Genomic DNA, 144,179 nt, shown 5'->3' with positions numbered 1-144,179 from the left:
GTGTCTGCCGGTGTCTGAGCAGACCTGCTTTTTATCTCCCCTGCCAGGGTACCAGCCATCCATCATGTCCATCACCTGGCGCCTCCTTGCTGTGTCAGCAGGGATCCACACAAACAGGCCAAATGTCCTTGGCGCTAAAGTCAACAATTAGCGATGGAGCCATAATACTAAATCATCCATGGAGCCATAACTTTAAATCTTTGTCTCTCTCTGATGCACCATCAATAACTCACTCTGAGACGTAAAAGCGAGATATCGGCTTTTATTGACTGGAAGAAGGAACAAGCAGTGAGTGACCACCATACTACATCCTGGAGACTGAGAGGCCGGGCTCAGACCTCCATCACCTTTATACAGGGGTCTGTGGGAGGAGCCAAATTAGCAGTTATCAGGGGGCATGTCCAGACAGGTATATGTAGTTCACCACACTCTCTCTCTCACATCTGCAGCAGGATGCCTGCCCCCTTTTATCTCTCTCTCTCGTTAGCAGCATAGTTCACAGGGGGGTTAACTCTGGACCCCATCTCCATCTGGTTTCCTCATCACACATAACAATACACAGTGTTGGGAAATGTAGGATAATGCATTTTGCTAAAAGGAACAATAGTGCGGACAATTATCTAATTGGGGAGAAGGTTCAAACATCAGAGGTGCAGAGGCACTTAGGAGTCCTTGTGCAAGACTCCCAGATGGTTGGTTAATTTACAGGTTGAGTCTATGGTAAAGCAAGCAAATGCAATGTTGACATTTATTTCAAGGGGAATAGAATATAAAAGCAAGGAGATAATGCTGAGCATTTATAAGACACTGGTCAGGCTGCTCTTGGAGTATTAACAACAGTTTTGGGCCCCATATCTCAGAAAGGATGTGTTGTCATTGGGAAGAGTCCAGAGGAGGTTCACGAGGATGATTCTGGGAATGAAGGGGTTAACATATGAGGAGCGTTTGGCAGCTTTGGGCCTGTACTCACTGGAATTTAGAAGAATGCACCTACTCAACATTGAAAGGATTAGATAGGGTGGATGTGGAGAGGAGGTTTCCTCCAGTGGGGGTTTCCAGAACCAGAGGGCACAGTCTCACAATTGAGGAACAACCTTTCAGATCAGAGGTAAGGAGGAACTGTTTTTAGCCAGAGAGCAGGGAATCTGTGGAATGCTCTGCCACAGACTGCGGTGGAGGCCAAGTCCATGGGTATATTGAAGGTGGAAGTTGATAGTTTCCTGACCGGTCAGAGCATCAAACGATATGGTGAGAGGGCAGGTGTACGGGGTTGAGTGGGATCTGGGATCAGCCATGATGGAATGGTGGAGCAGACTCGATGGGTTGAATGGCTGAATAGTATTCCTGTGTCTTATGGTTCCTCCAGCATTTTGTAGGTGTTACTCTGGAATTGCTTCTGGGACTTCCCACCTCATTTTACTGTCATTTCTAGTTTAGCTTGTTCCTGCAGTAGGGCAATCATAGTGATAAACTTCCCTGACAAGAGTAGCAGAACAAAGTCATACCAATGTTCTTACAAGCCCACAGGTAGTAAATGTGCTCTCACCCATGCCTGCATGTTTAGTTTTAATTGTACACACATGAGATTCTGCAGATGCTGGAAATCTGGAGCAACACACATGAAATGCTGGACGAACTCATCAGGTCAGGGAGCATCTATGGAGAAGAATACACACTCGGCGTTTTGAGTCCTGACGAAGGTGCAGGGCAATGTAATGAGTGGAAGCAAACGTATTATTCACAACCATCGCCATTGAGTCTCTGCCATTTTATTTACAAAAACCTACAAAGGGTCTCGGCCCAAAACATCGGCTGTTTATTCTCTTCAGAGATGCTCCCGGACCTGCTGAGATCCTGCCGTATTTTGAGTTTGTAGCTTGCCTAGGTTGCGGATTGGCAAAGATCGTCTCTTAACTTTCTCCATTTCACTGTGTTTCAATGTTTATGTAACAAATAAAGCTCTTCCGTGCAATCCAGTCAGAGCATGTCACTAATTTCAATTCTGCCACAGCAACATGAGAGCATCACTGATGTATGAATATCAAGCTGTTATGATGTGATCCACCTAAAGCAGGAATTGGCAATCAATGTTGCCTCCTCCACCTCCCAGTCTAAAATCATCAATTAGTCAAGCCCACTGTGATTCCTCTTCTCCTGTGAACTTTCTAAGGATCCGGGCACTGGTGGGCTGTACATATCCCTTACACGTGCGGTATAATTGACCTGATGTTTGAACGAGGAAACCTGAACATTTATTTTGCTGCAGCTATTGTTATCCGTCCCGTTCCAGACCTTGAACACTGCAATCTAACCACTCGTTAAAACCAGACCTACCTCAATCTGCAGCGGACAGAATTGCAAATAAGAGTTTAAATGGCTGGGTTCCAATACAAGTCAATTTTGGAAGGAGGTATCTTGAAGGGGAAGTCATAGGGACAAGTTAAACTGAGTGAAGCAAAAGCTTGCAGTTAAAATAAAAAGGCAAACAGAAGGTTGGGTTTAAAAAAAAATTTTTTAAATTCAATTTTCAAATTTAATTACATAGAATAATATCTACCCTCCCCCCTCCCCTGAACCCTTCCCCCCATAACATACTCCTACCTAAAAAAAACAGGAAAAAAAAGAAAGAAGAAAGAAAGATTGCCTGGATATCGGAAGGTCTCCACATGCTCCATGGAATTCAAAATAAATTTAATATATGTATTTGTTTCTTTCCCCAGAGGACCAACATCTTTCTCATCGGAGCACCTATATATACAATCCTATCTTTTGCAAATAAGGGCACCAAATACTCAAAATGTATCATATTTATTCCTTAAATTATAAGTAATTTTTTCAAGTGGAATACAGCTAAATATTTCATTATTCCAACAATCCATACTTAAATACGAATCCGATTTCCAAGTAATTACAATAGCCTTTTTGGCTACTGCCAATGCAATTTTTATAAATTCTTTCTGATGCTTATTCAATTTAAGTTTCAGTTTTATCCCTTCAATGTCACGTAATAAAAATAATATTGGGTTATGTGGAAATTGTGATCCAATAATTTGTTCCAATAAAACTCTTAAATTTATCCAAAAAGGTTGAATTTTGAAAGAAGACCAAATAGAATGTAAGAAAGTACCAATTTCTTGATTACATCGAAAACATTGATCAGATAAGTTTGGGTTTCATCTATTTATCTTTTGCGGTGTAATACATAATTGTTGTAAAAAATTATATCATACTAATCTGAGTCAAACATTTATTGTATTTGTCATACTGTCAAGACATAGTCTTGACCAACTTGTTTCATCAATATTAATATTCAAATCAGTTTCCCATTTTTGTCTTGACTTATGGATTACTTGTTTAAGTATCTGATTTTGAATCAGATTATACATAAAAGAAGTAATTTTTTTAATTTTTCCTTTTTGAATTAAAATTTCAATTTCATTAAGTTTTGGCAATAACATTGTTTGACCCAGTTTATCTCTTAAGTAAGCCCTTAATTGAAAATAACAAAAAAAGTGTTATTTGATATTTTATATTTTTTCTTTAATTGTTCAAATGACATCAATACACCTCCTTCATAACAATCTCCTATACATCTAATCCCTTTTTGATACCAATTATATAAAAGTTGATTATCCATTGTAAAAGGAATAAGTCTATTTTGAATCAGAGGTCTCCTTGCTAATAAAGATTTCTTTATTTCATCATCAACATTTATCTTATTCCTTAAATCAATCAAATGTTTTAATATAGATTCTTCCTTTTCCCGTATCCATTTAGATTCCCATTTATATATAAAATCTTCCGATGTATTTTCTCCTATCTTATCTAATTCTATTCTAATCCATGCCAGTTTTCTTCATCAAAAAAGATGCAATAAATCTAAGTTTATTTGCTTTATAATAATTCTTAAAATTTGGAAGTTGTAACCCTCCTAAGTCAAATTTCCATGTCAATTTTTCCAACAATATTCTTGACATCTTACCTTTTCAAAGAAATTTCCTCACACATTTATTCAACTCTTGAAAAAACTTCTGCGGCAATTGTATTGGTAGTGTTTGAAATAGATACTGTAATATAGGAATTATATTCATTTTTACAGCATTAATTCTACCCATTAATGTTATTGGTAACATCATCCATTTATCAAGATCTTCTTGAATTTTTTTCAATAGTGATAAATAATTTAATTTATATAAATTCTTTATATCATTATCAACTCTTATACCTAAATTCTTTATACCATTTATCGGCCATCTAAATTGAGTTGCTAATCGACATTGACTATAGTCTCCTTTAGAAAGGGGTAAAATTTCACTTTTATCCCAGTTCATTTTATACCCTGATACTTTCCCATATTCTTCCAGTCTAGAAGATAATTTACGCAACAAATGCAATGGGTTTGTTAAATAGATCAAAACATCATCAGCAAATAAATTAATCTTATATTCCTCCCGATTAACTCTAAAACCCTTAATATCTGAATCAGTTCTAATTAATTCAGCTATTGGTTCTATCGCCAATACAAATAAAGCAGGTGATAATGGACAATCTTGTCTAGTTGACCTTTTTAACTGGAATGGTGTTGAAATTTGGCCATTTGTCACTACTTTAGCATTGGGATTAGTATTTAAGGTTTTAATCCAGTTTATAGAAAGTACTCCTAACCCATATTTTTCCAATACTTTAAATAAAAAATCCTATTCCAATCTATCAAATGCTTTTTCTGCATCCAAAGCTACTGCCACACTCATTTCCTCTCTCTTTCGTGCCAAATGAATTATACTAAGTAACTGAGTTACATTATCTGCTGATTGTCTATTTTTAATAAATCCTGTTTGATCCATATGTATTAATTTTGGTAAATATTTAGATAATCTACTAGATAAAATTTTTGCTATTATTTTATAATCTGTATTCAACAAAGAAATAGGCCTATATGATGCTGGTTTTAAAGGATCTCTATCTTTTTTTGGCAATACTATTAAAATCGCTGTCGAAAAAGATTCTGGAAGTTTATGTGTTCTTTCCACTTGACATATTAACTCCATAAAAGGAGAAATTAATAAATCTTTAAACTTTTTGTGAAATTCAGGTGGAAAACCATCCTCTCCTGGAGATTTATTACTCTGAAGTAATCCTAAAGCATCTTCAACCTCTTTTAATGTAAAAGGCATATCTAATCCCTTCTGTTCTTCCAAATTCAATTTTGGGAGAGTTATTTGTGATAAAAATCTTTCTATCTCATTAACATCATTTTGTGATTCCAATTGATATAATTCAGAGTAAAAACTTTTAAAAGTTTTGTTAATTTCTAAAGGTTTATAAGTAATTTTATTTGCACTTGTTCTAATTGCATTTATCATTTTGGAAGCCTGTTCTGCTTTCAACTGCCAGGCAAGAATCTTGTGTGATCTCTCACCTAACTCATAATACCTCTGCTTAGTTCTCATAATTGCTTTTTCTGTTCAATATGTCTGAAGCGTATTATATTGTAGCTTCTTATTGACAAATTGTCTTCGTTTTTCTTCTGTCATGTGCCTTTGAGATTCTTTTTTCTAATTTTGTAATCTCTTTTTCCAGTTGGTTTAGTTCTACCATATATTCCTTCTTAATTTTAGAAGTATAACTTATTATCTGACCCCTCAAATATGCTTTCATCACTTCCCATAATACAAATTTATCATCAACTGAATAAGAGTTTGTATCCAAAAAAATTGAATCTGTTTTTACATAAAATCACAAAAATCTTGACATTTTAATAATATTGAATTAAATCTCCATCTACAAGTCAATTCTTCCTTATCTGTCATTATCATTGTCATTATTAAAGGAGAATGATCTGACTATATTCTTGCTTTATATTCCATATTCTTCACTCTATCCTGAATATTCATTGATAGTAAAAAAAAATCTATCCTTGAGTAAGTTTCATGTCTGTTTGAATAGAACGAATAATCTCTTTCTCTTGGATTGATTCTTCTCCATATATCAATCAAATTTAAATCTTTCATCAATGATAAAGTTAATTTTACTACTTTCGATTTTGTAACAGCCTTGGTTGATCTATCTAAAACTGGGTCTAGACAAAAGTTAAAGTCTCCACCTATTAATATTTTATCAGGTGCATCAGCCAAATTCAAAAAGGCTTCTTGTATAAATTTTGCATCATTTTCATTTGGTGCATAAACATTCACGAGAGTCCATAATTCCGAAAAAAGTTGGCAATGTATAATCACATATCTCCCCACAGAATCAGTTATTATATTTTGTATTTTAATTGGTAACGTTTTATTGACCAAAATTGCAATTCCCCTTGCTTTTGAATTAAATGAAGCTGCAATAACACTTCCCACCCAATCTCTCTTTAATTTCTGATGTTCTATCTCTGTTAAGTGTGTTTCCTACAAGAAGGTTGATGTTGGATTATAAGCCGCTACTTTTTTCCCACATTTTGTACAGCTTTGAACACTACGGTGCGGCTAATGCATGATTTTATTTCATGCTGCCAAAAACATTTTGCCTCGTAACAGTAGACCAATAAAATTGATGAGTAGTTCACAGAGGTCCAATGAAATTGTACGATAAATCAAGCGCACTTTCACAATTAAATTATTGTAAATCAGTCATTTGTACTCACCCTCATCAACATGGAAAACACTCGAAGAAAAGCATTGTGCTGCCTTTATGGCAGTTATTTAGTTTATAATATTTTCGCTTAGTAATTCATTTGTTAGTAATTTCTGAGTTAGAAGTGTTTTAACTATATTTGTTTTCTGTACTACATCCCGGGATGCTATGACGTCACACCCGGTTTCGCCGCGTCTTGTGGGAAATACCGGTTTGCGATAAACGGGAAGGTGGGGGCGAGCGGCATTGGATCTGAGCGAACGCTGCTTTTAGGTTAAAGGCGATCAACAACTTTTCCTGGTAGGCTGCAGTATATATATTTTTTACCAGTCATTAGGAGATATTGGAATGTTGTTCAGTAATAAAGTATACGCAACGTATATTTAAAAGTAGCCGCGTTACAGGCACGGTTCGAAAAAAAGCATTTGCAATATGTATTTGTTTATGTTACCATATGGATTTAATTAAAAGTTAAAAAATCCTCACGTGTAATATCTTTCTGTGTAAATATCTCATATTACAACGTGGGACACCTGCGGCCGAAAATCCGGCGCGGCTTGTACAAGTACAAAATTGATTTTCTTTCTAAAATTAGAGCCAGCGGCTTTTAATCAGGTGTGCTCTGTAGTGCGAAATCTACGGTATGTTAAAATTCTTTTTCTTTTCACCGGTCCATTAAGCCCATTAACATTAAAACTCAAAAAATTCAGTAAGTTAGTCATTATTTTTAACAAGATCACTCCAATCTATAATATTACTTAACATGTCAACTCTCACAGTTCCTTGGGGAATCTCTTTAAAATTCTCCATGTTGCTATGAGTCTCCCCGTCCAAACATCCAGGCAAAGAGAAATAAATAAAAGAAAGATAGATTATAAAAAAAGAATAACAAAATACCCCCCTACTAATGTTGTGGGTAAAAAAACCACAACATTACCCCCTTCCATTTTGCGGGCCATGGCTGCCGCCATGATTACACACATGAATCCCGTAGCAATCGATCAGAAGTTCTTCCAGTTCCCCCGTAACAAAAAAAAACATATATATAAAAAAAATTTAATATCACTACTCCCAACTAATATTCCTCAAACTTTTACATTTCTTCCCCTCTATCAAATAATTAAGAATATAATTGTATATTCTTTCACCCTTAAAGATCCACCAAGTTTATTCCCTATCCCAGTCTTCATCTTTAATCCATCTCGCTCCCCTGGATTTCTTCCTGTGTCTAGTGAATATTCAAAGATTCTTGTACAAACTCCTCCACCTTCCAATAATCAGTAAAAAAAAATTCTTTTTCCGTCAGCTAAAAAAATCTTCAACGTTGCAGGATGGCATGGTATAAATTGGTAACCATTTTCCCATAGGACTTTTTTCACTGGGTTGAATTCCTTCCTTCTCTTCAAAAGTTCATAACTTATGTCAGGATAGAAAAGATGTCAATGGCCCGTTTCTCTTTTTGGCACCTTGGGCAGCTGCCTGCAAAATCCTTTCTTTGTCTTGATATCTTAAACATTTTATTAAAATTGATCGCGGATTTTGGTCGTGTTATGATTTTGGTCTTAAAGCTCTATGTGCCCTCTCAATTTCAATTGACCGATTTCCCTCTTTCATTTGCAAAATTTCTGGGATCCATCTTTGAAAAAATTTTATTGGATCCTCCCCCTCTATACCTTCTTTAAGACCAACAATCTTAATATTATTTCGCCTACTAAAATTTTCCAGCACATCCACTTTTTCCAACAGCAGTTTTCTTTCTGTTGTCCAGGCAAGGATATTATCTTCTATCTTGTCCACTCTGTTTTTGGTGTCCTCCATTATTTCTCCCAACTTTTTAACTTTCTTATCCGTTTTCTCCTATTTTTTCATAACATTATCAAGCATAGTCTTCATATTTTTAACATCTGTTTTTATTACTTTTACTTCAGCCATTATTTGCACTAAGGCCTCTCTTATGTCTCCACAATGTTTTTTACCTTTAATCTCTTCTTGTTCTTCTTCCTCCTTTTCATCATTTGTATTCTCCAGGGAATCTGATTCTAACTCCAAATCACTCTCACTTTCAGTGGCTGTCGGAACTCGTAGTTCGGCTTGTACAAATTTGTGCAATTCCCGCTTCTTCTTCCTAAAGATTGCTGCCGTTGCCGCTGCCTCCTGTTCTTCAACGCTGGAGACAAAGTGTGCCTTCTCGAAAGGAGATCCAACCTGAGCATGAGGTTCCATCGTAGTAGTAGGCCCTTTTTTCTTCCCATCTCACGGTGTCGTCAAAGCGGTAGTCTTCTTCTGTTTCTGTTTATAAGGCATATCTTAAAATAATCCTGAGTAGTTTATAAGTAGTTTTCAAAAAATATTTATTAACTTTTCTTCATTTAAATGATACTTTACTGATTTTTTACGGGAGAGCTGGATTTCCACGTCTCGATCCTACGTCATCACGTGATGTCCCCAGAAGGTTGGGTTCAGTTGTTCTCCAATCTTGGTAATTTGGTTGCAAATGTTTTGTCACCAGATGAGGAGATATCATCGGTGCGCTGTTGATTATGGTGTGTCCTCTGAATGCTTGGCCCTCATATACTTTTCCAATCAGCTGACTGGTCATCATTTCCGAAACTCGGTTATGAGATGGGGAGGAAATCTCATCGCTGATTGGCTGTATGGCAAACTTCACGCATTGTAGTCTGGAATTTTGCCTGCATCAGCTGATAAGTAGATTTGGGGTCTACACATTTGTTCATGGAAAACCATCTCTTGCATGCTCTGTGTTCGCTTGCGTCATGACTTCCAGTGATGCCTGGTCAAATTTGTGCCCCTCTCAATCTTCATGAGTAGAGACAAGAGAGTTGGTCTACACACAGCAACACTGAGGAGAGGACCTTACAGACCAAAAGAGCAGGCTAAGCTATTAGACAAGACCAGCGTGGTCTACAAAATCCAATGCAGGGACTGCAGCAACTACTATGATGGCCAAACTGGGAGAAAACTATCGACAAGGATCCATGAACATCAACTGGCTGTAAAGTGGCATGACCAACGCTCCCAGGTATATGAAGGCCAACCACTCGAAGGGCACAACACAATCAACAGCAACTGATGATGTCATGGGGAGAATGGGGAGATACAGCAGAAACAGGACATTTGGCCCATTGAAAGCATGCCTACCATTAACCACCCATTTTACGCTAATCCTATATTAATTGCTATTTTTTTCTCTCCACATTCTCAACAATTTCTCCACCAGGTTACACATGAGGGGCAAATCACAGTGACCAAAGACCAATTAAGAATGAGTAGGGGAGCTCTATCAAATGTTCAAAGGCCACAATAAACCATTAAGATATAGATGCGGATTTAGACCATTGGCCCATAAAGTCTGCTCCACCAATTCATCATGGCTGATCTATTTTCCCTCTCATCCCCAAACTTCTGCCTTCCCCCCCCCCCCATATCCCTTAATGCTCTAACTAATCAAGAATCTTTCAACCAACTGCCTTGAATATACCCAATGACTTGGCCTCCACAGCCAACTGTGACAACAAATTCCACATATTCACCACTCTCTGGCTAAAGAAACTCCTCATCTCCATTCTAAATGGATGTCCCTCTTTTATGAGCCTGTGTTCTCTGGTTCAAGACTCCCCACTATAGGAAACATCGTCCCCACATTCGCTCTATCTCAGCCTTTCATTTAATTTGTTTCAATGAGATCCAGTCTCATTTTTCTGAACTCCAGTGAGTACAGGCTCAGAGCCATCACTCACTCCACATATAATAAACCTTTCAATCATTGAATCATTTTCAGGAATCTTTTCTGAACTCTCTCCAGTTTCAGCACATCCTTCCTTAAATAAGGGGCCCAAAACTGCTCTCAAAACTCCCAAGTGAAGCCTCACCAATGTTTTATAAAGCCTCAACATTACATCCTTGCTTTTATATTCTAGGTAGAGCGGATGTGTGGAGGATGGTGGTAGACAAGAGGACACGGACTCAGAATAGAGGGACATCCATTTAGAATGGAGATGAGGTCTGGCCATTCTCTTCTGACCTCTCTCATTAACAAGGCATTTTTTTCCCACAGAACTACCATTCACTGGATGTTTTTTTCACACCATTCTCTGCAAATTTCAGAGACTGTTATGCGCAAAAATCCCTGGAGATCAACAGTTGCTGAGTTACTCAAGCCAACCTTGTTAGGCACCAACTATCATTCCACAATCAAAGTCACTTAAATCCTATTTCTTCCCCATTCTGATGTTTGGTCTGAACAACAACTGAACCTCTTGGGCATGTCTGCATGCTTTTATGCATTGTGCTGCTGCCACATGATTGGCAGACGAGATATTTGCATTAATGAGCAGCTCTACAGGTGTACCTAATAAAGTGGCCACTGAGTGTATTTAGGAAGGTGAACCAGTGGCTAAGTGTTCCACAGTAAGAAATTTGACCATTTATTGTAGAAGCACATTAGCAATTTAAATAATCTATGTATGGACTTGCCCTACCAAGCTTTTATCTTAAGTTCTGATGACAAGGTCTGTAAAATATTACAAATGTTGAATACAATGCAGTTCACACTTTTATCAGCAATCTTACAATAAAACAAAGCAGAGTAATTGTATTTGATCAGATGCTTTGGGAAATTTATGTTCCATGAACTGGTCAACTTGATAAGTCACCTCTAATAAAATCACATTTGAATTCTTAGTATCACTGTGATTGTCAGAATATACTCTCTTCATACCATTCTTAGGGTGTGCAGTAATTTTCCTCCCTCCACCTCCTCACTTTTTCAATTCTCCATTCTGGTTCCCCTCTTACCCAAAGGTTAACTTGTAGGTTGAGTCGGTGGTGAGGAAGACAAATGCAATGTTAGCATTCATTTCAAGAGGTCTAGAATACAAGAGCAGGGATGTGAAGCTGAGGCTTTAAAAGGCACTGGTGAGGCCTCACCTTGAGTATTGTGAACAGATTTGGACTCCTCATCTAAAAAAAGATGTGCTGGCATTGGAGAGGGTTCAGAGGAGGTTCACAAGGATGATTCTGGGAACAAAGGGGTGATCACATGAGGAGCGTTTGATGGCTCTGGGTCTGTACTCACTGGAATTTAGAAGAATGGGGGGCAATCTCATTGAAACCTTTCAAATGTTGAAAAGCCCAGACAGAGTAGTCATGGAAAGGATGCTTCCCATGGTGGGGAGTTTAGGATAGAGGGCACAGCCTCAGGATCAAGGGGTGCCAATTTGAAAAAGAAATGCAGAGAAATTTCTTTAGCCAGAGGGTGGCGAATTTGTTGAATTTATTACCACAGGCAGTTGTGGAGGCCAGGTTGTTCAGTGTATTTAGTGCAGAGTGTTATGTACCCCTAGGGTTCCTATTTTCTGTGGACAATCACTTTAAAATGTCGGGAGAATGAGACTGACTTTTGGACACTGTTTGAGCTGTTACAAAGAGAGAGAGGGAGGTGTCCAATGCAATGAGAGAGAGAGAGCGACAGACTCCTATGTGTTTTCCATTTCTGCTGGTTCTTTAACCCGTCATGGGGTATGTGGCAAAATTGGGGGCCCGTCCGGGATTTGAAAAAATTGTGTGGGAGCTTGTTTGAATTGATTGGGGAAAACCCCTTATTTGATTTGGTTGAGTGGGAGGATCATGGGAACCTGGAATTTGAAACTGGGACTGGTGTTGAATGCTTAGAAGAGGCAGCTGTCCTGTTTGCCTGTGTTCAGGTTGTTGAGGCACGTGTGGATTCACAGGGCACTAAACCTTGTGTTGAGACTCAGTTAAGGACTTCCGGTAAGATGGCAATTGTTTAGTCGCTTTACACTTTTGCTCCGTTACATTTCTTACCTTCGCACTATGTGTCTCCCTTTTTAAACCTTAGTTCGTTATTCTATCTGTTTTTTCTTATCTGCCTGCGAATACGTCTATCTTACAATGGCTACAAAAAATTCTAAATCCTGGAAAAAAGAAACTCCCACGTCTTTGTCTGCTGAGATTCTCTCTATCCTGGAACAGAATCGACAAGACATTTTAACTGATATCAAGGCTGAATTTAGAGCCTCTATCAGTCAGCTGGAGTCAAAATTGGATCAGATTAACGCCAAAGTGGATGATCAAGCCAAACATTTATCTCGCATTGACCTAACCTCTGAAGATTTAAAACGCCGCGTTCAGCATTTGGAAACTCTCTGTTCCAACTTAACGGAGCAAAACAGCAAACTTATTTCCAAAATGGCTGATCTCAAAAATCGGAGCAGGCGCTGCAATCTGCGAATTCACGGTTTGCCAGAGGCCACTGAAATGAGTTCCCCCGTTGAATTTTTCTCTTCTTTTCTCTGTGAGATTTTCGGGAAAGAATTTCTCCCGACTCCACCTGAGCTAGAAAGAGCTCACAGAATTTATGTCCCTCGAGCTGTTTTGGGTTCTAGAGCACGACCAGTTATCCTGTGTTTCCATCGTTATCAGGTGAAAAACCGTTTGATTATGGAGGCATGCCGAAGAGGCACGCTGACTTTCCGAAATGATACCTTTCATATCGTGGAAGACTTTGCTCCCCAGGTTCTGAAGATGCGTGCCGAGTTCAAAGGCGTTATGAAAGAGCGTGGATTCAAACCTTCCCTTTGCAATCCTGCCGATCTTCGAATTACGCTTACTACTGGAGAATATAAGTGGTTTAAGTCAGTTAGAGAGGCTGAGATGTTTGTTGGAAATCTTCCAGCCATCTTGACTTCTTTGGACCCGGTTTGACTTTCTAAAATGGCTGATGAGTATTTCTTGAATTAAAGTCTTTTTTGCGAACTCAGACTCTATTTGAATAATTTAGTCCTTAACTACTGAGAACCTAAGGGTTTTAGTTGGTCTCTCCTTGGACTTGGTGTGATTTTCTTAAATAGATGATTTAAATTACTGTTTTCCTGTGGACTTAGATTTCATTTGTGTAATTTAGTTTACTTTTGAATAACTTTAACTATAGAGAACTACAACTGGTCTTAATTTATTTGGGAGGCTTAGAGTTTTTTATTGAAGGTCTCCCTGTCAATTTACTGTATAAGACCTGCCTTTTTTTTAAACGGCTGATATGTACTCTCTTTAAATATAGAATTTCCCCCTTTTGTTCCCCCTTTTACCCTTTTGTTCCCAATTTTTCATAGTTTCTCGCGGGTAGATTAGTTCTTGATTATTATTTTGTATTAAGTTTTATATTCTTTCTGATGAAGTTGTTCCTATTTGTAATTTTGATTTGTAGTGCATAAATTAGTTAATATCTGCTATATTATTTACATGGAGCTTATGTTAATGTTACGGAACTGGAAGTTGGTTTTTGGGGTGTCCTATTTTCTGTAGAGCTAGCTGCTTTTTTGGGTAGCCATCTAGTTTTGGGTTGTGAGGGTGGGGTGGATTCTCCAGTACCAACACTATCTATTGTTTTTTCTGTTTTTCCTTGTTATCCAGGACATGTCTATGTCCTGATTTTATTGATTTATGTTTATATTTTTGCTTCCAAACTGTTATTGCAATGTTTGATCTTATATATGCCTACTGCCTTTTACGTCTTAACAATTGATAATGTTAGTCCATTGAAATTTGTGAGCTGGAATGTAAAGGGATTGAATCATCCTGTTAAAAGAAGAAAGGTCTTCTCCCATATTAAGCAACTTAAAGCTGACATTGCTTTCCTCCAAGAAACTCATATTCGTAGTTTCAATAATTCTCGGCTTATGTCAAAGTGGGTGGGTCAATATTTTTATTCATCCTTCCCGGCCAAAGCTAGGGGGGGGTTTCCATTCTTATCAACTCAAATGTTCCTTTTGAACTCCATAGTAAGATATCTGACACAAATGGCCATTTTATTATTGTTTCTGGCAAATTATATAATACTAAGGTAGTACTAGCTAACCTGTATGCTCCCAATTCTGATGATGTTAATTTTTTTGAACGCTTTTTTTCCTCATTACCAGATCTGAACCTATATTCTCTTATATTGGGTGGCGACTTTAACTGCTGGTTAGACCCAACTTTGGATCGATCGTCCCCTGTTACTAGATTACCTACTAAATCTGCTTTAGCTATTCTCTCTTTTCTTTCTAACTATGGTATCTCTGATATATGGCATTTCCTTTATTCTACTGAGAGAGATTATTCCTTTTTTTCACATGTTCATCATACCTTTACTAGAATTGACTGTTTCTTAATTGATAATCAACTTATTTCATTTGTTCATTCTTGTGACTATCAGAGTATACTGATCTCTGATCATGCCCCAGTCACTTTGTCTCTAAATTTTCCTGGTCTCCCTCAAAGGAATAAACATTGGCGCTTTAACCCGACTTTATTATTGGATGATGATTTTGTAAAATTTATTAAGGACCAGATAACTTTTTTCCTAAACACTAATATGTCATCTGAAATTTCATCCCAGATTGTCTGGGATGCTATGAAAGCATATTTGAGGGGTCAAATAATTTCATATACAGCGAATCTTAATAGAAAGTCCCGTTCAGAGCGATTAGACCTGATTAATCAGATTAAAGAATTAGATCAATTATATGCTCAGACTAAAAACCCCGAATTATATAAGAAGCGTGTAGAACTCCAAACTAAATTTGACCTTCTCTCTACTCAACCAGTTGAACGTCAACTTCTTGAAAGTAAGAGTTGCTTTTATATTCATGGTGACAAATCTGGCAAGTTTGTAGTTAATCAGTTGAGACGTTCTAAAGCTAAACAACATATTACAAAGATCCGGAAGGAGAACGGGGATATTACATCAAGTCACTCAGCAATTAATGACTTATTTAAGAATTTTTATTCTCGGCTTTATTCCTCCGAATCCCTGAATGAGAATATTTCTGTTGACCTTTTTTTAAATAGCTTGAATATCCCTTCGATTTCATCTGATTCTAAAGCAAAACTTAATGAGCCTATATCATTAGAAGAAGTATCTTTTGCAATCTCTGCACTGTTGTCAGGCAAATCTCCTGATCCTGATGAGTTCCCCATAGAATGTTATAAATCATTCTCTTCACTTTGTTCACCTCAGTTACTCTCCGTACGATCTGATTTGTTTAATTATGGTAAATTGCCACCCTCATTTAATGACGCATGTATTATTCTTTTTTTTAAAAAGGGCAAAGATCCAACAGAGTGCTCCTCTTACAGGCCGATTTCTTTGCTTAATGTTGATGTTAAAATTTTGGCCAAAGTTTTGGCTCATAGAATAGAAACTGTTATACCCTCTATTATTTCTGATGATCAAACTGGTTTTATTAAAAATCATCTTCCCTTTTTTAACATATGGAGTTTGTTTAATATTTTATTCTCACCTTCAACTGGGACTCCTGAATGCATTATCTCTCTCGATGCGGAGAAAGCGTTTGATCGTATAGAGTGGAACTAACTCTTTGCGGTTTTAGAAAAATTTGACCTCGGTCAAAGTTTTATCTCTTGGATCAAATTACTCCTGATTTGTTTTGCCTCTGTTTTGACTAATTCTCAGCAATCCCAGTTGTTTAACCTTAAACGTGGCACCCGTCAAGGATGCCCCTGAAGTCCCTTTCTTTTAGATTTGGCTGTAGAGCCTCTGGCGATTACATTTCGAAGTTGTCCTGAATTGACGGGGATCTGGAGGGGGGCTGTTGAGCATGAAGTTTCTCTTTATGCTGATGATCTATTACTTTTTCTTTCAAATCCGTCCACATCCTTACCTCCAATGTTTTCACTTCTTGATCAATTTAGCCAGTTCTCTGGCTATAAACTTAATTTACATAAGAGTGAACTTTTTCCAATTAATAAAGAAGCGCAAGTATTAGTATTTCGCAACCTCCCCTTTAAAGTAGTTGATAATCAATTATTACAGTTACAAGTAATTTTAAGGGTCTTTTTCGTGAAAATTTTGCCAATCTTTTATACTCTACAAAACAGAGTTTGTCACAATGGTCACCTTTATCTATGTCCTTGGTAGGTCGTGTTAATGTTATTAAAATGTATGTTCTCCCTAAATTTTTATACTTATTTCAATCTATTCCAATTTTTATTTCTAAAACCTTTTTTGATTCCTTAGACTCTATTATTTTGTCCTATCTGTGGAAGGGTAAGCGTTCCAGAATTAACAAAACTTACCTTCAAAAATCTAAAAAAGAGGGCGGCATGGCCTTACCTAATTTCCGTCTATACTACTGGGCAGCTAACATTCGTTGTCTTATCTTCTGGTCTTTTTTCCATCGCCAGTCTGACCGCCCTAAATGGGTAGCAATGGAGCTCAAGTCCACTAAGGATCTATCTATCTCTGTACTTCCTAGTAGTTTGCCTAGACTAATTGTTAATCCTCTTGTTAGACATACTCTGCGAATATGGGCCCAGTTTAGGAAATTTTATAGTTTCTATGGTTTTTCCCTTTCTAGTCCTATTTTACATAATCATCTTTTTCTACCTTCTATGCATGATTCAACATTTTATGATTAGTATAGAAAGGGCATTAGGTATTTTGAAGATCTTTTCATTGATAATCGCTTCGCATCTTTTCAACAGTTCTCTGCTAAGTTTAATCTACCTAATGCCCATTTCTTTAGATATCTCCTTATTGGATACTTCATTAATCCTTTATTACCCAACTTCCCTGAGATACCCGAGAAAAATGCTATGGACTTGTTTCTTTCTATTAATCCATTGTGTAAAGGTTTAATATCTTTTATTCATGATAAATTAGTATCCTGAAAAAGCCCCTTTGGATAAAATCAGAATGGCTTGGGAACATGACTTAAATATCCCTTTTTTCTGATGAGGTTTGGGACCCGATTCTCAAGTCGGTTAACTCAACTTCTCTTTGTGCTCACCACTGTCTTTTACAGTTTAAGATTGTTCATAGGACTCATATGTCCAAATCTAAATTATCTCGATTTTATCCTAATATTAGTCCTGTGATAAATGCAAAAGTGGCGAGGCTTCTCTCATTCATTTGTACTGGACCTGTCCTAGTCTAGAGAAATTTTGGAGGGATGTTTTCTTAACTTTATCCTGTATTCTGAATCATCACTTAGAACCTAACCCTTTAATTGCTCTTTTTGGTTTCTTGGCTGAGACAGATATACGTTTGAGTTTGACTAAACGTCGAATATTATCTTTTGCTTCTCTCCTGGCTAGACGTCTAATTCTTCTTAGATGGAGAGATGTTGCACCACCCACGCACGCTCAATGGCTTAATGATATTATGTCCTGTTTAGATCTTGAAAAAATTCATTACTCAATTCTTAATTCAGACATAAAGTTTCATAAGGTCTGGGGACCTTTTATTGAGTATTTTCATAACTTTCCTTTTGACTAAGTTTCTTTTTCAGTCCCTTGCTTTCAGCTTTTTTTTTGGTAGTAGGCATTATTATCTTCTGTTTTTAATTGTATTTACAGTTTTGGGGGTTTGAATGTTCTGATTTATATTTCCTACATTTTGCTCTGGTTGGTCTGGAGTTTTTTTTTCTTGCGGGGGGTGGGGGTGGGGGTGGATACTAACTTTACACGACTTCAATTTGGGTGCTTTTTCAATTGTTATATTCTGTATTATATTGCCATTGTATGTTTATCTTGCACTGTATTAATTTCCTATTTCATTCTTGGGGTTTTTTTTTGCAGTGTTGTAGAAAATGCATTAAAAAATCAATTAAAAAAAGATACTCAGTTAAGGTCTGAGGTGTCTGACTTGCGTAAAAAGGAATGCAGTCCTTTTGTGTCAGATGGACTTGGTTCAGTGAGTAAGGGGTTAACCCTGGCACCAGTGGAAATTGAGGATTCTCAATCACTTGTATTAGTTGGTGATGAAATGAAAACTGGTGAGGTGAATTTTATTGAAGATATTGGGAAAAGTGTTGTTACTGGTTTTTTGAATAAAGGATTTGTGAAGTCTGGATTGGTTTCAAGCAGAAACAGCTCTCCCAGATGCTGAGACGGTACATGCTGATTTGTTAAACTATATTTTGGAATTTAAAGAGAACCAACTTGATAATGTTGTTCAAGTTTGTGATATAGAGAGACCATCGGCTGGTGTTATTATGGAAACATTTGGAATTAAAGTTCTTGAAGATAAAATTAATGACTTGCTTGAAATTAATGAGCTGTTTGGAAGTTCAGCAAATGGGCTTAGTTTAGAAAACATTGGTGATAAGCTAGCACTTGGGCAGGGTAAAGTTCAGGTTGTCCTTGAAAGCCATGTTGGAGCTGATCACGTGATGGTTAAGTGTTCTGTTTTGAAGCGGACAAGGGACAATGGTTAACCAAACACCACTTTGAATAACAGGATCTGTTTTTTCAGGAACTTGACTTTTTTTTGTAACAAAGCATGTGAAAAATAAAGACAATTTCATGGTAGCAACGCACACAAAATGCTGGTGGAACACAGCAGGCCAGGCAGCATCTATAGGAGAAGCACTATCGACGTTTCGGGCTGAGACCCTTCGTCAGGACTAACTGAAAAGAAAGATAGTAAGAGATTTGAAAGTAGTGGGGGGGGGGGGGGAATGCGAAAAGATAGGAGAAGATCGGAGGGGGTGGGATGAAGCTAAGAGCTGGAAAGGTGATTGGCGAAAGGGATACTGAGCTGGAGAAGGGAAAGGATCATGGGACGGGAGGCCTCGGGAGAAAGAAAGGGGAGGGGAGCACCCAAGGGAGATGGAGAACAGGCAGAGTGATGGGCAGAGAGAAAAAAAACTAAATGTGTCAGGGATGGGGTAAGAAGGGGAGGAGGGGCATCAATGGAAGTTAGAGAAGTCAATGTTCATGCCATCAGGTAGAGGCTACCCAGCCGGTATATAAGGTGTTGTTCCTCCAACCTGAGTGTAGAGGAACCTTGACAGTAGAGGAGGCCATGGATAGACATATCAGAATGGGAATGGGACATGGAATTAAAATGTGTGGCCACTGGGAGATCCTGTTTTCTCTGGCGGACAGAGCGTAGGTGTTCAGCAAAATGGTCTCTCAGTCTGCGTCGGGTCTCACCAATATATAAAAGGTCACACCGGGAGCACCGGACGCAGTATACCACACCAGCCGACTCACAGGTGAAGTGTCGCCTCACCTGGAAGGACTATCTGGGGCCCTGAATGTTGGTGAGGGAGGAAGTGTAAGGGCAGGTGTAGCACTTGTTCCGCTTACAAGGATAAATGCCAGGAGGGAGATCGGTGGGAAGGGATGGGGGGACGAGTGGACAAGGGAGTCGCATAGGGAGCGATCCCTGCGGAAAGCAGAAAAGGGGGGGAGGGGAGAGAAAGATGTGTTTGGTAGTGGGATCCCATAGGAGGTGGCGGAAATTACGGAGATTGCAAGGATATTGGTCCCCCTGTAGTTCAGTTGTAATCCATCTCTCTTGTATAGGTCCCATCTGCCCCAGAAGAGGTCCCAATGATCCTGAAATCTGAAACCCTGCCCCCTACACCAGTTCCTCAGCCACGGGTTCACCCTCCAGAGCATCCTATTCTTACCCTCACTGACACATGGCACAGGTAGCAATCCTGAGATTACCACCCTCGAGGTCCTGCTTTTTAACTTCCTACTAGCTTAACAAGCTACGAGCCCGTGGTAGTACAGGAAAGTCTGTAGCATGGATAAAGCAGTGGCTGGCTGGCAGGAGGCAGAGAGTGGGAGTAAAGGGAGCCTGTTCTAGTTGGCTGCCGGTGACTAGTGGTGTTCCACAGGGGTCTGTTGGGACAGATTCCTTTTATATAACGTGTCAATGATTTGGAATTGATGGCTTTGTTGCAAAGTTCACAGGTGATGTGAAGATAGGTGGAAGGGCAGGTAGTTTTGAGGAAGAAGCGAGGCTACAAAAAGACTCAGACAGATTAGGAGAATGGGCAAAGAAGTGGCAGATAGAATACAGTGTTGGGAAGAGTATGTTCATGCGGTTTGGTAGAAATAATGAGAAGGTTGATTATTTTTGAATGGAGAGAAAATACAACATTCAGTGGGTTTCAATGAGATGCCCCCCCCCCCACCGCATTCTTCCAAATTCCAGTGAGTACAGGTCTAAAGCTGCCAAATGATCCTCAGATGTTAAATCCTCCATTTCTAGAATCATCCTCATGAACCTCCTCTGGACTCTCTCCAATGACGACACATCCTTTCTGAGAAAAGGGCCCAAAACTGTTGACTATATTCCAAGTGCGGCCTAACTAGTGTCTTATAAAGTCTCAGTGTTATCTCCTTGCTTTTATATTCTATTCCCATTGAAATAAATGCCAACATTGCATTTGCCTTCTTTACCACAGACTCAACCTGTAAATTAACCATCTGGGAGTCTTGCAAGAGGACTCCTAAGTCCCTTTGCACCTCTGAAGTTTGAACCTTCTCCACATTTAGATAATAGTCTGCACCATTGTTCCTTTTAACAAAATGCATTATCATACATTTCCCAACACTGTATATTCCATCTGCCACTTTTTTTTACCCATTCTTCCAATTTGTCTAAGTCCTGCTGCAATTGCATTGCTCCCTCAGCACTACCTACCCCTCCACCTATCTTCATATCACCTGCAAACTTTGCCCAAAATCCTTCAATTCCATTATCCAAATCATTGACAAACAATGTGAAAAGTAGTGGTCCCAATACTGAACCCTTAAGAACACCTCTAGTCACTGACAGCCAACCAGAAAAGGCCGTTTTTATTCCCAGTTGCAGCCTCCAGCCTGTCAGCCATTCCTCTATCCATGCCAGTATCTTTCCTGTAATGCCATAGGATTTTATCTTGTTGATAGATAGATAGATAGATAGATAGATAGATACTTTATTCATCCCCATGGGGAAATTCAACATTTTTTCCAATGTTCCATACCCTTATTGTAGCAAAACTAATTACATACAATACTTAACTCAGTAAAAATATGATATGCATCTAAAATCACCCTCTCAAAAAGCATTAATAATAGCTTTTAAAAAGTTCTTAAGTAGTTTACTTAAATACATTGAGTCCTAACCCCAGCACTTTAACATATCTTACTCCTGGCGGTTGAATTGTAAAGCCTAATGGAATTGGGGAGTATTGATCTCTTCATCCTGTCTGAGGAGCATTGCATCGATAGCAACCTGTCGCTGAAACTGCTTCTCTGTCTCTGGATGGTGCTATGTAGAGGATGTTCAGGGTTTTCCATAATTGACCGTAGCCTACTCAGCGCCCTTCGCTCTGCTACCGATGTTATACTCTCCAGTACTTTGCCCACGACAGAGCCCGCCTTCCATACCAGCTTATTAAGACGTGAGGCGTCCCTCTTCTTAATGCTGCCTCCCCAACACGCCACCACAAAGTAGAGGGCACTCTCCACAACTGACCTATAGAACATCTTCAGCATCTCACTACAAACATTGAATGACGCCAACCTTCTAAGGAAGTACAGTCGACTCTGTGCCTTCCTGCACAAGGCATCTGTGTTGGCAGTCCAGTCTAGCTTCTCGTCTAACTGCACTCCCAGATACTTGTAGGTCTTAACCTGCTCCACACATTCTCCATTAATGATCACTGGCTCCATATGAGGCCTAGATCTCCTAAAGTCCACCACCATCTCCTTGGTCTTGGAGCAGCCTCATGTGTGGCACCTTATCAAATGGCTTCTGAAAACCCAAGTAAATGACATCCACAGCCTCTCCTCTGCCCACCCTACTTGTTACTTCTTGTCAGGCAAGATTTCCCTTTGCAGAAACCATGCTGACTTTCACTTATTTTATCTCCTTAGTCTTCAAGTATCTCAAAACCTCATCCTTAATAATAGATTCCAAAACTTTCCCAACCACTGAGGTTAGGCTAACTGGCCTATAATTTCCTTTCTTTTGCCTTCCTCCCTTGTTATAGAGTAGAGTGGCATTTGCAATCTTTCAGTCCTCTGGGACCATGCCGGAATTAAGTGATTCTTAAAAGATCATGACTGATAAATCCGTTATTTCTTCAGCAACCTCTCTCAGGACTCTGGGATGTAGTCCACCTGGTCCAGGTGACTTATCCACCTTAAGACCTTAAGACCTTTGAGTTTGCCTAGCACCTTTGTAATAGCAATGGCACTCACTTCTGCTCCCTGACACTCATGGACATCTAGCACACTGCTAGTGTCTTGCACAGTGAAAGTAAATGCAAAGTAGCCATTAGGTTCACCTGCCATTTCTTTGTCCCCCATTACTACCTCACTAGCATCATTTTCCAGTAATTCAATATCAACTCCCACCTCCCTTTCACTCTTTAGAAAACTGAAAAAACTTATGGTATCCTGCTTTATATTATTGGCTAGTCTTTCTACATATTTCATCTTTTCCCTTCTTGTAGCTTTTTTAGTTGACTTTTGTTGGATTTTAAAAGCTTGCCAATCATCCAATTTCCCACTCACATTTGCTACTTTATATGTACTTTATTTGGCATTCACGCAGTCCTTAACCTTCCTTGTCAGCCACTGTTGTCTATTCCTAACATTTGAGAACAACTTCTTCTGTGAGACGTATCTATCTTGAACCTTGCAAACTATTCCCAGAAACTGCAGCCATTTCTGGTCTGCCATCATATCTGCCAGTATCCTCCTCCTGGGCAAGCTCCTCTCTCAAGCCTCTGTTATTCCCTTTATTCTATTGTGATACTGATACATGTGTCCTATGCTTCTCCCTCTCAAATTGCAGTATGAATTCAATCATATTACAATCACTACCTCCTAAGGATTTCTTTACATTAAGCTGATTAATAAAACCTGGATTATTACAGAACACCCAATCTAAGATGGCATTTCCCCAAGTAGGCTCAAACAGAAGCTGCTCTCGAAAGCCATCTCGTAGGCATTCACCAAATTCCCTCTCTTGTGATCCAACACCAACTTGATTTTCCCAATCCCCTTGCATATTAAAGTCCCCCATTACAATTATGTCATTATCTTTATTACATGCCTTTTCCAGCTCCCTTTGCAATCACAACTCCACATCCTGGCTACTATTTGGAAGCCTATATATGTTTCCCATAATTTTTTTTTATCCTTGCAGTTTCTTAACTGCAGCCATAAAGATTCAACATACTCTGACGCCATGTCAACTCTTTCTAAAGATGTAATTCCATCTCTTACCAACAGAGCCACACCACCATCTATGTCTTCCTGCCTGTCCTTTCAATGTTAACCTCCCAACTATGGCCTCTTTCAGCCATGATTCAGTGATGTCCACAATGTCATACAACCAATCACCAATTGCTCCACCTTAAGGTGGAGTTCGTCCACCTTATTCCAAATGCTGTGTGTATTTAAATACAACGCCTTCAGTCCTGCATTCTTTGTCCTTTTGAATTTTGCCTCTGTTGTACAATTTAACTCTTTGCTCTGTCTGCATTTGCACCCAATCACTGGCTTGCACTTTCTTACATTCATGTTACACCCGTCATCTACTTAGAAAGGATGTGCTGAAACTGGAGAGGGTTCAAAGAAAGTTCAGGGAAATAAACCCAGGGTTAAATGGCTTGTCATATGAAGAGCGCTTTATGGCTCTGGGCCTAAATTCACTAGAAATCAGAAGAATGAGGGGTGACCTCATTGAAACCTGTTGAATGGTGAAAGGCCTTGATAGAGTTGAAGTGGAGAGGATGCTTCTGTTGGTGAGTGAATCAAAGACCAGAGGACAGAGCCTCAGAATAGAGCAGCATCCTTTTAGAATGGAGATACGAAGGCATTTCTTTAACCAGAGAATGGTGAATCTGTGGAATTCTTTGCCATAGTAGCTGTGGAGGCCAGGTCGTTATGTATATTTAAGGAAGAGGTTGATAGACTGTTGATTGATCAGGCCATGAAGGGATAGGGGGAGGAGGCAGGAGATTGGGGCTCAGAGGAAAGTTGGATCAGCCATGATGAAATGACGGAACATATGCAATGGGCCAGATGGCCTAATTCTGCTCTTATATCTTATGGTTGTACATTTTCCAGTTTGTAACACTTATTATTACAATTGTAAGCAACAATTTTTTTGCCTCATTCTTGACCTCTGGAGATATTTTGGATCGCAAGAGCACCAAGTTGCAACACCTATGTCCATTCTATGTAAATATGTATTGTTATTTTCAATATGCATCTCTTGGTGCCATAAACCTATCTCTGTACTAAATGGATGTCTTTCAATTCTGAAATGGGCTTATCTAGTTCTTGACTCCCCCACCATAGGAAACAACTCCCTCCACATCCATTCTATCTCGGCCTTTTAATATCCAATAGGTTTCAATGAGATCCCCTCCTCCCCATTGTTTTAAACTCCAGCGAGTACAGACCCAGAGGCATGAAATGGGATCAGTTTTGTGAACCTCCTCTGTACCCTCGTCTCGTACTATCTCAATACAAAGTTACCTTGTATCACCTCAATGTACTGTGTAATGAATTAATCTGTAAGAAGTCATCTGCACGACAAGCACCTCAGTCCAGTTGACAATTGTAATAAAAAAATACCAAATACGGCAAAATTGTCAGAGAGTATCTTTTCAGTTCCACCAGTTGTTAACCTGTGAAGTGGAAGACTGGCACACCTGACAGTATAGAATTCATTTCTTATGCGTTTTATGTGCTTCAGTAACACTTTGACAGTGAATTCAACAACTTCTATTCTTTTTATTAAGAAGTGCTTTGCAGGGTCTATAAATCTGCCCCCTGGCTGTTATCATCACAAACACTTAGATAGATGTCCACTACTCAATCCTGTCAGAGTCACCTTATGTACAGTACGGTCACTCCTGTGGCTAATGTCATTTTATGGGCATATTATTAATCTATGTATATAAACTATCTTCTGTTTTTTTCTGCTTTTTTCATTATTACATATGTCCTTTGTCTTACTGTGCTTTTTATGTGCTGGATCGGATCCAGACTAACAATGGTCTGGATTGTTAGATTAATCTAACAATTGTTCTAATTGTTAGTCTAACAATTGAGAAATTGTTCAATTGTTAGGAACCTGTTAACAATTGGTAGGAAACCAGTTGAGTGAAAGAGCATTGTAATTAAATAATCATGGTCATTTACACAATTCTTTTCTTGGGTCCAGTTGCAGGATTTTGTGAATAAAACATGCGAGAGTCATTCAGTATGCTTAACAAAAGTCACAGCCCTTTACTTCCATTATGAACAAATTGCCTCACCGGGGTTCTGGAGGCCCAAACAACATTGGGAGCAGAGCACTGCGAATTGAATAAAAGTACAGAAGGGACAAGCGGGACATCCATTGTTGGGAGTAGGCCAGCAGTGAGGGTAGGAGTGTGATGCACCATCAATAACTCACTCTGAGACGTAAGAAGCGAGATATTGGCTTTTATTGACTGGAAGAATGAACAACACTACATCCTGCAGAATGGGGCCGGGCTCAGGCCTCAATCGCCTTTATACAGGGGTCTGTGGGAGGAGCCACAGGAACAGTCAGCAGGGGTCTGTGGGAGGAGCCACAAGAGCAGTCCAGACAGGTATATGTAGTTCACCACAGAGTGTCAGGCTTTGGTTCAAGAGGTTTCAAGGAGAGGAGGCTGAGGACAAAGACACAGGTTAGAAAGGTAGGTTTTTCCATTTGTTATTGCTGATTTGGTCTTGGTTGCCCAGTGCAGGCAGGATGGCAGATATGGCAGTAGAATGCTCCTCCTGTGGGATGCAGGAATTCATGGAACCTGATAGTCTCCCTGGTAAGGGAAGCGTAGCCAACTCCAGCTCAAGAAAGACGGCATTAAAGAGTTGGAGCTGGAGTTGGATGAAGTTAGGCCCACCTGGGAGGCAGAGCAATTGATAGAAATGACTTTTGAGCAGGTGATTACAGAGTGCAGAATTCGGGGGGTAGATGGGTGAATACCGAGAGAGGTAACGGGAGGAGGAAGTCAGTGCAGGGTCCCCCTGTGGCAATTCCCTCAGCAATAGGGCGGAACCTCAGAAGTCAGCTGGAGCAATAGTCACAGGGGACTTGAGAGTGATGGGGGCAGACAGGAGATTCCGCGGCAGCAAAAGAGACACCAGGATAGTGTGTTGCCTCCCTAGTGCTAGGGTCCAGGATGTTGCAGAATATTCTTGAAGGGGAGGGTGAGCAGCTGGACTTTAGATGTTTCAAAAAGGACAGGGATGGAGGCAAAAGAGGTGGGGGCATGGCACTGCAAATCAGGGACAGTATCATGGCTGCAGAAAAGGAGAGGTCATGGAGAGATTGTCCGCTGAGTCATTGTGGGTAGAAGTCAGAAACAGGAAGGGGGCAATAACCCTACTGCAAACACGAGGAAATCTGCAGATGCTGGAAATTCAAACAACACACACAAAATGCTGGTGGAACACAGCAGGCCAGGCAGCATCTATAGGGAGAAGCGCTGTCGACGTTTCGGGCCGAGACCCTTCGTCAGGACTAACTGAAAGGAAAGATAGTAAGAGATTTGAAAGTAGTGGGGGGAGGGGGAAATAACCATATATAACAATCACAGCACGGAAACAGGCCATCTCGGCCCTCCTAGTCCATGCCGAACTCTTAATCTCACCTAGTCCCACCTACCCGCACTCAGCCCATAACCCTCCACTCCTTTCCTGTCCATATACCTATCCAATTTTACCTTAAATGACACAACTGAACTGGCCTCTACTACTTCTACAGGAAGCTCATTCCACACAGCTATCACTCTCTGAGTAAAGAAATACCCCCTCGTTTCCCTTAAACTTTTGCCCCCTAACTCTCAAATCATGTCCTCTCATTTGAATCTCCCCTACTCTCAATGGAAACAGCCTATTCACGTCAACTCTATCTATCCCTCTCAACATTTTAAATACCTCGATTAAATCCCCCCTCAACCTTCTACGCTCCAATGAATAGAGACCTAACTTGTTCAACCTTTCTCTGTAACTTAAGTGCTGAAACCCAGGTAACATCCTAGTAAATCGTCTCTGCACTCTCTCTAATTTATTGATATCTTTCCTATAATTCGGTGACCAGAACTGTACACAATATTCCAAATTTGGCCTTACCAATGCCTTGTACAATTTTATCATTACATCCCAACTTCTGTACTCAATGCTCTGATTTATAAAGGCCAGCATTCTAAAAGCCTTCTTCACCACCCTATCTACATGAGACTCCACCTTCAGGGAACTATGCACTGTTATTCCTAGATCTCTCTGTTCCACTGCATTCCTCAATGCCCTACCATTTACCCTGTATGTTCTATTTGGATTATTCCTGCCGAAATGTAGAACCTCACACTTCTCAGCATTAAACTCCATCTGCCAACGCTCAGCCCATTCTTCTAACCGGTATAAATCTCCCTGCAAGCTTTGAAAACCCACCTCATTATCCACCACACCTCCTACCTTAGTATCATCGGCATACTTACTAATCCAATTTACCACCCCATCATCCAGATCATTTATGTATATTACAAACAACATTGGGCCCAAAACAGATCCCTGAGGCACCCCGCTAGTCACTTGCCTCCATCCCGATAAACAATTATCCACCACTACTCTCTGGCATCTCTCATCTAGCCACTGTTGAATCCATTTTATTACTCCAGCATTAATACCTAACGACTGAACCTTCTTAACTAACCTTCCATGTGGAACTTTGTCAAAGGCCTTGTTGAAGTCCATATAGACTACATCCACTGCCTTACCCTCGTCAACATTCCTCGTAACTTCTTCAAAAAATTCAATAAGGTTTGTCAAACATGACCTTCCACGCACAAATCCATGCTGGCTACTCCTAATCAGATCCTGTCTTTCCAGATAATTATAAATACTATCTCTAAGAATACTTTCCATTAATTTACCCACCACTGATGTCAAACTGACAGATCTATAATTGCTAGGCTTACTTCTAGAACCCTTTTTAAACAATGGAACCACATGAGCAATATGCCAATCCTCCAGCACAATCCCCGTTTCTAATGACATCTGAAAGATCTCCGTCAGAGCTCCTGCTATCTCTACACAAACTTCCCTCAAGGTCCTGGGGAATATCCTGTCAGGACCCGGAGATTTATCCACTTTTAAATTTCTTAAAAGCGCCAGTACTTCCACCTCTTTAATTGTCATAGGTTCCATAACTTCCTTACTTGTTTCCCACACCTTACCCAATTCAATATCCTTCTCCTTAGTGATTACCGGAAGAGAAGAAATTGTTCAAAATCTCTCCCATCTCCCTCGGCTCCACACATAGCTGACCACCCTGATTCTCTAAGGGACCAATTTTATCCCTCACTATCCTCTTGCTTTTAATATAACTGTAGAAACCTTTCGGATTTACTTCCACCTTATTTGCCAAACCAAACTCGTATCTTCTTTTAGCTTTTCTAATCTCTTTCTTAAGATTCCTTTTACATTCTTTATAATCCTCGAGCAATTCCTTTACTCCATGCTGCCTATATCTATTGTAGACATCCCTCTTTTTCCGAACCAAGTTTCTAATATCCCTTGAAAACCATGGCGCTTTCAAACCTTTAACCTTTCCTTTCAACCTAAGAGGAACATAAAGATTCTGTACCCTCATAATTTCACCCTTAAATGACCTCCATTTCTCTATTACATCCTTCCCATAAAACAACTTGACCCAATCCACTCTCTCTAAATCCCTGCGCATCTCCTCAAAGGTAGCCTTTCTCCAATCAAAAATCTCAACTCTAGGTCCAGTCCTGTCCTTGTCCATAATTATATTGAAGCTAATGCTATTGTGATCACTGGACCCGAAGTGCTCCCCAACACATACATCTGTCAGCTGACCTATCGCATTCCCTAACAGGAGATCCAACACTGCCCCATCTCTAGTCGGTACTTCTATGTATTGTTGCAAAAAACTATCCTGCACACATTTCACAAACTCTAAACCATCCAGCCCTTTTACAGAATGAGCTTCCCAATCTATGTGTGGAAAATTAAAATCTCCCACAATCACCACCTTGTGTTTACTACAAATATCTGCTATCTCCTTACACATTTGCTCTTCCAACACGCTCCCCATTAGGTGGCCTATAATACACTCCTATCAGTGTTACTACACCTTTCCCATTCCTCAATTCCACCCAACTAGCCTCCCTAGAGGAGTTCTCTAATCTATCCTTTCAAAGCACCGCCATAAGATTTTCTCGGACAAGCAATGCAACACCTCCTCCTCTGGCCCCTCCTACTCTATCACACCTGAAGCAACTAAATCCAGGAATATTTAGTTGCCAATCACACCCTTCCTGCAACCATGTTTCACTAATAGCTACAACATCATAATTCCAGGTATCAATCCACACTTTAAGCTCATCCACCTTTCTTACAATGCTCCTAGCATTAAAATAGATACATTTAAGATACTCTCCACCTCCTCCTCTCTTTTCATCCCTAACAATGCATTCAAATTTATTATCCTTTTCTTTCTTCTCCCCTACATCTTCGGGCTGAGCGCATCCCTTCTCCATCACCTGCCTTTCCTCCCTCACACACTGTCTACTTACTTGCTCTACTGGTGAACTAACCTCCTCTCCCATAGTTTCCTCAAATTGATTTCCGCCCCCCCCATCTTACTAGTTTAAAGTCTGCCTTGTAGCCCTAGCAAACCTCCCTGCTAGGATATTGGTCCCCTCAGGATTCAAGTGTAACCCGTCCTTCTTGAACAGGTCACGCCTGCCCCAGAAGAGGTCCCAATGATCCAGAAACTTGAATCCTTGCTCCCTGCTCCAATCCCTCAGTCACACATTCATCCTCCACCTAATTCCATTCCTACTCTCACTGTCGCGTGGCACAGGCAGTAATCCCAAGATTACTACCTTTGCGGTCCTTCTTCTTAACTGCCTTCCTAACTCCCTATACTCTCATTTCAGGACCTCTTCCCCTTTCCTACCTATGTCATTGGTACCTACATGTACCACGACCTCTGGCTCCTCACCCTCCCACTTCAGGATATCTTGGACGCGATCAGAAACGTCCCAGACCCTGGCACCAGGGAGGCAAACTACCATCCGGGACTCCCGATCACCTCCACAGAACTGCCTGTCTGAACCCCTGACTATCGAGTCCCCTATTACTATGGTCCTCTTTCTTTATCCCTACCCTTCTGTGCTACAGGGCCGTCCTCTGTGCCGGAGGCCCGGCCACTGTCACTTCCTCCAGGTAGGCTGTCCCCCCCCCCAACAGTACTCAAACATGAGTACTTATTGTCAAGGGGTACAGCCACTGGGGTACTCTCTAGTACCTGCCCCTTCCCCTTCCTGACCGTGACCCACCTATCTGCCTCTCGTGGCCCCGGAGTGACCACCTGCCTGTAACTCCTCTCTATCACCTCCTCACTCTCCCTGACCAGGCGAAGGTCATCGAGCTGCAGCTCCAGTTCCCTAACTCGGTCCCTCAGGAGCTGCAGTTCGACACACCTGGCGCATTGATGCACCATCAATAACTCACGCCGAGACTTAGGAAGTGAGATATCGGCTTTTATTGACTGAAGGACAACACTACATCCTGGGGAAAATGAGGGAGAGCAGCAGGCCACAGTCGCCTTTATACAGGGGTCTGTGGGAGGAGCCACAGGGGTAGTCAGCAGGGTCTTGGGAGGAGCCACAGGAGCAGTCAGACAGGTATATCTAGTTCACCACATTCACCCCCCCTTTGTTTAAAAAAATTCCCAAGCATATTTACAGGTTAAGTCGATCAGGTGGTCGAATCGTTCGCTGCGATCTACGTAGCTCCGGCTGCAATTGCACAGGAGCCGGAGGTGATGACGGCACAGGTGCCGGAGGTGGTGTGTGCTCCGAAGGCGGAGAGTGGGTTAATTCTGTCCCAACAGGAGGTGTCAGGGACCCCTCGCGTGTGAGCGAGGGCCCTGGAACAGACGCATACGGAGTCTGTGTGGGGCACGGTGCGTGCGGAGTCACCTCGGGTACAGGGTGCATAGTTACCGTGGAGTGCTCGGGGTAGTGGTCTGCTGCTCCGGCGGGCGCCAGGTCGCGGACAGAGACCGTGTCCTCCTGCCCATCAGGCAAGACCACGTAGGCATACTGGGGATTAGCATGCAGGAGGTGAACCTTCTCGACCAGTGGTGAGTACTTATTACTCCTCGCATGTTTACGCAGCAGCACTGGCCCCGGGGACGTCAGCCAAACTGGCAGGGTGGTCCCAGTGACAGACTTCCTGGGAAAAGAGAATAAGCGTTCGTGAGGGGTGGCATTAGTGGACGTACACAACAGGGAGCGGATAGAGTGGAGTGCCTCAGGGAGGACCTCCTGCCATCGGGAGACCGGCAACCCTTGTGACTTAAGGGCTAAAAGTATGGCCTTCCACACTGTGGCATTCTCCCTCTCCACCTGGCCATTCCCCCGGGGATTATAACTCGTGGTGCGACTAGTAGCTATGCCCCTAGCAAGCAGGAACCGGCGCAACTCGTCACTCATAAAGGAGGACCCTCTATCACTGTAGACATAGCAGGGATATCCGAACAGTGTGAAGAGCTGGCGCAGGACTTTGATGACCGACGTGGTAGTAGTGTCGGGGCAGGGAACGGCAAAGGGGAATCGCGAGTACTCGTCAATAATACTGAGAAAGTAGACATTGCGGTCGGTGGAGGGAAGGGGGCCCTTAAAGTCAATACTCAGTCGCTCAAAAGGGCGGGTGGCCTTGACAAGCTGCGCAGTGTCAGGACGGTAGAAGTGCGGTTTGCACTCAGCGCAGATCTGGCAGTCCCTGGTCATCGTCCGGATGTCCTCCAGGGAGTATGGCAGGTTCCGGGCTTTAATGAAGTGATAAAACCGGGTGACCCCCGGGTGGCAAAGTTGGGCATGAAGGGCATACAGCTGGTCGAGCTGGGCACTAGCACACGGTCCCCGGGATAGGGCATCAGACGGTTCATTGAGCCTGCCAGGCCGGTACAGGATATCGTAAGTATAGGTGGAGAGTTCTATTCTCCATCGCAAAATTTTATCATTTTTGATTTTGCCCCGCTGTTGGCTGCTGAACATGAACGCAACCGAGCGCTGGTCGGCCAGCAAGGTGAACCTTCTGCCGGCGAGATAGTGCCTCCAGTGCCGAATAGCTTCCACTATGGCTTGGGCTTCTTTCTCCACCGTGGAGTGCCGAAGTTCAGAGCCTTGAAGGGTACGAGAAAAAAACGCCACTGGCCTGCCTTCTTGATTGAGGGTAGCAGCCAGCGCGACGTCAGAGGCGTCACTCTCTACTTGGAAGGGAATGGTCTCGTCTACCGCATGCATCGTTGCTTTGGCAATGTCCCCTTTAATGCAGCTGAAGGCCGCGCGGGCCTCGGCAGAGAGGGGAAAGGTGGTAGACTTGACCAGGGGGCGGGCCTTGTCTGCGTAATGGGGAACCCATTGGGCGTAATAGGAAAAAAACCCCAGGCACCGCCGGAGGGCCTTGAGAGTAGTGGGAAGAGGGAGTTCTAACAGGGGGCGCATACGGTCGGGGTCAGGGCCAATGACCCCGTTCTCCACGACATACCCAAGGATAGCGAGCCGTGTGGTTCTGAACACACACTTGTCCTTGTTATAAGTGAGGTTCAAAGCATCGGCCACCTGAAAAAAACGTTGGAGGTTGGCGTCATGGTCCGACCAGTCGCGACCACAGATGGTGATGTTATCTAGATAGGGAAATGTGGCCGTCAGTTTGTACTGGTCCACCATCCGGTCCATCTCCCTCTGGAAGACTGAGACCCCATTTGTGACACCAAATGGGACGCGCAGAAAGTGATAGAGCCTGCCACCCGCCTCGAAGGCGGTGTAGGGGCGGTCCTCTGGGCGGATGGGGAGCTGGTGATAAGCGGATTTCAGATCAATTGTCGAGTACACCTTGTACTGAGCTATCTGGTTGACCATATCCGCGATGCGGGGTAGGGGGTACGCGTCAAGCTGCGTGAATCTATTGATGGTCTGGCTGTAGTCCACAACCATCCTATTTTTCTGCCCAGTCCGAACAACGACCACCTGGGACCGCCATGGGCTTGTGCTTGGCTCAATGATCCCCTCCCTGAGCAGCCGCTGCACCTCTGAATGAATAAAGGCCCTGTCCCCCGCACTGTACCTCCTACTTTTAGTTGCCACAGGTTTACAGTCGGGGGTCAGGTTGGTGAACAGCGATGGGGGAGGGATCTTGAGGGTGGAGAGGTTGCAAATAGTGTCAGTGGTAACGGAGTATATGGCGAAGTCCCACCAAACTGAGGATTCCTGACAGTGAGTGGTGGGAGGGGCCCGTCATATGCCATAGTCACACTTTCGAGATGGCTCTGGAAGTCCAGCCCCAATAGCACAGGTGCGCACAGCCGAGGCATGACCAGGAACGCAAAGTTCCGATACTCTGTGCCCTGCACCACCAATGTCGCTACACAACCCACCCGGATGTCTGTGGAATGCGACCCTGAAGCCAAGGTGATCTTCTGACGGACCGGCCGTGTCACGAGTCCGCAGCGTTTCACTGTGGCCGGGTCAATAAAACTCTCAGTGCTGCCCGTGTCAAACAGGCAGCTAGTCCTGTGCCCCTCCACCAGGATGTCCATCATCGACCTTGCGAGCTGGTGCGGGGCGCTTTGATCGAGGGTCACGGAAGCCAGCGTTGAACTGGGCGTGTCGAGGGCGGGGCCTGGTGACGCCGGCAAAGATGGCCGCTCACATCCGGGCATGCAAGATGGCGAGGCGGGGGCGGGGCCTGGTGACGCCGGCAAAGATGGCCGCTCACATCCGGGCATGCAAGAGGGCGGCTCCCAGGTCGCACACGGGTAGGTAGGGGCGGGGCCAGGTGACGCCGGCAAAGATGGTTGTCCACATCCGGTCATGCAAAATGGCGGCCCCCAGGTCTCAGACGCGGCGCTGCTCGACCCCGGGCGCGGTTTAAATTTACAGACCTTGGCGAAATGGCCCTTCTTCCCGCAGCTGGAACAAGACGCTTCGCGCGCCGGACAGAGTTCCCGGGCATGTTTCCGAAGCCCACAAAAGTAACAGAGTTTCGTACCTGGCGAATTCGTGGGGTTTGAGATACCGCGACTGGCTGCGGCGTTGGCGAATTCGCTCGGAACCGGGGAATCGCGCGGCTGGACTTCTTCGGCGTACAGTTGCGCAGCCTCTATCGAACTGGCCGTCTCTATCGCAGAGCGTAAGGTAAGATCAGCTTTTTCCAGCAGCCGCTGGCGGATACACACTGACCGAACCCCAGTCACAAAAGCGTCTCGGACCAAGAGTTCCTTATGCTGTTCCGCTGAGAGCGCTTTGCAGTCACAGTCCCGCGCGAGTATCAGTAACTCGCGAAGAAATTCAGCAGTCGACTCCGTAGGCCGCTGTTTTCGCGTGGCCAAGCGGTGCCGTGCATAAACTGGATTTACTGGCCGCAGGTACTGTCTTCGGAGGGCGGCAAGCGCCTCCTCGTAGGTGGATATGTCCCTGATGAACGAATAAACTTTTGGGGCGACCCTCGAGAAGAGAAGTTTGTGCCGAACAGCCGAATCGGTGGCACGAACCTCCTCTAAGTACGATTGGAAGCACACCAGCCAGTGTTCAAAGGCAAGAGCTGCTCCAGGGTCTCGGGGGTCCAAGTCTAGGCGTTCTGGGCGTAAAGTGGTTTCCATGTTGTAACTTTCAGTCAATAAAATTGATGCACCATCAATAACTCACGCCGAGACTTAGGAAGTGAGATATCGGCTTTTATTGACTGAAGGACAACACTACATCCTGGGGAAAATGAGGGAGAGCAGCAGGCCACAGTCGCCTTTATACAGGGGTCTGTGGGAGGAGCCACAGGGGTAGTCAGCAGGGTCTTGGGAGGAGCCACAGGAGCAGTCAGACAGGTATATCTAGTTCACCACACGCAGATGTGGACGTCCGGGAGGCTCGGAGACTCCAGGATCTCCCACATCCGACACCGAGAACAACAAGCTGCCCTCACACTCATACTTCCCGAATAACTGAAAATAACAAGGAGAACTAAAAGATAAGCCTACTGTGCCCTCTTCCGCCTAAGCCCTCTGAGCCCAAGCCCTACACTCTGCTCCCGGCTCACTCTGCTGCCCGCAAACAAAGCTGCCCGCTGCTTAAGGCTGCGTTCTTTTTATATCTTCCCTCCTTCCCAGGCCTCCTTCACGCGCCTGCGCAGTCCCGCTTCTCAGAACTCCGATCTGAGAAGCAATTTGAAAATGGCCGCTGCCACACTTCCTCTCAAAGCCTCGCTGTCTTCTTCCAAAAGATGTGGAAAGTTAAAATCACAGATGCCTGGCATCTCTACTGTCCTAGCTAAGCAGGTGTAAAGAAGAGAGGGGGGAGAAAACTTTACCTAGAGCTTTTCTAATTTGCTTTCTCTGATTGAAGCCTCTCTTCGCAGAAGCGTCTAAGAGCTAAAGCTTCAAAATCATCACTGACTCCGTCCACTCCAATGACGGCCGCTGCTCTTGCTCCGCCTTCCTTTAATTTTTGTTTTTTCTAATTGGCCGCTGGTCAGAGCTCCAAACAAACTGCCACAAGTTGCTGCTCTTTTATACTTGGTCTGTGGACCTGAGTTAAATTCCCTCCCCTCAAGCCTCTGATCTCCTGATTGGTCACTGGTAAGAGCTCACTTTCATTCAGGGACAAACAGCAGTGGTCCCAGCACTGATCCCTGCAGAACTCCACTAGGTACAGACTCCAGCTCGAATAAGTCCCTTTGACCACCACCCTCTGTCTTCTGTGAGCTGAACCTGCCCTGATACTCTGACCTTTTCATTCTGGCCTGGTGATCCAGACATTGGGTTCAGTCACTTTGATGTGGTCAGGGTCCCTGGACCCCACCACCTCGATTTGGCCAGTACCCAACCTTTGCAATTTGGCCCATCACTTAAACTGATCAAACCTCGGGTCCTCCTCACTTCCTCACTCTTGCGGCCTTGCCTCGCCTTGCTTCTGCCACATCAAATTGCCTCCAAGTCCAGTTGGAGGTTATAGGCTATTGTTTGTGAAGATTGTTTACCAGAAAAATAGTGATTAACAAGGTACTTATATGTTTTCCTTGTTTCATCGGCCCTCAGCCGTAAGTTGCAGAGCCAGCACCATCTTAAACTGCATTTGCACGTGTGCATGAAAATCCCCTGACATCCCAGTTTCTGAGATACTCAAACCACCCCTTCTGGCACCAACAATCATTCCACGGTCAAAGTCACTTAGATCACATTTCCTTCCCTATTCTGCTGTTTGGTCTGAACGACAACTGAAGTTCTTGACCATGTCTGCATGCTTTTATGTTGCAACATGATTGGCTGATTAGATATTTGTATTAATGAGTAGGTGTACAGGTGTACCTAATAAAGTGGCCACTGAGTGTATTAGAGCAACTTCTTGACGTGGTCAAATAGAATAGCAGCAGAATCTGTATATTTGAACATTTCAGATATTACACTGCAATGAGTTAATTATTAATTGTCCTTAAGACTTGCAGAACTTGGCCTCTACTAATGAGCAGAACCATGGCGGAGGATGACAGGAGATTCCAAACAGTCGAACTGTTTAAATTCAAAGGCTGCAATATGTCTGGGATTCATACTATCGAACGTCTAGATCAGATGGAAAATTATGATGTTCGAGATTCTGATGTATTTGTAGTAACGTATCCTAAATCTGGTAAGATAATCTTCAGTGTAAAAGTATTTGTAATGTTGCATATTCTCTGCTGCAGCTGGAATTGCAAAAGGCATGGTTAGTTATGTTAATTAAAATGCGATCTACGCATGTAAATAGATAAAGCTTAGCTTTATTTGTCACAGTAGTTTGTGTCAACAACGAACACATTCCAAGGATGTACTAGCGGAAGACCCCAAGTGTCGCCAAACATAGCATGCACACAATTTACCAAGCCGAACTTCTACACCTTTGGAATGTGGGAGGAAACCGGTGTACCCATAGGAAACCGGTGTACCCATAGGAAACCGGTGTACCCATAGGAAACCGAAGCAGACATGGGGAGCACCTACAAACTTCTCACACACAGAACCCTGATCTGATAGCTGGAGCCAGAACTGCTTTGCCACGATGCCCAGACACTGAAACACTCCGGGTTAAGACTGTGTGTAGTGGATCTGATGAATGTTGTAATATTTCTTTTGATGACCCAATCAATTTCAAGGCAACAGTCCTTGATCTCCAAAGAATTTGACTGCACCATATTTGTACGCTCCCATTTAAAGATAAACTACTCTTTCAAAGTTTTCTTTTGAGCAAGCAATGTGAAACCACTGCTGGGATGAAATTAAATTTTCTCCTTCATTGGGAAAGAGCCTGTCTGAGATACCGAAGTGCTGGTTTGTGGGCTATAGTTCTGATGGATTCTGGATCAATGACTCTTTGGGGTTTCTGCTATAGCTTGCATGGGGGGGGGGGGTTTGCTGATGTGGGTGGGGGGAGGGAGGGGTGTTGATGAGGGTGGGGGAGGGGCTGTTGATTAGGGTGGGGGGTGCTGATGTGGGTGGGGGGAGGGAGGGGTGTTGATGAGAGTGGTGGAGGGGCTGTTGATTAAGGTGGGGGGGCTGATGAGGGTGGGGGGGGTTTGCTGATGTGGGTGGGGGAGGGAGGGGTGTTGATGAGGGTGGGGGAGGGGCTGTTGATTAGGGTGGGGGGTGCTGATGTGGGTGGGTGGAGGGATGTTGATGAGGGTGGGGGTGCTGATAAGGGTGGGAGAGGGGTGCTAATGCTTTTACTGCTGTTTGTGCAAAAGGAGGGAAGGGGACTTTGGGGCTTCGATGTTTCTATCATTCATTCCGTGGGTTTTCTTGTTTTGTAGATGTCTGTGAAGAGTAAGAATTTCAGGTTCTATACTGTATACATTCTCTGATATTAAATTGAACCTTTGAACCTTTATGAACCTTTGATTTTAGAACATGGAGATTAAATGGCATTCGACTCAGCAACAATGCTTATTTTCACCCTCAGAAACAGGAATGATTTAGAAATTGATTTATCTACATTTTGAAGATAACAACACAATATTGCAGTCCATGTCAAAGTAAAATATGGTCTAAAAATATGTATGTTTACATATACTACCCTGAGATTCACTTTCTTGCAGGCATTTACAGGAAAATAAAAAATACTGTAGAATTTTTGAGAGAGCTACACATAAACAAAGACCAACAAACAACCAATGGGTAAAAAATACTTAGAATATGAGTTATAGAATCCTTGAAAGTGGGTCTGTAGGTTGTAGGATCAGGTCCATGTTGAGGTGAGTGAAGTCATCACGTTGGTTCAAGAGCCTGATGGCTCTAGGGTAATAACTGTTCCTGAACTTGGTGGTGTGGGACCTAAGGCTTCTGTACCTTCTGCCCAATGCAAGCAGTGAGGAGAGGATATGGACAGAGACCTTCACATACAGACACCTTCTTCCGGCTGCAACGAGCGAGCAGCTGGGAGAGGGTGCTGAACAACCGCTCACCTTCCGCCCTCTCCTCAATGATTTCAGTCTTCCTTGACCACTTTAATGCGTGAGACTGGGCGAGAAATGGAGTCGAAGTTATCAAAGCTTTACTGCGATTAGTCAGACAGAATTGTGTGGCAAGCATTTCTTTAAGGTTCTCTTTAGTGAGGTTCAGGCAGTGAACAGGTAGGGGAAGGACAAGCAATCTAAAAGCATAGAGAATGCAGACACAGTATTCAGTGACACAGAATGAAAATAAAAGTTTAGCATTTGAAACATAATTCATATCTTGTTTGTTAATGTCGAGGTATACATATCTAGAAGGATAATATTTTATTTTTTGTATTAATATATAATATGCATTATTATGTATTAACATAATATATTAATTAATATGTTAACATAATGTAGATTAATGTCTAGTATCGTAGTGGTTATTGCAACACTTTTACAGCACAAGTGATTGGAATATCAGGCTACAATATGCATCACCGCCATTAAGGAGTTTGTGCATTTGTCCGTGACTGAATAGGTTCCCTTGGGGTGCTCCGGTTTCCCCCACAGGTTCGGAAGGGTCAGTAATTTGTGGGCATGCTATGTTGGAGCCAGAAGCATGGCAACACCTGCAGGCTGCCCCCAGGATATCCTCCGACTGTGTTTATCGTTGACACAAGCAACACGTTTCACTGTACTTGTGACAAATACAGTTAATCTCTCCTGTGCCATTGAGCAATTGCTTTGACGTGGAGAGACGCTCAGCAATTTAATAAATGTAAACGTTTTGCTAAATTATGCTTTTGTTTTCAAAATTTTAGGAACAATATGGATGCAGAATATTTTGAAACATATTTTTATGGATGGAGATTTGCAAACGGGAGAATACAAGCCATCCTACTGCGAGGTTCCCTGGCTTGAGTTGGCAATAAAGGAAATTAATGTGGATGACCGCCCATCACCTCGATTGTTTGTCACACATCTGCCTTATGAACTCATCCCAAAAGCTTTGAAGAAGAAAAAGGCCAAGGTGAGAATGATAAACACAGGAGTCTCTGCAGATTCTAGATATCCAGAGTGTACACGCAAACTGCTGGAGGAATGCAGCAGGTCAGGCAGCATCTATGGAGAGGAGCACCTCTTGGAAGGTTCTATATCCATAGATGCTGCCTGACCTGCTGAATTCCTTCAGCACTTTGCGTGTGTGGCTCAATTTATTTTCTGTTGCAAATCCCAGTCAATGAACAGAGATGAGGATGTGGATGCAGAGGGTAGGGGGATCTGTCGACTTCATTGACACAGATGGCCGTGGAGGCCAAGTTGTTGGATATCTTTAAATGAGCCGTCAAAGGTTACAGGGAGAAGGCAAGAGAATGGGGTTGAGAGGGATAATTAATCAACTATGATGAAATGGTGGAGACGGCTCGATGGGCCAAATGGCCTAATTCTGTGCCTTTGTCTTAGTTCCAAATTCCAATTCATGAAGAATAAATTAAAGCACATTTTAAGATAAACACACAAAATGCTGGAGGAACTCAGCAGGTCAGGCACCATCTATGGAAATGACTTAAACTGTCAACATTTCGGGTTGAGGCCCTTCTTCAGTCCTTCCTCTGAATTTCCAGGGCATCTAGAGAATCTCTATATCCAGTACACACTTTGGCTCAGGAGTTTCTGTGCTACAATGTTAAAAGTCATGCATAATGCAAAGAATGCTGGCAAGTTCTGCACTATATCTGTGTTTGAGCCCTGCACGTTTAGTAACTGGTATTAGTAACTAACTGTCTCCTTGAACCTAAGAAACTGTAGTAACATAGAAAACATACAGCACAATACAGGCCTGTCAGCCCACAAAGCTGTGCCGAACATGTCCTTTACCTTAGAACTACCTAGGCATCACCCATAGCCCTCTATTTTTATAAGCTCCACATAGCCATCCAGGAGTCTCTTAAAAGACCCTATCATTTCCACCTCCACCATCACCAGCAGCCCATTCCACGCACTCAACACTCTCTGCGTTTTAAAAAAAAATTTAAAATGAAATAAAAATAAAATAAAATAAATTAAAAAATTTAAAAAATTTAAAAAAACTTCCTCTGTACCTACTTCCAAGCACCTTAAAACTGTGTCCTCTCATGCTAGCCATTTCAGCCCTGGGAAAAAGCTTCTGACTATCCACATGATCAATGCCTCTCATTATCTTATACACCTCTATCAGGACACCTCTCATCCTCTGTTGCTCCAAGGAGAAAAGGCCAAGTTCACTCAACCTATTCTCATAAGGCATGCTCCCCAATCCAGGCAACATCCTTGTAAATCTCCTCTGCACCCTTTCTACGTCCTTCCTATAGTGAGGCGACCAGAACTGAACGCAGTACTCCAAATGGGGTCTGACCAGGGTCCTATATAGCTGTAACATTACCTCTTGGCTCCTAAATTCAATTCCACAATTGATGAAGGCCAATGCACCGTATGCCTTCTTAAACACAGATTTGAGTGTCCTATAGACTCGGACCCCAAGATGCCTCTGATCCTCCACACTGCCAAGAGTCTTACCATTAATACTATATTCTGCCATCATATTTGACCTGCCAAAATGAACCACCTCACACTTCTCTGTTTTGAACTCTATCTGCCACTTCTCATCCCAGTTTTGCATCCTATCAATATCCTGTTGTAACCTCTAACAGTCCTCCACACTATCCACAACATCCCCAACCTTTGTGTCATCAGCAAGTTTACTAACCCATCCATCCACTTCCTCATCCAGGTCATTTATAAAAATCACAAAGAGTAGGAGACCCAGAACAGATCCCTGAGGCACACCACTGGTCACCAACCTCCATGCAGAATATGACCCGTCTACAACCACTCTTTGCCTTCTGTGAGCAAGCCAGTTCTGGATCCACAAAGCAATGTCCCCTTGGATCCCATGCCTCCTTACTTTCCCAATAAGCTTTGGATGGGGTATCTTATCAAATGCCTTGCTGAAGTGCATATACACTACATTTACTGCTCTACCTTCATCAATGTATTTAGTCACATTCTCAAAAAATTCAATCAGGCTCGTAAGGCACAACCTGCCTTTGACAAAGCCATGCTGACTATTCCTAATCACATTATGCCTCTCCAAATGTTCATAAATCCTTCCTCTCAGGATCTTCTCCATCAACTTACCAACCACTGAAGTAAGACTCAGTGGTTTATAATTTCTTGGACTCTCTCTACTCCCTTTCCTGAATAATAGAACAACATCCGCAACCCTCCAATCCTCCGGAACCTCTCCCGTCCTCATTGATGATGCAAAGATCATTGCCAGAGGCTCAGCAATCTCCTCCCTCGCTTCCCACAGTAGCCTGCGGTACATCCCGTCCAGTCCCAGAGATTTATCCAACTGGATGCTTTCCAAAAGCTCCAGCACATCCTTTTCCTTAATATCTACATTCTCAAGCTTTTCAGTTCACTGCAAGTCATCCCTACAGTCACCAAGATCCTTTTCTGTAGTGAATACTGAAGCAAAATATTCATTAAATACCTCCACTATATCCTCCATTTCCATACACACTTTTCCACTGCCACATTTGATTGGTCATATTCTCTCACGTCTTATCCTCTTGCACTTCACATACTTCTAGAATGCCTTGGGGTTTTCCTTAATCCTATCTGCCAATGCCTTCTCATGGCCCCTTCTGGCTCTCCTAATTTCATTCCTAAGCTCCTTCCTGCTGGCCTTATAATCTTCTAGATTCCTATCATTACCTAGTTTTTTGAACCTCTCATAAGTAAGCTTTTCTTTTCTTCTTGACTAGATTTACAACAGCCTTTGTACGCCACGGATCTTGTACCCTACCATCCTATCCATGTCTTATTGGAACATACCTATTCAGAACCCATGCAAGTATCCCCTGAACATTTGCCACATTTCTTCCATATGTTTCTCTGAAAAGATCTGTTTCCAATTTATGCTTCCAAGTTCCTGTCTGATAGCTTCATATTTCCCCTTACTCCAATTAAACTTTTCCCTAACTTGTCTGTTCCTACCTCTCTCCAATGCAATGTAAAGCATATGATCACTATCTCTAAAATGCCCTCCCACTGAGAGATCTGACACCTGACCAAGTTTATTTCCCAATACCAAATCAAGTACAGCCTCTCCTCTTGTAGGCTTATCTACATAGTGTCAAGAAACCCTCCTGAACACACCTAACAAACTCCACCTCATCTAAACCCCTCACTCTAGGGAGATGCCAATCAATATTTGGGAAATTAAAATCTCCCACCACAACAAACCTGTTATTATTACTCCTTTCCAGAATCTGTCTCCCTATCTGCTCCTTGATGTCCCTGTTACTATTGGGTAGTCTATAAAAAAACACCTGGTAGAGTTATTGACCCCTTCCTGTTTCTAACTTCCACTCACAGAGACTCCATAGACAACCCCTCCATGACTTCCTCCTTTTCTGCAGCATTGACACTATCTCTGATCGACAGTGTCGCACCTCCACCTCTTTTGCCTCCATCCCTAACCTTTCTGAAACATCTAAAGCCTGGCACTTGAAGTAGCCACTCCTGCCCTTGCACCATCCAAGTCTCTGTAATGGCCACAACATCATAGCTCCAAGTGCTGATCCACGCTCTAAGCTCATCCGCTTTATTCATGATACTCCTCACATTAAAATAGACACATCTCAAGCCATCGGTCTGAGTGCGTCCCTTCTCCATCACCTGCCTATCCTCCCTTCCACACTGTCTCCAAGCTTTCTCTATTTGTGAGCCAACTTCCCTTTGCTCCATCACATCAGTTCGGATCCCCCCCCCCCCCCACCACAGCAATTCTAATTTAAACTCTCCCCAACAGCCTTAGCAAACCTCCCTGCCAGAATATTGGACCCCTCAGATTCAAGTGCAACCCATCCTTTTTGTACAGGTCACACCAGCCCCAGAAGAGGACCCAATGATCCAGAAATCTGAATTCCTGTCCCCTGCTCCAATCCCTCAGCCATGCAGTTATCCTGCACCTCACTCTAGTCCTATACTCACTGTCGCATGGCACAAACAGTAATCCTGAGATTACTACCTTTGAGGTCCTGCTTCTCAACTTTTTTCCTAACTCCCTGTAGTCTGTTTTCATGACCTCCGCCCTTTTCCTACCTTAGTCATTGGTACCACTATGTACCACGACCTCTGGCTGTAATCTGAGCAAACCTGCTTACTCCCACTGCTTTGCTTTTTCAGCTCGGTGAGGGCAAGCTGCACATTCTAACCTCTCAGACCTGAATTTTGATGTATATTGCACATGAGGTGATTGCATGTTTAAAGCAACTGCCTGCTATCAAGTGCAAAGTGACATGCACTTAAAAATGCAATCACAAACAAACAGTTGGGGGAAACTCAGCAGGCCAGGCAGCACCTACGGAAAAGAATTTCGGGCCGAGACCCTTTCGGCAGGTCTGACAGTCAACGTATTGGGCTGAGACCCTTCACTAGAAGAGTCCTGCTGAAGGATCTCGACCTGAAACATCAACTACTCTCCCCATAGATGCCGCCTGGCCTGCTGAGTTCCTCCAGCATTTTGTGTGTGTTGCTTGGATTTCCAACATTTGCAGATTCTCTCTTGTTTAACAATGCGATCAGATGCAAGAGGTGGAGTATTGGTACCAAATGTGATCATAGAACATGGAGCATATAGTTCTGAGCAAAAATCATAGGCACATGTATATAACTAGGGTGCCTAAGACTTCTGCACAGTACTGTAGTAATTTTATGCATTGCAATGTACTGCTGCCACAAAAGAAACAACGCGTATGACGTATGTGAGTGATGATAATCAGATTCTGATATGGGTCTCTATTGTGGACTGAGAGTGGGAAGGGGGCAGGATGAGGGTTATCATAGTTGGGGAAAGGGGAAGAGAGAGAGGAGGGATTGGAAAGCACCAGAGGGACATTCTGTAATGATCAATAACAGAAATAAATATCAATAACATTCTGTTATAATAATTTTATTAAGTTCAATTGTTTGGAATCAAATGACATTGCCTGGTGTGTCAGACAGACAGACAGACATACTTTATTGATCCCAAGGGAAACTGGGTTTCGTTACAGCCACACCAACCAAGAATAGTGATGAAATATAGCAAAATAAAACCAGAAATAATTAAATAATAATAATAAGTTAATCATGCGAAGTGGAAATAAGTCCTGGACCAGCCTATTGGCTCAGGGTGTCTGACACTCTGAGGGAGGAGTTGTAAAGTTTGATGGCCACAGGTAGGAATGACTTCCTATGACGCTCAGTGTTACATCTCGGTGGAATGAGTCTCTGGCTGAATGTACTCCTGTGCCTAACCAGTACATTATGGAGTGGATGGGAGATATTGTCCAAGATGGCATGCAACTTGGACAGCATCCTCTTTTCAGACACCACCGTCAGAGAGTCCAGTTCCACACCCACAACATCACTGGCATTACGAATGAGTTTGTTGATTCTGTTGGTGTCTGCTACCCTCAGCCTGCTGCCCCAGCACACAACAGCAAACATGATAGTACTGGCCACTACAGACTCGTAGAACATCCTCAGCATCAGTTGGCTGTGTCTGCACCTATGACACCCTTCTGCCTCCTGTCCCACACACCTGCCACAGCGTTCCAGCTTCACCATTCCCAACACCTTTCGTTCCTGCCAGATTTACAAACTCACTCTCCACTCCACGTTGACAACTACCGTACTGTGCAAATGAAATATTTCAAGTTCTTGAGACAACATCAAATAGATATTAATGTACATCCCCAGAGTTAATGAACTTAGCAACAGTACCATGATAGAAACTTTTCATCATAAATAGTAACACAACTGGCTTTTTGACAGGGCAATTTCACATCTGAGCATTCGGAAATCTGGTCTCCTTTAAATATATGTAGTGCATTTGAATTTGGTAAACATACATCAGATTTAAACTGAAGAGAATTAAAAAAACGAATGTTCACCAATTTACAATGGAAGTGTAGTCCTATACTGTATCTGACTGCTTGTTTGAAAAGTTTTACTCATCCCAAGAATTTCTTCATTGCTTCAGATTAAACGCACAAGTGAATTTACCAAATAAATACACTCCTTGGCCACCTTATTAGGTATGCCTGTACACATGCTTTCTAAGGCAAATATCTAATCAGACAATCATGTGGCAGCAACTCAACGAAGACATGATTAAGAGATTCTTTGGTTATTCAGAGAAAACTTTGCAATTGGGAGGAAATGTGATTTTTGTGACTTTGACCTTGGAATGATTGTTGGTGTCGGACGGGGTGGTTTGAGTATCTCAGAAACTGCTGATCTCCTGGGATTTTCACGCACAACAGTCTCTGAAGTTTGCAGAGGATGGTAGGAAAAACAAAAAAAAAAAGAAAACATCCAGTGGTGATGGTTCTGTGGGCAAAATCGCCTTGTTAATGAGAGAGATCAGAAGAGAATGTGCAGACTGGTTCAAACTGGCAGGAAAATGACGGTAACTCAGATAATCATGCATTACAAAAGTGGCATGCAGAAGAACATCTCTGAATGTATAACTCGTCAAATGCATTGTATACGCCATGCTTCGGAAGTACATCTTGTGCTGTTTTAAAAGCTTTCCAATGTTCTACAAAGGAATCCATTCAGATAGTATTTCAGGTGGCCTAATTTGCATTTGGTTTTAATAAATTTGCATCTCATTTATCAAACTCTGAAGTAATTTGGACTGACAACCATGAACTGTACGGATACCTGCAAGGCTACTTCTGAATTTTGGCCAGTTAGCCTAAGCAATAACACTTTTGATCTTCACTCAAACAATCATACTGGACTTAGATTCACGACTGTGTAGGGTAATATCGTGGGTGACAGATGACACGTATTGTTCATAATAGAAACGGTTCTACATAATTCACAAAAAACATCATTGAGTTCTTGTCTTAATTTTAAGGGAGGGTATCCCACATATTGACATCTGTGTAAGACAGGGGGTTCTCAACCTTTTTTACTGCATCAATACCATTAAGCAGGGGGTCCCTGGACCCCAAGATGGGAACCCCTGATTCCCCAGGCCCTGTAAGATGACTGCTTTTGGTTTGTTCGTAATGGAAGTAAAGGGCTGTGACTTTTCTTAAACACACAAAATGACTCTTGCATGTTTTATTCAAAAATTCCTACATCTAGACTGGAGAAACTTTGCATGGGTTAAGGGTGAAAGGTGAAAAGATTAAGGGGAACATGAAGAGAACCTTCTTCACTCAGAGACTCATGAGAGCATGGAACGAGCTGCCAGCGTAAGTGGTGCATGCAAGCTCGACTTCAACTTTTAAAAGACGGTTGGATAGATGCATGGGTGGTAGGGGTATAGAGGCCTATAGACCCGATCAAGGTCGATGGGATTAGGCATTTTAAATGGTTAAGCACAGACTAGATGGGACGAAGGGCCTGTTTCTGTGCTGTACTTTTCTATGACTCTATGACTCTAAAAATAATTGTGCAATTGACGATGATTATTAATTACAATGCTGTTTAACTCATCAGGTTATCTACGTGTACAGAAACCCCAAGGACGTTGCAGTCTCTTATTACCATTTTCACAAGTTTGCTAATTATTTGGAAACTCCAGAAAGTTTTGGGGCTTTTCTTCAGAGATTTCTGGAAGGACAAGGTATGGAAGCACAAATTACACTTATGTATCTTTTCATAACTTTCTAGTGATCGCTAAGAACGTACACTCAATAATAAGCCTGGCAGGAGTGAAATTGATGCATCCCAGTCAAATTTTAATGTATGGAATTTAAGAATAAAATCATTCTAGTTTGTGTATGATTCAAGATTGTTCGACGTCAATAAGAGTACACAGGCTTAAAGAAGAACAAAATCATTGTCAGTCTGGATCCGATCAGCAAAGGTTAGTTTATTGTATGTCCATAAAATGATGGCAGACTCAGACTTGTCTGTACGTAAAGTGGCTCTGACAGGAAATGGGAATGTAGTGGATATCTGTTTAAAGTACAAAGTTCAGAATAAATTTATTATCAAAGTACATAAAGGATATGTCACTATATACAAGCCTGAGATTCATTTTCGTGCAGTCATACTCAATAAGTCCATAATGACATAATAATAATTTAGAATCAATGAAAGACTGCACCAATGTGCAAAAACAACAAACTGTCCAAATACAAGAGGTAAGAAGTAATAATAATAATAAATAAATAAGCAACAAATATCTAGAACATGAAATAAAACAGAGAAACATTGAAAATCTACAGTACAATACAGGCCCTTCGGCCCACAAAGCTGTGCCGAATATGTCCTTACCATAGAAATTACCTAGGCTTACCCATAGCCCTCTATTTTTTTCTAAGCTCCATGTAGCCATCCACGAGTCTCTTAAAATACCCTATCATTTCCGCCTCCACCACCGCTACCAGCAGCCCATTCCACGCACTCACCACTCTCTGTGTAAAAAAACTTACCCCTGACATCTCCTCTGTACCTACTTCGAAGAAGCTTAAAACTGCCCTCTCGTGCTAGCCATTTCAGCCCTGGGGAAAAGCCTCTGACTATTCACATGATCAATGCTTCTCATTATCTTGTACAGCTCTATCAGGTCACCTCTCATCCTCTGTCGCTCCAAGGAGAAAAGGCCAAGTTCACTCAACCTATTCTCGTAAGGCATGCTCCCCAATCCAGGCAACATCCCTGTAAATCTCCTCTGCACCCTTTCTATGGTTTCTACATCCTTCTTGTAGTGAGAACATAGAACATAGAACAATACAGCACAGTACAGGCCCTTTGGCCCACAATGTTGTGCCGACCCTTAAACCCTACCTCCCATATAAACCCCCCCACATTAAATTCTAGTGTGTCTGCCTCCACCACTGACTCAGGCAGTGCATTCCACACACCAACCACTCTCTGAGTAAAAAACCTTCCTCTAATATCCCCCTTGAACTTCCCACCCCTTACTTTAAAGCCATGTCCTCTTGTACTGAGCAGTGGTGCCCTGGGGAAGAGGCGCTGGCTGTCCACTCTATCTATTCCTTTTTAAGGCGATCAGAATTGAGCACAGTATTCCAAGTGGGGTCTGACCAGGGTCCTATATAGCTGCAACATTACCTCTCCGCTCTTAAACTCAATCCCACGATTGATGAAGGCCTATGCACCACATGCCCTCATAACCACAGTCAACCTGCACAGCAGCTTTGAGTGTCCTATGGACTTAGACCCCAAGATCCCTCTCTGATCCTTCACACTGCCAAGAGTCTTACCATTAATGCTATATTCTGCCATCATATTTGACCTACTAAAATGAACCACCTCACACTTCTCTGGGTTGAACTCCATCTGCCACTTCTCAGCCCAGTTTTGCATCCTATCAATGTCCCGTTGTAACCCTGACAAACCTCCACACCATCCCCAACACTTTCAACCTTTGTGTCATCAGCAAATTTACTAACCCATCCATCCACTTCCTCATCCAGGTCATTTATAAAAATCACAAAGAGTAGGGGTCCCAGAACAGATCCCTGAGGCACACCACTGGTCACCTGACTATGTAACAGTTTCTTCCCCCAAGCTATCAGACTCCTCAATACCCAGAGCCTGGACTGACACCTTACTGCCCTATTGTCTTGCTTATTATTTATTGTAAGGCCTGCACTGTTTTGTGCACTTTATGCCGTCCTGGGTAAGTCTTGTAGTCTAGTGTAGTTTTTTTTCTGTGTTATTTTTTATGTAATTCAGTCTGGTTTTTGTACTGTGTCATGTAACACCATGGTCCTGAAAATACGTTGTCTCATTTTTACTATGTACTGTACCAGCAGTTATGGTCGAAATGACAATAAAAGTGACTTGACTTGACCTGACCAGCCTCCATAGAGAATATGACCTGTCAATCAATCTACAACCACTCTTTGCCTACTATGGGCAAGCCAGTTCTGGATCCACAAAGCAATGCCCCCTTGGATCCCATGCCTCCTTACTTTCTCAATAAGCCTTGCATGGGGTACCTTAACAAATGCCTTGCTAAAATCCATATACACTACATCTACGGCTTTACTTTCATCAATGTGCTTAGTCAGATCCTCAACAATTCAATCAGGCTCATAAAGTACGACCTGCCTTTGACAAAGCCATGCTGACTATTCCTAATCATATTATGCGTCTCCAAATGTTCATAAATCCTGCCTCTCAGGATCTTTTCCATCAACTTACCAACCACTGAAGTAAGACTCACTGCTCTATAATTTCCTGGGCTATCTCTACTCCCTTTCTTGAATAAGGGAACAGCAACTACAACCTTCCAATCCTCCGGAACCTCCCCCGTCCTCATTGATGATGCAATGACCATTGCCAGAGGCTCAGCAATCTCCTCCCTCCCTTCCCACAGTAGCCTGGGGTACATCCCATCCGATCCCAGTGATTTATCCAACTTGATGCTTTCCATAAGCTTCAGCACATACTCTTACTTAATATTTACATTCTCAAGCTTTTCAGTCCACTGCAAGTCATCCCTACAATCGCCAAGATCATTTTCCATAGGGAATACTGAAGCAAAGAATTAAGAACCTGAATTAATACTGAATTAAGAACCTCTGCTGTTTAATTTGATTCCATACACACTTTTCCATTGTCACACTTAATTGGTCTATTCTCTCATGTCTTATCCTTTTGCTCTTCACATACTTGTAGAATGCCTTGGGATTTTCCTTAATCCTGTCTGATCAATATTTGGGAAATTAAAATCTCCCACCACAACAACTCTGTTATTATTACTCCTTTCCAGAATCTGTCTCCCTATCTGCTCCTCAATGTCCCCGTTACTATTGGGTGGTCTATAAAAAAACACCCAGTAGAGTTATTGACCCCTTCCTGTTCCTAACTTCCACCCACAGAGACTCTGTAGACAACCCCTCCATGACTTACTCCTTTTCTATGGCCATGACACAATCTCTGATCAACAGTGCCATACCCCCACCTCTTTTGCCTCTCTCCCTGTCCTTTCTGAAACATCTAAAGCCTGGCATTTGAAGTAACCATTCCTGCCTCTGAGCCATCCAAGTCTCTGTAATGGCCACAACATCATAGCTCCAAGTGCTGATCCACACTCTAAGCTTATCCGCTTTATTCATGAGACTCCTCGCATTAAAATAGATATATCTCAAACTGTCCCTTCTCTATCACCTGCCTATCCTCCCTTTCATACTGTCTCCAAACTTTCTCTGTTTGTGAGCCAACCTCCCTCTGCTCCATCACGTCAGTTCGATTCCCACCCCCCAGCAATTCTAGTTTAAACTCTCCCCAACAGCCTTAGCAAACCTTCCCGCCAGGATATTGGTCTCCCTGGGATTCAAATGCAACCCGTCCTTTTTGTACAGGTCCTGCCCCTGCTCCAACCCCTCAGCCATGCATTTATCTTCCACTAAATTCTATTCACATGGCACGGGCAGTAATCCTGAGATTACTACCTTTTATGGTCCTGCTTCTTAACTTCCTTCCTAACTCCCTGTAGTCTGTTTTCAGGACCTCCTCCCTATTCCGACCTATGTACCACGACCTCTGGCTATTCTCCTTCCCACTTCAAGATATCGTGGACACGATCAGAAACATCCCGGACCCTGGCACCTGGGAGGCAGACTACCATCTGCCTTTCTTTCCTGCGACCACAAATTCACCTATCTGACCCCCTAACTATAGAGTGCCCTATCATTGCTGCCATCTTCCTTTCCCTACCCATCTGAGCCACAGGGCCAGACACTGTACCAAAGGCGCGACCACTGTTGCTTCCCCCAGATAGGTTATCCAACCAAATAGTACTCAAGCAGGAGTACTTATTGTTAAGGGGCACAGCCACTGGGGTACTCTCTAGTACCTGCTTCTTGCCCTTCCCTCTGCAGACTGTAACCCACTTCTCTGTCTCCTGTGGTCTCGGGGTGACTACCTGCCTATAGCTTCTCTCTATCACCTCCTCACTTTCCCTGATCAGACGAAGGTCATCGAGGTCCCTAACACGATCTCTAAGGAGCTGCAGCTCGATGCACCTGGCGTAGATGTAAGGTATTTCTTAATAAACTTATTTTAAACTAAAGGTTCAGGTCAAGTCAAGTCACTTTTTATTGTCATTTCGACCATAACTGCTGGTACAGTACACAGTAAAAACGAGACAACATTTTTCAGGACCACAGTGTGACATGATGCATCGTGTCTGGCACCAACAATCATCCCACAATCAATGTCACTTAGATCACATTTTTTCCCAATTCTGATGTTTGATCTGAAGAACGACTGAACCTCTTGGCCATGTCTGCATGCTTTTAAGCATCGAGTTGCTGCCACGTGATTGGCTGATGATTATCTGCATTAACGAACAGGCGCACTCAGTGGCCACATAATCATTTAAGATCGTTTATCTTGCAGACATTTAGAGGAAAATAAAGAAATACAATAGGATTTATGAAACACTGTAAATAACCAATGTGCAAAAGAAAACAAATACAGCAAATAATAAAAAAGTAAATAAATAATACAGAGAACATGAGTTTTAGAGTTCTTGAAAGACAGTCCATAGATTGTCAGTTCAGTGCTGTGGAGAGTGAAATTATCCACATTAGTTCAGGAGTCTGATGATTATAGAGTGATAACCGATCCTGAACCAGACAGTGTGCTGACATCCCATTAAAGGAGACATTAACAAAAAGCCAAAACATTATTTCACCAAAGGCAAGGAAATTGATTGCATCTGAGGGTCAATCTTTATCCCTCAATCGATAGCTAGATACGGAACAGCAGCTTATTAACACAGTTGCTGTGGGAAATAGGCAGTCAAATGTCTTCCATTACAATAGTGAATGTTTCAAAAGTACTTTGTTGACGGTTAAAAAAACAGTTTGGAATATTTCTCCAAGGATCATCACCTTGTCATGATCGAGAGGCCTGAGACCATAACACACGGGAGCAGAATTTGACAACTCTGTCCATCCGCCATTCTATCATGGGTAAATTATTATGCCTCTCAGCCCCTTTCTGCCTTCTCCCCATAAACACTAATGCCCTTAATTAATCAAAAACAACATATATTAACCCTTTAATTCCTGAATCGTTCTTGCGAACATCCTCTGGACCCTCTCTAAGGCCAGCACATCTTTTCTTAGAAAAGGGACCCAAAACTGCTCACAATACTCCAAGTGTATTCTAACTAATGCCGTATAAAGTCTCAACATTACATCCTTGCTCTTATATTTTAGTCCTCTCAAAATGAATGCGAACTTTGCATTTGTCTTCCTTGCTAATTAACCTCAAAGGAATCCTGCTCAAGGACTCCCAGGTCCCTTTGCACCTCTGATTTTCTTCCCATTTGGAAAATAGTCTATGCCTTTACTCTTTGTATCAAAGTGCATGACTATACAATTCCAAGTCAAGTCACTTTTTATTGTCATTTCGACCATAACTGCAGTAAAAATGAGACAACATTTTTCAGGACCATGGTGCTACATGACACAGTACAAAAACTACACTGAACTACGTAAACCAACACAAAAACTACACTAGACTACAGACCTACCCAGGACTGCATAAAGTACACAGAACAGTGCAGGCATTACAATAAATAATAAACAAGACAATAGGCACAGTAGAGGGCAGTAAGTTGGTATCAGTCCAGACTCTGGGTATTGAGGAGTCTGATAGCCTGGGGGAAGAAACTGTTACATAGTCTGGTTGTGACAGCCCGAATGCTTCGGTGCCTTTTCCCAGACGGCAGGAGGAAGAAGAGTTTGTACGAAGGGTACGTGGGGTCCTTTATAATGCTGTTTGCTTTGCAGATGTAGCGTGTAGTGTAAATGTCTGTAATGGCGGGATGAGAGACCCCGATGATCTTCTTAGCTGACCTCACTATCCGCTGCAGGGTCTTGCGATCCGAGATGGTGCAATTTCTGAACCAGGCAGTGATGCAGCTGCTCAGGATGCTCTCAAGACAAGCCCTGTAGAATGTGATGAGGATGGGGGGTGGGAGATGGACTTTCCTCAGCCTTCGCAGAAAGTAGAGATGCTTCTGGGCTTTCTTTGCTATGGAGCTGGTGTTGAGGGACCAATTGAAAATCTCCGCCAGGTGAACACCAAGAAATTTGGTGCTCTTAACAATCTCTACCGAGGAGCCATTGATGTTCAGCGGGGAGTGGTCTCTCTGTGCCCTCCTGAGGTCAACAACCATCTCTATTGTTCTAAAGTTGCTAAATTCACTGTGGAAGTGTTACTGAAGCACATAAAATGCATAAGCAATTAATTTTATATTGTCATATGTGCATGTCCACTTTACTGGTTAACAACTGCTCACTGGAGAAACTGAAAATATACTCACTGACAATTTTGCTGTATTTGGTATTCGTTTCTTATTAGAGTTATAGAGTCATCGAAAAGTACTGCACAGAAACAGCCCCCTTGGACCATCTAGTCTGAAGCAAACCATTTAAACTGAATTTAAAATGAACCCATTGCTGAGACACAGTGAAAAGCTTGCCTTGCAAACTGTTCATACTGATCAGATCAGTACACAGTGCTTTGAGGTACTGCAGGGTAACCTTGTATTGAGGTAGTACAAGGAGATGGTCCAGAGGAGCTTCCACAAGAATGATCCCAGGACTCATTCCCAGGTTAACGTGTGAGGAGCATTTGATAGCTCTGGGACTGTACTCAGTTTAAAAGAATGAGGGGATTCTCATTGAAAGTTTTTGAATATTGAAAGGCCTAGACTGAGTGAATGTGGAGAGGATGTTTCCAGTAGTGAGGGAGTCTGAGGCATCCATTTAGAATGGAGATGAGGAGGAATTTCTTTAGACAGTCGGTGGATCTGTCGAATTCAGATAGCTGAGAATGGGTTTGAGAGGGATTATAAATCAACCATAATGGAATATCGGAGCAGGCTTGATGGGTCGATTGGCCTAAATCTGCTCCTATGTTTTATGGTCTTATGGTTTAAAACAATAACAATGCAGAATAAATGATACCAATGGAGAAAACAGAATAAGTCACAGAGGAAGTACAACATAGGTAAACAGTAAGGTGTAAGATTGTAAGTCAAGATAAATACAAGGTCAGGAATTCACCCTGTTTTATTTCTTTATAAAATTTAGAGATCAGCACAGTAAGAGACCTTTCTGGCCCAAAGAGTCCAATTACACCATGTGACCTACTACCTATATGTCCTCGGACTGGGGGAGGAAGCTAGAGGAAACCCTCATGGACACGGGGATTCTGATTCTAAACTCTGAATGAATGGAGATGCGCAGTGCAAGTATTTGACATAAAGGATGGGAACACATTGCCAGGAGTGGTAGGGGAAGCGGATGTGATAATGTTGTTTAAGAGGCACGAGGAGGGAATGGAGAAATATGGATAATTTATTTTATAAAGATCATAAGACCACAAGATATAGGAACAGAAGTAGGCCATCTGGCTTATCAAGTCCACTCTGCCATTCAATCATGGGCTGATCCAATTCTTCCAGTCATCCCCACTCCCCTGTCTTCTCCCCATACCCTTTGATGCCCTGGCTAATCAAGAAACTATCTATTTCTGCCTCAAGTGCACCCAATGCAACAAATTCCACAGATTTACCACCCTCTGACTAAAGTAATTTTTTCACATTTCTCTTCTAAATGGTTGTCCTTCAATCCTAAAGTCATGTCCTCTTGTCCTAGACTCCCATGGAATATAACTTTGCCATATCTAATCTGTTCAGGCCTTTTAACATTTAGAATGTTTCTACAAGATCCCCCCTCATTCTCCTGAACTCCAGAAAATACAGCCCAAGAGCTACCAGATATTCCTCATATGGTAACTCCTTCATTCCTGGAATCATTCTTGCGAATCTTCTCTGCACCCTCTCCAATGTCAGTATATCCTTTAAAAAATAAGGAGCCCCAAGCTGCACACGATACTCCGAGAGTGGTCTCGCAAGAGATACAGCACAGTGACAGGCCCTTGAATCCCTATAACCCATACATCTCTGGAATGTCACTGGAAACCAGAGCACTCACAGGGACCATGGAGGAGGAGAACAGACAGCAGCAAGAATTGAACCCGGTTGCTGGCACTGTAATGACATTATGCGACTGCACTGAACTGCGTGCCTGCAGAGGAAATTAGTTCAGCACAAACATCCGGGATCAAAGAGCACAAACATCACGGGTCAAAGAGGCTTTCTCTGTGCTGTACGGTTCTATGTTCCATGTTCGGTTTAACTCCTTAGCATCCTAATGCTGAAGGAAATTGGTATACGATGTGCTTAATCATTTTGTCTGTTTCAACAATGCTACCTATTTTATTACAGTGGATTGCGATAGCTGGTTTGACCATGTTAAAAACTGGTATAATCACAGAGAAGAATTTAATATTATATTTCAGTCATATGAAGAGATGATCCAGGTAAAGTCCATTGAAAATTGTTCATATAAACGTTGTTATATCATTAGTACACAAGGTGCACTTATAATGCGATCGCGACACTGTAATTTCTTTTGGGATTGATAAAGTATCTATCTATCTATCTAATCTAGACTAATGATCATTATGGTGAAGGACAAAGAGAGATGTTATGGATGCACTGGGGGGTGTGGACCTCAATACAATAAAGAGGTAGTGCTGAGCAAACTTGTGGGCCTGAAGACAGACAAGTCCCCTGGTCCTGATGGAATGCATCCCAGGGTACTGAAAGAAATGGCAGAACTTATAGTAGAGGCTTTGGTGATAATTTACCAAAAATTCGCTGGACTCTGGGCAGGTCCTGGCAGATTGGAAGACGGTGAATGTCACACCACTGTGGGTGTAGGCAAAAGGCAGGTAACTATAGGCCAGTTAGTTTAACATCTGTAGTTGGAAAGATGCTTGAACCTATCATTAAAGAAGAAATAGCAGGGCATCTGGAAAGAAATGGATCCATCAGGCAGAGGCAGCATGGATTCAGCAAAGGTAGGTCCTGTTTGACAAACTTACTGGAGTTCTTTGAGGATATAACAAGCGCAGTGGATAGAAGGGAACAGATGGGCATTACTTACCTGGATTTCCAGAAGGCGTTCGATAAGGTGCCACATAAAAGACTGATCCATAAGATAAGGATGCATAGAGTTGGGGGTGATGTATTAGCATGGATAGAGGATTGGCTAGCTAATCGAAAGCAGAGAGTTGGGATACATGGGTGTTACTCTGGTTGGCAATCAGTGGTGAGTGATGTGCCATAGAAGTCGTGCTGGGCCCGCAACTGTTCACGATATACATTAACGATCTGGAAGAGGGGACCTAGTGTTGTGTATCTAAGTTTGCTGATGATACTAAATTGAGTGGAAAAGCAAATTTTGCAGAAGATATGGAGAGTCTGCAGATATATATATATATCCACTTTGGAAGGAAAAATGAAAGAGCAGATTATTATTTAAATGGTAAAAAATGCAGCATGCTGCTGTGCAGAGGGACTTGGGAGTGTTTGTGCATGAATCACAAAAGGTTGGTTTGCAGGTACAGCAGGTTATCAAGAAGGCAAATAGTATGTTGGCCTTCATTGCTAGAGGGATTCAATTTAAGAGCAGGGAGGTTATGCTGAAATTGTACAGGGTATTGCCCGAAGTACTGCGTGCAGTTCTGAACATAGGCGGCCTTAGCTATGTTTCACCCGTTTCAACTGAAATGGGCCCCGCCCTCCCAGGGTCCCCCGACAGACATGCAAACATTTAATGCACAGCTCCCAGACGCCACAACATTTTCCTGGCAGTCAGCCGAACCACCAGTGGGCGCTCGCTGACTGACGCCTGAGAAAATACTGTAAACGTTGCTCCTAGCTAAGAAGGCTACTTTTCAATGAGAGGAAAATGAAACGCTCCTATCCTAGTGGTGCTGAAAAACGGAAAATATTAGACAACAAAACAAAACGTCTGAATTAGTCTCCCAAAAGTTACATCTTTCTTTGGTCCAGCATCTGTAAAAGGCCCACTGACTGCAGTTGCTGCTGCACCATCGTCACAGCATAGGGCTGCAGTGCCAAGTGACAGTGTAAGCGGTAAAGGAGATGTTGATAATCATCAAGTCATTACAGTGCCAGCAACCGGGTTCAATTCTTGCTGCTGTCTGTTCTCCTCTTCCATGGTCCCTGTGAGTGCTCTGGTTTCCAGTGACATTCCAGAGATGTGTGGGTGATAGGGATTCAAGGGCCTGTCACAGTGCTGTATCTCTTGCGAGACCACTCTCGGAGTATCGTGTGCAGCTTGGGGCTCCTTATTTTTTAAAGGATATACTGACATTGGAGAGGGTGCAGAGAAGATTCGCGAGAATGATTCCAGGAATGAAGGAGTTACCATATGAGGAATATCTGGTAGCTCTTGGTCTGTATTCTCTGGAGTTCAGGAGAATGAGGGGGGATCTCGTAGAAACATTCCGAATGTTAAAAGGCCTGAACAGATTAGATATGGCAAAGTTATATTCCATGGGAGTCTAGGACAAGAGGACATGAGTTTAGGATTGAAGGACGTCCATTTAGAACAGAAATGTGAAGAAATTACTTTAGTCAGAGGGTGGTAATTATTTTTCTACAGTGGAGTAATTTCTCTGGTGCACATTGAACTTCCGAGAGAAATACGCCACTGGGTGTTCAATTTCGCCCCCAGCTTTCTGCAATAGGACTGCCCCTGCAGCCTCTTCATTTGCATCGGTTGCCAGGGAGAAGGGCTTTGAAAAGTCAGGTGCTTTTAACACAGGGTGGTAACACAGTATGGTTTTCAGCCTCTCAAAGGCTTCTTGGCAAGGATTGCTCCACACAAACTTTTCATTCTTCTGCAAGAGCTTTGTAAGAGGAAGGGCAATATCCGCAAAGTTCTTACAAAATTTCCGATAGTACCCCACCATTCCCAGAAACCTTCTCAGTGCCCTCTTATTTGTCGGGACAGGAACTTCAGAAATAGCCTGTTCTTTCGCCTGTACAGGGGCCAGCTGCCCCTGTCCTACCACATACCCCAGGTACGTGACCGTAGCATGGCCGGACTCACTTTTGGCGAGGTTCACTGTGAGATTGGCTGCAGACATTCGTTTCAACAGTTCCTCCACAGCCTCAATGTGCTCATCCCATGTATCACTCCAAACCACTAAATCGTCAATGTAAGCCCCTGTGTTCGTTAACCCTTTAATCACGGAGTCAATCATTCTCTGAAATGTCCCTGGAGCGTTTTTCATTCCAAACGACAAGACATTATATTCATAGAGCCCTGATGGTGTGACAAATGCTGAGATTTCTCGAGCCCTGGCAGTTAAAGGGACACACCAGTATCCTTTAAGCAAGGCAATCTTGGTGATGTATCTAGCCTTACCCACTTTATCAATGCAATCATCCACCCTGGAGATAGGGTAAGCATCAGTTTTTGTGATGGCATTCACCCTTCTGTAATCTGTACAGAAACTTGTACTACCATCAGGCTTCGGGACAACCACGCACGGAGATGCCCACGCTGAGGAAGATTCCCAAATAATACCCAGCAGCTAGCATATGTTCAATTTCTTTTTCCACTAGCTTGCTCTTTTCCAAATTCATCCGATAAGGGGGCTGCTTAATAGGCTGGGCTGAAGTAGCAATAACATCATGCACTGTTTCCTTGCACCTCCTTGGAACATCTGGACATAAATCTGTATGCTGGTTAATTAGCTTTGTCAGCTGCTCCCTTTGTCCCGGCTTCAAATGACTGACCTTATCAGCAAAGTTGGTCAAAATAACAGAGTTCTCTAGTCTGGTGGGCACTATGTTTATCTTTTCAAAATGTTCGGGCTCCTCCTTATCAATTCTTACTGCCTCATCTGTTTTCATGACAGCACCGACTGGCACGGGTTCTGCAACATGATAACCTTCCAGCATATTAACGTGTACTAACTGGCTCGGCTTTCTTCTATCAGGAGTCTCGATCACATAGTTCAGAGAGTCTATTTTCTTGATCACTTTATAAGGCCCTTGGAATCTCACCTGTAGGGGGTTGGTAATGATGCACCATCAATAACTCATGCTGAGACTTAGGAAGTGAGATATCGGCTTTTATTGACTGGAAGAATAAACAGCACTACATCCTGGGGAAAATGAGGGAGAGCAGCAGCCCACAGTCGCCTTTATACAGGGGTCTGTGGGAGGAGCCACAGGAGCAGTCAGCAGGGTCTGTGGGAGGAGCCACAGGAGCAGTCAGACAGGTATATCTAGTTCACCACAGGTAACTACTGGGAACAGGACCAAAACCTTATCGCCCAGTTGAAATTCTTGTTCTCGGACTTGTTTATCATACCATTGCTTCATTTTAATTTGGGAGTCTTTAAGATTTTTCTTTGCAAGGTAGCAAACCCTGTGGAGCCTCTCACGGAACTTCAAAACATAGTCAATCACATTGACATGCACGGTCGGGCTAGACCATTTCTCTTTGAGTAAGGTTAGGGGTCCTCTGGGCCTATGACCAAAAACGAGCTGGAATGGACTGAACCCCAGAGATTCCTGAACTGTGTCCCTCACTGCAAATAACAGAAGTGGTAATGCATCATACCCCCCCAGTCTCGAGTATTTTCCTGACAGTAAGTTTTAATCATGGTCTTTAAAGTCACGTGGAATCTTTCCAATGCCCCTTGAGATTCCGGGTGGTATGCAGAGGCCAGAATTTGTTTAACTCCCATCTGAGACAACATCTGCTGAAATGTACGGGACATGAAGGTACTCCCCTGATCTGACTGTATCTCCCTAGGTAACCCTACTGTGGTGAAGAATTTAATGAGTGCCTTTACCACCGCAGGAGTTTTAATATTCCCCGGGGCACAGCCTCCGGGAATCTGGTGGCAGCACACATCATGGTCATCACGTACTGCCGCCCACTCGCAGTTCTAGGCAGGGGACCCACAAAATCCACGATGACTCGGGGAAAAAGGTTCCTCGAAGGTGGGTATCGGTCGAAGGGGTGCCTAAGGGATAACCTGATTTGGCTTTCCTACCACCTGACATGTGTGACACCTTCTACAATAGTCAATAATATCCTTCCTCATATTTGACCTGTAAAAATCCTTCATAACTCTATCTACTGTCTTCTTCACTCCCAAGTGCCCACCTCAGGGTATCTTATGGGCCAGGTTCAAAATTTTGTCCCGATAAACCTTCAGAACCACCACCTGGTGTACCACTGCCCAGTCCTCATCTACTGGCACAGTGGTCGGCCTCCACTTTCTCATTAACACTCCCTCCTTCAGGTAGTAGCCCACTAGTTCCTTGTTAATTTCTGCTTCAGAGAGAGCTGTCTCTTTCAACGCCACAAGTTCCTCATCACGTCTCTGCTCCTTTATAAATTCCTTCCTCGCTAATGGTAAATCCACCTCCTCTCCTTTACTTTCCTTAACCCCTTCTGATACAAGGTTGGTAAAAACGGCTCAGCTAAATCAACACCAGACTCATTTAAACTGGTTCCTGTCTCTGCCGCCTTTCTAGACATGCTGCGAGTTATTGCGCATGCGGGATAAATCTTGGAATCTATGGGCGGGTCCTCAGCACTCACAGGCTTGCTCATCAGCTTCACTGCTGAATACACATCCCCACCTGCAAGGTCATTACCGAGTAGGACATCCACATCGTCCATCAGTAGTTCAGACCACAGCCCTATTTCGACTGGTCCAGATACCAGGTCACAGTTCAGATATATCTTGTGCAAAGGTACGGCTTCAGTCCCTTTTCTGATACCTTTTATCACATTTACCTCCCAGTCTCGGTCTCAGCACCGAATTCTAACACCTTCCTTAGAATCAATGACTGACCAGCCCCAGTATCTCTCCAGATCCACACTGGAACTAGGGTTTCTCCCTCCTTCACGAATGCCAACCCTTCCGAAATAAACTTCTCGCACCCCACTTGGGCTCTATCTAACCTCTCCGTCCTCATCGGTCTATTGACCAGCCCAATGCAACCAGTCGGGGTTGTCGTCTTTCCTTTTCCTGTCTCCTTCTTCGGAGCCAGGCACTTAGATGCTATGTGACCAGCTTTCCCACAATTATAACACGTGAAGCTGTGAAACTTCCTGCCAGCCTACATTTCCTCCTCCTCGCCTTTTCCGGTAGGCCTCGGCTTATTCTCTGACTTAACCGGAGGGCTTTCTCTACCGTCCCTACTACCCCTCTGGTAGCTCTTATTTGGGGGAAACTTTATCTTATGGGTTAAGGCGTATTCATCTGCTAGCTTGGCAGATTCTGATATGAACTTATTCTTCTTCTTGTTCAGGTATGTCTGGATACTATCCGGAACACAACCTTTAAATTCTTCGATCAGGATCAACTCTCTTAGGCAGTAGAAATCCTCCACCACCCCTCCTGCAGCACACCAGCAGTCAAAGTATACACACTTCTCGTAGGCAAACTCTGTGCACATCTGATTCCACTGCTTCCTTAAGTCCCTGAACTTTTGTCTATACGCTTCGGGTACCAGCTCAGAGGCCTGAAGGATAGCCTGTTTTGCTTCCTCATAATCCTCTGTAACCTCCGCAGACAACGCCGCATATGCTCGTTGAGCCTTCCCTTTAAGTGCACTTTGTAACAACACCACCCACTTCTAGGGCACTTCTGGTTCATGGCCACTTTTTCAAAATGCAAGAAGTACCGATCAATGTCTGTCTTCTCGAATGGAGGTACCAACCTAATCTCCTTACCAACAGTAAGCTTTTCCCCACGGTCTGCCCCGCTATCCACACGTTGCCATTTCTCCCTCTCGAACTGTCGCTGTTTTTCTGCCTCCTCCACCTCCAACTTAATTCTCTCCAGCCGCATCTCTTCTAGATGTAACTGGACCTCCCCTTTCCCTACAGGAAAGTGTTCTAACATCTCTGCCTTGAATATCTGCATCATTACATAATGTTCAGCTATCATAGGTTGTATCTCAGTTTTTGTCATCCCTTTCTTAACCTCCTTGAGTTCCAAGGTCTCCACCATTTCCCACAACTCAGACTTTTTAGCCTTCTTTAAACCCACAGGGTCCGGACTAAACAGAAACTCGTCAACATCCATTTCTGCTATCTGCCTTTCTGGTTTCTCACACAACCAGACCAGATAAGGGAATTCTACCCCGATTCACTGCCCCCCCCCCAATTTGGTAATCAAATACCGAATGAGCCCCCAATTTGTTACGTACCCCGTAACTGAGTTAACAGACCAGCAGAAATGGACTGATACATTGGAGTCTGGTGGTACTGTAACTAAAGGTGTTTATTAGTAAACTAAGCAATACAGTATCAAAAATGCCAATATACATATAAAACAGGTTAGCAATGATAAATACAGAAGTGCAGGAATAATAATCAAAACCAAGCTTTATCAAAGTCTAGGGGTAAATGAATTGTCATAAGAGAATATAGAGTTCAGTTCAGTTCGCGTTGATGTAGTTGTTATTGTGTTGCAATGTTGGAGAGAGAGAGAGAGAGCGAGAGATGAGCAGCTGCAGTAGGCAAACCTTCCTTCATCTTCTTGTTCCGTTGTACCGTTGGGGTCACTGGTTATGACGCTTCTGTTCCAGACTAGACCGTTCTTCAGTGATGGACTTGTCACCCAGGCAAGGGCAGACACACACACACACACACACACACACACACACACACACACACACACACACACACACACACACACACACACACACACACACACACACACACACACACACACACACAAGTCCCCACCGGCCTGCCTTCATCCACCATGCTCCGGACTGATTCTCCTGAACCGATCCTCCAGGGCCCCCACCTTCCTGTGGGTGCACAACACTCTTTCAGTGTCCACTGGTGTGTCTGAGGGTGTCTCCCCAGATCCATCTGTTATCCCCACTGACAGGGTATCAGCTATCCATCAACTCAACATGTCCATGTACATCAAACTAGTCCACTCCCTGCTGTCTCAGCAAGAATGTTAACGAGCAAAGAAGTGTCCTTGCAGCAAAAGATCATTTACCTTTCCATCAGTGAAGAAGCCATAATACTAAATCATCCGACTCTCTCTCTCTCTTATCTGTAGCAGATGCCTCTCCCTCTGTTCTTTATCTCTCTCTCTCTCATTAGCAGCATAGTTCCCGGGGGGGGGGGGGGGGGGGGGTCAGCTCTGGACCTCATTTCCATCGGGTTTGTTCAGCACACATAACAAGCATGAAATAACAAGATCGCTGGACAAAGATGAGCTTATTAAAGCATTCTCAGCACTCAAGCACAGGAGGGTGGTGAAGTTCTAGTGGTAAGTCTTTTAACACATTTTTAGCAGAAATAAGATTTATAATTAAAATAATAAAATAAACCATGCATTTCACTCAAAATGTGTATAGGCGATTAGGCGGCATTTCCACAAATCATAATTTCTCTCTCCCACTTGCGTCCCCCCCCCTCTCTCTCCTTCTGTTCGCTCTCCAGGCCTCAAGTGAGCTGTCCATGGTGCTGAAAGAGCGTGCAATGCAGTTTGTTGTAAACTTCCAGTAGTTAACTTTCAGACACTGTTCATTGAATAAATAAAGTGTGAATTTTCATTAAATATGACATTGCTTTAGTTATTAATTTAAGTAGAGGGAAATTGTTTAAGCTGTTCTTATGTCAGCTGATACTTAACACATAGTGCCATTCAATGCAGACTAGTTGCTGAAAAGGGCGAGGCTTCTCACTCCAAAGCAAAAAATGTCATAGTTTCAGTTTTTAATTAAGAGAATTGTTTAGATTATGTTGTGTGTCTGTCCATTATGCTGAAAGTGCATATAATGCATCAATGTTTAAGTCCAAAATTATACTATTATTGATGCAAACCAACTTGAATATTCACTTTTTTTCTTTCTTATTTTTGGGAAGTGATGGTAGGACCCCCACATTAGCTCTTGAAACTGGCCCCCAGATGCTTAAGGCTGCCTATGGTTCTGTAAAGGAGGGAGGCAGTAGAAAGGAAATTATAGACCAGTTAGCCTGACCTCAGTGGTTGGGAAGAGGTTAGACTCAATTGTTAAGGATGAGGTGATGGAGTACTCGGTGACACAGGAGAAGACAGTACAAAATCAGATTTGTTTCCTAAGGGAAAATCCTGCCTGATGAACCTGTTGGAATTCTTTGAGGAGATTACAAGTAGGATAGATAAAGGGGATGTAGTGGATGTTGTATATTTGGACATTCAGAAGGCCTTTGACAAGGTGCTGCATATGAAGTTGCTTACCAAGTTAAGAGCTCATGGTATTGCAGGAAAGTCACTAACATGATTAGGGCATTAGCTGATTGGTAGGAGGCAGTGAGTGGGAATAAAAGGATCCTTTCCTGGTTGGCTGCCAGTGACTAGTGGTATCCCGCAGGGTTTGGTGTAGGGAATATTTCTTTTAATGTTGTATAGAAATGATTTAGATGATGGAATAGATGGCTTTGTTGCCAAGTTTGTAGATGATATGAAGATTAGTGGAGGTGGAGGTAGTGTTGAGGAAACAGGTAGGTTACAGAAGGATTTAGACAGATTAGGAGAATGGGCAAGAAAGTGGCAAATGAAATACAATGTTGGACAATGCATGGTCATGCACTTTGGTAGCAGAAATAAATGTGCAGACTATTTTCTAAATGGGGAAAAAATCCAAAAATCTGACATGTAAAGGGACTTTTGAGTCCTTGTGCAGAACACCCTGAAGGATGACTTGCAGGTTGAGTCAGTGGTGAGGAAGGCAAATGCAATGTGTGTATTCATTTCAAGAGGTCTAGAATACAAGAGCGGGGAGGTGAAGTTGAGGCTTTGTAAGGCACTGGTGAGGCCTTACGTTGAGTATTGTGAACAGTTTTGGGCTCCACATCGAATAAAAAATGTGTTGGCATTGGAGATGGTTCTGAGGAAGCGCACAAGGATGATTCCGGGAATGAAAAGGTTATCATATGAGGAATGTTGGCTAGCTCTGGGTCTGTATTCTCTGGAATTTAGAAGGATGGGGGGTGGGGGGGATCTCATTGAAACCTTTTGATGTTGAATGGTGGATGTGGAAAGGATGTTTCCCATGGCTGGGGAGTGTAAGACAAGAGGGCACAGCCTCAGGATAGAAAGGCTTCCATTTAAAAGAGAGATGCAGAAAAATGACTTTAGCCAGAGGGTGGTGAATTTATGGAATTTATTACCAGAGGCAGCTGTGGAGGCTAGGTCGTTGGATGTAATAAAGTCAGAGCTTGATAGGTTCTTGATTGGACACTGAGTTAAAAGTAATGGAGAGAAGGCCAGGGAATGGGGCTGAGGAATGGGCACTGCCACCCAGCTTAGTGTCATCAGCAAATTTGCTGATGTTATTTTCTATGCCTTCATCCAAATCGTTAACGTAAATGGTAAACAGCTGTGGTCTCAATACCGAACCCTGTGGCACCCCACTAGTCACCACCTGCCATTCCGAGAAACACCCATTCACCGCTACCCTTTGCTTTCTATCTGCCAACCAGTTTTCTATCCATGTCAATGTCTTCCCCCCAATGCCATGAGCTTTGATTTTACCCACCAATCTTCTATGTGGGACCTTATCAAATGCCTTCAGGAAATCGAGGGACACTACATCCACTGGATCTCCCCCGTCTAACTTCCTGGTTACATCCTCGAAAAATGATTTCTCTTATTTCTAAAGGTTGAGTATTAAGGACTTTATTCCCTAGAACATAGAAGATTGAGAAATTTGATGGGAGTGTACAAAATTCTGAAGGGCATAGAAAGGGTAAATGCAAGTATGTTTTTTCCTCTGAGGTTGGGTGAGACTATAACCAGTTGCCATGGATTACAGGTGAAAGGCAAAATGTTTACAGGGAGCATGAGGGAAACTTCTTCACTGAGAGGGTGGTGAGAGGGTGGAATGAGCTGTCAGTGCAAGTGGTGGATTCAGGGTCGATTTCAACACATGAGAAATTTGGATAGGTAAATGGATGGGGGGGAATGGAGGGCTATGGTCTGGGTGCAGGTCAATGGGAGTAGGCAATTTACATGGTTTGATGGCTCGAATGGCCTGTTTCCATGCTGCAGATTTCTATGATTTTCTGACTCTTCTTGGATTCCAGGACCTGAAAACAGCCGTAATAAAACTCTGCAAATTTCTTGGAAGATCCTTGGACGACAGAAGCATCAACATAATAGTTGAGCATTCTGCCTTTAACAACATGAAAATGGATCCCAAATCAAATTATGGAAATGCCAGCTTACCAATGTTTGATCCAAGTGTTCCAGGATTTATGAGAAAAGGTAATTAAAATCTGAAACCGCATTATCAAAGTATATCAATAAAGAATTTTAAAAAAATAGTTGCCATTAAGAGTTTTGACTTTACTGTTGACAATGCTGATTCTGTAGAAATATTTTTAGATGACCTGATGCTGTGGTATGACCATAATGGGAGAGGAACTACTGAAACCACCACCTGGAAAGTTGTCTCCATCTCCAGAAGCAGCACTGATGTGCCCAGAAGAGACGTTCACTGTTCCATCTATCAATTTATTGTGTCCTTAGCACTTGGGGGCTGCAAAGATATACACTCAGCGGCCACTTTATTAGGTACAGTGGGAAACCAGGTGTGGCCTTCACCTGCTGTAGCCCATCCACTTGAAGGTTCAACGTGTTGTGCATTCAGAGATGCTCTTCTGCACACCACTGTTGTAACACATGGTTATTTGGGTTACCCTCACCTTCCTGTTAACTTGAACCAGTCTGGCCATTCTCCTTTGACCTCTCTCATTTCTGCCCACAGGCCTGATGCTCACTGTATTTTTGTTTGTTTCTCTCACTATTCTCTGAAAACTCTAGAGACTGTACCACACGGTAGGCTTATTCAGAAAGTCAGAAGGCATGGGATCCAGGGAAGTTTGGCCAAGCAGATTCAGAATTGGCTTGCCTACAGAAGGCAGAGGGTCCTGGTGGAGGGAGTACATTCAGATTGGAGGTTTGTGACTAGTGATGTCCCACAAGGATCTGTTCTGGGACCTCTACTTTTTGTGATTTTTATTAACAACCTGGATGTGGGGGTAGAAGGGTGGGTTGGCAAGTTTGCAGATGACACAAAGGTTGGTGGTGATGTGGATAGTTTAGAGGATTGTCGAAGATTGCAGAGAGACATTGATAGGATGCAGAAGTGGGCTGAGAAGTGGCAGATGGAGTTCAACCCAGAGAAGTGTGAGGTGGTACATTTTGGAAGGACAAACTCCAAGGCAGAGTACAAAGTAAATGGCAGGATACTTGGTAGTATGGAGGAGCAGAGGGATCTGTGGGCACATGTCCCCAGATCCCTGAAAGTTGCCTCACAGGTAGATAGGGTAGTTAAGAAAGTTTATGGGGTGTTAGCTTTCATAAGTTGAGGGATAGAGTTTAAGAGTGCGATGTAATGATGCAACTCTATAAAACTCTGGTTAGGCCACACTTGGAGTACTGTGTCCAGTTCTGGTCGCCTCAGTATAGGAAGGATGTGGAAGCATTGGAAAGGGTACAGAGGAGATTTACCAGGATGCTGCCTGGTTTAGAGAGTATGGATTATGATCAGAGATTAAAGGAGCTAGGGCTTTACTCTTTGGAGAGGAGGAGGATGAAAGGAGACATGATAGAGGTGTACAAGATATTAAGAGGAATAGATAGAGTGGACAGCCAGCGCCTCTTCCCCAGGGCACCACTGCTCAGTACAAGAGGACATGGCTTTAAGGTAAGGGGTGGGAAGTTCAAGGGGGATATTAGAGGAAGGGTTTTTCACTCAGGGAGTGGTTAGTGCGTAGAATGCACTGCCAGAGTCAGTGGTGGAGGCAGATACACTAGTGAAGTTTAAGAGACTACTAGACAGGTATATGGAGGAATTTAAGGTGGGGGGTTATATAGGAGGCAGAGTTTGAGGGTTAGCACAACATTGTGGGCCAAAGGGCCTGTAATGTGCTGTACTATTCTATGTTCTATGAAAATCCCAGGAGATCAGCAGTTTCTAAAATACTCAAAATACCATGACTGGCACTAACAATCATTCTACAGTCAAAGTCACTTAAATTATATTTCTTCCCTATTCTGATGTTTGGTTTGAACACCAGCTGAACCTCTTGACCATGTCTGCATGCTTTTATGCATTGAGTTGCTGCCACATGATTGGCTGATTAGATTTTGCATAAGTGAGCTGGTGTACCTAATAAAGTGGCCACTGAGTGTATATCTTTCCCCGTTCCCTATTTGGACATAGAATACTACAGCATAAGAACTGGCCCTTCACCCCATCTAGTTCATGCAGACCTGATCTGCCTAGAAATACTATCTGCAGCTATAATATATCCCTCCAAACCACATTACCTTTCTGTAATGAACAATAATTTTACATTTTGTTCTGTCTTCTTTCCTTATTCCGATCATGGTATTTGCACATGTATCCGCAAACGATGGAGACATTTCACATGCATTAAACCACGAGAAAACACTTTATCAGAGTCAGCACAAATGCAATACAGAAAGCAAAACAAATGTCTACATTCGTGGCAATATAGAAATCAAAATAATACTCCATTCACTAAAAAAGCTGATTTCTGCAATGTTAGTGGGGAGTCACAGAGCCAAAATTCTTACATGCAGCCTGTTTTCTTTCTGTCTGTCTCTCTAATAACTCTCTAACTGTCTCTCTAAAAACTGTCTCTCTCTAATAACTCTCTCTCTCTAATAAAACTCTCTCTAATAACACTCTCTCTTTCTAATAACACTCTCTCTCTAACTGTCCCTCTCTGTCTCTCTAATAACTCTCTCTCTCTCTAATAACCCTCTCTTTCTTCCTCTGTCTAACTGTCTTTCTCTCTAACTCTGACTCAATATTCTGTTCCCTATCTCAGCACCACCCATGATCTTGCCTAAGACAAAACTCTTCCCCATTGCAACAAAGGAAGTGGACTTTTCTACCCTTCAAAACCCCTTAGTCTAGTATTTTCCATCCTTTGCTTTTTCCTTTTATCTTTTATGACCTTCTGCCCAGACAAACATGCTTTCTCCATTTTCCACAGATGTACTTCCCTGACCCTCCCACAACATTGCTATGGACTGGGTCCCGAGTACTTTCTTGAAACAATCCCACTCCAAGCTAACAGACTTCCATTTTTTTTAGCATATCCCAAGGACCAATCACATTTAACTCTTCACTTGCACTATCCACACTTCTCTGAATTCAAGCTGCATTTACCACTTCTCTTCACAGCTCATTCCACACTTGCAACACCCTCTAAATGAAGAAATTTCCCATCAGATTCCCCTTAAATATTTCACAATTCACTCTAAACCTCTAACCTCTATTTGATCTACTGTGAACTTTGAAAGATTTATCAATTATTATGGGTCTTCCAGATATATGAAGCATTTTGAAAGTGTGTAGATTTAAGATTCAGTGTGCAAACATTCCAATATTATGCCCATATCTTCATGCAGCATATTAATGTTGTGCTAATTATATATGCCTTGTACTGTGTATATATAATTTTTATCAGTTGTTAACTCTCCACTGCATTGTCTGCATTACCTCCGCTTACAAATCGATGTTCTCAAAATGTAATTGATTTTATATCTGGATACAATATATCCTGGAGAGGGATGGGCTCTGCCAGGTTTCAGATGCCCAAGACACGTCGTACGATGAGCAGTCACCAAAAAGATCGGTGCATAAAACTTGTCATGACGGTGCCCCGATGACCCCACCAGGAGTTAAGGGACATGCACACAATATATCAAGAGCATTTATTAAAATATGGATATATTTAAAGTGGAGGTTGATAGGTGTTTGATGAGTAAGGGCATCAAAGGTTATGGGGAGAAGGTAGGAGAATGGGATTAAGAGTGGAAAATATCAGCCAAAATCGAATGGTGGAGCAGCCTCGATGGGCTGAATGGCCTAATTCTGCTCCCATGCCTTATGATCTGAGTTTTCCTAACTGGAAGTTCAAAGTAAATTTATTATCAAGAAACATTTATGTCAACATACAGTATATTACCCTGAGGTTCGTATTCTTGCGGACATTCAGAGTACAACAACTAAAACAATAGAATCAATGAGAAATTAGACATAGGTGAAGACTGACCAACAACCAATGTGCAAAAAAGACAAATTATGCATGTACAGAAAAAATGAAGAATAATAAAACTTAGAAATTGTTAGAAAAAATAATACTGAGAACAAGTAATACTGAAAAATTAAGCATAATAGACAATGGAACTTATTGAGTGGAGTGCATGAGTATTGTTGAGACAGTTGAAGTGATACTGAAGTATCATTTGCTAAAGAAGGTCAGCAACTTTTAATTCCTCAGTGTTATCATTTTATTGGATTTGTCCTGGGCCCAGCACGTAAGTACAATTATGAAGAAAGCACAGAAGCATGTCTACTTTCTTAGGATTTTGCGAAGATTTGGCACGACATCTAAAACTTTGACAGACTTCTATAGCTGTGTGGTGGAGAGTGTACTGACTGGCTGCATCACAGCCGGGTACGGGAACATCAATGCTCTAGAATGGAAAATCCTTCAAAAAGTAGTATATACAGCAATGTCCATCAGAGATAAAGCCCTCCCTACCATTGAGCACATCTACAAAGGGGATAACTTCCCTCAGCTTCGCTTGCTCCGTCACTGAAATATTTCCACAACCTATGGACTAACTTTCAAGGATTCTTCATTTCATATTCTTGATATTTATTGCTTATGTATTTGTTATTATTTCTTTTTTTTTAGTATTTGCTGTTTATTTTCTTTTGCACACAGGTTGAACGCCCAAGTTGGTGCAGTCTTTAATTGATTCTATTATGGTTATTGAACTTACTGAGTATGCCCAAAAGAAAATGAATCTCAGAGTTGTATATGGTGACAGATGATCTACTTTGATAATAAACTTACTTTGAAGTTTGAACGTTGAGGTCAGAAATGGTGATCTAGTGACATTCCAGTGGAGTAATGTACCTGCGTCTCAATATCACCAAGACCAAGGAGATGGTGGTGAACTTTAGGAGATCTAGGCCTCATATGGAGCCAGTGATCATTAATGGAGAATGTGTGGAGCAGGTTAAGACCTACAAGTATCTGGGAGTGCAGTTAGACGAGAAGCTAGACTGGACTGCCAACACAGATGCCTTGTGCAGGAAGGCACAGAGTCGACTGTACTTCCTTAGAAGGTTGGCGTCATTCAATGTTTGTAGTGAGATGCTGAAGATGTTCTATAGGTCAGTTGTGGAGAGCGCCCTCTTCTTTGTGGTGGCGTGTTGGGGAGGCAGCATTAAGAAGAGGGACGCCTCACGTCTTAATAAGCTGGTAAGGAAGGCGGGCTCTGTCGTGGGCACAGAACTGGAGAGTATGACATCGGTAGCAGAGCGAAGGGCGCTGAGTAGGCTACGGTCAATTATGGATAACTCTGAACATCCTCTACATAGCACCATCCAGAGACAGAGAAGCAGTTTCAGCGGCAGATTGCTATCGATGCAATGCTCCTCAGACAGGATGAAGAGATCAATACTCCCCAATGCCATTCGGCTTTACAATTCAACCGCCAGGAGTAAGATATGTTAAAGTGCCGGGGTTAGGACTGAGCTTAAGTTACCATTCAATGTATTTTAGTAAACTATTTAAGAACTTTTTAAAAGCTATTTATTAATGCTTTTTGAGAGGGTGATTTTAGATGCATATCATATTTATACTGAGTTAAGTATTGTATGTAATTAGTTTTGCTACAATAAGTGTATAGGACATTGGAAAAAATGTTGAATTTCCCCATGGGGATGAATAAAGTATCTATCTATCTATCTATCTATCTATCTATCTATCTATCTATCTATCTATCTATCTATCTATCTATCTATCTATCTATCTATCTATCTATCTATCTATCTATCTATCTAAACACACTCATCATTGCAAATGACTGACCAAGAGTAGCTCAGACTCACAGGAGTTCCACGTTCAAGTTCAAATTGAATTGTGTTTCAACCTTACACAAGTATACAGCTGAACTGAAAAGTGTCCCTCCGGGGCCAGGCTGCAAATCACAGCACACAGAGTCACACACAGCAAGTATAGTCACAACTGCACGCGTAGTCACAAAAAATAATACCAGCACAAGTCCCTGAGTGGCGTGGTGTGAAGGTCGATGGCGCATGGGATTTTGGCCTGGAGTCGCATTTCTGCAAGAACAAACATGTAGCAGATATTCGTGTCATGCTGGCTTGGTAGACGAAGGCAAATCAACTTGTCTTCAGCTGGGTCAGCAGCAGGCAATTCAGCTCGTCTTCCCGGGAGTTGAGATGCCGTGCCAGGCGTCACAGAAATAAATCTCCACAGGGAGAAGATCATTCAAAAGTACACTACCTGTTAACAATCTCTCTCCTCTGACAAGACATCTTTTCCCCAAAGAATTCTCTTCTTCTGACAGATCAGTTGGAGTGGACTACAATCTTCAGGCCATACCACTCAAAGACTTGAGCGAATTTTATTTTTAGTGACCGTATGTTCTGGATGTGCAGTGTGTGACTCAATGTACTGTGTTTTACACACTGGCCCCAGCAAAATGATATTTTGTTTATCTGTATACATGTGTACAGTATGGTTGAATGACAAATGAACTGATGTGTTTCCAGTATTTTTTATTTTTTTTATTCCTGACTACCAACACTGTATGTTTTTCTAACTTTTCAATCTCTCCTTTGTGTTTTAATTCAGGGATAGTAGGGGACTGGAAAACCCATTTCACTGTGGCCCAAAACGAGATGTTTACTAAAATATTCCAGGGAAAAATGGAAGATGTCTCACTGAAGTTCATCTGGGAACTTGGGTGAATGAAGAATTTTATTTGAATAACTCTGAAAACTGTCTATTAGCCAAAATGCTTCAAGGTTCCATAATAATACTGCAAATATTTTGTTAATTTTCATTCTTATTCCATTAAATTTTGTGTGCAATTTATTCTGAGATACAGTACATTATCAGTACATATTGTAATGCTATCAGAAAGTAACAGATTAGTACTTTTCAAAACCATTGTGCTGCTGTGTTGATTCAGTCAAGAACTAAAAACGAAACACAAGAAAATGCTGGGGGAACTCAGCAGGACAGGCAGAATCGATAGAAATGAATGAACGGTCGACATTTAAGGCTGAGACCCTTCATCAGGACTGGAAAGGAAGGGGAAAAGTCAGATTAAGAAGTTAGGGGGAGGGGAGGAAGAAATACAAGGTGGTAGTGGTGGGTGAAACTGGGACGGGGGGAAGTAAAGAGCTGGGAAGTTGATTGGTGAAAGAGATTATTTGCATTTATTTGTTTTTTGACATAGAGTGGGGAATAGGCCCTTCTGGCCTTTCACTACCCAGAAATCCCCCAATTTAACCCTAAATTAATCACAGGATGATTTGCAACATAAGAGGAGGACAAAATTGAAGAAGGTGAATACAGGACTGATGGTGTTATATTTGAATGCTCGCAGTATCTGGAATAAGGAAGATAAACTTGAAGCACAGTTGCAGATTGGCAGGTAGGATGTTATAGGCACCACAGAATCACAGATTATAGCTGAAAGTTTAACCTCCAAGGATACACACTATATGGAAAGGATAGGCAGGAAGGCAGAATGGTAATAAATGAAATCAGATCATTAAGAAGAGGTGAAATAGGGTCAGAGGGTGTTGAATCATTGGCTTTTATTTCACTTATGGCTAGAAGGGCGATCTTGCTTAAATGGAAGGAGATTGCTCCCCCCCCCCCCGCCCACACAGGCTCAATGGTTATGTGATTATTATAAAATACTATATGTTAAAGTACTCTCTTCTTTTTTTTCTTGTTTTTCTTTCTCCATCCAGCTTTGTCTCGGTAGGGGGTATAGATTTTTAAAATAATATAATCAATCATACTAATGTATTTCATTATTCAATTCATTTTATTTGATAGATAATCAATATGGGATACTGTGATTGTATCATTATGATTTATATATAGTGCATTTTGTGCTATCTTATTTTGATTTATATTAAGTATTCTTATGAACTCTGTATTTGTGTATATGAAATTCAATAAAAATATTGGGAAATAAAAGGTGAAATAGGGTCAGACGGTGTTGAATCATTGTGGATAAAACTAAGGAACTGCAAGGGTAAAAACACCCCGATGGGAGTTGTTTCCAGACACTGAAACAGGAGTAAGAATGTGGCCTGTGAATTACAATGGGGGATAGATAATGCTTGCCAAAAGGGCAATGTTGCAATAGTCATGGGTGACTTCAATATGCAAGTAGATTGGGAAAATCAGAATGGCGCTGGATTTCAAGAGGGTGAATTTCTACAATGCCTACAAGATGGCTTTTTAGAGCAGCTTGTGGTTGAGCACACTAGAGGATCAAGCTACTCTGGATTGGGGTGTTGTGCAATGAAGCAGATTTGATTAGAGAGCTTAAGGTAAAAGGACCCTTAGGAGAAAATGATCATAATGTGATCAAATTCACCCTGAAATTTCAGAAGCAGAAGCTCAAGTCAGATGTATTAGTTTTACAGTGGAGTAAAAGGAATTATAGAGCCATGCGAGAGGAGTCGGCCAGAATTGATTGGAAAAGAACACTGGCAGGGATGATGGCAAAGCAGCAATGGCTGGAATTTCTGGAAGCAATTCAGAAGACACAGGATATATACATCCCAAAGAGGAAGATGTATTTTAAAGGAAAGATGACACAACCATGTCTCACAAGAGAAGTCAAAGCCAATGTAAAGCCAAAGAGAAGGCATATAATATAGCAAAGATTAGAGGGAGAGGATTGAATAAGTATTTTGTACCGGTCTTCATTGTGGACGATACTAGCAGTATGGTGGAAGTTCCAGGTGTCAGGGGTCATGAAGTGTGTGAAGTTACCTTAACTAGAGAGGAGGTTCTTGGGAAACTGAATGGTCGGAAGGTAGATTAGTCACATGGACTAGATGGTGTACACCCGAGAGGTGGCTGAAGAGATCATAAAGGCATTAGTAATGATCTTTCAAGAATCACTAGATTCTGGAATGGTTCTAGAAGAATGGAAAATTTCAAATGTCTCTCCACACTTTAAGAAGGTAGAGAGCAAAGAAAGGAAACTATAGGCCAGTTAGTCTAACCTTAGTGGTTAGGAAGAAGTTGGAATTGATTATTAAGGATGCGGTCTCAGAGTACTTGGAGGTACATGATAAACTAGGCTGTAATCAGCATGGTTTCCTCGAGGAAAATCTTGCCTTACAAATCTGTTGAAATTCTTTGAAGTATCAAGCAGGATAGACAAAGGAGTATCAGTTGACATTGTGTGCTTGGTTTCTCTGAAGGCCTTTGACAAGGTGCCACACATGAGCCTTCTGAACAAGATATGAGCCCATGGTATTACAGGAAAGATTCCAGCATAGATAAAGCAGTGGCTGATTAGCAGGAGACAAAGAGTGGGAATAAAGGAAGCCTAATTAGTGTGGCCTAGTTAGGCCTCACTTGGAGTACCGTGTCCAGTTCTGGTCGCCTCACTATAGGAAGGATGTGGAAGCATTGGAAAGGGTACAGAGGAAATTTACCAGGATGCTGCCTGGTTTAGAGAGTATGGATTATGATCAGAGACTAAGGGAGCTAGGGCTTAACTCTTTGGAGAGAAGGAGGATGAGAGGAGACATGATAGAGGTGTACAAGATATTAAGAGGAATAGACACAGTGGACAGCCAGTGCCTCTTCCCCAGGGCACCACTGCTCAGTACAAGAGGACATGGCTTTAAGGTAAGGGGAGGGAAGTTCAAGGGGGATATTAGAGGAAGGTTTTTCACTCAGAGAATGGTTGGTGTGTGAAATGCACTGCCTGAGTCAGTGGTGGAGGCAGATACACTAGTGAAATTTAAGAGACTACTAGACAGGTATATGGAGGAATTTAAGGCGGGGGGTTATATGGGAGGCAGGGTTTGAGGGTCAGCACAACATTGTGGGCTGAAGGGCCTGTAATGTGCTGTACTATTCTATGATCTATGTTTTTCTGAATGGCTGGCACCAACTAGTGGTGTTCCACAGGGGTCTGTGTTGGGACCTATTCTTTAAACATTATACATTAATGATTTGGATGATGGAATTGATTGCTTTGTTGCAAAGTTTGCAGACAATATGAAGATAGATGGAGGGGCAGGTAGTTTTGAGGAAGTAAACAGGCTACTGAAGGACTTAGACAGATTAGGAGAATGGTTAAAGAAATGGCAGATGGAATACAGTGTCGGGAAATGTATGGTCATGCAATTTGGTGGAAGAAATGAAAGCGTTGTCTATTTTCTAAAAGGAGGAAAATACAAAAACTGAGATGCAAAGGGACTTGGGGGTCCTTGTGCAGTATTCCCTAAAGGTTAATTTGCAGGTTGCGTCTGGTGAGCAAGGCAAATGTGATGTTAGCATTCATTTGTGGATGTGGAAGCCATAGAAAGGGTGCAGAGGGGATTTACAAGGATGTTGCCTGGATTGGGGAGCATGCCTTATGAGAATAGGTTGAGTGAACTCAGCCTTTTCTCCTTGGAGCAACAGAGGATGAGAGGTGAACTGATAGAGGTGTACAAGATGATGAGAGGCATTGATCATGTGGATATTCAGTGGCTTTTTCCCAGGGCTGAAATGGTTGCTACAAGAGGACACAGGTTTAAGGTGCTGGAGAGTAGATAAAGAGGAGATGTCAGGGGTACGTTTTTTACTCAGAGAGTGGTGAGTGCATGGAATGGCAACGATGGTGGAGGCGGATACGATAGGGTCTTTTAAGAGACTTTTGGATAGGTACATGGAGCTTAGAAAAATATAGGGCTATAGGTAAGCCTAGTCATTTCTAAAGTAGGGACATGTTCAGCACAACTTTGTGGGTTTTGTATATCTTGTGCTGTAGGTTTTCTGTGTGTCTGTTTTTATTTCAAAAGCAAGGATGTAATGTTGAAACTTTATAAAGCACTGGTGCAGCCTCTCTTGGAGTACTGTGAGCAAATTTGGGCCCCTTATGTGCTAAAACAGAAGAGGTTTCAAAGGAGGTTCACAAAAATGATTCCAGGATTGAATGCCTTGTCATGTGAAGAGTGTTTGATGGCTCTTGGCCTGTATTCAATAGAATTCAGAAGACGGGTGACCTCACTGAGAACTATCGCATGGTGAAAGGAGTGTATGTTGAGAGGATGTTTCCTACAGTGGAGGAGTCTAAGACCAGAGGACACAGCCTCAGAGTAGAGGGGTGTCCTCTTAGAACAAAGATGAGGAGGTATTTCTTTAGCCAGAGAGTGGTGAATCTATGAAATTCTTTGCCACAGGCAGCTGTGGAGGCCAAGTCCTTATGCATATTTAAGGCAGAGGTTGAAAGATTCTTGATTGATCAGGGCATGAAGGGTCATGTAGAGAAGTCAGGAGATTGGGGCCGAGAGGAAAATTTGATCAGCCATGATGAAACGGTGGAGCAGACTCAATGGGCCTAATGGCCTAATTCTGCTCAAATATCTTATGGCCTTATTAGAATTGAACACTATTGCAAAAATTAGCAAAGACTTGCCTTTTTGACTTCCATAACATAGTCCAGTATGTCAAAAGGCATATAAAGCCCAACTAGAGAGAGAAGTGTGTTTATAATTGTACATCTGGGGTGGTACTGGAGTGTAGTGTTTAACTTTGTAGAGCCAATGATCACAGATCAGGGTTCAATTTCCATCGGTGTTTGTATGGAATTTGACCATTGTCCCCATGACCGAGTTGGATTCCTCCCACAGTCCAATGACCTCTCGTTAGGGCTTGTAAACTGTGGGCTGGAAACATGGCAACACTTTCAGGCTGCACCCAGCACGCCACAAAATGATGCAAATGACACATTTCACTGTATGTGCACAGCGCCTTTATTTCCTGCAGAGCATCAAGAAAGCTCACCTCTGTCCCAGGATACTGACGGACTTTTACCGCTGTGCCATTGAGAGCAGACTCACCAACTGCATCTCAGTGTGGTATGGCAATTGTCCCATATCGGATCACAAAGCATTCCAGCATGTGGTGAAAACTGCTCAGCTGATTATCGGCACCCAATTGCCCACCATTGAGAACATGAGGCAGGGCGAAAAGCATTATCAAGGATGCATCTCACCCTATCCATGGACTTTTTATTCTCTTCCCATCCGGTAGGTGCTACAGGAGCCTCCGCTCCCGCACCAGCAGGTACTGGAAGAGCTTCTTCCCTGAGGCTGTGACCCTGCTGAACGTCACATCACAGCGCTAAGCAGTATTGTACCCATACTCTACTGTCTCAGTACTTTTATATTGGTGTGCTGTAGCACTTACTCTTTATTCGCAGTGTCGGTGCGAGCAGCGGAGTGGGAGTAAGGAGTGCTCGTGATCGACATACGACTGGAGATCGGAGGATCAGCCATTGTAGGTAGGCCGAGACCCTCGGACCTACCCGAAGAATACCTGAGGAGGAAGGTAAAGCTGCGCAAGCGCGGGTGACATCAGCGACGAGCGCGGGCTTTAAAAAGCGGCCCACCTTCAGGAGCGGGCAGCGGAGTGCGCAGGAGCAGAGTGCTGGGCTTTGGCTCAGCGGGCTTCGGTGCAAGAGGACTTCAGGTAATGAGGGAGACAGTTAGAGCAGTGGTGTGCTCCGTATGCAGTATGTGGGAGGTCAGGGTCAACACAGTTGTCCCTGATGACCACACCTGCAATAGGTGCATCCAGCTGCAGCTCCTATCAGACTGAGTTAGGGAATTGGAGCAGGAGCTGGATGAACTACGGATCATTCGGGAGGCAGAGGCAGAGATAGATAAGAGTTATCGGGAGGTAGTCACACCGAAAAGACAGGAGGTAGGCAAATAGGTGACAGTCAAGAGAGGCAGGGGGAGCAGACAGAGAGAGCAGAGCACCCCTGTGGCTGTTCCCATCAACAATAAGTATACCGTTTTGGATACTGTTGGTGGGGATGACCTACCAGGAATAAACTGCAGTGGTCCTGTCTCTGGCACTGAGGTTGGACCCTCGACTAGGAAGGGGAGGAGGGAAGAGAAGAGAGCGGTATTGATAGGGGATTCTATAGTCAGGGGGGTGGATAGGAGATTTTGTGGGGAAGATCGGGAGTCTCGGATGGTATGTTGCTTCCCTGGTGCTGGGGTCCGAGACATCTCAGATCGGGTGAAGGTTATTCTCGAGAGGGAGGGCAAGAATCCAGATGTTGTGGTCCATGTAGGGACCAATGACGTGGGTAGGATGAGTGAGGGGGTCCTGCGTAGGGAGTTCAGGGAGTTAGGTGCGAAGCTGAAGAGCAGGACCTCCAGGGTAACAATCTCAGGATTGCTACCTGTGCCACGTGCGAGTGAGGCAAGGAACAGGAGGATTATAAAGATTAATACGTGGCTGAGAGGATGGTGCAGGAGGGAGGGCTTCAGGTTTGTAGATAATTGGGCCTTGTTCCAGGGAAGGTGGGATCTGTTCCGAAGGGACGGTTTACACCTGAACTGGAGCGGTACTAACATTCTTGCAGGGAAGTTTGCTAGAGCTTCTTGGAGGGGTTTAAACTAAATTTGCAGGGGGCGGGGATCCAGAATGTGAGAGAGGATAGTGAGAGGAAGAATAAAGGACAGGTGGGGACTACACGATTCCGGAATATTAAGTGTGTAGTAGAGGAAGGTGGGGCGGAACAAGTGATAAGGAGGACACATGTACAGAGGGATGGTCTGACGGAACATGGAGTTAAATGTGTTGAAAGAATAAGTAAATGTAGGAAGGACAACAAATTTCTAGGGGTGTATAGCCCGATGGGAGTTTGGGGAGCTGGGTTAAGCACAATAGGCAGCGATTCAAACAGAGAGAGGAGAAATGGGTTAAAAATTCTATATCTGAATGCACGAAGTGTCAGAAATAAGGCGGATGAGCTTGAAGCCCAGGTGCGAATGGGTAACTATGATGTTGTTGGGATAACGGAGACATGGCTGCAGGGAGATCAGACCTGGGAAATGAATGTACAAGGGTATACGTGCTATCGTAGGGACAGAAATGTGGGCAGAGGGGGTGGGGTGGTCCTGTGGTGAGGAATGAGATTCAGTCCTTTGCAAGGGGGGACATAGGGTCAGGAGAAGTAGAGTCTGTGTGGATAGAACTGAGGAACAGTAAGGGCAAAAGGACCCAAATGGGTGTTGTCTACAGGCCACCAAACAGTAGCATGGATATTGGGTGCAAGTTGAATAGGGAGTTAACATTGGCATGTGGCAAAGGTAACGTTGCAGTAGTTATGGGGGATTTCAACATGCAGGTGAACTGGGAGAATTAGGTTGGTGCTGGACCACAGGATAGGGAGTTTGTAAGAGTGCCTACGGGATGCATTCTTGGAACAGCTTGTACGAGAGCCGACCAGGGACAAGACTATTCTGGATTTAGTGTTATGTAATGAACAGGATTTTATAAGCGATCTCGCAGTAAAGGAGCCATTAGGAGGTAGTGATCACAATATGATAAGCTTTTATCTGCAATTTGAGAAGGATAAGGGCAGCTCGGAGGTGTCAGTGTTGCAGATGAACAGGGGAAACTATGGAGCCATGAGGGAGGAGCTGGTCAAAGTTGACTGGACGGATAGCCTAGCAGAAAAGACAGTGGAACAGCAATGGCAGGTATTCTTGGGAGTAATGCACAAGGTGCAAAATCAGTTCATCCCCCAGAGAAGGAAGGATTCAAAGGGGGGAAAGGGGCCTCAGTGGTTGACAAAGGAAGTAAGAGACTGCATAGCATTAAAAAAAATGAAATATGACAGAGCTAAGGTGAGTGGGAGGACAGATGATTGGGAAGTTTTTAAGGAACAACAGAACTTAACTAAAAAGACAATACGGGAAGAAAAAATGAGGTACGAACACAAGCTAGCCAGGAATATAAAGGAAGATAGCAAAAGCTTTTTAGGTATGTGAAGAGAAAGAAGATAGTTAAGAACAATGTTAGGGCCCTTGAAGAATGAATTGGGTGAAATTGTTATGGGAAACAGAGAAATGGCAGAAGAATTTAATGAGTACTTTAGATCTGTTTTCACTAAGGAAGACACAAGCAATCTCCCAGATGTATGGATGGGCCAAGGACATAGGGTAACAGAGGAAATGAAACAGATTGACATTAGGAAGGAAACGGTGATGAGTAGACTGATGGGACTGAAGGCTGACAAATCCCCAGGTCCAGATGGTCTGCATCCTAGGGTACTAAAGGAGGTGGCCCTGGAAATTGCAGATGCATTGGTAATCATTTTCCAATGTTCCTTAGATTCAGGATCAGTTCCTGAGGATTGGAGAATGGCTAATGTTATCCCACTTTTTAAGAAAGGAGGGAGGGAGAAAACAGAGAACTATCGACCTGTCAGCCTGACATCGGTGGTGGGAAAGATGCTAGAGTCCATTATTAAGGATGAAATAGTGGCATATCTAGATAGCAGTGATAGGATTGGGCCAAGCCAGCATGGATTTACCAAGGGTAAAGCATGCTTGACTAATCTGTTGGAGTTTTTCGAGGATGTAACCAGGAAGTTAGATGGGGGAGATCCAGTGGATGTAGTGTACCTCGATTTTCAGAAGGCATTTGATAAGGTCCCACATAGAAGACTGGTGGGTAAAATCAAAGCTCAGGGCATCGGGGGGAAGGCATTGACATGGATAGAAAACTGGTTGGCAGATAGAAAGCAAAGGGTAGCGGTGAATGGGTGTTTCTCGGAATGGCAGGTGGTGACTAGTGGGGTGCCACAGGGCTCGGTATTGGGACTACAGCTGTTTACCATTTACGTTAACGATTTGGATGAAGGCATAGAAAATAACATCAGCAAATTTGCTGATGATACTAAGCTGGGTGGCAGTGTGACATGTGATGAGGATGTTAGGAGAATTCAGGGTGACTTGGATAGGCTGGGTGAGTGGGCAGATACTTGGCAGATGGCGTTTAATGTGAATAAGTGTGAGGTTATCCACTTTGGGAGTAAGAACAGGAAGGCAGATTATTATCTGAACGGTGTAGAGTTGGGTAAGGGAGTAATACAAAGAGATCTCAGAGTCCTTGTTCATCAGTCACTGAAGGTGAATAAGCAAGTGCAGCAGGCAGTGAAGAAGGCTAATGGAATGTTGGCCTTTATTACAAAGGGAATTGAGTACAAGAGCAAGGAAATCCTTTTGCATTTGTACAGAGCCCTGGTGAGACCACACCTGGAGTATTGTGTACAGTTTTGGTCTCCAGGGTTAAGGAAGGACAAACTGGCTGTAGAGGAAGTGCAGCGTAAATTCACAAGGTTAATTCCTGGGATGTCTGGACTGTCTTACGCAGAGAGGTTAGAGAGACTGGGCTTGTACACGCTGGAATTAAGGAGATTGAGAGGGGATCTGATTGAAACATATAAGATTATTAAGGGATTGGACAAGATAGAGGCAGGGAATATGTTCCAGATGCTGGGAGAGTCCAGTACCAGAGGGCATGGTTTGAGAATAAGAGGTAGGTCATTTAGGACAGACTTAAGGAAAAACTTCTTCTCCCAGAGAGTTGTGGGGGTCTGGAATGCACTGCCTCGGAAGGTAGTGGAGGCCAATTCTCTGGATGCTTTCAAGAAGGAGCTAGATAGGTATCTTATGGTTAGGGGAATCAAGGGATATGGGGACAAGGCAGGAACCGGGTATTGATAGGAATTGATCAGCCATGATCTCAAAATGGCGGTGCAGGCTCGAAGGGCCGAATGGTCTACTTCTGCACCTATTGTCTATTGTCTATTTTGAAAATAACACTATTCTTTGCATTTCTGGTTAGATGCTAACTGCATTTCATTTGGCTTTGTATCTGTACTTGGCACAATGACAATAAATTTGAATCTAATTTAATCTAATGTTTCGATATTTCGATTTACTTGACATACTGTATAAAGCTAATCTTTCTTTAATTAAAGAAGATGTGCAAATGGATGTAAAAAAAACCTCTGCAATTCTACACATAGGCATTGAAGCAGGTATCTTTCCCCAGTGTGCAAGGACAGAGAAGATGGGGTGACTCAAGGATCCATTCTCAGCCTTAATCACTCAAGATTTATTTATTTGCAGTACACCACAGGCCCCTCCCCACAGGCAGTCTACCTATTTAACCCCAGCTTAATTACAGAACAATGTACAAAGACCAATTAACATACTAATTCGTACGTCTTTGGAATATGGGAGGAAACCAGAGCACCCGAAGGTAACCCGCACAGTCGCAGGGAGAAAGCACAAACTCCTCACACATGGCATTGGCATTGAACTCCGAACTGCAACACCACAAGCTGTAATAGTGTCGCACTAACTTTCACACAGCCAAAAGATTGAACGGGTATACATCCAATGGCAGTAATGTAAATTATATTAACGACCAGGAAGAAGGTCTAGCACAGCATCCAAGTTTGCCAATGACATGAAAATACTTGTTTTCCCTGGAGGAAAGAAACTGAAGTGTGTGCTGTTAGAGATTATATCAGGCATAAATAACAGTAAGATTGAAACTAGCATCACTCCACAAGACAAGATTCTTTCAGTTAAAAGAACTGAGGATACAAAAATTTCTTTAAATTCAGACCAAAATGTCGACTGCTTATTCCCTTCTATAGATGTTGCATGTCCTGCTGAATTCCTTTCATTAAAAAAAAACACAAAATGTAAAACATTTATATTTTCAGTGTAAATAAATACTAACAGACCAGTATGGCCAAATTATGTCAGGACAGCTATTTCAAAACAAAATTACTAAGCAAACATTTTAAGTGCTTATTCAATGATTAAATCTGATTTATATTGCAATTCATGTACATTTAATAAAATTAATCAATGAATTTAGTAAAGCAGAACACAGGAAAAACCTGCCATTAAAGAGGCCCAAAAAGTCCAAGAAATTGAGAGGTTCAGAGGAACAAATGGTCCGTGGAAGTACAGGTCCCTGAAGCCAGAAGGACTGTGAAGGTGTATTCTGGAGTTAGGGTACTGTACATAGAAAATAATAATTTCACCAGCAATCCATCTTCAGACCTGAATGTGGATTATAGATTGTATTTAAAGTGCAGCCCTGAACAATACCATCCCTGGAGCTTCAGACTGGAGTTGATTGCAAACCAGACAATGCTGATTAATATTCATTTTTTGGTGTCTGGAGAGTGGGTGTGAAGAAGGAAGTGTTAGAAAACTATATTCAAAGGAAGCATTGTCGATATTTTGTAACTATAGAATTGCTGTTAGTTTTGATCTTCAGCAGATAAAATGTCATGCAATATTGGGTCAAATGGGCCTCTTCTTACATAACTGTCTCAATATGAAGCTGAGTGCTCATTTTTGTTGAATAAAAACTTCTGTATCCACTAGCTTCAGTGTCCATCTGGCGACTTTGAACAGAGTTACAAAGGCAAGCAGATAAAGTCATTATAAAGACACACAGGATACTTAATTGGCAGAGGAAAACGGCATGCATCTGATGATATCAGAACATTATGAAAAGGCTGTCATAACATGAAGCGAGATTTATGTGAATGCTGCAGAGCCAAAGAATTTAGGAGTGGCTCACTAGCATAATGCTACTGCAGTACCAGTTCAATTCTGCCACTGTTAGTAAGGAGTTTATACTTTCTCCCCATTACTACATGGGTTGCCTTTGGGCGCTCCGGGTTCTTCCCACATTCCAAAGACGTACGGGTTAGTATGTTATATGAGTGCAATTGCGTGGTGCAGGCTTGTTGGGCCTGAAGTCCATTACCACTGAGTGCATATGCTTGGTCTTCTGCTATTGCAGACCATCCACTTCAGGGTTCAAAGGTTCATTTTTAAAAAATCAAAGTAGACAACTCTGAAATTCTTCTCCCGATACCATGAAACCAAGAAAGTCCAACTGCACGATCATCAACCCCCAATTCCCTCCTCCCTAAACAAAAAACGAACCAAACAGGCATAATCAACCCCCAGATCTCCCTCACCCGCACACAAAAAAATGAGAAAAATCAGGCAAAAAACAGTTTATAAAAAACTGTAAGACTAAAAAAAAATCTATAGTCCATTTCCAAAATGGAGAAAACCTGAGTAATATTCTCCTGGCACAGCCGCAGACCTTTCCCTCTCTGGCAGCAGAGCAATCCCACCAGCGACCAAAAGACAGTCTCCCATCTCTGGTAGCAGAGTGATCTCACCAGCGATCAAAAGTCAGTCTCCCCTCTCCATAGCAGAGTGATCTCACCAGCGGTCAGTAGGCAGTCTCCCCTCTCCATAGCAGAGCGATCCCAGAAGCAATCAAAAGGCAGGTAGCTGGCGCTCACCTTTCACATTCAACTCCATGCTTCAATCTCCCTCATTGCTTTAATTGGCAAAATAGAGTTGAACATCGGCTTGTGCCCCATCCTGTGGCCTTCACACATGCTGCCTCTGCCTCCCAGAATCCTCTGAGAGACTGCAGAACATTGAAACACTCAAATGATCGCCAAACTGTAAATCACAGGCTCCAATAGCTCCATAAACACATTCACGATGAAAAACAAACGTAAAAGACATCATCAAGTAGTGAAAAAGATGGTTTCATGATCTAGCCAGAAGATGTCGACCAAGGGAGCGTTGTACACAGGCGCCATCCTGACTGGAAGTCACATTTGGTTTGACGTGTTGTGCATTCAGCGATGAACTCTTCTCCAAATCACTGTGTTAACGTGTGGTTATTTGAATTACTGTCACCTTGAACCAGTCAGGCCATTCTCCTCTGACCTCTCTCATTAACAAGACATTTTCATCCACAGAACTGCTGTTTATTGGATTTTTTTTTTGCTTTTTCTCAACATTCTCTATAACTCTAGAGACTTTGTGTGTGAAAAACCCCAGGAGATCAGGAGATAAGCAGCTTCTGAGATACTCAAACCACCCCATCTGGCACCAATGACAACGTCACTTGGATCACATTTCTTCCCCATCCCGATGCTTGGTCTGAACAACAACAATCTCCTGTCTGCATGTTTTTCTGCATTATGCTGCTGCTGTGTGATTAGCTGATGAGATATTTGCATTAACAAGCAGGTGTACATACCAAAGTGTCTAGCAAAAGCATTTAGTAGGAGTGTGAGAGTGACAGTGGGGAAATTCAACCAAACAATGACAGAATTTTGAAGCTCACTCTTTGAAATGGTGGACACCCAATCCCTGAACATTTCTGAAAGGAATAGTCCTCAAAGCAACAACGTGAGTTAGGAAGTGGAATTAGACTGACAAATACTTTTCAGGCACCAAGATGACAATAGTCTAAACAACACACACAAAATGCTGGTGGAATGCAGCAGGCCAGGCAGCATCTATAGGAAGAAGTACTGTCGACGTTTCGGGCAGAGACCCTTCGTCAGGAATAACTGAAAGAAAAGATAGTAAGAGATTTGAAAGTAGGAGGGGGAGGGGGAAATCCAAAATGATAGGAGAAGACAGGAGAGGGAGGGGTGAAGCTAAGAGCTGGAAAGGTGATTGGCAAAAGGACTACAGAGCTGGAGAAGGGAAGGATCATGGGACGGGAGGCCTCGGGAGAAAGGAAGGGGTACGGGAGCACCAGAGGGAGATGGAGAACAGGCAAGGAGTGATTGTGAGAGGGACAGAGAAAAAAAAGGGGAGAGAGAAAAAAAGGGGAATAAATAAATAAATAAGGGATGGGGTAAGAAGGGGAGGAGGGGCATTAACGGAACTTAGAGAAATCAATGTTCATGCCGTCAGGTTGGAGGCTACCCAGACGGTATATAAGGTGTTGTTCCTCCAACCTGAATGTGGCTTCATCTTGACAGTAGAGGAGGCCATGGATAGACATATCAGAATGGGAATGGGACGCAGAATTAAAATGTGTGGCCACTGGGAGATCCTGCTTTCTCTGGCAGACAGAGCATAGGTGTTCAGCAAAACGGTCTCCCAGTCTGCATTGGATCTCACCAATATATAAAAGGCCACACCGGGAGCACCGGACGCAGTATACCACACCAGCCGACTCACAGGTGAAGTGTCGCCTCACCTGGAAGGACTGTCTGGGGCCCTGAATGGTGGTGAGGGATGAAGTGTAAGGGCAGGTGTAGCACTTGTTCCGCTTACAAGGATTAGTGCCAGGAGGGAGATCGGTGGGAAGGGATGGGGGGGACTGGACTAATGGACAAGGTCTTGCAATTCCTCCGTCTCCGCCGCATCTGCTCTCAGGATGAGGCTTTTCATTCCAGTACGAAGGAGGTGTCTTCCTTTTTTAAAGAAAGGGGCTTCCCTTCCTCCACCATCAACTCTGCTCTTGAACGTATCTGTCCCATTTCACGCACATCTGCTCTCATCCCATCTGCCCACCACCCCACTCGGGATAGGGTTCCCCTTGTCCTCATCTACCACCCCACCAGCCTCTGGGTCCAACGTATAATTCTCCGTAACTTCTGCCATCTCCAATGGGATCCCACCACCAAGCACATCGTTCCCTACCCCACCTTTCTGCTTTTTGCAGGGATCGCTCCCTACGCAACTCCCTTGTCCGTTCGTCCCCCCCATCCCTTCCCACCGATCTCCCTCCTGGCACTTATCCTTGTAAACGGAACAAGTGCTACACCTGCCCTTACACTTCCTCCCTCACCACCATTCAGGGCCCCAGTCCTTCCAGCTGAGGCGACACTTCACCTGTGAGTCAGCTGGTGTGATATACTGCGGCCGGTGCTCCCGGTGTGGCCTTTTATATATTGGTGAGACCCGACGCAGACTGGGAGACCGTTTCGCTGAACACCTACGCTCGGTCCGCCAGAGAAAGCAGGATCTCCCAGTGGCCACACATTTTAAATCCGCGTCCCATTCCCATTCTGATATGTCTATCCACGGCCTCCTCTACTGTCAAGATGAAGCCACATTCAGGTTGGAGGAACAACACCTTATATACCGTCTGGGTAGCCTCCAACCTGATGGCATGAACATTGATTTCTCTAACTTCTGTTAATGCCCCTCCTCTCCTTCTTACCCCATCCCTTATGTATTTATTTATCCCCCCTTTTTTCTCCCTCTTTTTTCTGTCTCTCTCACAATCACTCCTTGCCTGTTCTTCATCTCCCTCCGGTGCTCCCCTCCCCCCTTCTTTCTCCCTAGGCCTCCTGTCCCATGATCCTTTCCCTTCTCCAGCTTTATATCCCTTTTGCCAATCACCTTTCCAGCTCTTAGCTTCACCCCCTCCCTCTCCTGTCTTCTCCTATTGTTTCAGATTTCCCCCTTCCCCTCCTACTTTCAAATCTCTTACTATCTTTTCTTCCAGTTAGTCCTGACGAAGGGTCTCGGCCCAAAACGACGACTGTACTTCCTATAGATGCTGCCTGGCCTGCTGTGTTCCACCAGCATTTTGTGTGTGGTGTTTGAATTTCCAGCATCTGCAGATTTCCTTGTGTTTGCGTTTTTAAATTCACAATAGTCTGTATGACTTTCCACCATGATACATACTTCTTTGATGTAGGAGACATTCCATCTGTTATTATTAAAACTGCAAAATATTCCAATAACCTTAAATTACTAAAAATGTTTAATAAATAACCAATGACTGTCAATTATAATGTAAACATTTTGAAGAAAATAAAATGTATGTTGCTACTTACAAAATATTAACTTTTGGAGTAAATTTATTGAACAGTGATCAAGGCATACAGAAATGGGAATTAGATTAAAAAAAACTTTTTCTCGCTGCTTGCTAATTGCAATACAAGTAGTCACAGATACTGTGACTTAATTCACGTTCATCCTGCCATTTTGTAAATGGTGCACTTTTTCAAAATCTTTTCTTTGAAGTCAATCATCGTCGCTCTCGAGATCAGGATTATAATCTGGGTCGTCATCGTCATCTAATTCTAAATCATCCATATCTTGGAAAAGAGATTCATCAACTTCCACATTGTTACCTGCCGTAAATATACATAGAACATTTAGTCACAATAGTTACTTATTTATTTAGAGATACAGGTTCTCCTAATGAGCTTGTGTAGCTAATAGATAGTTTATACTGAGACCATAAGCCATTGGAACAGAATTAGGCCCCCATCAAACATCCTCTGCCATTCAATCATGACTGATTCATTAACCCTCTCAACCCTACTTTCCCACCCTTCTCCCCATAACCTATCAGCCTCCACCTTAAATATACCTAAAGCCATGGCCTGCACAGCTGACTGTGGCAATGAATTCCACAGATTCACCAACCCCTGGCTAAAGAAATGTTTCCTCTTCTCTGTTCTAAATGGACATCCCTCGATTCTGAAGCTGTGCCTTCAGGTCCTAGACCACTCTATCTAGGTCTTTCAATATTCAATAGTTATTTAGTATAAACAAGTGAAACATGAAAATTTCTACAGATTTATGGTGGGAGCATTCTGACTGGTTACATCATCTTCTGGTGTAGAGTCTCCAATGTGCAGGACTGCAAAAGGCTGTAGGTCTTGTAGACTCACTCAGCCATCTCCATCAGGGGCACAAGCCTCCCTGCACCGAGGACATCTTCAAAAGACGGTACCCCAAGGAATGAAGGACCCTCACCATCCAACACATGCCCTACTCTCATTATTACTATCGGGAATAAATACAGGAGCCTGAAGATACATACTCAATGTTTTAGGAAAAACTTCTGCCCCACCTCTATCATATTTCTGAATGAACCACGAACCCATGAACACTACCTTGTTATTCATTTTTTGCACCATATTTATTCAGTGTTGGTGCGTGGTCTAGTGGGCAAGGCATCAGACTAGTAACCTGAAGGTCACTGGTTCGAGCCTCAGCTGAGGCAGCGTGTTTGTGTCCTTAAGCAAGGCACTTAACAACACATTTCCCTGCGACGTCACTGGTGCCAAGTTGTATCAGCCTAGTGCCCTTCCCTTGGACAACATCGGTGGCGTGGAGAGGGGAAGGCCTGCAGCTTGGGCAACTGCCGGTCTCCCATACAACCCTGCCCAGGCCTGCGCCCTGGAAACTCCAGGCACAGATCCATGGTCTCTCGAGACCGACGGATGCCACCACAATATTTTTTCAGAATCAGAATCAAGTTTAACATCAAAACTTCAAAAAAATCTAAGTATATTTATTATCAAAGTATGTATGCAGTATACAACCATGAGCTTTGTCTTCCTAGAGACGGACATGAAACAAAGAAAACCATAGAACTCACTCAAATACAAGCATTAAACCCTTAACAAGTAAAAAGAAAAGAGAAATCACGCAAATGGCAAAAAAAAAGTGATAAACAAGAATATAAAACACCAAAACACAAAACAATTAAACAGTCCGAGTATACTCAGTTCAGTTATATATAGCACTGTGTTATTTGCTAACTGGCATATGTCATGAAATTCGTCGTTTTGCAGTAGTGCAGTGCAATACATAACAAAAGACCTATAAGAGAGCAAAAATAAAGGAACGTCAGGTAGTGTACACGGACCACACAAAACGCTGGAGGATCTCAGCAGGCCAGACAGCATCTATGGAAAACAGCACAGTTGACATTTCAGGCCAAGACGCTTCAGCAAAACAAGGACTGCTGGGTGGAGGTTAATTGCCCGCTGTAAATTGCTGTTAGTGGGAAGAGAATTGGGGTTGGGGAGAAGTGGTGGGGAAACGAGGGGGAAAACTGATGAAGATGGGTTTTTGATAAATAGTGTGGACACAAAGCACTGAAGTGTCTACGTGTTGTATCAGAATCAGGTTTATTATCAGTGACACAGTTGGTGAAATTCTGTCTGGCTGAATCACCATCCATTATGGAAGAACAAATGCACAGGATCAGAAAAAGCTGCGGAGTGTTGCAAACTCAGTCAGCTCCATCATGGACGCAATAATTCTCACCATCGAGGACATCTTCAAAAGGCAATGCCTCAAAAGAGGCTCCTTCACTAAATACACCCACCATTGAGGTTTGGGAGAAGGTAGTTGCTTGGGTAAGATTCCAGGACAGGAAAGAAGCTCCAGGGATGGATGGAGACCAAAGAGGGGAGATGATTGCAGTTACCGACGAGAAGATCAGAGGTGACAGAAAATGGGGGTACGTGAGAAGATTGGCAGAACTAGGGTAAGGATTGGACTACTGTGTTCAGTTCTGGTCACCTCACTACAGGAAATATGTGGATACTACAGAGAGAGGGCAGAGGAGATTTATAAGGATGTTGCCTGGATTGGGGAGCATGCCTTATGAGAATAGGCTGAGTGAACTCGGCCTTTTCTCCTTGAAGTGACGACAGATGAGAGCTGACCTGATAGAGGTGTATAAGATAATGAGAGGCACTGATTGTGTGGATAGCCAGAGGCTTTTTCCCAGGGCTGAAATGGCTAGCACAAGGGTGCATAGTTTTAAGGTGCTTGGAAGTAGGTACAGAGGGGATGTCAGTCATCATTAAGGACCCCGATCACTCTTCTCATTGCTACTATCAGGAAGGAGGTACAGAAGCCTAAAGACACACACTCAGTGATTCAGGAACACCTTCTTCCCCTCTGCTCTCAGATTTCTGAATGGACATTAAATCCATGAACACTACTTCGCTACATTTTTATCTCTGTATGTTGCACTACTTATTAATTTAACTACTTAATATACATTAACAAATTTCACCACATATACTGGTGATATTAAACCTGATTCTGATCCCGACATATATATACTTAGTGTAATTCAGTTTTTTTTCTATATTTTCATGTATTGTACTGCTGCTGCAAAGATAACAAATTTCTCAACATATGCCAGTGACATTGAACCCGATTCTGATACTGATAATTTAATTGAAAGATAAAATATTATATCAGAGAAAGCTGAAAGATCAGTCATTCCCCTACCATGTTCCTATCAACAAACTGACATGAGGCAATTAGAGGACACACAAATCAATTTGTAATGTAAAAAAATTCATATCTGTGCATACAAAGGTAATCTTTATACAAACAACCAAAAATCAAAATAAATTGTACTTTACCCTCTTCCAAGAACTGAATGTCAGATGTGTCAAGGTTATGATCCGTTTCAAATTGCTGCTTTCCTGAAATACAAAAACAATTTGAAAGATATAACATTCAAGTTGGTCAGAATTTTATAGCACATTAACTCAAATACAGTACTGTGCAATAGTCTTGGGCACCCTGGCTACATGTACAATGCCTATAAAAAGTACTCACCACCCCTTGTAAGTTTTCATGTTTTATCGTTTTACAACATTGAATCACAGGAGATTTCATTTGGCTCTTTTAACGCTGATCAACAGAAAAGGACTCTTTTGTGTCAAAGTGAAAACAGATCTCTACAAAGTGATCTATATCAATTACAAATATAAAACACAAAATAATTAATTATTTTAATATGACACACCAACTCATTACTGGTGCAGCCATTTGGTTTTAGATGTCACATAATTAGTTAAATGGAGATCACCTGTGTGCAGTCAAGATGTTTCAATTGATTGTAGTAAAAATACACCTGGATTTTTATTTTCATTACTTTCCATTGAGAGTAGGGGAGATTCAAACAAGAGGGCATGAGTTGAGAGTTAAGGGGCAAAAGTTTAAGGGTAACACGAGGGGGAATTTCTTTACTCAGAGAGTGGTAGCCGTGTGGAATGAGCTTCCAGTAGAAGTGGTAGAGGCAGGTTCAGTATTGTCATTTAAAGTAAAATTGGATAGGTATATGGACAGGAAAGGAATGGAAGGTTATGGGCTGAGTGCGGGCCAGTGGGACTAGGGGAGAGTAAGCGCTCGGCATGGACTAGAAGTGCCGAGATGGCCTGTTTCCGTGCTGTAATTGTTATATGGTTATGTGGTATCTGGAAGGTCCACCTACTGATGAGTCAGAGTCCTGGCAAAAACTACACCATGAAGACAAAAGAACACTCCAAGCAACTCCACAAAAAGGTTATTGAAAAGCACAAGTCAGGAGATGGATCTGAGAACATTTCCAAGTTGCTGAATATCCACTGGAGTACAATTAAGTCAATCATCAAGAAATAGGAAGAATATGGCACAGCTGTAAATCTGCCTAGAGCAGCTGTCCTCAAAAACTGAGTGACCATGCAAGAAGGGGACTAGGGAGGGAGGTCACCAGACCTATGACAACTCTGGAGGAGTTACAAGCTTCAGTGGCTGAGATGGGAGAGACTGTGCATCTGATTGTAGCCCAGGTGCTTCACCAGTTGCAGCTTTATGGAAGAATAGCAAAGAGAAAGCCTCTGTTGAAAAAAACTCACATGAGATCTTGGCTAGAGTTTGCCAGAAGGCATGTGGGAGACTCTGAAGTCAGCTGGAAGAAGGTTCTATTGTCTGATGAAGCCAAAACTGAGCTTTTTGGCTAAATGCTATGTTTACGGTAATCCGAACACTGCACATCATCAAAAACACAACATCCCTAACGTGAAGCATGGTGGTGGCTGCATCATGCTTTACAGCATGCAGACCCTGGGAGGCTTGTGAAAGTGGAGGGTAAAATGAATGCAGCAAAATACAGGGAAATCCTGAAGGAAAACCTGATGCAGTCTGCAGAACTGCAACTTGGGAGAAGATTTGTTTTCCAGCAAGACAAGGATCCCAAGCACAAAGCCAAAGCTACACAGGAATGACTTAAAAACAATAAAGTTAATGTCCTGGAGTGGCCAAGTCTGAACCCAGACCTCAATCCAATTGAGAATTTGTGGCTGGACTTGAAAAGGGTTGTTCACTCACGATCCCCATGCAATCTGACAGCAGTTGAGCAGTTTTGTAAAGAAGAATGGAGAAAAATTGTAGTGTCCAGATGTGCAAAGCTGATAGAGACCTATCCACACAGACTCAAGGCTGCAATTGCAGCCAAAGGTGCATCTACTAAATACTGACTTGAAGGGGGGGAAATTCTTATGCAATCAATTATTGTGTTTTATATTTGTATTTAGTTTAGATCACTTTGTAGAGATCTGTTTTCACTTTAAAACGAAAAAGTCTTTTTCTGTTAATCAGTGTCAAAAAAGCCAAATGAAATCCACTGTGATTCAATGTGGTAAAACAATAAAGCATGAAAATTTCCAGAGACCCAAGATCTTTGGGCACAGTACTTGGAAAAAGCGACACAAGGGACTTTTAACATCGTAAACCAGTGGTGTAACTATCTCTCTACTTGTCCTATCTATCACCCTCAGACTGTGTTTGACGTTGCTGCAAACAATGTATTTCACTGCATGTCTCTGTACACATGTAAAAAATAAAGGTAATCTTTAAAATAAACATCAATACAGTAATGAGATGAGCTTTCTTAATATTTTGGAAAAAGATATATTGTTCATTTTGTATTAACTAACCAAAAATTTCCAGAGAAGGTACAATAATCAAATCACAAACCTGTCAGTTTAACTTTTCCGCTTTGCTCGTCTTCTTTTTGCTTTTTCTTTATTTCAGTTAACTCTGTATCAAATCTTGCTTTCCAAGACAAGAAATTCTCAATTGTTACAGGTGTGCCATGGAAAACAGCCTAGAAAAGTTAATAGAAAAAAATGTAACAGTACAGAAACCTTGAAGCAGGTGATTATGGCAGAATGGACAGTACCTTGGAATGACCGGATTGAGGAGGCATTCGAGAACAAGACCGAATACCAGGAGCTAGTAGAGTACTGCCAGGGACAGGGGTGGAGGGAAAAATGCCAGTCTTTAAAGCTGGTGTGTAGAGATTTCGCTGGCTGCTGGCTCTGCCAAACCTACTCTCTCCTTGGCATTATGAGGCCTGCAAAGAAACAAGCCATCAGGACTGACACGAACTATGGACCAAGAGGTGTGACCTGTGGACCAGTGCTTCTGGGACACAATCTTGGAGCCTGATCAACCCTGGCTGGGTCACCTCAGCGAGGGTGTCTGACGTTGAAAGACCCAAACCACCTGATGACCCCAGGTTACATCACTGATAATGTGTCCCAGCACATCCTGGCATCTATCTCAGCATCAGGACTCAAGAAAAAGACCAATATAGTATCTTAACATACCAAAACTAAAGTTTTGCAGTATTGACAAGACAGCATTATGATTCGCTCTTAATTATAAGAACCATGGATACAGATAGATTTAATATTTTCAGTTTTGCTTTTCCATTTCAGTTTGCACTATGCATTCATCCATTTAATTGTTGACGATGCAGTTCATTTCAGGAAACCAATCATATAATATCTTTCCACATAAGCATTGCATTGTGATATTTTAATTTTCATATGAGTTGAAGCAGGAAGTTTAACAGCACTAATCAAGATCAGGTTAAAATTAATAGTTAAAACAGCAGAACCTACAGGGTTGTGATCTCAAAACTGCTACCCTTGCTATGTGCCAATGAGGCTAGAACTAGGAAGATTATACAGTTTAATACGTGGCTAAGGAGCTGGTGTAGGAGGGAGGACATAACATTTTTGGATCATTGAGCTCCCTTCCAGGGATGGTGGGACCTGTATAGAGGGGACAGTTTGCATCTGAACTGGAGGGGAACTAAAATCCTAGTGTAAAGGTCTGTTAATGCTACTGGAGTTGCAGGAGATGGGAATGAGAGTACCAGAACAGTTAGTGGAGAGGTTGTGGAGGCAGTATGTTGCTAAGACTTTAGACAAAGTTAGGAATCAAAGGGATGAGCACAGAGGTAATGTGTATGAGGAGAAGCTGGTGATAGGGCAAAATTACAGTCAACAGGATGAGTTGCAACATAAGAGGAGGACAAAACTGAAAAAGGTGAATATAGGACTGATGGTGTTATATTTGAATGCTCGCAGTATCTGGAATAAGGTATATAAACTTGAAGCACAGTTACAGATTGTCAGGTATGATGTTATAGGCATCACAGAATCACAGATTATAGCTGAAAGTTCAATGTCCAAGGATACACACTATATGGAAAGGATAGGCAGGAAGGCAGAACGGTAATAAATGAAATTAGATCATTAAAAAGAGGTGAAATAGGGTCAGACGGTGTTGAATCATTGTGGACAAAACTAAGGAACTGCAAGGGTAAAAAGATCCTGATGGGAGTTTAATACAGACCCCTAAACAATGGTAAGAATGTGGCCTGTGAATTACAATGGGGGATAGATAATGCATGCCAAAAGGGCAATGTTGCAATAGTCATGGGTGATTTCAATATGCAAGTAGATTGGGAAATTCAGAATGGCGCTGGATTTCAAGAGGGTGAATTTCTACAATGCCTACAAGATGGCTTTTTAGAGCAGCTTGTGCTTGAGCACACTAGAGGATCAAGCTACTCTGGATTGGGGTGTTGTGCAATGAACCAGATTTGATTAGAGAGCTTAAGGTGAAAGAACCCTTAGGAGAAAGTGATCATAATATGATCAAATTCACCTTGAAATTTCAGAAGCAGAAGCTCAAGTCAGATGCATCAGTTTTACTGTGGAGTAAAGTGAATTACAGAGACATGCGAGTGAAACTGGCTAGAATTGATTGGAAACAATTCAGAAGGCACAGGATATATACATCCCAAAGAGGAAGAAGTATTCTCAAGGAAAGATGACACAACCATGGCTCACAAGAGAAATCAAAGTCAACATAAAAGCCAAAGCGAGGGCATATAGTAAAGCAAAAATTAGTGGGAAGTTAGAGCAATGGGAAACTTCTCAAAACCAGCTTCTTATCGTGTCCACGGACAATCTATACATGGCCCAGCCTGAACTGGACACATTTTTGCGCCATGTTGTTGAATTCGGCAAGATCTGCAACAGTACATGGTTCCTCTAGCGTTGGGCATTGCAGGAGATGTTGCTTAGCTTGTGGCTCAGTTCCACATTCACAAGTTGTTGGGCTGGTTGTGTATCCCCATTTGCTTAGTGACACCTTTGAACGACCTACACCAGTCCAAAGTCTGTTAAGGCACTTCCAGGTTGCCCAGTTGCATTTAGCTACTGGGGGAAGGCTTTCAACCAGTGGAATTTCCATCGTTGGGGTTGTTTGAGACTGGCTCAAGCAACTGAAGGCAACTAAAAAGTAATTAAGTTAAAGACAGAATACAAAAGTAAAGCTAGCCAATAATATTAAAGAGGATACATGAAGTGTAAATAAAGGTGAAAATGGCAGACCACTGGAAAACGATGCTGGAGAGGTAGTATTGAGGGACAACAAATTGGCAGAAGAACTGAATAAATATTTTGCATCAGTCTTCACTGTGGAAGGTACTAGCAGTATGGTGCAAGTTCCACGTGTCAGGGGACATGAAGAGCGTGAAGTTATCATAACTAGATATTTGCGTGGGGTTCTGAGTAGGTACGTTCCAATGAGACATGGAAAGGATGGTAGAGTACAAGATCCACGGTGCATAAAGGCTGTTGTAAAATCTAGTCAAAAAGAAAAGTGTATGAAAGGTTCAAAAAACTAGGTAATGATATGAACCTAGAAGATTATAAGGCTAGCAGGAAGGAGTTTAAGAAGGAGAGGCAGAAGGGGCCGTGAGAAAGCCGTGGCAAGCAGGATTAAGGAAAACCCCAAGGCTTTCTAGAAGTATGTGAAGAGCAAAATAGTAAGACATGAGAGAATAGAACCAATTAAGTGTGACAATGGAAAAGTGTGTATAGAACCAGAGGAAATAGCGGAGGTACTTTGCTTCAGTATTCACTACGAAAAAGGATCTTGGCAATTGTAAGGATGACTTGCAGTGGACTGAAAAGCTTGAGAATGTAGATATTAAGAAAGAGGATGTGCTGGAGGTTTTGGAAAGCATCAAGTTGGATAAGTCACCACGACTAGACAGGATGTACCCCAGGCTACTGTGGGAAGGAAGGGAGGAAATTGCTGAGCCTCTGGCAATTATCTTTGCATTATCAATGAGGACGGGAGAGGTTCTGGAGGATCAGAGGGTTGCGGATGTTGTTCCCTTATTCAAGAAAGGGAGTAGAGATAGCCTAGGAAATTATATACCAGTGAGTCTTACTTCAGTTGTTGCTAAGTTGATGGAGAAGATCCTGAGAGGCAGGATTTATGAACATTTGGAGAGGCATAATATGATTAGGAATAGTCAGCATGGTTTTGTCAAAGGCAAGTTGTGCCTTACGAGCCTGATTGAATTTTTTGAGGATGTGACTAACACATTGATGGAGGTAGAGCAGTGGATGTAGTGTATATGGATTTCAGCAAGGCATTTGATAAGGCACCCCATGCAAGGCTTATTGAGAAAGTAAGGAGACATGGCATCCAAGGGGGCATTGCTTTGTGGATCCAGGACTGGCTTGCCCTCAGAAGGTGAACAGTGGTTGTAGACGGGTCATATTCTGCAGGGAAGCTGGTGACCAGTGGTGTGCCTCAGGGATCTGTTCTGGGACCCCTACTCTTTGTGATGTTTATAAATGTCCTGGATGAGGAAGTGGAGGGATGGGTTAGTAAATTTGCTGATGACACAAAGGCTGGGTGTGTTGTGGATAGTGTGGAGGGCTATCAGAACTTACAATGGGACATAGATGGGATGCAAAACTGGGCTGAGAAGTGGCAGATGGAGTTCAACCCAGATAAGTGTGAGGTGGTTCATTTTGGTAGGTCAAATATGATGGCAGAATATAGTATTAATGGTAAGACTCCTGGCAGTGTGGAGGATCAGAGGGATCTTGGGGTCCGAGTCCTTAGGACACTCAAAGCTGCTACGCTTTGACTCTGTGGCATACGGTGCATTGGACTTCATCATTCGTGGGATTGAGTTTAAGAGCTGAGAGGTAATGTTGTAGTACCCCACTTGGAGTTCTGTGCTCAGTTCTGGTTGCCTCACTATAGGAAGGACGTGGAACCATAGAAAGGGTGCAGAGGAGATTTACAAGGATGTTGCCTGGATTGGGGAGCATGGCTTATGAGAATAGGTTGAGTGAACTCGGCCTTTTCTCCTTGGAGCAACGGAGGATGAGAGGTGACCTGATAGAGGTGTATAAGATGATGAGAAGCATTGATCGTGTGGATAGTCAGAGGCTTCCAGAGCTGAAATGGTTAGCACGAAAGGACATAGGTTTAAGGTGCTGGGGAGTGGGTCAGAGGTGATGTCAGGGGTAAGTTTTTTACTCAGAGAGTGTTGAGTGTGTGGAATGGGCTGCCAGCGGCGGCGGTGGAGACAGATACAATACGGTCTTTTAAGAGACTCCTGGATGGCTACATGGAGCTTAGAAGAATTGAGAGCTATGGGTAAGCCTAGGTAGTTGTAAGGTAGGGACATGTTTGGCACAGCTTTTTGGGCCTAAGGGCCTGTATTGTGCTGTATGTTTTCTAATTCTAATTCTAATAGAGCGAAGATTCTTGGGAAACTGAAAGGTCTGAAGGTAGATAAGCTTGGTACCAGCAGCATTGCAGGAGTTGCCAGCCAACATTGAACTCGATGTAAGACTGCCTTCGGGACTCCAGCTCCAGAAGTTTCGCTCAGGGTTTAATCCTAAAGCCTTCCCTATGAGTGGATAGAGCTGCAAGGCAGAGGTTTGAGATCAGAGTTTTCCTTCTCCTAGATGAGCTGCCAACCACTGCTAACAAGGCGCCCAAGGCGACTGGCTTCAAGGCACCAGTAACCTGCCTTTGCCCCTTCTCCTGTCAACAGAAACAGTACTGGTGGGAATAGTAGCTAAGCCATATGTGAAGGCCAGCAGCTAGACTTGGTTGTCAGAGGCTATTTGAGGCACATGCCAATGGGAGCATTTAATAGGTAGTGGGAGGTTCTCCCCATTACCTCACCCCCCCCCCCCCACAGCTATACCAACTTGGAAAGAATTGATCCCAACAAGACCACTGTAGAATACCACCAGAAAAGGCTCCCTTTGTTCCCACTCTCTGCCTCCTGCCAGTCAGCCACAACCTTATACATGCTAGAATTGTTCCTGTAATACCATGGGCTCATAGCTTATTAAGCAGCCTCATGTGTGTCATCTTGTCAAAGGCCTTCTGAAAATTCAAATACACATCAACTGATTCTGCTTTGTCTATCCTGATTGTTATTTCTTCAAAGCACTTCAACAGATTTGTCAGGCAAGATCCTCCCTTGAGGAAACCATGCTGACTGTGGCCTATTTTATCATGTGCCTCCAAGTACACTGAGACCTCATCCTTAATAATCGATTCCAACATCTTTCCAGCCACTGAAGTCAGACAAACTGGCTTATAATTTCCTTTCTTCTGCCTCTATCCCTTCTTGAAGAGTGGAGTAACACTTGCAAATTTCCAGTCTTCCAGAACCATTCCAGAATCTAGTGATTCTTGGAAGATCATTAGTGTATGTTCACGTGCTTTGGTAGAAGAAATGAAATGGTTGACTATTTCCTAAGTGAAGAGAAAATATTTTAAAAAAACTGCAGCACAAAAGAACTTTGGAGTCTTTGTGCAAAATTCCCCAAAGGTTAATTTGCAGGTTGAGTCTGTGGTGAGGAGGGCAAATGCAATGTTGGTATTCATTTCCAGAGGACTAGGATGTAACAGCAAGGTTATAATGTTGAGACTTTATAAAGCACTGCTGAGGCCTCACTTGGGGTACTGTGAGCAGCTTTGGAGCCTTCATCTTAGAAAGGATGTGCTGAAACTGGAGAGGGTTCAAAGGAGGTTCACAAAAATGATTCCAGTATTGAATGGCTTGTCAAATGAACAGTGCTTGATGGCTCTGGGCATGGATTCACTGGAATTCAGAAAAATGAGGAAGGACATGGAGAGGATGTTGCCTGTGGTCGGAGAGTTTAAGACCAGAGCACACAGCCTCAGAATAGAATAGAGATGAGGAGGAATTGTTTAAACTTTCCCTTTCTCACCTTAAAACCTATACCCTCTAGTATTCTGTCCTAGCTTCAATCACTAGAATGGGGTTATCAACAGACCATCTTCATTATCTGCAATTCCACCAACATTTTCTCAGAATCAGAATCAGACTTATGATCACCAGCATGTGTCATGAAATTTGTTAACTTAGCAGCAGCAGTTCAATGCAATACATGATATAGAATAAGAAGTGAAAATAAGAAAATAATAATAATAAATAGTTAAGTAAATCAATTACAGTATACATATACTGATTAGATAAAAAATCCTGCAAAAAACAGAAATAATATATACTAAAAAAGTGAGGTAGTGTTCATGGGTTCAACGTCCATTTAGGATCGGATGGCAGAGGGGAAGAAGCTGTTCCTGAATCGCTGAGTGTGTGCCTTCAGGAGGCTTCTGTACCTCCTTCCTGATGTGAGAAAAGGGCATGCCCTGGGTGCTGGAGGTCCTTAATAATGGATGGATGCTGCCTTTCTGAGACACTGCTTCTTGAAGATGTCCTGGGTACTTTGTAGGCTAGTACCCAAGATGGAGCCAACTAAATTTACAAACAACTAAATTTTCTTGGAAGGGTCCCAATAAACGGTCTCAGCCCGTAACGTCGACTGTTTATTCCACTCCAAAGACGCTACCTGACTTGCGGAGTTCCTCCAGCATTTTGTGTGCGCTACTCTGAATTTCCAGCATCTGCCGAATTTCTTGTGCTTCTAATTTTGTTTTTGTCAGAGTCATGGAATCATAGAACATGGCAACACAGAAACAGGCCATATTTTGGATGCCCAACAATTTATTAATAACCCTTACTAACCTATGACTCTGGAATGTGGGAGAAAACTGATGCACCCAAACACAACACAGGGGTCACGGGGAGAATGTACAATGTCCTTAGACAGTGGCAGGAATTAATTCTGATCGATGGCGTGTTAAAGCATAATGCTAACCCCTATGCCACTCTGCAGCCTGCACTATCTTCCTGTTTCTTGCTTCACTAGAACACAGCACAGGAAGCACTCAATTGCAAACAAAATCTATGGAACTTTTTCGAAAAGAAAGGAGATTCAAAGATATATGTATGTACAAAAATGGACAAAATTAGCAAATGACAAATATGAGTGAACAGATGTAGAATAACAGCTTTAAGGATTCAAACGAATGTCAGAAACCATATTGAGATCCACACTCAGTGGCCACCTTATTATTTACACCTGCTCATTAACGCAAATATCTAATCAGCCAATCATGTGGCGGCAATCCAATGCTTAAAGCATGCAGACATGGTCAAGAGGTTCAGATGTTGTTCAGATCAAACATCAGAATAAGGAAGAAAGTGACTTTGACTGTGAAATGATTGTTGGTGCCAGACAGGGTGGTTTGAGTATCTCAGAAACTGATGATGTTCTGGGATTTTCACGCACAACAGCCTCTAGAGTTGCAGAGAATGGTGCAAAACACAAAAAATCAGTGAACAGCAGCTTTGTTGGCAAAAACACCTTGTTAATGAGAGTTCAGAGGAGAATAGCCAGACTGGTCCAAACCGACAGGAAGGCGACAGTAACTCAAATAACCACACATTGCAGGCAGTGGTGTGCATAAGAGCATCTCTGAACACAGATGTCGAACCTTGAAGTGGATGGACCATAGCAGCAGAAGACCTCAAAAATAAACTCAATTTATTAAGTACTGGTGGCCACTGAGTGTACGATGTATTGATCGCTCTGACAAATTCAATCTACTTTTACTGATAGGTAAATTTGCATACAAAATACCACTGCACACCTTTTCAATTTCTTCAGCTTCTTTCTCTTTTAGTAACTTCTCCATTTCTTTGCGAGATTTTATCTGATCAACAATTTCGTTTAATTTTTCTTGAACAGCTGTCACTAAGGTAAATATCATGACCATCCCAATGTTTTCTTGTGCCTGGAAAAAGAAAACACATTGTACATCCGTGTAAGCACAAGATGAACGAACAAACAATTGCTCTATTTCCTTAAACATAACTGAGGTCAGAGATCACTATCAACTGTAAAACTCAGTGGGGGGGGGGGGGGAAGAAGGGTGGAAGAGAAGAAGTTCGGGAAGGAAGGGGGGAGGAAGAATACATACACAACGCTGGAAGAACCCAGCAGGTCAGGCAGCATCCATGAGAAAAGAGTAGCCAACGTTTCGGGCTGAGACCCTTCATCAGGAAGGGGGGAGGAAGAGGGGAAAGAAGGGAGTGAGAGGAAGGGGGGTTGAGGAAGGGAAGGGAAGGAAGGGGAGGGAAGGAGGGGGAGGGAAGGAGGGGGAGGGAAGGAGGGGGAGGGAAGGAGGGGGAGGGAAGGAGGGGGAGGGAAGGAGGGGGAGGGAAGGAGGGGGAAGAGGGGTTCCTGCAGGTCCAGAGAAAACAACCCGTTCATCCAACCTCTCAGGATACCATGACAATGTATTGCATTGTAAAACAACAAATTTCACAACATATACCAACATGACTCTGAAATTCCAAGCAGTGTCTTTAAGAAGGTAAGAATTTCAGATTGCTTAATGTATACATTTTCTGATATTAAATTGAACCATTTTAACTATTTGTTTTATCTATGAGCAATTCAACTTTAAGATTATACTTTGGTTAAAACGGTAGTTGTTTTTCTCTCTCCACACCTGGCATATCAACCTGGAGGAAAAATAGAAAGTAAAATGACAGCTGCCATCTGTTGCTCAGCCTTTGATTAATGCATTACTGCTAATGAGACAGAAAGGAACTTATTATTAGCCTGAAGTGACTATGAAGTACCAGAAATATTATTTTACTTGAGTTAATTCAATTCTGGATCCACATTATGCCTAAGATGTGCTTTCCTATGATCGGAGTATTGTATTTCCACTGATTTATGTAAGAAAAATAATGGTCATAGAACACTACAGCACAGAAAGAGGATCTTCAGCCCATCTACCTCATGCCAAACTATTCTGACTCGGCCCATCAACCTGTACCTAGACCACAGCCATCCGTACCCCTCTCATCCATGTACCTACCCACTCCTACAGGCAGCTTGTTCCACACTCTCACCTCCCTCTGAGTGAGTGAATTCCCCTTAACATTTCACCTTTCACCCTTAACCTAATCTCACCCAGTGGAAAAAGCCTGCTTGCATTTACCAGTTGAACCCTCTCTACATAGTCTGGGATGAAGCACCTTATGAATCCTCGTTCTGAGACTCCTACACTGGGGAGGATGCATTCTCATACGGAAAATAGAACAATCTTCTACAGGAATGCAACTCAACCTGTCGAACTTTCTTTGGTGAAATCCACGTATTCTATGCTATAAAGGAAACCTTTAATTTGTGCCTTTACTTCACTTACCTGCTCATTTAATAGTGACATTATATCTGCAGTATCAGAATTCTGAAGATTCTCATGTGTGGCAATTTCAAACTTCGGAGGGTCATCTGGGTATTTTTCCACATATGTGAATTGGAGGGTTGCTTCAACCGCTGATAAGAGATAATTTGAATAAGTAAAATTCTGTTATTGGAAAATGAGCACACAATTAAACTTTCCTCATCTTTTTCTTTAAGTTCAATCCAAATAATTTAGAAAAAAAAACTTAATATACAGATGGTTGTAGAGGGAGTTGAGGAGGAAGAGAGATACGAGGTTGCTGATTATTGATGTCTTTTAAAATTACTGAGGCTTAACAGTGCTAAGAAAGCTGTAATCTAAGAAATGACAGTAAGGGGAAACAAAATATCGTTAAGTGCAGGACTCAAAACTATTTTTCATATTGTATTTGTTTTTTATTACACTGGGCTATTCCATTTTTTCCTGCACTACAAGAATTCAAACAGATTGATCTGCTTTTGATCAGAGTGGTGCTTCCTAAAAGAAGAGAGGAAGGCAAAAGAAATTATAGGCCAGTTGGCCTAACAGTGGTTGGGGAAGTGTTGCATTCTATTATTAAGGATGAAGTTTCGGGGACTTTGAGATTAATGATAAACTAAGTCAAAGTCAGCATGGTTTCTGTACATGGAAATCTTGCCTCATAATTCTGTTAAGAGTTCTTCGAGGAAGTAACAAGCAGGTGGACAGAGGAGAGGCAATGGGTGTTATTTACTTGGATTTTCAGAAGGCATTTGATAAGATGTGTCACGAGGCTGCTTAACAAGATAAAAGATACTGGCATGCATAGAGGAATGGCTGACAGGCAGGAGGCTGCAAATGGGAATAAAAGGGGCCTTTTCTGGTTGGCTGCCAGTGACTAGTGGTCAGTATTGGGACTGCTAATTTTCACTTTGTTTGCCAATGATTTGAATAATGAAATAATGGATAGCTTTGTGGCAAAGTTTGTGGATGGTACGAAGACAGGTGGAGGGGTCAGTAGTGCTGAGGAAGCAATGTGATTGCAGTAGGACTTAGTCAAATTGGAAGAATGGGCAAAAAGGTATAAGAAATGCATGGATTTGGAAAGAGAAACAATAGTGCTGACTAGTAACTAAATGGGGCGAAGGTTCAAACAGAGGTGCAGGGGGACTTCAGAGTCCTCGTGCCAGACTTCCAGAAGGTTAATTTACAGGTTGAGTCTGTGGTAAAGGCGGCAAATGCAATGTAGGCATTTATTTTAACGGGAATAGAATATAAAAGCAAGAAGATAATGCTGAGCCTTTGTAAGACACTGGTCAGGCCACACTTGTAGTATTGTCAACAGTTTTGGGCCCCATATCTCAGAAAGGATGTGTTGTCATTGGAGAGAGTCCAGAGGAGGTTCACGAGGGTAATTCTGGGAATGAAGCAGCTAACATATGAGGAGCGAGAACCCCAGGTGTATGGGGTTGAGTGAGATCTGGAATCAGCCATGATGGAATGGCAGAGCAGACTTGATGGGCTGAATGGCCTAACTGCTCTTATGTCTGATGGCTTCACCTATCACCTACATACCACCCCCCAACCTTTTTATTCTGGCGTCTTCCCCCTTACTCTGCAGTCCTGAAGGAGGGACACAGCCTGAAATGTCGACTTGTTTATTCCTTTCCACAGATGCTCAGTTCCTCCAGCATTTTGTGAATCTGCAGACTTTCTCGTGTTTATGATTTATAACTTATTACCAAAGGCCTGCAAAATCTCCAGCAAATCCATTACACAGCCTATACCGCCATCTAGTGGTTTGACAAAAGGAGCACCGGAAAGGAACATCAAGAAAATAATTAGGAATGGTACCAGGTCTCATGCCCCTTCAAATCTGCTCTGAAAGTCATCAGGATCATAACATATCATAGCGGAACAAGTGCTACACCTGCCCTTACACTTCCTCCCTCACCACCATTCAGGGCCCCAGACATCCTTCCAGGTGAGGCGACACTTCTCCTGTGAGTCGGCTGGTGTGGTATACTGCGTCCGGTGCTCCCGGTGTGGCCTTTTATATATTGGTGAGACCCGACGCAGACTGGGAGACTGTTTCGCTGAACACCTACGCTCTGTCCACCAGAAAAAGCAGGATCTCCCAGTGGCCACACATTTTAATTCCACGTCCCATTCCCATTCTGATATGTCTATCCATGGCCTCCTCTACTGTCAAGATGAATCCAAACTCAGGTTGGAGGAACAACACTTTATATACTGGCTGGGTAGCCTCCAACCTGATGGCATGAACATTGACTTCTCTAACTTCCGTTAATGCCCCTCCTCCCCTTACCCCATCCCTGACATATTTAGTTGTTTGTCTCTTTTCCATCTCCCTCTGGTGCTCCCCCCCCCTTTCTTTCTCCCGAGGCCTCCCGTCCCATGATCCTTTCCCTTCTCCAGCTCAGTATCCCTTTCGCCAATCACCTTTCCGGCTCTTAGCTTCATCCCACCCCCTCCGGTCTTCTCCTATCATTTCGCATTTCCCCCTCCCCCCACTACTTTCAAATCTCTTACTATCTTTCCTTTCAGTTAGTGCTGACGAAGGGTCTCGGCCCGAAACGTCAACAGTGCTTCTCCTTATAGATGCTGCCTGGCCTGCTGTGTTCCACCAGCATTTTGTGTGTGTTGTGAGGATCATAACTGACCTTCCACCTATTTTTCTGCCCTATCATCATATTCACAATCTCTGGTACAATGAAATCTTCCAAAATGTTTTGAATGAACTTAATGGCCAAGCATCACGTGCCTTCAGGGTAGAGAATGTCACACCCTCCGTGTAGAAACCTCTCTTAATTTCAGTTCCAAATGATTGAGCCTTTATTCCAGAGCAGCAACCACTAGCTCTAAACTCCCCAGTCTGGGGAGGCTTCCTTCCTACATCCACTCTTTTGAGGCAACCAAATCTGAGCAAAGCAACACACACAAAATGCATGAGAAACTCAGCAGGTCAGGTAGCATCTTTGGAAGGGAATAAAGTTCAAAGTACCTTTATTGTCAAAGTATGTATACCATACACAAGTTTGAGATTTATCTTTTAGCAGGCAGCCACAAAACAAAGAAACACAATAGAGTCCACGAAAAACCCCATGCCACAGATGTTAAACACAGAATGAGCAAAAACAAGTCATGCCAACAGGTAAAAAAATGTAAACAAATAATACACAGAACATGAACCAGGGCGTCCTCAAAAGTGAGTCCACAGTCAGAGTCAGTTCAGTGCTGAGGCAGGTGAAACCGTACCAGGAGTCCGATAGCCATAGGCCACAGTCACAGAGTCAGTTCAGTGTTGAGACAGGTGAAACCGTACCAGGAGTCTGATAGCCGTAGGCCACAGTCAGTTCAGTTCGGTACTGAGACGAATAAGATATGGAGTACTGAGCTGAACAGCAGTTCGTCCTCTGCTATCAACCTCGATGTCTTAATCTTTTAATCTAGCTCCCTTCATCAGGACTGTCTCAGCCCAAAACATCAACTCTATTTATTTCCATAGATGCTGCCTGACCTGAGTTCTTCCAGCAGTTTGTGTGTATTAGTCTGGATTTCCAGCATTTGCAGAATCTCTTGTATTTCTGATATATAAATTCTGAAATAATAGTGGTAACCATTCAGGAATCACCAACCATTCAATTTTTTTGTCCCACTGCCTTTATTTATCAAATATTACTGAGGCAGCCTACAGAGAAGAAGTCATCACTCTGACACAGTGGTGTCAAGAAAACAACCTCCCTCAACATCATAAAAACAAAGGAGCTGGTTGTGGACTACTGGAGGAATGGAGATGGGCTAACCTCTATTGATATCAATGGGTCTGGGGTTGAAAGGGTGAATAGCTTTAAGTTCCTCGGCATAAACATCACCGAGGATCTCATGTGGTCTGTACATATGGCTGTGTGGTGAAAAAAGCACAGCAGCGCCTCTTTCACATCAGACAATTGAAGAAGTTTGGTCTGGGTCCCCAAATCCCAAGGACTTTCTACAGGGGCACGATTGAGATCATCCTGACTGTCTGTATCACTGCCTGGTACGGGAACTGCACTTCCCTAAGTCGCAGGACTCTGCAGAGAGTGGTGCGGACAGCCCAGCACATCTGTAGATGTGAACTTCCCACTATTCAGGACGTTTACAGAGACAGGTGTGTAAAAAGGGCCCAAAGGATCATTGGGGACCTGAGTCACCCCAACCACAAACTGTTCCAGCTGCTACCATCTGGGAAAGAGTACCGCAGCATAAAGGCCAGGACCAACAGTCTCCAGGACAGCTTTTTCCACCAGGCCATCAGACTGATTAATTCACGCTGATACAATTGTATTTCTATATTATATTGATTGTCCTTTTGTACATACTATTTATTACAAATTACTATAAATTGCACATTGCACATTTAGACAGAGATGTAAGAAAGATTTTTACTCCTCATGTGTGTGAAGAATGTAAAGAATAAAGACAATTTTGGAAGAGGTTCTTCCCCTCTACCATCAGATTTTTAATGGCCTATGACACTTCCTTTTTTGCACTATTTATTTATTCAAGATTCAAAATTGTTCCATGTAATTTCCAGCACACAAATGTAAAAGAGAACAAACTGATTATTACTCCGCATCCAATGCAGCACAAAAAGGATAGCACAATAAGGTAAACAATACAATAATAAAGAAAAACACAATTAATATAAATACATGATAGCACATTTACATAGATTGTACATAAAGTGATGCTAAACACAGGAGTGTGCGTATGTAAGGTGACTGACAAGAAATTATAAAAGTAGTGGTGGGAGGCGTGTTATAGTTATAATTACTGTAGTTACAAAATGCAGTTATTTTTGTAACTTTAGTAATTTTTATGTCTAGCAACGTACTGCTGTCATGAAACAACAAAGTTCATGGCACATTAGTGATAATAAACCTGATTCTGATTCCCGCTCAGCAAACCATTAGTGTTCGAATCATCTGGGGCCCTTAATTTAACAAGATAGAATCTGCTCGGTCATAGCAAACTGTCTGAAGCCCAGTCTGAGATGATCATAGCCAAATCAAGTCCTCAGCTACAGAAAGCGGCAGTGACACAGCTAGTAGAGTTGTTGCCTCACAGTACCAGAGGCCCAGGCTCATAAGGCGCCAGGGTTCAATTTCCAAACCTGTCTCCAAGGAATTTGTATGTTCTCCCTGTGACCACATAGGGACCACTCTGGGTGCTCCAGATTCCCCTCTCATTCCAAAGATGTACGAGTTAGGGTTCGTGAGTTGTGGGCAAGCTATGTTAGCACTGGAAGCATGAAGGCGTTTGTGGGCTGCCCCAGCACATCCTCGATGATATGATGCGACAAATATGACGCATTTCACTATGCACTATGTTTCGATGTACATGTGAAAAATAAATGTCCTTTCCCTTTATCACTGTAAATTTCCCCAAGCATACGGATCTGTGGTCGAATTTGGGGGTAGTTGATGACAGTCACCATCATCACTGTGTGCTGTGTGGAACGAAATGTGCAATCAGTTTTTCCAGGACCATGACTGTTCTTGCCAATTTCTTCTACAGAAATGGTTTGCCATTGCCTTCTTCTGGGCAGTGTCTTTACAAGACGGGTGACCCCCAGCCATCATCAATACTCTTCACAGATTGTCTGCCTGGCGTCTTTGTTTCCGTAACCAGGCATTGTAATATCTACCAATATCTACCATCTGCTCCCATAGCTTCATGTGACCTTGATCGGGGGGGGGGGGGGGGGGCTAAGCTGGTGCTACATCTTGCCCAAGGGTGACCTGCAGGCTAATGGAGGGAAGAAGCACGTTACACCTCCTTTGGTAGAGACGTATCTCCACCCCACCATCCATGAGAATATGGGGAGGATTAAAACAATAGGATTAGTATAAATGGGTGGATAATTAGAACATAAGAAATAGGAGCAGGAGTCGGCCATCTGGTCCGTCTAGCCTGCTCTGCCATTCAATAAGACCATGGCTGATCCTGCCATGGGTTCATCTCCACCTATCTGCCTTTTCCCCATAACCCTCAATTCCCCTACTATGCAAAAATTGTGAGCATGGAGTCAGGAATTATTTTTATGCTGTTCTTCTCTCTGTGACCACAATACTGAGAAGAGCAGTCTCGGGTACAAGAAACAGAGGTAGTCCAGTCTTCTGCCCATGAGCATCCCCCTATTCCCTGAGTTTTCACCCACATTCATCTCCTACCTTTCTTTACTCTTTCTTCTTTTTTGTCCTCATATTTCACCTAGTCGAAGGGTTGCCAGTCTTTCTTATGCCATGGACTAATACCATTATGCAATGGAACCACGGACCCCAGTTTTGGAACCCCTGCTCTAGATCATGAAATGCACTTTCTGGCACCTTGAACATTTTCCTTCCCGGTTAGTGTGAATGGCTCCATCCCTTATGGGTGTATTCCTTTTCAAAACCTCTCCAGATATTATCAAGCATGGACACGGTATGATTTGTGCCTGAGCAGCACCGTGTATTCCTCTGCCATCACATCCTCCTCCTTTACCACTCTTACCTGTTAGGAGTATGTAACCAAACACACTTGCATATTTCTACAGATGTACCACAGAAGGTATTCTAACTGGTTGCATCACCCTCTGGTTTGTGGGGGTGGGGGGCGCAAAGGATTGAAATAAACTGCAGAAAATTGTGAACTCAAGTCAGCTCCTCCATCATGGGCACTAGCTTCCCAGCACCCAGGACATCTTCAAGGAGCAATACCTCAAAAAGGCATATACACACAGTTGCAGGAAATGGTTTGTGAACACTTTACAATTACCTGGATTTCTACATTAATTACTCATTAAATCTGGTCTGATCTTAATCTAAGTCACAATAATAGGCACACACAATTTACCTAAATTAATAACACACCAACAGTTGTACTTTTTATGTCTTTATTGAACACATTGTTTAATCATTCACAGTCCAGGCTGGCAAAATGTATGTAAACCCTCGTACAATGGCAAGGAGGAATTTTAGACCATTGACCAGTTGCAGTTCATCAATATTACTAGGATACCTTGCATGCCATGTGCCACAGCATCTGAACTGGGTTAAGGGCTGGATTCTGACTTGACCATTCCAAAACACAAATTTTCTTCTTTTTAAACCATTCTGTTGCTGATTTACTCTTGTGTTTCCCATCATTGTCTTGAAGCGTTATCCAACTTCTATTAAGATTCAGGTGACAGACCACTACCCTAACGTTATCCTGTAATATGTCTTAATACAATTTTGAGTTCATTGTTCCCTCAAGATTGCAAGCCGTCCAAGCCCTGAAGCAGCAAAGCAGCCTCAAACCATGACGCTCCTTCCACCATGGTCCACAGTTAGGGTGAGGTTCTGGTGTTGGTGTGCAGTGTCCTTTTTCCTTCAACCATAGCGGTCTGCATTTCCGTCAAAAAGTCCAACTTTTCAACTTCTGTCTCATCTGTCTACAGAACATTGTCCCAGAAGCATTGTGGAACATCCAGGTGGTCTTTTGCAAACTTGAGATGTGTTTTTTTTTTTTAAGAGCAGTGGTTTCCTCTGTGGTGTCCTTCTAAAAATACCATTCTAGTTCAGTATTTTTCCTATAGTGGACACATAAACAGAGAACTTAGCAAGTTCTAGAGATTTCTGCAGGTCTTTTGCTGTTACCCTTGGGTTCTTTTTCACCTCCTTCAGCATTGCACGTTGTGCTCTTGGTGTGATCTTTGCAGGATGCCCACTCCTACGGAGAGTAGCAACAGTGCTGAATTTCCTCCATTTCTAGACAATTTCTCTTCCTGTGGACTGATGAACATTCAGGGCTTTAGAAATGCCTTTGTAGCCTTTTCCAGCTCCATGCATCTCTCCAATTCTTTTAAGGTCCTCTGAAAGTAGTTTTAGACCATAAGACCATAAGATAATGAGCAGAATTAGGCCACTTGGCCCAATTAGATCTGTTTCACCGTTTCATCATAGCTGATTCAAGTCAAGTTGCTTTTTATTGTCATTTCGACCATAAACTGCAGGTACAGTAAACAGTAAAAACGAAACAACGTTCCTCCAGGACCCTGGTGCTACATGAAACAACACAAAACTACACCAGACTATGTGAGACAACTCAAGGCTACACTAGACTACGTAAAACAACATACAAACTGCAGTAGACTACAGACCCGCACAGGACTACATAAAGTGCACAAAGGAGTGCAGGGCAGTACAATAATTAATTAATTAATTAATTAACAAGACAATAGGCACCATAGAGGACAAACTTCAGTATAATAATAAATGATGCAGGTGTCAGTCCAGGCTCTGAGTATTGAGGAGTCTGATGGCTTGGGGGAAGAAACTGTTGCACAGTCTGGTCGTAAGAGCCCGAATGCTTCGGTGCCTTTTCCCAGATGGCAGGAGGGAGAAGAGTTTGTACGAGGGGTGCGTGAGGTCCTTCACAATGCTGTTAGCTTTGCGGGTGCAGCGTGTGGTATAAATGTCTGTAATAGCGGGAAGAGAGACCCCAATAATCTTCTCAGCTGACTTCACTATCCACTGCAGGGTCTTGCAATCTAAGACGGTGCAATTCCCAAACCAGGCAGTAATGCAGCTGCTCAGGATGCTCCTGATACATCCTCTGTAGAATGTGGTGAGGATGGGGGGGTGGGAGATGGACTTTTCTCAGTCTTCGCAGAAAGTAGAGACGCTGCTGGGCTTTCTTTGCTATGGAGCTGGTGTTGAGGGACCAGGTGAGATTCTCCGCCAGGTGAACACCAAGAAATTTGGAGCTTTTAACAATTTCTACTGAGGAGCTGTCAATGTTCAGCGAAGAGTGGTCACTCTGTGCTATCCTGAAGTCAACAACCATCTCTTTTGTTTTGTTCACATTCAGAGACAGGTTGTTGGCTCTGCACCAGTCCGTTAGCCACTGCACCTCCTCTCTGTAAGCTGACTCATCGTTCTTACTGATAAGACCCACCACGGTCGTGTCATCATCGAACTTGATGATGTGATTCGAGCTGTGTATTGCTGCACAGTCGTGAGTCAGCAGAGTGAACAGCAGTGGACTGAGCACGCAGCCCTGGGAGGCGCCCCCGTGATGGTGTTGGAGATGCTGCTCCCGATCCGGATTGACTGAAGTCTCCCAGTCAGGAAGTCTAGGATCCAGTTGCAGAGGGAGGTGTCAGCCCCAGCAGTTTCAGCTTTCCAATCAGGTGCTGAGGAATGATTGTGTTGAATGCTGAACTGAAGTCTATGAACAGCATTCGAACGTACATGTCTTTTTTGTCCAGATGGTGGTGATGGCGTCATCTGTTGAGCAGTTGGGACAATACGCGAACTGCAGGGGGTCCAGTTTTCCTCTTAGCCCCAATCTCTAGCCTTCTCCTCATATCCCTTTTGGTCTAGATCAATGAAGAATCTATCAACCACGGCCTTAAATATACATAAAGACTTGGTCTCCATAGGTGCCTGTGAATTCCACAGATTCACTACTCTCTGACTAAAGAAATTCCTCCTATCTCCATTCTAAAAGGACGCCACTCTATTCTGAGGTTGTGTCTTCTGGTCTTGGACTCTACCACCACCGGAAACATCCTCGCCACATCCAGTCTATCAAGACATCTCACCATTCGAAAGGTTTCAATGAGGTCATCCCTCATTGTTCTGAATTCCAGTGAATACAGGCCCAGAGCCATCAAACACCTAATGAGCTTGTTCCACAATTCCCCAATTAATATCACTGTGTGATTACCAATAGTTTTGTTTCCCACACCTGCACTATAAATCCCAATTATGCTTACCTGCTGCCTTTCCAAAGCTGCGTTTTTTCAGTCATAAAGCACTCCCACCTACAGAACATCTACCTGCCTCACATATCTGTTGCTGCAAAAGTCTTGCCTGCCTTTATCTTTCACCAACCCATTTATTTATTTTGAGATACAGCGTGGAAGAGGCCCTTCTGGCCCAATAAGTCACGACACCCAGCAACCTACATATTTAACCCTACATATTTAACCCTAGCCTAACCACAGGACAATTTACAATGACCACTGCATCTTTGGAATGTGGGTGGGAAACGGAGCATCTGGAGGAAATCCATATGGTCATGGAAGACTTTAACTCCTTACTGATTGAGCCGGAGAGAAACTCCGAATCTGACGTCCTGAGCTGAAATAGATTTGTGCTAATGGCTGTGCTACTGTGGCGTCACATTGTTTTGTGATTCTCCAGATATCTCTACCCTGCCTGTCCCATCCCAACTTGCCTCGTTACAAAAAAATTGTAACTAGGCAAGTCATCGAAGATGGTGACGAATGTAGTCGGTGCCATGTTACACGGTCAATGGCAACATCAAAATTTCCAAAGTGTTATGCAGTTGTAAAGATAAAGATTAGCTTTACTCGTTGCATGTACATTGGGACACCCAGTGAAATATGTTTTGTCAACAGCCAACACAGTCCAAGGATGGGCTTGGGGCAGCCTGCAAGTGTCGCCAAGATTCTGGCACCAACAGAGCACGCCCAAAACTTACTAACCCTAATTGTACATCTTTGGACTGTGGGAGGAAGCCAGGGAACCTGGAGGAAACCCACGTGGTCCAGGGGAGATTGTACAAACTCCTTACAGACAGCAGTGGGAATTGAACCCAAAACACTGGCACTGTAAACGCTAGTCGCTACACTAACGGCAACAACACTACGTCAGTAGTCAGCGTTTAATGGTGGCGAGCAGGAACTATATTTCCTGTGCTTGTTCTAAACTGGAGAGCTTTGAATTAAGTGGAGTCCATTGTAATACAGACATTCTGATACTGTTAGCATAACACTGAGGCAATGGAACCAAAAGATCAACTTCCAGTACTTGTCCACACTTCCATACAAACAAGCACAAATAACAGATTTAACGCAAGTAGGTCTTAAATAAAATCAAACAGAACAATAAGAAATACTAATCCCACACTGAATAAGACACATGGAAATATAGTTGAACCAAACTCAGGGCACTTACTTTCTTCATTTTCACCTGTTTCGGATGTTACCCTTATGGTAAAACTTGCAGGATCCTCTGTCACCACTAGAGGGAAAAACAAGTATTAGTTTCCTTAGGAGAATAAGAAATTAATAGAAAATTAGTATGTAGGTACAGCAACTAAAAAGCTAGCAAACATGTATAACAGGTAGTCAGTTGCAGCCAGTACATCCCCGGTTATATTGGTTCTTAATGCAAATAACTGTATGAAATCTATTAGGGTGGACATGGAGGAAATGTTTCCTGTAGTGGGGGAGTCTAGGACCGAGGGGGCACAGCCTCAGAATAGAAGGCAGCCCCTTTAGACTCCTACGTCTTATGGGCTTCTTTCAATGTAATACAGAACTGTGCAAAAGTCTTAGGCACGTATATATAGCAAGGGTGCCAAAGACTTTTGCACAGTACTGCAGTAGTTTTATGTACCATTGTACTGCTATGACAAAAATAACATTTTATGACATATATGAGTGATGATAAACCTGATTCTGATTTCCTTTGTCTTGTCCATGTTGAGATCCAGATGGTTTTCTCACCCCCATTGGACAAACCTCTCTTCCCGCTCTCTGTACGCCGACTCATCACTGTTGCTGATGAGGCCGACAATTGTTGCATCATCAGAAAACGCGGTTTGAGCTGCATTTCCATCTGGCAGTGCAGCCGTGAGACAACAATGGGCTGAGAACACCGCCCTGGGCACCAGCGTTCAACGTGATGGAGCTTGAGATATTGCTGCCAACTTGGTCTGACTGGGGTTTTTCCATCAACAAGTCCAAGATCCATTTAGAGGAGGATGTTGAGGACAGTTTACTCACCAGCCTCAGAGGGGTGATCATGTTAAACGCCGAGCTGAAGTTGATGAACAGCATGCCAGTGTATGAGGCATCGTTTTCTAGGTGGGAGAGGACGACGTGGACGGCGAGGCTATGGCATCAAGATGGACCAGTTTGAGCAGTAGGCAAATTGGAAAGGGTCCAGTATAGCTGGAAGGTGGGATTTTATATAATCTCACCTTCCAGCTACATTGCTTCAGAATATGGAGTCACCCATTAGTTGATCATCACTGAGGACAACAACAACTCCATTCAGTTTAAAACAGCACAATAGCAATTCAATTATAATGAATGCATTTAAATTAACGTCAGAGTTATTTAAAGTGACATCTACCATAAGTTACAAAAAATAGAACATAGAACAATACAGCACAGTACAGGGCCTTCGGCCCACAATGTTGCGCTGACCCTTAAACCTGCCTCCCATATAACCACCCCACCTTAAATTCCTCCATATACCTGCCTAATAGTCTGTTAAATTTCACTAGTGTATCTGCCTCCACCACTAACTCAGGCAGTGCATTCCACGCACCAACCACTCTTGAGTGAAAAACCTTCCTCTAATATCTCCCTTGAACTTCCCTCCCCTTACCTTAAAGCCATGTCCTCTTGTACTGAGAAGTGGTGCCCTGGGGAAGAGGCGCTGGCTGTCCACTCTATCTATTCCTCTTAATATCTTGTATACCTCTATCATGTCTCCTCTCATCCTCCTTCTCTCCAGAGAGTAAAGCCCTAGCTCCCTAATCTCTGATCATAATCCATACTCTCTACACCAGGCAGCATCCTGGTAAATCTCCTCTGTACCCTTTCCAATGCTTCCACATCCTTCCTATAGTGAGGCGACCAGAACTGGACACAGTACTCCAAGTGTGGCCGAACCAGAGTTTTATAGAGCTGTATCATTAGCTAGATAGATAGATAGATAGATACTTTATTCATCCCCATGGGGAAATTCAACTTTTTCCAATGTCCCATACACTTGTTGTAGCAAAACTAATTACATACAATACTTAACTCAGTAAAAAATGATATGCATCTAAATCACTATCTCAAAAAGCATTAATAATAGCTTTTAAAAAGTTCTTAAGTCCTGGCGGTAGAATTGTAAAGCCTAATGGCATTAGGGAGTATTGACCTCTTCATCCTGTCTGAGGAGCATTGCATCGATAGTAACCTGTCGCTGAAACTGCTTCTCTGTCTCTGGATGGTGCTATGTAGAGGATGTTCAGAGTTTTCCATAATTGACCGTAGCCTACTCAGCGCCCTTCGCTCAGCTACCGATGTTAAACTCTCCAGTACTTTGCCCACGACTCTTTTTACCCCGCGACTCTTAAACTCTATCCCTCAACTTATGAAAGCTAAAACTCCATAAGCTTTCTTAACTACCCTACTTACCTGTGAGGCAACTTTCAGGGATCTGTGGACATGTACCCCCAGATCCCTCTGCTCCTCCACACTTCCAAGTATCCTGCCATTTACTTTGTACTCTGCCTTGGAGTTTGTCCTTCCAAAGTGTACCACCTCACACTTCTTCGGGTTGAACTCCATCTGTCACTTCTCAGCCCACTTCTGCATCCTATCAATGTCTCTCTGCAATCTTCGACAATCATTATCCACATCACCACCAACTTTGTGTCGTCAATTAAATTAAAAACAAACAACTCTAAAATGGGGCATTGCTTGGTTATGCGACAGCCCTGGGGAGAAAGCAGTTTTTCAGTCTGGATGTCCGTGCAGAGATGTTTCTTTATCACCTGCCAGATGATAGGAAATTGAACAGGTGAGTGGGGTGGGGTGAGTCCATCATGATGTTGGGAGCCCGCCTAGACAGTGCAAGTTGTAGGTGGTTTTCATATCCGGTAGTGTCTCTGCAATGGTGTTCTGTGATGTCCTGATCACTCGCCAAAGAGTATTTTGGTTGCTCGTTTCAGCTAGTGTACCATATCAGAATCAGGTTTAATATCACCGGCATCTGTTGTGAAATTTGTCGGCTTTGCAGCAGCAGTACATTGCACTACATGATAATAGAGGGAAAACTTTCATCTCCCTCTTGTGCTTCCCCCCCCCTCCTTTCTTTCTCCTGAGGCCTCCCGTCCCATGATCCTTTCCCTTCTCCAGCTCTGTATCACTTTCGCCAATCACCTTTCCAGCTCTTAGCTTCATCCCTCCCCCTCCGGTCTTCTCCTATCATTTCGCATTTCCCCCTCCCCCCACTACTTTCAAATCTCTTACTACTTTTCCTTTCGATTAGTCCTGACGAAGGGTCTCGGCCCGAAACGTCGACAGCGCTTCTCCCTATAGATGCTGCCTGGCCTGCTGTGTTCCACCAGCATTTTGTGTGTGTTGTTACAGTAAATATATAGTTATTTTAAATTAGTGCAAAAATAGAAGTAAAAAAGTAGAGAGGTAGTTGCGATGCATAATTGAGAGCATACTGTCATGCTCTCAATTATACATCGATAAAGGTTTACCAGCAGCTTTTGGGGTAGATTTGCTCTCTTTAAACTCCTAAGATCATGTAGGAGCTGCTGAGCCTTCCTGACTCAGCTCTTCTCTCAAAGGTCAGTGAATCTTTAGAATGATCTAGCTGAGAGCCACGCCAGTGCTATCATTGAACATTTTCAGGGTGGAAACTGACAGACAAACAAGTTGCAGGAGATGTTGCTGAGAGAGTGAAAATACAGCTGAATTCAAAACTGGATAAGCTAGAATAGCAAAGCTTACTCAGGTAATCAACGGCTAACTCCTGCTCATTTCATCTTTATAAATTATTCATGAAAAACACACTAAATCACAAACTGTTTAATACAGTCCTTTTCTGTCCTTAATCCAGCACAAACAATTTTATTCCTAATATTTGTTCTCTGGATAAAAAATAAGCAAAGTCTCAAAAGATTGGAGCATTACAAACCAATGTTGCAGACCAATAGAAACACAGGGAGGTTGGAGGTTATCCAGCCCTTCCAGCCAATCCTACCATTCACAAGGATCATGATTATCCTATCCCAATACTGTATTCCTTGTCTCCCCCATGCTGCTTAATGCCTTTGCGCCTGGAAATGTTTTCAGCAAGTTACCTGCTGTACCTTCTTTGGTACCAATTCACTACTGACTGAATGGAGAGATTTCTCCTTATACCAGTTCCAATCTTTTTATCCTGCATTTTGAAATTGATTTCCAATTCTAGACACGCCAGTCAAGGATCCTTTTAGTATCCAGGCTGTTTAGTCCTGACAGAAGTTTCACGAAGATCCACCTTATCATTCATATTATGACAATGACACTGGGGCCATTACTGTCTGTTTTGGTTCAGCATCCTCTCACAATATACAAAACTACAGTGAACTTGTGTATGTCCAGGGACATGGGTGGGCTCAATCTACCAGACGTCAGGGCATATAAATTATCCTCTGAAATGACCAAGTTAGCTAAACATTGGGACAGGGCTGATGTTGATTCAGATTGGGTAGTTATAGAACGGAGCTTGGCTACACCACATTCTCCCCCTAACACCCTCTCACAACATGTGTAAAACAAGACTAATCTAAATCCTATACTATTTCACTCAAGGAGTGTGTGGAGTACAATTCATAAATCTAGTAAAAATGTCACATTTAAATCAGTTACACTCCTCGCTCTGGAATAACCCTGCAATACGTATTGGGAAAAGAATGGTGTACTAGAAAGAATGGAAGATTAAAGGTGTAAATACAGTAGGTGATCTCTATGAGAATGGGATTTTTATGTTGTATGTGGATTTGCAGAGGAAATATAACTTTGTAGATAAAGGGAATTTCTGGAAGTATTTACAAATAAGACATTGCGTTAGTAGCATATTCAAGAATGGTGGCCCACAAAGTAACCCTTTAACTGAATACTTTACACTACCACAGGAAGTTCATAAAGCATCAGTGTTTTATAAAATGTTCAAGCACTCTGTGGGTGAACCGTGTAACAATCTCAAAGCAGTATGGCAGAAGGATTTTGGAAGTGATATTGAAGATAATGAGTGGTCAAATATTTTATCAAATGTGGGTAGACGTATTAGGGAAGTGAGAGGGAAATTTATTCAGTATAAGATAATACACAGATATTATTGGACACCAACTAGACTCTACAAAATGGGGATTGTTGATAATCATTTATGCCGGAAATGTAAAAATGAGGTGGGCACATATTTTCACATGATTTGGGAGTGTTCCATGGTTCGTCCATTTTGGTGTAAAGTTTTTGATTTGTTGGGGAATTGATCACATTGCCCTTGTGCCCACGGCTTTGTCTCCTGGGGGACAATGATACCTAATGTAAACAATGACAGATTTACTATTTTAAAGGTGGGTCTCATCACAGCTACAAGAATTATATTGCAAAACTGGAAAAAACCCAGATGTCCCACTGTGAGGGAATGGACTGAGGAAATGGCTAAGACTTCATCATATGAACATATATTGGGAAGAATTAACAGTGAGGGAGAAGTGCAAGACGCGTGGGATCAATTTTGGTTGTATGTTAATTTAAACTTAAATTAGAAGGTTTTTTTTCCGTTTCTTAGTTTTATATGTTTTCCTGTCATGGGATGGCTGTGTAAATATGCTGTACTGTATCTGCTCTATGATATGCTGTGCTGCTTTGTAAAATAAGAATAAATAATAATAAAAATTTGAATTACAAAAAAAAAACTACAGTGAACTGTCAGGTCAACAGAAAAGGTCATTGGCTGCACAGGACCGAAAGAAGCTGCAGAAAGTTGTAAATCTCGTCAGCTCCATCTTGGGTACTAGCAAACAAAGTACCCAGGACATCTTTAGGGAACGGTGTCTCAGAAAGACAGCGTCCATTATTAAGGACCTCCAGCACCCAGGGCAAGCCCTTTTCTCACTGTTACCATCAGGTAGGAGGTACAGAAGCCTGAAGGCACACACTCAGTGATTCAGGAACAGCTTCTTCCCTTCTACCATCCAATTCCTAAATGGACTATTGGACACTACCTCATTTTAAAAAAAAATATACAGTATTTCTGTTTTTGCAAGTTTTTAAAAATCTATTCAATATATGTAATTGATTTACTTGTTAATGTATTGTTATGTTTTATTTTATTTACTATTTTTTTCTCTCTCTGCTAGATTATGCATTGCATTGAACTGCTGCTGCTAAGTTAACAAATTTCACGTCACATGCTGGTGATAATAAACCTGATTCTGATTCTACCATTGCTGCAGGACTTGTATACATCCAGGACAAAGAAACGGACAGGAAAAGTCACACAAGTGCCAATACAATAAAATCCCAGCAGCACCTCTACTTTCTTAGAAGCTTGCGAAGAGTCGGCATGGCATCTAAAACTCTGACAGACTTCTATAGATACGTGGTGGAGAGTATACTGACTGGTTGCAAAACAGCATGATAAGGACAAACCGTTACCCTTTAAAGGAAAATCCAACAAAAAGTAGTGGTCAGTGCAGTCCGTCAAAGGTAAAGCCCTCCCCACCACTGAGCACATCTGCATGGAGTGCTGCCATAGAAAGGCAGCATCCATCATCACAGACTCCCACCATGCTCCCTCCTCACTGCTGCAATTGAGAAGGCGGTCCAGGAACCTCGGGGCCCACACCACCAGATTCAGGAAAATAGTACCCTTCAACCATCAAGCTCTTGGAACAGTGAGGATAACTTCACTCACACCCCCCCCCCCACCTCAACGAAATATTCTCACAAACAATGACTCTTCATCTCATGTGCTCAATATATATTATTTATTTATTATTTCTTTTGTACTTGCACATTGGCTGCTTGTCCATCTTGTTGGGTGTGGTCTTCTATTGATTCTAATATCTTTCTTGGACTTAATGGGTTGGCAAAAAAATTAATCTCAGGTTGTACATGGTGACATATATGCATTTTGAACCTGTCCTGATGAAGGATCTCGGCCTGAAACATTGACTGTTTATTCATTTCCATTGACGCTGCCTGACCTGCTGAGTTGCTCCAGTACTTTGTGCGTGTTGCCCATCCTGCAGACAGACTTTGCCAAAAGTTTCCTTCCGGAAAGCACTATCGAGCTATGAGAACAAAAGCTTTGCAGCATCTTAAAAGCTTTGGCCCCCAGGTAGTTAATCTGATCAACCACTCTAGTTAGCCCATCACCACACTGTAAAAACTTTCTATAATGCTGTTTATATTTCAAATACATGCTGGTAGTTATGTGTGTGTGTGTTGCTCTGGTATTTATGTATATTTTAGTCCTATCTGTCCTTTAACATCTAACTTTTTTTTTAATAATTGTTGAATGTTGTTGTTTTATGTTGCATGTCACACCCTGGCCAACACACCACAGCAAATCCCTAACAGATGTAAATGTATCTGGCCAACAACGTTGATCCTTGATTAGTTCACTTTTATCCTTTAAGCAACACACACAAAATGCCGGAGGAGCTCAGCAGGCCAGGCAGCCTCGTCAGCCGAAATATTGATCGTACTCCTCTGCTAGATGCTGCCTGGCCTGCTGAGTTCCTGCAGCGTTTTGTATGTGTTGCTCGGATTTCCAGCACCTGTAGGTTTCCTCTTGTTTATCCTTTAAGGATGGGAGTAAACAGTACAAATTGTCCAGCATGGACCAGATGGGCCAAAGGGCCTATTTCTGGTTGTACTTTCCTATGACTCTATGAAATAGAGCAGAGGTCCTCGTTCTATCTTGCCTACACTTCAGAAATATAGCAACGTAACTATTCTAAAGCTTACTCACCATCTTCATCACATTCTTGGTTCCTAACATTCCTGGAAAACTGCCTTTATCTCCTCTCGTACACAGAACCAGAATAATTATTTAATTGCTCTTCCATAATTGTACAGGGATGGTGCTGTGGCCTCATCACTTCATGAACCTCCTGACACCGAATGCACGGAATTTGCACATTTTCCCTGTGACATATGTGGGTTTCTTCTGAGGGTTTCAGTTTCCTACAACATCCCAAACTGATTCTTACCCCAAATGTCGATAGAAAGTGCATCAAAACCACCAGCGGAACTAAAGGTACATAAATCATCGTCAAGCCTGAATTTCTGTAGGATATTTAACTGGTAATAGATTTTAAATGACAAAAATTGTTTTTAATGCTGTCAAAATGGGAAACAGTCTTCCCTCAAGCCATTAGGCTTCTGAAACCCTGCCACACCTTACGACATTTAAAATTTTTGAACTTTATTTATGTGTAATCCATCTGTAGATTTCATCCTCATTTTCACATATTATGCGTTATGTATACTACAGTGCTTCATACCCTGGTTTGGAGAACGTTGTCTCATTTAACGGTATGCATGTATGTAGTTAAATGACAATAAAGTTGACTTGACTTGAGAACCCAACAATGTGACAGTCAAGAGAAACATGCCCTCCTGTTTGTCACTCGATTTTCCAGACAAGTCTATGACCTGCCTTCCAGAAGCTTCAAATTTAGTTAACAGAGTCTCATAAGGACGTTTATATTTCAATAAACATCAACGTAAATAACAAACTCTCCTACTTCCACAATCATCATCATGTGCTGTGTCGTACGACGTGGTTGATCAGTCTTTCCATGACCATGATTGCTCTTGGCAACTTTTTCTATGGAAGTGGTTTGCCATTGGCTTCTTCTGGGCAGTGTCTTGTTTTACAAAACGGGTGACCCAGTCATTATCAACACTCTTCAGAGATTGTCTTCATAAACAATGACTTGTGATATGCACCATACAACCACCACCTGCTCCCTTGATCAGTTGGAGGGGACTGCTACAACTTGCCCTTTACCACAGACTGTAAATTAACCTCTTGGGAGTCTTGCACGAGGCTCCCAAATCCCTCTGCACCTCTGAAGTTTGAACCTTCTCCCCATTTAGATAATAGTCCACACTATTGTTCCTTTTACCAAATGCATTATCATACATTTCTCAACAATCTATTCCATCTGCCACTTTTTTGCCCATTTGCCAATTTGACTAAGTCCTGCTTCACTCACATTGCTTCCACTGGTAGATGAGACTAGAACTAGGGAGCATAGCCTCAAGATTCAGGGGAGTAGATTTAGGATGGAGATGAGGAGGAACTGCTTTTCCCATAGAGTGGTGAATCTGTAGAATTCTCTGCCCAGTGAAGCAGTGGAGGCTACCTCAGTAGATATGTTTAAGACAATTTTGGATAGGGAATTAAGGATTATGGGGAAAGGCAGGTGGGTGGATATGAGTTCATGGCCAGATCAACCATGATCTTATTGAATAGCAGAGCAGACTTGATGGGCCAGATGGCCAACTCCTGCTCCGATTTCTTACGTTCTTATGTTCAGTCACTTTTATGCAGAAATAGAGAAAATTCAACAGGATTCACAAACTTTCTAGCACCACTGTATCTCCACCCCACCACCCAAGTGCATCCAACACTTTTGACAAAACCATAGCCACGTATGTGGCATAAATCCACTTACATTTTGCTGATACACTAAGACTTTTCGTTTTACTTGGTCACTATATCCTCTATCGGGACGCATGGGGTGTCCAGGGAGGGGTAGCACCTCCGGTGAAGGGGCTTGCTGTGCCCATTCTGGGGCAACTCACTCACCTTATCCCCAGAATATGGCTGAAAGATTGAGACCTGAAACCCCCGTCAGCTCTGCCGGCAACACAACATCATTTACATGCTCACACAAACACTCTGTTCCAATTCCGATCCTTGTCAGCTCTGCTCCTTCTACGCTGTGCGGCTGCGCGGTAACTGAAATGCTCCTGCGCACATAACCATTGTTATCACGCAGCTGGAATTGGACATGGCTAGAAACAGTTTTCAAAATGCGTAAGATTTCTGTTGTTCTGTATTTAATCGTACCCTTCCATTAATAAATAAAAAATGTGATTTTTCAATTTACATTCTAGGAATTCATCGTGTGCATATTACAAAGCAAACTACAGTGCAGCTCAGTTTTCAGGCCATGTAAAAGTTTCCTGTTGAGAGCAATGGCTAGTCCACACGGCTGCAAAAAAAAAAATCAGAGGGAATGTTGCTCATCAGAGAGAAATAAAAGTATTCAAGGAAGTTCCAAAATCTTTCTGAGAAAAAAAGAACAAGTAACATCCAGGAGTCTTGGGAATCTCTGGCCCACAACAACTCAAAGTGAATAAGAAGCTCTCAGTACAGCATTGAGAACTGTGAGTCCATGTGTGTGGAGAAAATAGCAGAAGATGCCAATTTGTGGGCTGCATTTTGGCCTCATCTGCCCCCTTAGAACCAGAATGAAGTTTACATTCTGGCACATTGTCACTTGAATAGAACATAAAACACTGAAAATCTACAGCACATTACAGACCCTTCAGCCCACAATGTTGTGACGACCATGTAACCTACTGGAGAAGCTGCCTAGAATTTCCCTACCACATAGCCCTCTATTTTTCTAAGGTCCATGGAATATAGACTATTGCAATCTGTCACTTTAATGGAAAAAGCCTCATCTCGCCCCCATACCCCCACCCCTCTCCATCGCCCACCGACATTTTCCTCTGCACCGTCCCCAACTCATAACCCACCCCTCCCATCCCCAGCCTCCTTTACTCCATCGCCACACTTTCCCGTCCCTCACTCTCCCATCCTCTCTCCTGATCTTTCCCCTCGCCCCCTCCCGTCCTGCCCCTCACTCATTTCCCCGCACTGCCTCCACGCCAGTCACCGGCTGGGCCTTAACCGGGCCCCTACGAGAGCGGAGAGCAGCGCCTCTCCCTTCTGCTCGGCGGCTGGCCGCTCACCTGTGAACGAGTCCGGGTAAATGGACTCCAGCGCCTCCAGCTCGTTGCGCTGCTCCTCGCTGTAATCGGTCATCTTGTACGGTGGAGCAAGGCCATTGAGAGAAGCGCCTCCCGTCAGACACGCCGGCCTCCGTACCCAGCTTCGGATCGTCGATCGATTCAGCTGTCAGCGCAGACACGTGACCCTCCCCGGACGATCCATTCACGATCGATTTGCTGGGCCCTGAGCTGTGACGTCATTGATACGGAACGCGGCGCTGGCGGGGGAATCCCCAGCGGGGCCCGGCGTGCCGGGGAACCACGCTGTCTCACGGACGCTCCGGCGGCTCCCGAGACGATCCCGGGCCCTAATGATAAAGCATAGCCCGGTGATGTCCTGAGTCGGAGCGGTGTTTTGCACAATGTCGGCTACGTGGAACAGTGTCTGTTCCCAACCTACACTGGCGGCCGTCCCGCTCTTCGCTACATCGACGACTGCATTGCTGCTTCTTCCTGCACCCATGCAGAACTCGTCGACTTCATCTACCTTGTCTCCAACATCCACCCTGCCCTCAAATTTAACCGATCCATTTCCGACAGCTTCGTCCCTCTCTCGGTCTCTCTGTCTCAGCTTATCTACTAATGTCTATTCTAAACCCACGGACTCTCACAGCCACCTGGACTTATTCCCAATTCCTCCGTCTCCGCCGCATCTGCTCTAGGATGAGGCTTTTCATTCCAGAACGAAGGAGATACCCTCCTTCTTCAAAGAAAGGGGCTCCCCTTCCTCCACCATCATTTCACGCACGTCTGCTCCCCGCCACCCTACCAGGGTTAGGGTTCCTCTTATACTCACCTACCAGCCTCCGCGTCCAGCGCACAATTCTCCGCAACTTCCGCTGTCTCCAGGTTTCTCAGATCCTAGATCTCAGTAGTAAGGCCCTTTAGAAGAAGAAGATGGTAGTGTGCCAGTTTTGAACTGCTGCAGTCCCTCCTGTGAAGCTGCACTCGGAGTGTTTATTAGGGAGGAACAACCAGCCATCCTATATTTCTAAATCAGGATGGCATGTGCCAACACAACAGTATTTTCATGTAAGCATTGTCCACCTTCGACATGTGGGTTGTGGGATGAGGAAGTCCCCTGCATCCTTTTCTCCCTGTATACCCATGACTGTATCACCACCCACAGCTCTAATCTGCTAATTAAGTTTGCTGATGACACTACATTGATTGGCCTAATCTCAAACAATAACGAGGTGGCCTACAGGGAAGAAGTCACCTCTCTGACACAGTGGTGTCAAGAAAACAACCTCTCCGTCAATGTCGCAAAAACAAAGGAGCTGGTTGTGGACTACAGGAGGAATGGAGACGGGCTAACCCCTATTGACATCAATGGATCTGGGGTTGAGAGGGTGAACAGCTTCAGGTTCCCCGGCATCCACATCACCTCACGTGGTTTGTACACACCATCTGTGTAGTGAAAAAGGCACAACAGCGACTCTTTCACCTCAGACGGTTGAGGAAGTTTGATATGGGCCCCCAAATCCTAAGAACTTTCTACAGGGGCACAATTGAGAGCATCCTGACTGGCTGCATCACTGCCTGGTATGGGGAATTGTACCTCCCTTAATCGCAGGACTCTGCAGAGGGTGGCGCAGACAGCCCAGCACATCTGTAGCTGTGAACTTCCCATGATTCAGGACATTTACAAAGACAGGTGTGTAAAAAGGGCCAATAGGATCATTGAGGACCCAAGTCATCCCAACCACAATCTATTCCAGCTGCTACTGTCTGGGAAGTGGTACCGCAGCGTTAAAGCCAGGACGAACAGGTTCTGGGACAGCTTCTGCCACCAGGCCATCAGACTGATTAACTCACAATGATTTGAGTGTACTCTATATTACATTGACTGTTCTATTATTATAAATAATTTATAAATCAGTATGATTGTGCATTGCACATTTAGATGGAGATGTAACAAAGATTTTTACTCCTCATGTATGTGAAGGGTGTAAGAAGTAAAATCCAGTCAATTCATTTCAAGTTACAATTGAACCCATGTCAGTGCCATTTGTGGCTGCTCCTTGCTATAGGCTGCATGTGAGGGAATAGGTAATTGTGAATGTGGTGGGACTTTCACCCAGGCACGACAGCAATACTGCTATAAAAACAACAAATCTCACAACATGTGCCGGTGACGATAAATCTGATTCTGATTCTAGTTACTTCCAAAAGGACCACAACTTTGTCGTGGTTCGGAGGCTTGCATGCTTCAATGACCCAGAGAGCTATGTTGGCTGGAGTCAAAACACTTTATGTTTGGCTCTGAGAAGGGTCACCCAGGTCAAAGGGTAAAGGCCAGACTAAGAGTGAGCCATTGGTCCTCCATGCTCAGCTGAGGGCTAACAGCCCTGACTGGTAAAAACAAAATTATTACGGAAACAGCAATGAAGAATCCTTCTACATCTGAGTGCGATGGTATTCCTGAGTCTCCAACCGGGACTTACATGATCCAGTGAAAACTGAGAGGAAACTACTGACATGATGGAGGAAGCCCTGCACTCCACCAGAGATGGAGAAGCTTCACTGGTGGTGTGGGCCTGTTGATACAAGATGGAATTACAACTTCAGAAAGAGGTAACATAGGGTAAGAGAATGTTGACTCTTTGTGGGTAGAGTTAAGAAACTGCAAGGGTAAAAAACCCCATTATAGGATGTGGGGTTGAGATTGCAAAGGAAGCTGGAAAAGGCATGTAATAAGGGTAATGACACAATTGTAGTGAGGGACTTCAGTATGCAAGGGGATTGGGAAAATCCGGTTGGTGTTGGATCACAAGAGCAGGAATTTGTTGAATGTCTTTGAGATGGCTTTTTAACATAGAAACATAGAAAACCACAGCACAATGCAGGCCCTTCGGCCCACAATGCTGTGCTGAACATGTCCTTACCTTAGAAATTACCTAGTGTTACCCATAGCCCTCTATTTTTCAAAGCTCCATGTACCGATCCAGGAGTCTCTTAAAAGACTCTATTGTATCTGTCTCCACCACCATTGCCGGCAGACCATTCCATGCACTAACCAGTCTTTGCATAAAAGAAACGTACCCCTGACATCTCCTCTGAACCTACTTCCAAGCACCTTAAAACTGTGTCCTCTTGTGTTAGCCATTTCAGCCCTGGGAAAAAGCCTCTGACTATCCACACGATCAATGCCTCTCATCATTTTATACTCCTCTATTAGGTCACCTCTCATCCTCCATCGCTCCAAGGAGAACAGGGCGAGTTCACTCAACCTATTCTCATAAGGTATGCTTCCCAATCCAGACAACATCCTTGTAAATCTCCTCTGCACTCTCTCTATGGTTTCCACGTCCTAGTGAGGTGATCAGAACTGAGCACAGTACTCCAAGTAGGGTCTGACTAGGGTCCTATATAGCTGTAACATTACCTCATGGCTCTTAAACTCAATCCCATGGTTGATGAAGGCCAATGCACCGTTTGCCTTCTTAACCACAGAGTCAACCTGCTCAGCAGCTTTGAGTGTCCTATGGACAGATCCCTCTGATCCTCCACACTTTCAGGAGTCTTTTTAGAGCAGCTTGTGCTTGAGCCTATTCAGGGAAGGGTTGGCTTAGATTGGGTGTTGTGTAATAACTCAGATCTTTTTAGGGAGCTTAACATAAAGAAACCCTGTGTTGCAATGAGCGACTGAAGCGAACCCAAGTGCAGGACACAGGTACAGAGATTGAATTTGGATGTTTACACGGGCATAAACACCAAACAGCAAGCGGGAGGGATCTTGACACGGAGCCTTGACTCAGAGAAATGGAGTCCCATAGATAAACCTTGAAACTGGAGCTAAATGTAGAACACATGGTTCTAAGCGGTTCAGGAAACATAGTTATCTCACAGGAAAAAGGAACAACGAACTGGTGACTAGTGGTTGTGACACCGGAGTTCTTATACCGAGTCTTTGATGGAAACCAGCTGTGCCATCATTAAAGAGAATTGGAAGCAATTTGGGAAATTAACAATCGGGACCATGGTATAATCAAAGAAAATTAGGAGCAAGATAGGGAATTAACAATCGGGTCTATGACACCTTGAGACAGTGATCATAATATGATTGAATTCATACTGCAATTTGAGAGGGAGAGGCATAAGTCACATGTATCAGTATCGTAGTGGAATAACGGGAATTACAGAGGCAAGAGAGAGGAGCTTGCCCAGGTGGATTGGAGGAGGATACTGGCAGTGATGACGGCAGAGCAGAGATGGCTGAAGTTTGTGGGAATAGTTCACAAGGTGCAGGATAGATATGTCCCACTGAAGATGAAGTTCTCAAATGGTTGACAAGGGGAATTAAGGATTGCATAAAAGCCAAGAAAAGGGCATATAAGGTAGCAAAAGTAGTGGGAAGTTGGATGATTGGGGAGCTTTTAAATTCCAACAAAAGGCAACTAAAAAAACCATAAGATGGGAAAAGATGAAATATGAGGGCAAACTAGCCAATAATATAAAGTAGGATATTAAAAATATTTTCAGTTATATAAAGAATAAAATAGAGATGAGAGTTGATATTGGACCACTGGGAAATGATCTGGTGAGGTAGTAATGGGGGGACAAAGAAATGGCAGATAAAGTTAATTGGTACTTTGTATCAGTCTTTACTGTGGAAGACACTAGAAGTGTGCCAGAATTCCATGAGTGTCAGGGAGCTGGAGGGAGTGCCGTTGCTATTACAGAGGAAAAAGTGCTAGGCAAACTCAAAGGTCTTAACACAAACAAGACAGAGGTGTTAACACTAACATCCTGCCAAAGGGTCTCGGCTGTACTTTTCTCCATAGATGCTGCCTGGCCTGCTGAGTTCCTCCTGCCTGTGTGTTGCTCAAAGCTCTTAAGGTGGATAAGACATCTAGACCAGATAGACTACATCCCAAAGTTGTGAAAGAGGTTGCTGAAGAGATAATGGATGTATTGGTCATGATCTTTCAAGAATCACTTGATTCTGAGATGGTTCCGGAAGACTAGCAGATTGCAAATGTCACTCCAGTCTTTAAGAAAGAAGGAAGGTAAAAGAAAGGAAATTATAGGCCAGTTAGCCTAACCTCAGTGGTTGAGAAAGTGTTGGAGTCTATTATTAACAATGAGGTTTTGGGGTACTTGGAGACTAATGATAAATTAAGTCAAAGTCAGCGTTGTTTCTGTAAAGGGAAATGTTGCCTGAGTTCTTCGAGGAAGTAACAAGCAGGGTGGGCCAAGGAGAGGCAGTGGATGCCACTTACTTAGATTTTCAGAATGCATTTGACAAGGTGCCACACATTGAGGCTGATTAACAAGATAAAATCCTATGGTGTTACAGGAAAGAAACTGGCATGGATAGCGGAACAGCTGACAGGTGGGAATAAAAGAGGCCTTTTCTGGTTGGCTGCCGGTTACTAGTGGTGTTCCTCAGGGGTCAGTATCGGGACTGCTACTTTTCAAATTGTTTGCCAGTGATTTGGATAACAGAATTAATGGTTTTGTGGCAAAGTTTATCGATGATACAGATAGGTGGAGGGGTAGTTGGTGCTGAGGAAGCAATGTGATTGTAGCAAGACAAACAAATTGGAAGAAATGGTAAAAAAATGACAGATGGAACACAGTGTTGGGAAATGTATGATAATGCATTTTGGTAAAAGGAACAATAGTGCAGACTGTTATCTAAATGGGGAGAAGGTTCAAACATCAGAGGAGCAAAGGGATTTAGGAGTCCTCATGCAAGACTCCCAGAAGGTTAATTTACAGGTTGAGTCTGTAGTAAAGAAGGAAATGTAATGTTAGCATTTATTTCAAGGGGAATAGAATATAACAGCAAGGAGATAATGCTGAGCTTTTATAAGACACTAGTCACACCACACTTGGAGTATTGTCAACAGTTTTGGGCCCCATATCTCAGAAAGGACGTGTTGTCATTGGAGAGAGTCCGGAGGAGGTTCACAAGGATGATTCCAGAAATGAAGGGGTTAACTTATGAGGAGCCTTTGGCAGCTTTGGGTCTGTACTCACTGGAATATAGAAGAATGCAGGGTTATCTCATTGAAACCTACTGAATGTTGAAAGGACTAGATAAGGTGGATGTGGAAAGGATGTTCCCTGTGGTGGGGGTATCCAGAACTAGAGGGCACAGCCTCAAATTTGAGGGGTGACCTCTTAGAGCAGAGGTAAGGAGGAATTTTTTGAACCAGAGAGTAGTGAATCTGTGGCACAGACTGCAGTGGAGGCCACATGGTGGGTATATTTAAAATGGAATTTGATCAGTCAGGGCATCAAAGGGTATGGTGAGAAGGCAGGTGTATGGGGTAGAGTGGGATCCGGGATCAGCCATGGCGGAATTGTGCAGCAGACTTGATGGGCTGAATAGCCTGATTCTCTTCCTATGTCTTATGGTCTATGGTCTTATTGCTGCCCCTAATGCCAGCGGCATAACAGGCAGTAAGTAAGTGATTCTGGTTAGGGTGCTGTCGGCTTGGATCGTTGCACTGGGGAGGCAAAGGAAGAAGGTGACAGATTTAGAGATCAGAATGCGATGTTTACAATGCTTACAGTGGCAAAGTTAGAGCATGCAGATGAAAACGAGTTGTCTATGCCAGGTGAATTGAAAGGCCAATTCTGTTGCACATCAATGCCCGGTGTAATGATGTAAATGAACAATAACATGAGGTGTGAGGTTTAAACACAGCTCATTAGGTGCTGACCCGAGGGCGTACTGACGGGAATACATGAGGAAACTGGAGTCTCGCCGCGCTTTCTAATACAGATTGCTTTTGAAGAGGGTGCATCCGTGTCACAGCAATGCCAGGTCTGCTGCGTTTGAACAGCGGACTGACACTCACTGCTTAGACAATAAGACGTAGGAGCACAATTTGGCCATTCTGTTGTTGAGACTGCTCTGACATGGCTATGTTCCATCATGGTTAATTTATGATCCCACTCAACCTCATTCTCCTGCCTTCTCCCCATAACCATTGACACCCTGACTAATCAAGAACCTAAATGTACCCAATGAGTTGCACATAGTAATGAATTCCACAGATTTGCTGCCCCCCGGCCATAGAAATTCCTCCTCATCACTGTTTCAAAGGGAAGTCTATCCTATTCTAAGGCTGTGCCCTCTTGTCCTAGACTCCCCCACCAAAGGAAACATCCTCTTCATTATTATTACTCTGTTTAGGCCTTTTAACATTTGATGGGTTTCATTGAGTTCCCTACTCACTTTCCTAAATTTTAGTGAGTACAGGCCCAGAGCCTTCAATCGCAGCTCTTTCAATGATGCTTTCAATACTGGAATCATTCTCATGAATCTTCTCTGAATCCTCCACTGTCAGCACATCCTTGCTTAAATAGGGGCCCCAAAACTTCTCACAATACTCCAGGTAAGTCCTCACCAGTGCCTTATAAAGCCTCAGCATTACATTTTGGAAGGGAGGGAGGCAGAAGAAAAGAAATTTCACACCGGTTAACCTGACTTTAATGGTTGGGAAGATGTTGGAGTCTTTGGTCATTTGGTCTGAAGGAACCATTCCAGTATCTAGTGATTTTTGAAAGATCATTTCTAATGCCTCCAAATTCATCAGTTACCTTTTTCAGAACCCTGGGTGTAGTCCATCTGGTTTGGGTGACTTTTCAACCTTCAGACCTTTCAGTTTCCCAACCACCTTCTCCTCAGTAATCACAACTACACGCACTTCTGCCCTCTCACATTCTCGAATTTCTGGCACACCCTAGTGTCTTCCACAGTGAAGACTGATGCAAAGTACTTGTTAAGTTTGTTAAGTACTTGTTAAGACTGTCATATGTTGAAAGATTGGAGCGACTGGGCTTGTATACACTGGAATTTAGAAGGATGAGAGGGGATCTGATTGAAACATATAAGATTATTAAGGGATTGGACACACTGGAGGCAGGAAGCATGTTCCCACTGATGGGTGAGTCCAGAACTTGAGGCCACAGTTTAAGAATAAGGGTTAGGCCATTTAGAACAGAGATGCGGAAAAACTTTTTCACCTAGAGAGTGGTGGATATGTGGAATGCTCTGCCCCAGAAGGCAGTAGAGGCCAAGTCTCTGGATGCTTTCAAGAGAGAATTAGATAGAGCTCTTATAGATAGCGGGGTTAAGGGATATGGGGAGAAGGCAGGAACAGGGTACTGATTGTGTAAGATCAGCCATGATCACAGTGAATGGTGGTGCTGGCTAGAAGGGCCAAATGGCCTACTTCTGCACCTACTGTCTATTGTCTATTGCCTATTGAATTTCCAGCATCTGCAGATTTCTTCGTGTTAACATTCTAGTAAATCTTCTCTGTACTCTCTCTATATTGTTGACATCTTTCCTATAATTCGGTGACCAGAACTGAACACAATACTCCAAATTTGGCCTCACCAATGCCTTGTACAATTTTAACATTACATCCCAACTCCTATACTCAGTGCTCTGATTTATAAAGGCCAGCATACCAAAAGCTTTCTTCACCACCCTATCCACATGAGATTCCACCTTCAGGGAACTATGCTCCTTTATTCCTAGAACACTCTGTTCTACTGCATTCTTCAATGCCCTACCATTTACCATGTATGTCCTATTTGGATTATTCCTACCAAAATGTAGCACCTCACATTTAATCAGCATTAAACTCCATCTGGCATCTTTCAGCCCACTCTTCTAAATGGCCTAAATCTCTCCGCAAGCTTTGAAAACCTACTTCATTATCCACAACGCCACCTACCTTAGTATCATCTGCATACTTACTAATACAATTTACCACCCCATCATCCAGATCATTCATGTAAATGACAAACAACATTGGACCCAGTACAGATCCCTGAGGCACACCACTAGTCACCAGCCTCCAACCTGACAAACAGTTATCCACCACTACTCTCTGGCATCTCCCCTCCAGCCACTGTTGAATCCATTTTACTACTTCAATATTAATACCTAACGATTGAACCTTTCTAACTAACCTTCCATGCGGAACCTTGTCAAAGGCCTGACTGAAGTCCATATAGACAACATCCACTGCTTTACCCTCATCAACTTTCCTCGTAACCTCTTCAAAAAATTCAGTAAGATTTGTCAAACATGACCTTCCACGCACAAATCCATGCTGACTGCTCCTAATCAGACCCTGTCTATCAAGATAATTATATATACCATCTCTAAGAATACTTTCCATTAATTTACCCACCACTGACGTCAAACTGACAGGCCTATAACTGCTAGGTTTACTCTTAGAACCTGTTTTAAACAATGGAACCACATGAGCAATACACCAATCCTCCGGCACCATCCTCATTTCTAATGTCAGCCTCGGTTGTGTCACCCTGCCTTTAGAATACTTCTTTTTTGGGATGAACATATCCTGCAGCTTCTGAACTGCCCTCAGAAACTCCAGCCATTGCTGTTCTGCTGTCACCCCTGCTACTGTCTCCTTCCAATCAACTTGGAGAGCTCCTTTCTCATGCCTTTGTAATTCCCTTTACTCCACTGTAATGCTGATACATCCAATTTTAGCTTCTCTGTCTGAAATTGCAGGATGAATTCTATCATATTATGATCACTGACTCGCAAGTATACCTTTACCTTAAGCTTCCTAATCAAATCTGGTTCATTACACAACACCCAATCCAAAATAAACCCTTCCCAACAGCTCTAGCAAACCTATCTGCAAGGAAATTGGTCCCCCTCGGGTTCAGGTGGAACCCACTCTTTCTGTTGAAGTCATACCTTCCCCAGAAGAGATTCCAATAATAATATTAGGAGATCCTGCTCGCTGCACCAGTTCCTCACACAGTCGTTTGCACGATCATCATACACCTGCCTTGTTTAGCTCGTGGCACAGGGAATAATCCAGAGATTACAGACTCGGAGGTCCTACTCTTCAGCCTCTTCCCTAACTCCCTATACACTGTGCAGGACCCCTTCCCCTTTCTACCTATCTCTTTGGTACCAACGTGCCTCACGACCTCTAGCTACCTTCCCTCTTGAGAATATTTTGCAGCCACTCTGAGACATCTTTGATCCTAGCACCTCGAAAGCAGCACATCATCGTGGCTTCCCCTTTGCAGTCATAGAATCTCCTATCCATCCCCCTAACTATCGAGTCCCCTATCACTATTGTTCTACCTGACTTTACCCTTCCCTGCTGAACCTCAGAGCTGGTCACAGTGTCACTGGCCTGACTGCTGCTGTGACCTGATCCCCCCAGCAGGTTCCAAAAGGGTATACTTGTTGCCCAGGAGAATGGCCACAGAGAATCCTGCACTAACTGTTTACTTCCCTTACCTCTCCAGGTAGTCACCCAGCCTCTATCTGGAGCCCGCACTCTGGGTGTGACCACATCAGTGAAAGTCTCATCGCTGAGGGTTTCAGCCTCCCAGGTGGACTCAGTACACCCAGATCCAGCTCCAGGTCTAGCCTTCATATCCGAAGAGTTTTCACAGGAAATAGATAGTCAGTGCTGCTGGACTCATTCCCCAGCATAAAGCCGCAAGCTTCGGCAAATAAAAGTGAAATTAAGAGCAAAATACACTCTTTAAAAACAGCACAGACAAATTGCTGGAGGAACTCAGCAGGCCAGGCAGCAGCTATGGAAAAGAGTAAACAGTCAATGTTTCAAGACTCCGATGAAGGGTCTCAGTCCAAAATTATGACTGTTTATTCCTTTCCATAAATACTGCCCAGTCTGCTGAGTTGTTCCTGCATTGCGAGTGTGTAACTTGACTTAACTTCTCTTGCCCCATCACTGAAATTTCCCACAATCTATCAATTCACTTTCAGGGGCTCTTCATCTCATGTTGTCAATAGTTATTGTTTATTTATTTATTATTATTATTTCTTTCTTTTTGAATTTACAGAGTTTGTTGTCTTTTGCACTCCGGTTGAATGCCTTCGTTGATGTGGTCTCTTATTGATTCTATTATGGTTATTTTATTTATTGAGCATGCCTGCAATATAATGAATCTCAGAAATGTAAATAGTGACATATATGTACTTTGATAATAAATTTACTTTGAACATTGCAAATCGTAATTAGGTTGAGGTCAGAATTAATTACATAGCTCAAAGACTGATGTGCAATTCAAGGGTCTCAGCTGATGGGTGAATGGAAACAGAGAATAGTTCCTTTGGGCCGGGCTTCACTTGGATAAGCTACAGCCAGTGTCTTGGCAAATCAGACAACTCGGGTTGAAGATGTGGCTTTAAATGATAGAAGGGGGGTGATTTCTGTTGAGGGGAGAATCTTTCCAAGGGCTCCAGCTGTTTACAATTTATATCAATAATTTGTTTGGGAGGACGGATGTATTCCAGTTTGATGATTCCAAGGACTGGGGGCCTGTCCTGGGGTTGGAGGCCTGTCCGTGTGTCTAAAGGGAAGGCTGAGTAGGAGGGTAGGAAAGGAATTTGATTTGCTGTCATTGTCTTATTGTGTTGTTGTTTTTACCTGGTTTTTGTGTGTGGTGTTGATTTGAACATGCTATGTTGGCGGCAGAGTGCGTGCCAATATTTGAGGGCTGTCCCCAGCGCATCCTTGGGTATGTTGGTTGTTAACACAAAATATACCATATATTTCATTGTGTGTTGATGCACCATCAATAACTCTCAGAGACGGGAGGCGAACGATAGGCTTTTATTAGCTGCAAGAGACCACGATTAGCAGTAAGAGACCACCACACAACATCCTGGAGACTGAGGGCGGAGCAGTGCCTCCAACCGCCTTTATACAGGGGTCTGTGGGGGGAGCCACAGGAGCAGTCAGCAGAGGGACGTGTCCAGACAGGTATATGTAGTTCACCACATGTACACATGATACATCTGACTCAAAGCTAGGTGGCAGTGTTGGATGCAGAGAGCCTTCAACAGGATTTGAACTGGCCAAGTGAATGGATGGGGACATAGCAGATGAAATATAAAGTGGAAAATTGCGACCCACTTTGGTTTCAAAACATGTGGAGTACATTTGAAGTGAGAAGTTGAGAGACTGAAAGATTTTGGAGTTCAAAGTAAGTACCCTTGTGAACAAGCCACTAAAATATGATCCATAAATAAGTCTTAGATCAGGTTACCAAATCTTCTCTGCCATTTGAACCCTCTCAAGCCCACCCTCCTGTTTTCTCCCCTTTAATCTTGTGATGTGATGGTATTAAGTTTGCTGATCACAAAATTCTAAACTCAAACAAAGATATCCAGTATAGATGGCTATGAGTAACCTTACTAAAAGGAGGTTATACTGTAGCTAGCTACTCTTTAAAGACTAGATCACTTCCCTGTCAATCCTCCACAGCGAATTTAGCTGCCAATGCTCACTATATGAACAGTGGGTCTTTCTTCCCTACCAAGGAGGAGATTCTTCTAGCTTGCAAAGTATTTTAAACACAGTTAATTTAGTTTTAGCGATACATGTTTAAATTTAGATAGAATTCTCACAACACATTTAAAACTTCCTGAGGTTTTCTATCTTATAAAAGATTTCTAAAACATAAAGGATTTCCAAACTACAGGTGCAATTCCTATAAGTTAAAAAGAGATACCATCTGAGTTACAGATGAACGAATTGACCGTCTCTGAAGTCGAAGGCAGAAGAACGGATTCAAATTCACCCAGCCTTTCTATCATTCTTCTTGATATTCATCGACCATTCCTAACAACCCTGACTGCTCTTTAACATTTATACTGTTTTTTGCCACTTGGGTGACTTCATGCACAGGCAATACTTTCTTTCAGATACCTTTTCACGTAGATGGTCTAAAAGCTTCTGGCAATAGAGGTCCCAACCACCCACAATTAATACTGTGAATGCTGATGCTCTGGGTACATAAACATTCCAACAATAAAGAGATCACTATCTGATGTGATAGAATCAATCTGGTCTGCAACCTTCCTTGAACTAAATAACATATCCAGTTTGTCTAGTGTTACGTATCCCGTTACGTATCGTGGTATTCAGCACGTCTCCCTCTCTCTCCCATTTCCTGTGTCTATTCAGCACGTCTCTCTCTCTCTTGGGTCATTGACCCCCCCCCCCTTCACTGGGGCTCTTGCGATTCTCGCAAAGGAGGGGGCTGGTATCATAACACCTCCCCTCTTAAACGTTTTTTACCAGCGGTTAAAAACAGTGGTATAGCGTCTTACAGGATTTTTGGAACCTACCACCATACACAAGCTTTTCCTTTCACAGAATACTACTGTTATACATTCAAGTCAGTATCTAAACAGTTAACGATTACAGTGTCCCTTTCTTTAATATCTTAACATCGCGTACCGTACTGAAAATCTTGTAGCATCAGGCCGTGGGGAACTTGAGTAATTTGGCGTGGTGAACTTCCGCCCGTCTCGTTCATCGGGGTCATCATATCAACACCACTTAGACCATTACCACCCAATTCTGTAATTTTACCCAGGTGGCTAGCCTTTTTGTCAGGACCATGCAGGCTGATGGGTTTCAGTTCGAACCTTTCTCTCAGGCCGCTTCCAGCTACTTCATTTTAAATTCATGTTCCAACCTTAATTTCTCCAACTCTAGCTGATCCATTCCACTTGCTGGTACTTTTTCAGGGATATTTTCCAAGACCTCAGCTCCGAACACTTTCTTCCCAATGTAATACCGAGTTATGACCCCTCGCACCTCCCGCTTTTTCATGGACGACCTCACTTCTGTGAGGTCCAATCCCTTCGCCAAATTTAACAAGTCTGATTTGGTGGTCGCCTCTAGCGCCTCCACAGTCGGGTTTTTCATAAATTCATCCACGTCCATCTTTGCTGGTTTCCCGTCTGGCTACCCGCGTACCAGATCCAATTTTATTTATTTATTTATTTTTTGACTTACAAACCCGATTCACTGCCCTCCCAATTAAGTTTCAAATCTCGAGACGAGGCACCCACGTTGTTACGTATCCTGTAACTGGATCACTTACCAGCAAAGATAGAGAGGTCCACTGAAGTCTGATGGTACCATTTTAAACGTTTTTATTCATAAAGGGGCACAAAAAGGAAGGTTGATACAAACATTCAGATACCATAAGTCGTCAATACTCAATCTAAAGCGCAGGTATAGTAATGATCAATCAGAAATAAGCTCTATCGTTGTCTAGGGGATAATATCTTGTCCATTTGGAAAAATATAACAGTCATTCAAAAGTCGGCAGGCTTCAGCCTTCTGGGAACCGCTGAGTTTCCCGTGTTGGAGAGAGAGAGAGAGATTGGTGAGAAAAGGAACACTTGCCCAGGTCCTTACGAAGCAAAGCTGTGGAATCAGGAGAGCAGGCTTTCCTGTTGTTAGTTAAAAGTGATTGTCTGTGATTCTAGCCACAGACTCCCGATTCGGAATCTAATGCACGTGGCTTCCTTCAAAATGGCTTCCCGCTACAACGGGATCGCTATCGTGTCTCCTTGGTGCGTCTGAAGGGGTCGTCCCCCCCCAGACCCTCCTTTATACTTCCTCACGGGATCGCAGGTGTCAATCTCTCTCTCAACCAGCCCACTTTGCCCGAGGGCTTTACACGTGGTCTTCATGAGACAATAGTCAGGGTCGCTTTATTCTGCTTCCCGGTGGAATGTGGTATTCAGCACGTCTCTCTCTCTCTCTCCCATTTCCTGTGTCTATTCAGCACGTCTCTCTCTCTCTCTCCCATTTCCTGTGTCTATTCAGCACGTCTCTCTCTCTCTTGGGTCATTGACCCCCCCCCCCTTCACTAGGGCTCTTGCGATTCTCGCAAAGGAGGGGGCTGGTATCATAACACTAGTTTGATACAAGCCAATTAACATAACTCCATTGTCTTATACTATATCTCTTGAGCCACCAGCCCTGTACTGTGGGTCATCAGTCTGTGTTCTATAGGCAATATTGTCCATCTGCAAAGCTGTTCTTTTAACTTCAGATTGCCATTTACATTAAGAATTGAAAACTGCCTCGTGTTTACAACAAGAAGCTAAACAGAAAAAATTAGTTGGAAGTTTAACTTACTCAAGGACAACTCTTTGAGCTAGATTAGAAAGCGTAGCTTGGCAAAAAAAGACCCCTGGCCCTGGTCACTGAATATTGATCACAGATGCTCTTACTTATCAAGAACCTATCGATCTCTGCTTTACCCAATGAATACCCAATGACTTGGCCTCCACCAGCTTTTGTGGCAAAGAATTCCACAGATTGACCAGCCCTAGCTAAAGATATTTCTCATCTCTGTTCTTAAGGGACATCCCTCTATTCTGAGGCTTGCCCTCTGGTTCTAGACTCTCCCACTCAGCTCCAGGGGTCAAGCACAAGGGCAGAATGATCTGCTCTTATTTCTTGTGTTCTTGTATTCAAGTGCTAATTTAAGCTTCAAACTTGTTATTTAAGCACCAAAAGTCTTTACTTGTAGCAGAAAAAATCATCATCATCTTGGCTGAAGTCTTGTCAAGGATCAAGGATCAATTTAATCTGTATTCAATTTACATGTATTCAAACTTTGCTGGAGTGTGTTGGCCAGAGTGCAGCATGTAACAAAAGCAACATTCAAGAATGATAAAGAATTACATAATAAAAAATAAAGATCAGGTCCAGCTCCCATGCCCACATTTCTGAGGTGGGCTTGAGGGAGCAGGGCAACTGCCTGACCTCAAAAACATTCAAGTAAGGGGGTTCAGGCAGGAATTTAGTCATCTATGATCTTCTTTGTCCTGGTCCTGTGGCTGCAATGGGGGTCATGGCTTGCAAGCCTCAAAATTTTGTTTTTCTTTAGATCATTGCATACAGCCCACCAATAATGGATTCTTCTTTGCTTCTTAAGTTAGGACTTGGTGCTGCAAGGACAGTCAAATTAGATTTGGTTCTGCTACCTTGCTAGTGGGACATAATGCTCTAGCTTCATCCCAACCCATCAAAGGATTCTTCCAAACTATTAGTGAGGGCTGTAGCAGAGTTGGCAGCAGGGATAACCTTGGTGTAATTACTGAGATTGGATCGACAGGAATGTGTTGACCTAAATGTATTAATGCATTCAGCTCCGCTTAGTGCAATAAAAACTACTTGGAACGGGATGCCCACAATACCACGGAGATGCATATCAACCTCAGGAGAAATGTGCCTCCTCTCCACTGACTCATCATCTGCAACTCTGCATTAGCACTGTTTCAACTTTCAGGTCTCTGGGCATCACTATTTTGTAGGACCTGTGGGAGAACCATATTGCCTTCATTTAAAAAAAACGCTCAGCCAAGGATGTACAGCTTCCCACCCTTGCCATTCCCAATATCCTTTGCCCCTGCCAGATTTACAAACTTGCTCTCCGCTCCACGTTGACCAACACAGTACTGTGCAAACATATTAGGCACCCTAGCTAAATGTAAGTGCCTAGGACTTTTACACAGGTCTGTACTTCTGGCAACAGTTAGTAAAATTCCATCTTGCCCAGAATATCCTCGTGCAATTCTACACCTCCATCACGGAGAGCATTCTCACGTCAGCCATTACTGTGTGGGTTGGTGCAGCATCCTCTCACAGTATACAAAATCTACAGTGAGCTGTCAGGTCAGCTGTAAAGGTCGTTGGCTGCAGTCTACCAGCACTGCGGGACTTGAGTGGGTCCAGGAGGAAAAAGTGAGCAGGAAAAATCATTGCAGATACTACTCACCCTGCAAATTGCCTTTTCCAAAAGCTCCCTCTGGAAAACCCATAGAGCTATTAAAACCAAAACCACACCATCTTAAATTTGTTCCCCATAGGCAGTTTATCTGATCAGTCATTTTAGTAGTCCCTCAACCCCACTATATCTATTACCTCAGTCACTGCACTGTAAACACTTTAAACCACATTTTATAATGCTGTTTACAATGTAAATGCATGTTGAGATATATGTATATTTTATGTAGTTGCTATGTATTTTTGTATTATGTATGTAGCATATATGTATTTATGTCTTCTTTGTAAGTTATGCATTTTATGTATTTAAGTATATTTTATCCAATATCTGTACTTTATTTTTTACCTAATTATTTATTCTTGTAATTGTTGAATGTAGTTGCTTTTGTTACATGAGCTCCCTGACCAACACAGCACAGCAAATTCCTAATACATGTAAATGTACAGTACTGTGCAAAAGTCTTAGGCACATACAAATAGCGAGGGTGCCTAAGAGTTTTCAACAGCACTGTATTTGTCAACATGGAGCGGAGAGCGAGTTTGTAAATCCGGCAGGAGCAAAGAATGTTAGGAATGGTGGGGGTGGAACGCTGTGGGAGGGGTGTGGGGCCGGTGGCAGAGAAGGAGTGTCACAGGCAGAGGATGGCATGGGTGCTGAATAAAGATGATCCTTGATCCTTGATTATTCATCGTCAACTGGAATATATTGGCCACTTGGAGTTGACTCATCAGCCCACGTATGCAGGAGACTGTACTGACAGAAGTCGTTCTCCACTTTAGTAAACATATTTATGCCCGAGACCATTGTCCAGTCTTTCCTGGCAGGCAAGCAGATTTTCTTTATTTCTGTCTCTTTTGATGTAAAGCCGAAGAACTTCTTGATGTGCTTCAACGCAAATAGTTGGGAATGCTTTTTGGA

The 144,179-nt window shown here is 43.0% G+C and overlaps 3 protein-coding genes across 3 annotated transcripts in view; 1 reads left to right on the top strand and 2 right to left on the bottom strand.

Moving 5' to 3' along the window:
- Window positions 1-34,582: 34,582 nt before the first annotated feature.
- LOC140733730 (amine sulfotransferase-like) lies at window positions 34,583-74,726 on the top strand. Its single transcript, XM_073057439.1, has 7 exons — window positions 34,583-34,682; window positions 36,974-37,163; window positions 39,768-39,976; window positions 47,497-47,623; window positions 56,291-56,385; window positions 67,014-67,194; window positions 73,647-74,726. Exons 2-7 carry the CDS (start codon window positions 36,998-37,000, stop codon window positions 73,760-73,762), a joined length of 894 nt encoding a protein of 297 aa, XP_072913540.1. The 5' UTR covers window positions 34,583-34,682; window positions 36,974-36,997; the 3' UTR covers window positions 73,763-74,726.
- Window positions 74,727-89,523: 14,797 nt separating this feature from the next.
- rwdd1 (RWD domain containing 1) lies at window positions 89,524-126,787 on the bottom strand. The gene is made up of 7 exons (XM_073057451.1): window positions 126,624-126,787; window positions 116,008-116,073; window positions 104,996-105,126; window positions 103,427-103,570; window positions 95,249-95,378; window positions 92,869-92,931; window positions 89,524-89,817 (listed from the first exon to the last, which is right to left on the bottom strand). The coding sequence occupies exons 1-7, from the start codon at window positions 126,694-126,696 to the stop codon at window positions 89,708-89,710; spliced, it is 717 nt and encodes a 238-aa protein (XP_072913552.1). The 5' UTR covers window positions 126,697-126,787; the 3' UTR covers window positions 89,524-89,707.
- A 13,803-nt stretch (window positions 126,788-140,590) lies between these two features.
- LOC140733729 (calcium homeostasis modulator protein 4-like) overlaps window positions 140,591-144,179 on the bottom strand; it is a 13,422-nt gene continuing 9,833 nt past the window's right edge. Inside the window, exon 2 of the mRNA XM_073057438.1 lies at window positions 140,591-144,179. This exon is cut by the window's right edge and continues 147 nt beyond it. Within this exon, the coding sequence (XP_072913539.1) occupies window positions 143,943-144,179 (237 nt within the window). The 3' untranslated portion in view covers window positions 140,591-143,942.

The sequence above is a fragment of the Hemitrygon akajei genome, chromosome 9 (assembly GCF_048418815.1).
Source record: "Hemitrygon akajei chromosome 9, sHemAka1.3, whole genome shotgun sequence".
Lineage (NCBI taxonomy): Eukaryota > Metazoa > Chordata > Chondrichthyes > Myliobatiformes > Dasyatidae > Hemitrygon > Hemitrygon akajei.
This window is presented reverse-complemented; position numbering and strand designations above follow the sequence as displayed.

Bases quoted from the DNA above. Each gene is read 5' to 3' on its own strand.
- LOC140733730 (XM_073057439.1), top strand. From the start codon at position 36,998: ATGAGCAGAACCATGGCGGAGGATGACAGGAGATTCCAAACAGTCGAA. The intron at 39,977-47,496 runs GTGAGAATGATA...TTAACTCATCAG, and splicing joins TGAAGAAGAAAAAGGCCAAG to GTTATCTACGTGTACAGAAA. The intron at 56,386-67,013 runs GTAAAGTCCATT...CTTGGATTCCAG, and splicing joins CATATGAAGAGATGATCCAG to GACCTGAAAACAGCCGTAAT.
- rwdd1 (XM_073057451.1), bottom strand. From the start codon at position 126,696: ATGACCGATTACAGCGAGGAGCAGCGCAACGAGCTGGAGGCGCTGGAG. The intron at 116,074-126,623 runs GTGAGCGGCCAG...TTTTCCCTCTAG, and splicing joins TTACCCGGACTCGTTCACAG to TGGTGACAGAGGATCCTGCA. The intron at 103,571-104,995 runs GTAAGTGAAGTA...TTCTTTTTCCAG, and splicing joins TGTCACTATTAAATGAGCAG to GCACAAGAAAACATTGGGAT.